This window comes from Melospiza georgiana, chromosome 11, assembly GCF_028018845.1.
Source record: "Melospiza georgiana isolate bMelGeo1 chromosome 11, bMelGeo1.pri, whole genome shotgun sequence".
Classification (NCBI taxonomy): Eukaryota; Metazoa; Chordata; class Aves; order Passeriformes; family Passerellidae; genus Melospiza; species Melospiza georgiana.
In genome coordinates this window covers 4,506,698-4,649,489 of record NC_080440.1, presented here as the reverse complement: position 1 = coordinate 4,649,489, position 142,792 = coordinate 4,506,698, and the positions used below count along the sequence as shown (strand labels likewise).

The window sequence follows — 142,792 nt, the reverse complement described above, 5'->3', positions numbered from 1 at the left end:
GCTTTATTGCTTTTGCTGATTCAAGACTGCAAAATCTTACATGAAATTCAGGTCTTAGCTCTTAGCTTATTCAAAATCATAAATCAATGGGCTGCTTTGAAAAAGGTGTCATTAAAAACATGTCTGAGTTCCAACACTAAGTTGTAAATGGTCCTGGACTCCAGAATCTTTTTTCCTTTTGATCAAAATTATACCATGCCTTTCTCCCAGCACTCTTCAGGGATATTTTCTCAAATCCTGATTTCATCATAGTCAAAATATCAATTTTGCTGTCTTCTTCAGCTTTTTCTCTTGCCTATCTCTTTCTTTTAAGCAAACTGAAGGTTAGGAGTCCTGTTTTATGTAAGGGTCAAAACGAATGTAATCAGTTGTGGGAAATAGTTATTTGGAATAAAATAAATAAATATTTATGTATTTATTTTATTCATTATATAAATAAATATTTATGAATTTTATTTATTAAAAATATTTATTTATTAATATTTAATGAAATCAATAAATAGTTATTTGTGATGAAATAAAGGGTCTTTTTATTTCATGTATTCATTATTCTTCTTTCTTACAGAACAGTGTGTTGTCCTGCTGTGATCTCCTTGTAGCTGTGTTGAGAAGCCACTGAGAGCAGCTTCACACAGGAATGGAGAAGAGCCAGTCCCAGCCTGCACTGAGGGGGTTTCAAGGCAGGTGCCTTGCTCCAGCATCCCTCCAGATGAAAATATGGGAGATGCACATGGAATTGCACTCAGTGCAGCATTTAACCTTGGTAAAACAAGCCTGGTCCGATTTTCTTGGTGAGCTGAGCAGCACTGACAGGAATTCCATGAGGCAGGAACGGGAAGGTTCCCTCCTTCCCACAGCAGCCCTGGCTGGGAGCTTGGCTCCTGCAATCACACATTCCTGGGGCTGAGAGCCTGTTCTGATAACTCCTGGAGTGCTGATAAACAGGCAAAGGAGGAGAGGAGAGGAGAGGAGAGGAGAGGAGAGGAGAGGAGAGGAGAGGAGAGGAGAGGAGAGGAGAGGAGAGGAGAGGAGAGGAGAGGAGAGGAGAGGAGAGGAGAGGAGAGGAGAGGAGAGGAGAGGAGAGGAGAGGAGAGGAGAGGAGAGGAGAGGAGAGGAGAGGAGAGGAGAGGAGAGGAGAGGAGAGGAGAGGAGAGGAGAGGAGAGGAGAGGAGAGGAGAGGAGAGGAGAGGAGAGGAGAGGAGAGGAGAGGAGAGGAGAGGAGAGGAGAGGAGAGGAGAGGAGAGGAGAGGAGAGGAGAGGAGAGGAGAGGAGAGGAGAGGAGAGGAGAGGAGAGGAGAGGAGAGGAGAGGAGAGGAGAGGAGAGGAGAGGAGAGGAGAGGAGAGGAGAGGAGAGGAGAGGAGAGGAGAGGAGAGGAGAGGAGAGGAGAGGAGAGGAGAGGAGAGGAGAGGAGAGGAGAGGAGAGGAGAGGAGAGGAGAGGAGAGGAGAGGAGAGGAGAGGAGAGGAGAGGAGAGGAGAGGAGAGGAGAGGAGAGGAGAGGAGAGGAGAGGAGAGGAGAGGAGAGGAGAGGAGAGGAGAGGAGAGGAGAGGAGAGGAGAGGAGAGGAGAGGAGAGGAGAGGAGAGGAGAGGAGAGGAGAGGAGAGGAGAGGAGAGGAGAGGAGAGGAGAGGAGAGGAGAGGAGAGGAGAGGAGAGGAGAGGAGAGGAGAGGAGAGGAGAGGAGAGGAGAGGAGAGGAGAGGAGAGGAGAGGAGAGGAGAGGAGAGGGCTGTGTGCCCTGTAGCACCTTCCAGCTCAGACCTGTGCCTCTCCCCAGCTCCGGCCCTTCCCTGGAATTGATGGAGCTGTCACTGCCTCAGTGAAACTGCCAGCTCTGCCCTGGCTTCAGAGAGAGATGGGCTGGGGCCAGCCTTCAGGTTACCATCAAATTACAATAATCCCATTCTTCTTTTGATCAGATTTCCTCCTGCATTTTCAAACACAAGTACCTGAATTCTTCTGAGGTCAGGTCACTTGCTTGAAGTAATTTTTTTCTGCACTCTGTGCATTTTTTCTTTTCATCCTCAAGGGAGAGCACTGACTTTTTTTTTTTCTTTTCCCCCAATATGTTACCTGTTTTTTTTACATATCAAACATCCTAAGAATAGCAATATACTTCATGTGTGAGGCACAGGTTGGCCTCCAGCTGTGACAGCATGTGTTAGATTCTATATTATAATTGTTTTCTGCTCTGATGTATTACATAGAGAAAGATGGGGCCTATCTCAGAAGCACTGATGTGGCTATAATGTGCTTAAATTGTTTTTTGAGGACAACAAGGCTGCTGGGGCAAGGGGGTTGGTGTATTTGGGGCTCTGCTTTTGACAGCACTGTAGGAAAAAGGTGTGTGTTAGCCTGTTGTGTTCAGCTCCTTCACCTCAAACAATCCTCTTGGGCTGCACCAGATGGTACAGAAAATAACCACACAGACATTTCTCCACAATATGTATTCAAAAAAAATTATCAAAGTATTTGATTGTAAAACACTGTGATAAGCCTGATGCAGCCTGAACACCACCTGGCTTCACTCTCCTGTGAACTGGGATTTTCATTAGGCTTCCTGCAGCTGGATTTTCAAATCGAATTGTTTTAGTTGAAACAATTTTCCCTTTTCATTTCAAAATACTATTTCCCACTCCCTCTGCTTCCTCCAAGGCAAGCCTGTGTGCTCCTTCCCCGTGCTTGCTCTTTCCTGACAGCAGGACACCCTTATCCAGATACCCAAACATTGCATCCCTCACCCTCCAGCCCCTAAGGATGGTTTTAGTGGGATATTTTATTCTCTGGCCTGCAAGGCCCGTCCTGGGGTCAGATCAGGAGCTGCATGAAGTGGCTGAGTGTGTTGGGTGCAGGATCAAAGCCATCCATGGCCTGGCTGTGCATCCCATGGCTTTCAGCAGGACTGGGGCTGTCAGCATCCTGCTTTTCTCCTGGGAGCAGAATAAATGGATCCACACTCACAGCAAACCCCCAGCACCCACTGAGAGCACAGGAAGAGGAATTGATGGCAAGGAAATGTATATTTTGGGACTACAAGATTGTTTTTAACCTTGTCAAAGGAAACCACCAAAACTGAGAGGAGCACAATGAAGAGCTGCACAGCTCCCGGCCCCACAGATTATGGATGGCCACTTTGGCCATGCATTATTTATCACATCTACATTATTCTGGTTTTCTGTGTTTTGCACAAGTCTGGCTTACAAAAGGCTGGCATAGAAGAGCACTTTTTGTTCCCTGGGCTTTGCTGTGGGGAGAGAAAATGGCAACATGTGGTGGGATCCTGCATAAAACACAGATGAAAAATGAGCAAGCTTGTCACTGGAGTCAGAGCGTTGCTTTTTAAATGGAAACCAATTGAGTAGTTAATTTTTAAGTAAATTGCCCTTGTTTCTCATAGTAAGCCATTTTGACAGTTGTGTTGACAGTTACCCAATTAAATGTGAATATTTTGGTGGCATTTGAGTGCAAACCAAGCCAGGTGTTTCAAGGGCTGCACAGATCTAATTTCTATGAAGGAGGGCAGTCCATTCCCCTCCAGGCACTGAGTGGCAGAATTCCATTATGTTTTGTAGAGGAAACCTGCACTGCAAGCAGCAGCTCATGATGTTGCCAGAGGTGGTGTGTGATGTGCACCAAGGAAAAAGGTTATCTGCTCCTGCTGTAATCTTTTTATTGCACAAAAGCAATAAAATTTGCTTTGAGCACTTTGTGAGGATTTTCAAGCCTCGTCCTTGGCCAGAGGGAGGGTGGGAGCACAGGGACATGGATCCTCTCTGCTCTAAGCAGCACCAGGGGGGAAAATCCAACCAGAGAATCCAAACAGGAGGAAAAATGCACTAAATGGGGAAGGTTTGAGGGTGGGAGGAGGTTTTTGCTTAAATATGTGAACTTTAAATGATAATTTCCCTCACTGGAAAGCCTCAGGAAGGTGTGGGCTGAGGGGAGTTGGCGTTCCTGGCTGCAGAAATGCTCCTCTGCTTTGTGCTCACACAGGTCTCCAGCACCATGGGCGCTCCAGCATAGCAGGACCTCTGTTATCTCTCACATAATGCTCAAAAAATCCTCATCTTGGGAAGCTGCCTGCCTTTGTCAGCCCCTTTTAGTGGAAACAACCTTTTTTTTTTAAATTTCAAAACATAAAAAACAACTGGAATATGAAGCCCGTTTGCTCAAGATGCCAGGAAATATCCGTCCAACTTTTTATTCCTGCTTAAGCCAAGAGGATTTCTTGCAAATGCAGCACAAATATGTACAAGCAATAATTTTGACTCATGTGGGGCCCTCTGGCTTATCCACTTTCCTGGACTTTGGCATCCCCTGTGGGAGTGAGAAAGGAAACAAAGCTGTTCCTCTTTGGGGGAAGGGAAACTGAGGCACCAAACCCATGATCTCTGCCTGAACCTCGTGCACCATCAGCCTCCCACCATCCCTGCTTGGGTTTATTTGGGTTTTGGGAATTATTCTCGCAGAGTAATGCAGAAAGTTGAAATAATGGGACAAGAGACTGTTTGTTCCTGTTGCTGTTGGCCAGTTGCTATAGGAGATTTCAGCTCTCCCCTGCTCTGCTGGGCGAGATCTTTTCACGTGCCCGAGGGATGCATAAAGGATTTGACTTTCCAGGCACAGTTTTGTGCTTAAAATCTCTCCTAGCACAGATTAAAGTACTTCTTTCTGATTTAGCAGAAAGGCTGGATGGAACACAACGTGGTTTTCATCCAGCTTCAGCTGCCAGGCTCAATTAGGGGAGAATTAGGAGTTTGCCTGATGGGAATTGTGCTGACTTAAAGGCTGATTTTCCCTCTTCCACTTGATGGCTGGTGGATGCTCAGCCCCCATCCCACTCAGATATACTTGAAATACAGGAGGAGAAAATAGCATCAAGCGCAGCTGGAGAGTTCCCCTTTTGTGGCTTTGCCATTTTGAGGGGAAGTGGCTCCATCCACTGGGGTTTCCTCCCTCCCTGGGTCACCTGGGAGGAGCAGAATTCACATGAAATCCTGGTGTGAGCCAGAGTGTCTCAGCCTGCCTGGAGCCAGGGGCTGGCCTGGGGCCACACTGCTGAGTCTGCAGCTTGGGGAGAGTAAATAGACATTAATGTGGCACATATCTATATAAAAATATCCAGAAGGATGAGTATTCTTTGCTTAAAATCTCTTTGAAAGTTACTTCTGTACTGCAGAGACATTCCCAGCTGGCCCAAAGGCCTTTACATCAATGCAGCCACACTTTGAACTACACCAGGAGCTCTTCTGCTTTCATAGTAGGGTATTGAAAACCATCCTCCAAAATGTAAGTGAAGGAGAAATAAATTATTTATTACTTAAAAAAAAAATTAGCTTCTTCTTGCTCGGTGAAACCTGTCTGCTAATGTATTTAAGGACTGTATCAACCCCTCAGATTGTATGAGACTTTCTCAGGCAAACCACAACCCCGTAATCTTGCAATACATTATGACTGAGCATTTTAATGAAAGAAATGTGGAAATTATAAGATTTTAGGGTGAATAAGTAACTTAGTTGTCCATCCTGAATTCCTAGATGCTTCAGGAATAAGGCTGCTCATTCCTCTGTTTCTCCTTTGTTGGGATCACCTTGTTCTGGCAAAAGCAAAAAGAAATGTTACTGAAGAAATGATTTTGTACCTTTGATGCCAAAGTGAAGGAAGCTCTGGCTGTGGTTAAAAGTGTTGCTGCAATGTAGAAGGTGCAGATCTTACCTTATCTTGTATCACTGCTAGATGGCATAAACCAGCCACTTTTGTCCACTGGGAAATTTTAAATGAATTAATTATTACTTGCAGAATAGGATAATGGAGAGACAGAAAAATAAGGTGATAATAAATTATAAAAACTATAGAAAATAAACTATAGAAAATAAGAACGGAGCACAGGAATGCATCTTGCAGGTCACAGGTAATTTACAGCTTTAAATGGCATTTTAATTTTATGGAATTCCTGCCTGATTTATTCCTCTGGGTGAAACAGCTTTTCCCAAGCAACTCCACGTTATCAGTAGCATGAGAGGTAATACAAATTCTTTTGGCAGGAGCATCCAGTGATGGAATAGCAAACATTGCATTACTAACCCCAATAATGCAGGGAAAACATCTTTCTATTGTGCAAGCAGACAGCAACAGAACACAGAATTTCCCCTCAGGAATAGATCGAGCTCTTACAACAAAAGCTTGTGAAAGCCTTTGTTCTGATCCCTAAGGATTTTATGATTGTCACACAATCTATGTAGATCAGCCATTCACTCTGAGAAGCAGACTTTGTATTTCTGTGATAGCTGGCTGCTGTTTGAATAGCAGGAAAAAATAAAATAAAATAAATAAAAAAAAGAATTTTAAAAATGAAATGAAATGAAATGAAATGAAATGAAATGAAATGAAATAAAATAAAATAAAATAAAATAAAATAAAATAAAATAAAATAAAATAAAATAAAATAAAGATGTGCTGTGACCATTTTGAGAAATATAAATTTTGTTTCTTTGGGGTTTTTTTGAAGGAAGAAGCAAGAACAAGTCTGAAATGCCCAGCTGGATAGTGTGTCCCTGACTGACTGCAGCTAGACCTCAAGAGTAGCCTCTAAATATCTATATACAGCTTTTGGTAGTGGGTTTTGTGCTCCAAATCCACCCTGTCCTTAGCTGCATCTTTACATGAAGCCCATGTCCTGATTAGGTTTTGCTGGGATATGTATCACTATCCCAAATATTCTGTGAGCTAATACTTGTCACACATTCAGTGGTCCCCATCTGATTGAGATGTTTTCTCTCTCCAAAAAGAGAACAGGGGGATGTTGCTGATGCTGCCTGTGGTTGTTTTAGAGCACTGATTGTGTGTATAATGTTCATTCCATGCAAGGAGCCTGCACATGACCATGGCCAGAATTACTGGAGCTACCATGGTGACACATTTTTCAAGTGATATTTGCCAAAGGTGTTTCTTTAAAACTCAAAACCCAGGATCCTGAGAGACACAGCGCTCAGCAAGTAGTGTCCTTAGATTATAATAATTCATAAGTGATGGGTTGCTGATCATTGGGAGAGTGATCTGAGGTCATATTTGTTCAACTAAACCTGATTTTCTTCAATCTTGTCACAAACAGGCTGCACCTTGCGATGGTTTAATTCATTAAATGAATACTTACATGTGTTTTACCCCAACCAGGAGCCCACACTTGGGCCAAAATAGTAGGACCCAAATGGGAAAACAAACCATCAGCATTTTATACTTGTCTACATCCAGATTACCCCTCCTTGCCAACTTTATGAAGTGCAGGGCTGGTGTTTGCCACTGCTGCTCCCTTCCCTCTCCCCTTGTCATTAGCATTCCCCTCCCTGCCAGCTCCAGAGGGGAGCTGTAATTAAAATTCAGTCTGACAGAGAATGTCAAATGCAAAGGGTCCCTTTTGCACAGAGCTCCTGCTCATTCTGTGGTTGCTCGGTTCAGTGTGCTTCTTTCTAAGAACAAATGGGCAGGAGGAGGTTGGGCTCTCACAATATCCCACAGCAATTTTGTTTAGGTCATTTTCTTGACCATTAAATGCCATGCCATTTATTGGTTCTTTCTTGCTTATAAAAGCGAAGCAATAATCCATGAATTATTTCTCTTCAGAGCCTGGATGTGCTCAGTGTAACAGAATATTGTCCCTGGAGCAAGGGCAGCTCTCTCAAGGCTGGCCCTTTTCAGCTGCCACTCCTTGGGGATGTGCAGGGAGGGATGAAAGAAACCAGTTCAGAGCAGAGCTTCCCAGTGTGGAACATCTCCCCCAGCTTCACCTGGATGATCTAGGAAGCAAGAAATAGATGGCAATGCTTCAGCAAGGAGGCCTTGAGGTGAGGTTGGTGTTTGAGAAGTGCGACAGTGCTCACAGGGGTTTTCAGGATGAGGGAAGAGACGTAGATCTGACTCCATATTTCAGAAGGCTTGATTTATTATTTTATTATATATATTACATTATAACTGTACTAAAGAATAAAAGGAAAAGTTTCATCTCAGAAGGCTAGCTAAGCTAAGAATAGAAAGGAAAGAATGATAACAAAGGTCTGTGGCTTGGACAGAGAGAGAGAGCCAGCTCTGCCGTGAGTGGTCACTAATTCCAAACATCCACATGAGACCAATCACAAATCCACCCGTTGCATTCCACAGCAGCAGATAATCAATGTTTACATTTTGTCTCTGAGGCGTCTCAGCTTCTCAGAAGGGAAAAAATCCTAAGAAGGGATTTTCATAAAAAGATGTCTGCAACAGAGAAGGGCTTGCCAAAGGTGTCTGGGGGTCTGATGGGTGTGGGGCTTGGATGAATGAGAGGAATTAGAGATTGGCAGTGGCCCTGCACCAGCTCAGCTCCCCCTGACCACTGAAAGTCAGGAGATCACCCAGAGAGGACACAGGACATCCCAGCAGGACAGGGAGGAGCTGTGGAGGATGAGGAGGATCGAGCAAGGACCAACAGGGCCTTTCCCTGGCAACAAGGACAGGACTCAAGGGTCTTGTTCCATCAGGGAATTCTTTACACCAAGTTTGCCAGTCAATTCCATTTGCTGATGAACCTCACTGAATCCCACTGGGCTTTGAACCTGTCACTGGTGAGACCCTTGGTTGCTCTGACCTCGGTGCAGGTGTCACAGTAAAACCAGGGGTGATCACTGTGGGCACATTGCCTTTAGGTAAAGGAAACTTTAAAGGCTCTTGAGTAAATGTCCATGAAAGAGCAGGGCAGCAATAAAACTCGTAAAACTATAACAAAACTCACACTAAGAGCAAAACTGCCAGTGAAGTGAGGACGATGTTGGGGTGCAGCAGATCCACACCATCATCACAGGGCTCTCCCTGGGCTTCTCAGAGCAGAATAATGCTGCTGGAGCAGGTGGGATAATCAAGGCCATGATATCCCTGGAAAGCTGGGACATATCAAATCTATTGGAGTGATTATAGAGCTAATGAGGAGAAGCTGTGTGTTCTCCCTGGCGGGGTATTTAGGCAGGCAGGAGGGGGCAGAGCTCTCCCTGGGCTGTCTGGCAGTGCTTGGGAGGGGTTCACTGCAGAGCTGCAGTTCTCTCTAGCACAAACACCCCTGGAAGTCTCAGCGTCCTGCATTGCCCCTCAGGAGGAGCAGATGAGTCAGGAAGAAGAGAGAAGCTCCAGCTGGGATCCCCTTTTTGATCTGTAAGTCAACCCCTGGGGCAGCTGTGTTCCCACATGAGGGGTGTTGGCTTAGGTGTAAAAGGAGATTAAAGATGAAATGGCTGTGTTGCCAGGCCTGTGGATGTTGAGCCGAGTCACCGTGGGAGCTTAGGAAGCTTCCCAGTGAGCAGAGGGTTTGTTATTATGTATTAATGATGGAAAATATAACATCACTTTCTTCTGAGGTGTGGGTACTCTGGTAGCTGGCATTGTTGAGCACAGAATTCATTCCTGGGAGGATTTCTTGACACTTGGAGCTCATTGAAATCTATGAGCATGAGTCCAATGACTTAAATGTGTTTTAATTTATCCCTGGGCTGCTGTAGGCTCTGAGCAGGAGCTCTGTTTCTGTGTTAGCTACAGTGCCCTGCCCTGCCTGGGCTGTGAGGGGGAAGGAACACCAGCACCTTCCCCAGCTTATCCATTAATCCATTCTGGGATTTTCTTCTCTGGGCTCTCCCCTTGCTCCTGCCCAGCATTCCTGTGGTACTTGCAAAGAGCAGCTGCATGCCTGCTGTGCCATGGCTGTTGGCACACCTTGATCTCAGCTTTGTGTCCCAAAATACCCCTGCTGTCTGTTTGTACTTTGACTTACCCCACCTCTCTTAGGACTAGAATATTCACCAAATGCCATCCAAAACCAGTGGTAGAGAGGTTAAAGTTTTAGAAATTTTAGCCAAGTTTTAATTTCAGCTGCTGTAATTAGCACTTGGGCTCTGAGAGCACACATGGAGCTGGTGGTGGAAGCTCCTTCTATCCTCAGTATAGAGGAAGGAGGCTTGCTCTCAGCTGTCAGCCTTGGTCAGCAATGACCTTTTCTTCTTTGACACTTAGCTTATGATTTTTTACCATGTTTGTGCATGTGAAGCACAGAAAAGGGCCCAAGAAGCAGGTGGGGTTGTAAATTGGGCGTGTGAATCCCTTGATGGGAAGAAGGCGCTTCCCCCTCTGGCTTTCTCCTCTTGTGATTTACCAGCAAGGCTGTAGAGCACAGGGGAGCTTCCAGCTTGTCCTGTTTGATTTCAGGTGGCTTGGTCCTGACTGAGGCCAGGGAGCACTGCAGGAGAGTGTTGGAGTGTGTAAGCCATGTGCACTGCCCTCCCCAAAGCTTCTTTGTTAAACAGAAGAAATGATGATAACTCTCTGCTTGATGCTTCTCTGAATATGATCCAGCATCATTCTGCAGGCAATAAAACCCGGTGTCAAAGCACCAAAGTAATTTATTTTACCCATTCCATCCACGCCCTCCTACTCAGGATGGAATAATGCACACCAGCTGTACTTTAGAGCCTAGCTGGCTTTGAACATTACAAAGATATAAGCTAAATTCAGGAAATTACCTTGCTAAGGGCTCATTGAAGATTTCCATATATGGTGCTTATTACTGTTATTACAAATGAATTCATGGGAAACTTAATTAAGTTCTCAAAAAGAAACAAATGGGTTTCTATCTATTAAGAACACTAGCCAAGCTTACTTTTGGCATATTTCCTTGTCCCATAAAGGTTTTCAGAACATTGCTTTTCTCTGAGTAATCTTGTTACTAATTTAAGCCTTGGGGTCAGCACCAGCCTGCTGTCTAACATGGGAAATGTTGATAACTGCAATGAGCTGCACCTGCAGCCAGGGATGCTTTAAATATTGAACTCACTGCTCTCAAATAACACTCTCAGAGGGCTCACAGTTACTTTTCCTGCCTGTGGCTCCTCTGTATTTCAGTGTGGATATGTGAAAACAGCATCTTCAGTTCTAGAAGGAAAGGATGCTGTGTTATGTTACCAGATGATGCCATATGTGATGGTGATTATACACATATATATATATACATATAATTACATTGCCCAAATTAACCTTGTGCCTGAGAGTTTGGTGGAGGGGACCAGCCTGGGGTGGGACTTGGTTGCTGGAGTACTGAAGCTAATTTAAAATAATGTATTTCATATATTTGCTGCAGATCTCTGAGGACATGAGACAGCCATCCTGAGTTTGGAGTTATACCACAGAAAAGTGGGATTTGCTGATTGGTTGTAAGGTAAGGCTTTTTATGAATTTAGCAGCAGACAGGAAATGATGTAATGCTTTGGTCTCTTTGGTCTTTCTAAACTAGCTGTACACTTCTGCCTCATTTATTATTTAGAGCTGATATGTTGCTTTATGTGGTAGGGAATTTGTGCTCTCAGATATTGATTTGGTGAAAAATCATAGAGCCACTTTGGTATTTCTATTTGAGTTTGGAAAAATAAGCTATTGTCAACCGTGTGGAGGCTGCAGCTGCCCCAGGGCATGGTCTGATCTTGGGGTGATGGAGCCAATAATATTAATAATATTTCTAATAATAATAGTAATGAAAAGGAGACAGAGGAGTAAAACTCAAACTACAATTGCTCATCGCTCACTGGCCAATACCCAGCCCATTGCTGAGCAGTGATCAGTGGCTCCAGGTTGTGTCCTGAGTGTGACATTCTCTGGTTTGGAGCATCCCTGTGGCCTCTTTGGGACAGCTGTCCCTGCTCTTTGTGTTCCTGCTCACTGGCAGAGCATGGGAAGCTGAAAGGTCCCTGACTCTCTGTCAGCCCTGCTCAGTGTGCACCAGTGTGTTACCAATGTTGTTCTCACTCTAAATCCAAAACACAGCACTGTACCAATTACTTTGAGGAGCATTAACTCTATCCCTGCCTAAACCAGGACATTATGGATACCCAGCCCATCCCCTCCCAAGGGACAGAGATTCAGCTCAGGTGGTGTCAGACAGAAAATGAGCTGCTCTTGTGGCATTCCTGAAAGACTTCAATCCCTGCTTTCACTGGGGAGAAAGGGGCTGCCTTAATGAATTTTGGGCAAAATCTCTGACTGGGAATTGGAGTTAGGCCAAAAATAATTCTTTTATTTAGGGTGAGATCCTAGGCGTACTTATATCTATGTAAGAGTTTTTTTTCACTCCCAAAATGGATTATACACACCAGCAAACGAAAGGTTGTGCGTATTTTCATTGACTTATCCTAGAACTTACCTGTGCCCAGCCTGCTTTCTAGTTGGAGTCTGGTAGGGGTGTAGCAAGTACTGGACAGGTTTTGGAGGGTGACAAGCACAGGGAAGGGTGGAAAGATGTGCTCTGGGCTCTTTCCCAGCAGGACTGGAGCTCCGGGCAGGGTGGAAGCGAGTCAGCAGCACCATCTGCTGCAGGCGGCCAGAACGGCAGCAGTGGGAATTAAATGTGGCTTTCGGGGCTCAGATGCGGACTGCAGACCGCGCTGTAAATCACACAAACATCAGGCTGAAGCTGCCCAGCGAACAGCAATGGGCTCAGCTGGTGCTCCAGGAGAAACACGAACCCCGATGTAAATCTGCCTTGCTAAAATAAGAAATGTCAAGTTTGTACAGAGCCTTTGAGGCATTTCAGATGGAAAGGAGTCAGGGGAAGTAAGCCTTCCCTAATTATAGAAGTTGGTCAAAACCTCTGATTTAATCCCAGAAAAGGAGGAAGTTCAGCTGTGACCTCTGTATCTGAGAGCTATAGGACACAGCAGTTTTGGGACAGTGGTGGCACTTGGTGAGGTCATTAAATGAGAGGACTGACACTGCTGTGAGAGCTGTTTGGAAATCTTGCTGCTGCCCTTTTCCACCCTATAATTGGTAAACTGTTTTCCTGCAAAGAATGGAAAATTGAGCAATGTGCTGAAGGCTTGATCCAAAGCATATTGGTTTCGAAGCCCATCCCAAAACTTGAGCTGCAGGGGAATTCAGAGTGTGCTCATCCCAGTAAATCTTCACTCAGAGCAGTAGAGAACAAATTTATTTTTCAACAAACATATAGGAGGTGCCAGACAGGTGCACCAATCACCTGAAAATGTGGGTACCACATTTTGAACTGATCTCAGCAACTGGAAATCCTGTGGAAATGGTGTTGAACATTTGTCTCAGGGACCTGTAAACATGACTAACCTAAAAACTGCTTGTAGGTCTATGTGGTGTCCTTGAAATCTTTTCCATGGGAGGAGTGGAGGTGCCCAATACCAGGTCCTTGTCAGGCTGATGAGCAGATTAGGGATTTTGAGGGAGCTCCCCTGGGCATGGCAGGATGTCTGACTGAGGCTGGGATGCTCTGGGGCCCTTGGCCCTGCTCCATCTTGCTCAATGCCCAAGAGCAAAGCACAGAGGAGTGTAAGGAGACACTCCAAACAGCTGGGCTGTTGCATCTGTTTCCCAACAAGGCTTGTTCTGCACCCAGCAAGGGCAGCCCAGGGCTGTTTGTCCTATCCAGGAATGTGTGTTTCCAGTAAGCTCCTCTCATGAGAGGAAGGCATGTTCAGGAAACCCAGAGCAATTTTATTTCCTCATTTCTAGACACATAAACAAAAAAAACCCCAGCAAAACCCAAAAAGGTTGTCAGAAACTCCCAGCAGGATTAAAAATTCTGGTGAGTGGAGGGCATTGATGAGGAGGGGCTTTGAATTGGTCCCGTGGGACATGGGCCAAGGAACCCCCAAAGCACCCCAGTACCAGCAGAGTGCTTGGATACCCACTACAATATCATGCCACTACCTGAGCCAGAGAGTACAGTCAGCCTTCTGTGGGGGCTTTGGAAAGCAGAGTCCAAAACTAGGATGAGAATTTCCAAAATTACTGTTAGCTTAAAGAGCTGCATCATAAAGGGGCAAAAGTAATTTTAAATGCAAAGTTCTGCCTTAGCCCTGTACTTTGCAAAGCCCTGTTGATAGCAGAGATTTTACTTCAATCTCAGTCCCACCCCTGATGTTTGTGCTGGGAGCAGGGCTCTACCTTATCCTCCAAGTGGAAGATAGACAGGCCTCTTAGAGAAAGCCCCAAGTTCACCCTCTATATTTATTTTGGGGACAGGCTAAGGAAGGATCTAAGATCCTGACCTACAGTTACATCAGCTTATTCAGCTTCAGCAGCCAGAGCACGTGGCTATTAGTAATCTAGTGAAAAATGTAACAGCACTTGCTTAAAAATAAACAGCCTACTCAAAAAAGGAAGTTACAATAAATAATCTGCATGAGAGGTAGCAATAAAAACTTCATGGCTGGGGTCATAATTGGCTGTAGAAACAAATGTCTGCAGAGCAGGAGGTATTGAATATTTCCCTCCATACATCTTGCCACTGAAATTTCCCCAAGTGGAAGAAGGCAAAAGCTCCCAAGCCTGAGTGCCTGGGAAGGAGACATCACTGTATTTAGAGTCACCTCAGTGCCTCTGCCCACACAACTTCCTTTCTTCAAGTCACGCTGGAGAGAGAAAATGTTTCCCCTCCACTTGCTCAACAGAGCATGGTGAGCTCATGAGCAGGAGACTTCAACTTTCAAAGGCTGGACTCGGCTGAGAGCTGGTTATTTATGTTTTCTTCAGCTGCTCCCCTGAACTGAGGCACTCTCTGCTAAACTCATATGCACCAGCTTTCACTCATCCTTGTCTGGAAAAGTTGTTGCCAGTGGCTGTGGTCGGCCTGTGAGTAATCCTCCAGAATTACTGCAATCCCAGATAATCGGGACTTGCCAGATGAGACAGGGACAGCCCAACAGGGGGGTGGGAGAGGTTGCTGCTTACATCTTCTTTCTGCTGGTTTTGAGTAATTTCAGCTCAAAAATGAGTTGCTTAAAAGGTGCTCTAAAATCGAGTGGTAAAAGCAGGCAGACTCCCACCTGGCTTTGTACCACCCCAGTCAAAGAGAGGACCCAAATCCCATTTCCAGGGAAGAGACAGATCCAGACCCCAATAAAGCCATGGCAATGCTGCCAATCTACTGCAGCTCTGACCTGACAGAGTTCAGAGAGTTGTTCTTAACTACAACATCCCACCCTGTGTTGCAGAGATGATATCCTCCCACACATGTTGATATTGTTCTCCAGAAGGCATGTGGTTTTTTATTGTGCTGGTAGAGTTAGATGAAACTAATGAGTCAATGGTCCCACATTTTTTAACAGATGGTTGAGATACAGCACTTTTGATTTTAGTCAGCTGATGTGCTCCAGTGCCTCTGTGTTTTGGACCGTTTGGGATTACACCTGTAGGGAAAAGAGGCTTGAAATGTCTGTGGATGCAGATTGTGGAGTGATGGTCCTTGCTGAAGGAAGCCTTCCATGGGTTTTAATACCCTTCAAGGAGAGCGGTGTCCTTGAAAAAGAATAAAATAGTGTCCTGAGAGTGACTGGAACATCCTAATTAGCCCCACACCAAGAACAAGCTGGTTGCTCTCAGTGATGTCAACCAGGTTTCATTGCACATCTTCACCCTCTCTCAAGCCATGGTGTTCTTATTCATGCTGGGCAGTACCACTCTGAGGAAGCAGTCAGTGGCTACAACAGGGCTACTCATGGCAGGCACCAATACCCAACATGAGTAAGCAGCTGTACGTGTGTGATGGGGTGTACACAGCTCTTGAGGGGCCTCTGGTTTGCAGCTCCAGGAATGCATGCACACTAATGCCAAATTCCAGATAAATGCCCTCAAGGTTGTGCTGGCATTTCTGCAGAGCCAGAAAAACAAAGGGGTTTCAGTGATTTTAATTGGTAAGCTTTCTTGTCTTCTATTCTGAACTGTTTTCCTTCCTGTCGTTTTCTGGGTTCTGCTGACTGAGCTTAGAAGCTAGGAGAAGCAATGTGTGTGAAAAATAGGGTTTATAGACCTCGTGGTACTTGAATTCCTGCTTTAGAGTGCCCATACTGGCGGCTCAGAGCATGGCAATCAGCTTGAAGATTGCAAAAGTTGTCAAGCACATTGCAATGCTCAGTCTTGCCATTTTATGGATGACTCTAAGGAGTGTATTTGTAGCTTCCTGTGTTGACTGTGTAGAAAAGCCATCACAAAAGAGCTGCTTGACATCTTGGACCCATTGTGTAGAATGATCCATGTACCTTCAGGGCAGAGATGTTGGGCTGCCAAGTATGATGGCAGGGATTCTCAACACCAGGGATTTTGGGCTCCTCTGGCACTCAGTCCACAGGTATTTCAACAAATCCCAACCTGAAGCGTTTCAGAGGAGCTGGGAATGGGCGAAAGGAAAAACTTTGTTTAGAGAATGGAAAAATCCCATTGCCTGTGCCCTCTCCATAGACTCCTGGAGGTGGGAGGGTGCTTTGAGTGGCATTCGTAGAGGCTGCCAGTCCCACGTAATTCACGTAGGAAGTTTCTCACTGTTACAGTCTTCAGGGACATTTCTTCCCCCTTAGTGACCTAATTTTGGTGAGTGAGCAAGTGTTTGGAAGGACTTTCCTGCCTTTCTGACTGCAGCTCAGAGCCAGAAAGGCAGGACCCAGGTTCAGAGGTTTCCTGGTGGCACCCCACAATTCTGCCCAGGAGCCCCTGGTGTCCACAAGGTGACATTCAATGGACAGAATGTGACAATATTTCTAGAACAAATAGAACCTTAAGATATTAAAGCAGCAAAAAGCAAGCTTCAGATCCCACTGAGAGTAACTGGATGTGGCTCACTGAACTTTCACAGGGCTTTGCCAAAAGAAAGTAACTTTTTTTTTACACAAGGCACATGATTTTCCTTTGAAAATATGTTTACAGAATAGAGCCCATTGCTTCATCAGTCAGTGAATCCTTGATATTTTCATTTATGTGGTTTCTTATTCAACACGTGCTTGAATCATAAGACTTCTGCCCCTTTATCTGAATTTATCTGCTGGGAGCATTTTTAAGAGTGAAATGTCAGTCAGGTGCATGCCAGACATGCAACAGTTTTTTCTCTGCTCCCCGACTCAGTTCTCTGGAATTCCCCTCTACTTCCTTCTCATTTTTCATGTCCTCTTTCTAGCAGAGAACAGACACAGGGTTTTCTCTGACCAAGGGAGCACGGTGAGGTCCTAGGACCAGCTCCTTGCTTAGCATCTTCAATCCATTGGCATCACACCAGGAGATCCTTTTGTCTCCCAGATGAGTCTTTGAAGACTCCTCATATTTCCTTTGCTGCTCTGTTCTGGTTTGGTGCTGGAAGGTCCCTGCAAGCTTTTGATGGGTCCAGAACCAGACAGCAGCTGTTGTGCTGCTGAAGTGTTTTGCAGGTGGGTTTTTCCTTGGCTTCATTGACACAGCAAAGGAAGGGACATGGGAAGCTGTGGGTGCACACCCAGACCTGTCAGCAGGTGAAGCACTCCTTGTCCTCTGGGTGTCTCTTGTTTCTGATCTCTTGTGCTGCAGCTGCATGGAGATCTGAGGATGTGGGCAAAGCTGGAGTGGGAACAGAATGTCATTACTTGTGGTGAATTATTTCTTCATACTGAGTGTAGGAGAAACCGTAAATATATGCAATGACATGGCATTAGCATACTTCTCTCTTCACAATAATAATGCAATTTTCTAGAAAATATCATAGAAATCCTGGCCAGAATTTGAATAAGTGAAATAGATATTTATTTTTCCCACATTTAGTTTTTCACTTAAAATAATACACCTAGGTGTCACCAACAGCATGATGCATGGGCAAGAATGACAAAGAATAAACATGGGGGTGGTGTGATGCTGAGCAGAGGCAGCTTGATGTTTGGTGGTTTAGGCAAGGCATGTTTAGGACAAAAACCCTGTACCTAAAATACATGATCTTGCATGTGTGCCCCTGTTAGCTGCCCCAGAACATTCTCCTGGCTGCTGTGTGCACTGATATCACAGGCAAATGTAGCTGCTGGCATTGATGCCTGTGTCACATGCACTGTATGAGAACAGGGCAACATCTGGCATTAAGTATTTCAGGCCCCCAATCAGAAAATTGAGTGTAAGAGGAAATGTGGTGGTTCTGTTGTCTCCTGGGTGCTTTAAAAAACAGGACAGACTCAAGAATAAAACTATTTCTTAATGAGGCCTACATGATCTTTCCAGTATTAAGACTGCAGTGAGCTCAGACAGCATCTCCCCAGAGTGCTGACGTGGGGTTTCAGATGTGTCTGCAGTCAGCAAAGGCATCACCCTGCTGCTGAGGTCCAGGGCAGAGCCCTCTCCATCACCCAGGGAGCTGAGGGACAGGGTGGCTTCAGCTCAGCCTCACAGCAAACCTGGGAAGGGGACACAGCACACCTGGAAGGTCAGCACATGGTGACATCTTGTTTCCTGACATTGGGATGTGCTGAATTTTACTGGTGATGCCCAAGCTGGGCAAGAATCCTGCTCACTCACCAGCAGTGGAAGAGGAGCTGCCGTGCTAACGGGGCCTGTGATTTCCCATTAATTACAAGGTGCTGTGATTGCACATTTACATTTGCTGCTGATGATGGTGTCTTTCAGAAAAAGGTATAGAGGATTTTACATGACTTTCAGCTGGAACACAGTGTCACCAACACTCCCCCTCCCAGGCTGGTGGAGCAGTTCTGATTGCCTGCAACACTTTATTAATAGACTTGCCAACATCAAGGAAAGGTTGATGAACATTTAGGATACAGGAAAGTGCCAGTGACTGCACCTTGTGCTGCTTCTGCTAATAATGTGTAGAAATGATAAATAATGTATTTATTTTCTGCCTGAGACAAGTTAGTGTCACCAATAGGTGGCCTTTCCTTGCCCTTTCACAACAGATTTCAGCAGCCCTGACCTCTCTGATGCTCACACCAGGGCAGGGACAGGGGACTGTGTGCTTCTTGCTCCATGGTTTGGCAAGAGTCATTTTCTGGTAGGAGAAAACTGAGGGCTTTCATGCCTCAAACAGAAAGAAGCATGACTTTCTTTACCCAAAGAAACCCTTATTCCAGAGGTTATATCTGACCTTGGGTGCATTGCTCTGGAGGGGGTCATGAGAGCTGGTTTCAACCACATATTTGATTCTATCTCAGCAAGGTCCATCAAGGCTGTCCTCAGCAAGGACATCACAGTGGTTTGAGTGGTGCTTTTTGCACTTACAGTGGATGGGTAATGCAGCTGGTTAAAAACCCTTCTTCATGAGGAGCAAGATGATTTTCCATGAAAGGCTAGACAGGTATTGAGGTGCCCTGGCATGAACAGGGCAAAATTTAGCTCTTTATAAGACGCAGAACTTGAGTTCCTGGGCTTGGACAGCACCTTCTCCAGGTGCTCTGATCCTGTGGTGCTTGTAGCTCCCAGTACACCCCATATCCAGTAAATCCAGCCACTGCTGGGGAAAATTCAATGAGATAGGCTTTATCAGCACCAGACAGAACAATCTGCTTCAGAAATACCTCTCCCCTGATAGGGATCAGGCCTAACTGATACAGGAACTCCCACTGGTGTGTATCTGAGCATCTGTGAGCCACAACTTGGAGCCTCCTCTTTGCCTTTATTGAAATGTAAAAGATTTCCGGGGGTTCTGACAACAATCAGACTAATTAGTGGGTGCAGACAGGGGTGTGAGATTCCTGGATACTCAAGGCTGCTCTGCACTGCTTGGATGCCACAGGCAGGCAGGTCAGTAGCAAGGGCAGCCCAGGTGAGCATGGGAAGGTGGATTTTGGGTAACTTTGGCTACTCTACACTCAACCCTTGGCTGGCTGCTGAGCAAGGCCTTTGTGCTGCAATAACTTCTCCTCAAGGCCTGCTGTGCAATGACTTTCCATGGATATCACTAGAGATATTTCCTCCATTCCTCCACAGCTGTACAGAGTGAACTTTTTACTTCATTTTACCCTAGTAATGGCACAAACTGCTGGGAAAGCAGACAAGATGAGCTCCAGGTGTGGCTTTGTGACTGACCAGCTCCTTGGAGAGGAGTCAGTAAACTTCAGTCATATCTATGGAAGCTGCTCTGCCAGATAATTGAGGCCACTGAAGCAGTTTGGGCATCCAGCTCTCAGCACTGCATCACTGGCAGGGTGTGGAAGGCTGAGCTCTGTGTCTGCTCATGGAGTCACTGAGCTCTGTGCAGTTTGATCCAGGCTGTGCTGTTCTATATCAGCTCTCCCCACTCAGAAAGGAGCACTGGTGCTTCCCAAAGCCTGGCAAAATGAAAAGAAGCAGTGGGTGGTTGTAGCTGCACTGCTGGGGCCATGCACTGCACATGGCTGGGATGTGTGTCTGGGGACACTGATGCTCCTCCCAGAGCATTTTCCCCATCCTCCTCACAGGCTGGCATTGATGGGAATGTGAGTGTTGGATGAGCACAGAATCAAGGGAAAAGTGGGGGAACAGCTGATGGAGGGATGCAAACAGAGGGGCAAAACCACAAAGGCATTTTACTGGGCCAGATAACTCTTTTTTTGCTTCTTGGGCACACATATTTAAAGTAAACATTTAAGCTCCTCTCTGGATTTGCACTAAGGGAAGGGCCATCCCTTCTTTGTGGCTGAGTGGCCTTTCTTCACAAACAGGACATGGATTCACATTCAGCTTGTTGGGTTGGGCTCACAGGCCTTTAACTGCCCTTTTCTTAATGAAGCCTTGTTAACGAAAAAGAATCCTCTGGCAAATGATCCTTTCCAGGTGGATGGAGGCAATGCCATGGCCTCTCAAAGCCTGTTCAGATCAAATGGCAGCCTGCTGAGACAATAAGGGGAAAAGAAAGTATTACATCCCTGTGGGGATCTGAAGTAGGCACACGTTCTGAGCAGAGCATTTTATGATCACTCAAGAAGAGTTTTGGGAAGCTTTTTTTTATATATGGGCAGTTTTGATCTCGGCTATACATAGTTTTGGCCCTTGATGCTGCCAATTACCTCTGTAGATTATGGATTTAAAATGCTTGCCACACTGTCTTGCTAGCTGAAGGCATTCTTTTTGTACATCCAAGAGTGTGAAAAGTAGCACGAAAAATTCAGCAAATTGGCCTTTATCCTTTAAATCCTCTGCTTCAAAAACCCCACAAGTCTCAGCAGGCTTTATGTACTAAAGACTTTTTTATTTTGCTTTGGATTTGTGATTCTCTCAATGCTTAATTTTTGTTTGAAGACAAACTCTTTAGGTGGTGACATAGAAATGTAGGAATATAGTAGATGAGGGAAAAAAGAGGGATTCTGACTTCAAGTGGAGAATATTTTAGTATTAATTAGAATAATATTTGATATTCTGATTTCAGGTGAGTAATTGAAGACATTTGAGGAGGGTTTAGTTTCATGATGTGTGTGTAAAGGCCTGTTGGAAAGCAGAAATATGAAGATCTTGGTATTTGAACTCATTGTGACTATTAATATTCATATTTCTAATGTTAAAAAGGTCTTGTTCTCTTCAGGTAGTGCTTGTAATGAAATATCTCAAAAGACACATGAAGCACAGGAATCACTCATGGGAGTGTATAGAAACAGCCTGATAAAGTTTTCACTGAAAAATCTTTACTTTTTCCATTCAAAACTATTATTAGACAGTGGGAAAGGAAACAAACACCTTCCCTCTGAATTGATGAGATTGTGTATTTTAAAAATGGGCTGTGATATAATCTCACCTTTTATAATAGGATTTTTGGGAAGCAAATTTAGACCTGAGTGTTGTTGAAGTGAGGATAGCTCAGTTTCTCAGGAAAGCTGAGGAGAATAAGGCACCAGAGACCAGGGCTGCTGGGCCAAGTCCCCTGTTCTCAGTGCTCTTTGCTCCTGGTTAAAAGCAGTTTCTCACATGTCTCTACAGGTTGTGCTGGTTTAAATACAACAGGGGAAGTTTGGCAGAGGTCTACAGTTTGCTTTTCACTTTAAAGCCGTCCAGTTAAACCAGTGCCAGTACTTAGGGCAAATGCATTTAAACCAGTTAACTCTCTAATCAGTTTAACTACCACTGATGCTGTACTGAATTACATTAAATCAGCATAAGTGAGAGTTTAACCTGGTTTATCTACGTCTGCTCTGGCCTTTGCACCAGTTTAATTAACTGGATTTGCAATGCCTGTTGGCCACATGAGGTTTGGCCTCACAAACTTTATTCTACAGAGGTTTGCTGAGTTTCCAGCCCTTGCTGCCAGCCTGTCCTTGGCTGTTCCAAGTGCCAGTCTGTGATACCTGCTGGGATCCTTCCCTGCCCACTAGAGCTCAGCAGGATGAGCCTTGAGAAGCAAGACCCAAATGATTTCACATTGGGGGAAAAATGCTCCGGTCCCCAAGAGTAGCTGATGACACACAGCCTGCTGCCAGCTCTTCTGACCCTGTTCTTGGCCTTGCATTTGTCATTCTCAAGGCAGTAGTTCTTAGAGCTGTTCTAGCCCAGGAGAACCTCAGCTTTCACTCAAAGAAAAGGCCAGCTCCCTGCTTTTCCCCTTGCAAATGCACAGTCACCACTTCAGAGCTGACTGGGTGTTGCTGGCTGGAAGCCCAGCTCAGAGCTGGTCAGATCCTGCTCTCCAGGTCAGGCACTGAAGGCAGGAGTCCCCAGACTCCATCCTGCAAGTCCTGTCCCTGAATACCTCCCCAAACCATGCAGGACTGACCCATTTGTCCCTGCAGAGGCAGCTGTGACCCCCCTCCACCCTCTGTTTGAACCCAGGAACATCTGCCTCGAGCACCAGGCGTGGAAATCATGAAGGCAATTCTTTTGATGAAGAACCAAAGGGAATGACTTAATCCCAGTCTAGGCTCTTTTATTTTTTTTTTTTTTTGCCCTAAAGCCAAGTCAGAATGACATTGCTCTTCCAGCTTCTGTTTGTGCCACCACTGCTGTTGCTAACCAGTGTCATGAGTTAGCATCTGGAAAGAGGAACATGTGAAAATCAAAACAAGGATATTGAACAAGAGAGATTGTCCAGTTCCCCCTTGAATTCTTCTGTTACCTATCCAAATATGGCAGAGATGAAGAAAGGGAGGACTAGGAATTAGTGAATGATTCATTAGAGTAACATAATTCATTCGGAGCCCCAGCTGCAGAATTAATCTCCTTCAGTTCTGCTGATAAAACCACCCTGGGACTGACAGGGTTTCAGACTTTGTTCCAAACTGATGACACATTCTTAGAAACTATATTTTAAAATATGAGCTCTCCTTATTTCTCCTGGTGTATTCATGTAACAAGGGGGCCCATTTTCAATCTGAGAACTCCAAACTTTTTTTCTAAGAGAAGCAAATGCAACTTTGCAGGGGAATTATTAGACCTGGCACCAGCATCTTGTGTGGGGTAGGCTGTGGAGAGCAGGGCTGTCCTGCTGAGACATGGGGTAGCTGACCTGTTGTTTTCCCTCATAAAATGATTTTTTGGATTCCTTCTCAAAACATCTGGTTGTTTCTGGCCGTCTAGCAAAGCCCTGCCTAAAAACTTAGAAAGATTGGAAAAATTACCTTGCTATATGTGGCTGCTGGTTTTCATGTATGTCAGAGATATGTCATGTCCTGCTCTTGTGACAATCAGGCTAAATGATAATTATTTGCAAAACTCTACCTGGTATATGGACAGCAAAGCAGCAGTTAAATGTCCATGAGTTTCATCCCTCTCAGGCATTTTCCACCCTGAATGGAAGCAGGATTTCCTGTCTGTTACACTTCTGAGGTCCCATCTGCAGGGAGCTGAGAGGAGATTTTTTGGTTTCTTTTCCTGAGTGGGGAAAAGAAAACCCTTGATTGGAAAGCATGAAAGGGTGAAAAACTGAACCTTATTGGAGAAAAAACAAACAGGACTCAGGGTAGGCAGAAACTGTGATTAAATAAAAGTGTGTGGGTATCACTGGGAGGTGGAGGGAGCTGAAGTCCAAACGAGGAAAAATGTGTCTTGCCTGGGCAAAGAGATGGGATGGCAGCTGGGGATGGAAAGAGATGGGTGACAGGCTGGGGGTCCCCAGTGTGGCTGGAGAAAAAGGAACTGGAAAAAGAAAAGAGATATTGGAGATGGGATATTTTAACTGGCATTATATGTGCTTGGTGGAGCAAAGAAATGGGACAGGGATGTTCCTGTGAGACTCACAGAACCCCTCCGTGGCTACTGGAAGCTCTCACTTAAATGCCCCCTTTCTTCCATACTCAATACTGAAAGCTTTTACTGAGTCTTCTTCCTTGTAGGGAGATAAAGAATGATAACTTTTTGTCTTTTAGTCTGCAGGGGTAAATTGCATTCTCTTCATGAATTTCACAGTGTACAATGCAGAGTATGAATGCAAAAGTCTGGGAACTTTCTTCACCATTAAATCACATGTCTGTTTATTTTTTATTTTGAATAGCAGCATTGACTGCTTCCTTTCCTCTTCACATGAATGCACAAATAGTTGGTGCGGGGGAATTCTTGCAAACTGGGAACTCTGCTGAGTTGTGTGTCAATTTTTTGCCTACTTATAGAGATATCAATCTATGTTGTTGCTCCCTGCTGTCAACTAGAGATCCCCAGACTGTGATTGGAGTAACATTGCTGATGGGAGAATCATTTTAAATGGTACTTGGAAGAAAAATACAAATGATGAGAATTATAAGTGAGGATGTTACAAATAAAGGAATTGCAAAGAGTAATGGAGAGGGGGAAAAGCAGCAGCTCTGCTCAATGTGCTTGCTGCACATTAAATTTTGTACCCCATGGTATCTGAAAAGCATTGCTGAAATCACAGGAAATGTTGGCTCAGAATGAGGGAGAGCTGTGTCTCCTGATAAATTTTTCTCAGGAGCTGCACAACCAAAGTCCTTCAGTCTCCTGAACCTTTGTGGTGCTTTCTCAGTCTTGATGGAAATTCACTCTGAAAAGGAGAATTTGCCCAATAAGTTGAACACACTTTAATGATTTTAGCAAAATCAGACCCATCATTTGAAGAATAACTGAACAATGCTGACCAGTGTCTACATGGCACTGGGGAGCCCAGACACAAGTGCTTGTGGCTTTTGAGGGACTTGTGTTAGTTTGGGTGAAAAATGAGACAGAAGTGTCACATAAACACTGTGACTGCCTTTATTGCTGGGTTCATTTCCAACTCTGGAAAGGACTTAGCAAGAACTTGCTTTTAACCAATAGAAAACTCCAGCTGAGCATTCCCTGTGAGCCCTAAATCTGAATACATCCCTTATGAAACCTGACTGTACCTCCTAGAGAGTGTTTGGGACTTGCTTCTATGCCATTGTCCTACAGAAATACCTCCTGGTAAGAGTCTCAGTAGGGTTATGCCCATGATGTGAACGCTAGATTGAAGTTCATGTTCTGCCACTGATTTGATGTTCTGACAAGTGACCCTTCTGTGTTTTGTTTTTCACTGCTAAACTGGACAATTGTTCTTGCTCACCTCCCTAAAGCAGTCTGACATTCATAACTGGAAAGCAATCAACAGAGCTGTACAGAATTCCAGCTATAGAGAGTAACTATAGAAATCTGAACCCTGCAGCAACACAATAGTCACTTAATCTTAAATTTTACCTGATATATAGTTTGGGGTTAATTTAATTTTCTTTACAGCAATTTAATTGTAATATTGACATAATAAGATTCATTTTTAAGCATTTTTGTTTTGGGGCGTGCTTATGGATTAGTATCCTGCTTAGGCACAGTGGAAATATTGTTCTTTCACCCTGAAAGATGAACTCTAAATGATGATATAAACATGGATGACTTCTATTATGAATAGAACGCTTTGTATGACTCAGCAAAGCAGTGTCAAGGTCCCAGCTAGCCCAGGTGCAATGAGAAATTGACTTGATCTGAACACCAGATAAAACTTTACATTGCACAGAGGTTGCAAGACAGAAACAAAAGATTCATGGTCTGATGAGAAGTAAACCAGATTCCTTTCTCCCTGGGAGCTGCACACACAGCTCCTGCTGAAGCTGTGGTAACTCAAGTGAGGCAGCATTGCCTGGGATATGTATTTGCATAAGAGATCTTTGCTCTTTAGAACTAGTGCTATAATTAAAGCAGAGCTGAAGACTCATAAGCTGTACATGTCGAACAGCAGAAGAGAATATCTCATTTTTACACCTGGAAAAATAGAAACAAAATCATTGCAAAGAGATGAGTCCTGCTGTTTACTGCCTTCATCAAATCATGGAGTGATTCCTCACTTGTGAAAACACAGCTCCTCAGCAACACCCCCTAACCCACAGAGGCTCAGGCTGTAAATGTAGCTAGCAGTGGGTTTATTCTAAGGTGTTTTTAATTGTTTGTTGGTTGCCTTTTTTTTTTTTTATCCCCAAAGCACTGTTAGCAAGCCTACTCTTCTGTCGAGCCATCCCAGCCATCTGCCAATGTGGGCTCAAAAGAACCTTCTTCAGGGCATTATCCAATTTGTTGTATCTGATTCATTAAAGTAATTACACTTGCTATTAAGTCATTGCTTGGAGTTTGGCAGCTGCATAATAATCTGAGACTTAAATTTCTGAAGCAAGTTCAAATTCTTGGGTTTATTTTATCGAATCCTCTACATTGCCTGAAATGAGCAGGAGTCCTGGCTGCCCAGGTGTGAGCAGTCCCCGGTGCAGCACTGAGCAGCTTTGGCAGTTGTGAGGGAGGAAAAGGATGTGTAGAAAAGACATTTTTCTGGCTTTTCTGGTGTGTTAGAGTCACTGGTGTTCCAGTGGTGTGATTTTAGCTGCGATATGATGGCACCACAGTTATTAGGCATCAGTTACCCACAGCATCCTCAAGTGTCCCAGGCCTCTGAGTTCTGCTATGACTTCATTAAGTGAGGCCAAAGCTCTGGGAAAATGCCATGCATGAAATTCTCTATGGAATTTCTGTACTGAGGGTGGTCCCTGCCATCCTAATGTCACCGCAGGTAAGGGGACAGGACAGAGCTGGGGAAGGTTTCTTGCCTTCCCTGTTGTAAGTGGAAATTAGAGATGTCCTGAGTCGGTCAGTGCTGGTAGAAGGTCCCTTGTGAGCACAGGGACAGAGCCCCATTCCTGAAATCCATCTTCCTGCAGCACCAAGATGAGATGGCATTGAAACATTTCTGCTGGAAATAACTGATTTGCCAGCATAACTGCTGATTTCCTTAGAAGCCCAGCTGGCTTCAAAGGTTCCATTTTACTGAACCTTTCTTTGCCATGTTGATGAGCTTTGGACTCTTTATGAAGGCAGATAAAGTTCAAAGGAAGACACTTAGAGCTGTCAATTCTTGTGCTGGGAACTTAACTGGAGAAGTGCAAAGTCCTGGCATGCAAATGCTCATTGCTTTTGTACCTGTCAAAGTAAGTTACAGTAAATGTCCCACGCTGTCACCACTTGATGATCTCTGCTGTGGGCATTCAAGCCCGTCACTGGGTTTGACCTCCTGGGTTTTAAGTAAACCCCTGGCAGGGCTGATTGCATTTCTGCAGCAATGCTGTTTGCAGCTGGTCCCTTCCAGTACCTGAAGGGAGCCCGCAAGAGAACAGAGAGGGACTTTTTACGAGCCTGTAGTGACAGGATGAGGGAGCATGGACTCAAACTGAGAGTGAGCAGGTTTAGATTGTGTATGAGGAGGACACTGTTCCCTCATGGGGAGGCGCTGGCACAGACAGGCTGTGGCTGCCGCATCCCTGGCAGTGCCCAAGGCCAGGTTGGCCTTGGAGGGCTCTGGGGCTTGGAGCAGCCTGGGGCAGTGGAAGGTGTCCCTGCCATGGCAGGAGATGTGCTTTGAGGTCCCCTCCAGCCCAAACAACCCCGCAGTTTTAGGGGCACCCGCAGCGCTTTGCGGAGGGCCCAGGCCCGGCCGCTGCGGGCAACGTGACGTCACGCGCGGCACCTGTGCCGTCAGAGCCGCGTGACGTCACGGCGCGGGCGGGGCGGCGCGGGGAGGGGGCGGCAGGTGGCGCGCACGGCCGGGCCGGGCTGGCAATGGCAGCGGGCTGGCGATGGGCTGGGAATGGGGCGGGAGGGACGGGCCGGGCGGGCGGCCCCGCGCTCCGGCTGACAGCGGCGGCCCGGCCCGGCCCTGCCCTCCCGGCGCGGCGCGGCGGGACTTGTAGTGCGCGGCGGGCGGAGGCGGCCGGGCCGGCCCCGGGGCGGACTACAAGTCCCAGGCGGGGCGGGCGGCGCTGTGTGTGAGCCGAGCCAGCGGAGCGGGGCGGGCGGCGCGGCGGGGCTCGCTCGGCGCCGCAGCCGTAACCTCCCGTCTCTCCCTCTCGCAGCGGCCGCGGCGACGATGCAGGCGGAGTCGGGGATCGTGCCGGACTTCGAGGTGGGCGAAGAGTTCCACGAGGAGCCCAAGACGTACTACGAGCTGAAGAGCCAGCCCCTCAAGAGCAGGTGGGGCGCGGGTCCCGGGCGGGCGCGGAGCATCCCCCGGCCGGCGCTGCGCAGCGGGGCGGCCGCCGAGCGCTCCGTGCCATAATAGCGGCGTTGTTGGCGGAGGGCGGGCCGGGCCCGCGTTATGTAAAGGGCATTGTTGGCCGTGCGGGCCCGGCTGACAGCCCGGCAGCCCCGCCGGGAGCGGGGGCGAGGCCGGGGCCGCGCCTGCCCCGCTGAGCGCCGCGGCCGAGAGCCCGTCCGAGCGCGGAGCTGCGCACGGTCTGGGAGCTGCAAGGTCTCGTAGCGTCTAAGGTTGTTCTGGATTGTTTGGCTTTTGGTTGTTTGTTTGGTTTATTTTTGCGTGTGTTTGTTTTTCTTTTTTGAGCCTCAGCGGGTTTGTTACTTGCTTGGGGACTGAAAAGTTTTGCTAGGTAGGTCACTTTCTTCCTAGAGTGGTTCTTCCCTGAAATAGACTCTGTTTGCTTATCTGGAGCGGCTGCATCGCGTAGATACGCTCTGTAAAGGGAAATAAGGCGGTCTGTGTGTGTTTCCCTCCCTTGAGGGCTGTTAGCGACCCGTTGTCCGTCCTACTGCTGGAAGAAGAAAGTCAGTGCTCTCCCGCGCCTTGAGCATCCTCCTTGTCAGCTGTGGCACGTTTCTCCCTCTGTGTTTTCATTCAAGGAACCCTCCATATCACCTCAACACTCTCCGTAGCAGCACTCTGCTGAGTATAAGGTCATTGCTGCGAGTGTATCGTGTTTGTCATCAGGTCTGTCGCAAGCCTGTCTCTATATTCACGTTTTAGTTTTGAATGCTGCTCTTCGTACGTCTGTGTGTAGTGGAAAAATAAATAAGAATGTAAGTGTTAAAAAAAGAAGTGCTAGAATGAGTTTGGATTATACAGCCTGTCAGACAAACTTCAAAGTAAATAAATGACTTTTTGATCATTTTCTGAATGTTTCAGAAACACTGAAGGTTTGTAGTAAAAGGTGTTAAAAATTCTGTTGCTGTCACAAGGGCTGACAGATGTGGGGCCACCTCTTGTGGCCTGTTTTCACAGCAGCCCTGTCTCACACTGTACCCCTGGTCTGGCTGAGAAATGGTGCAGGTCGTGCTGGTGATGTGCAGCCTGACAGGCCATCCAACCAAACTGAAGTTGCCAGAACTCCTTTGCTCCCTAAGGTTATGCAGGGAAATTGCCATTACCCAGGTAATTATCTGAGAGCCAGGCTAATGTGCAGAACAGATGGGGTTCAGCAGCGCTGATGGGTTCCAGCTGTGATGGAGGCAGCTGAGAGGCACACAGAGCTTTGGGTTCAGTGCTTGTGTTGCCAGTGGAGTGCAGCAGTGATGAGTGCTGTGCTGTGGCCCAGTAGCCCTGTTTGTACCAGCTGTGTGTCCTAACTGGTGTGCAGGAGTTGTCCCTTTGTGGCTGTCCTCTCTGCAGTCAGCAGTTTGTCTGTGCTTTCCTGGTGTGAGCATGGAGAGCAGGTCTGCACTGGAGCTTGGGTGGCAGGTCTGCATTTGACATTGCACAGATGCTGCAACTGCTTTTGGTTCCTGTGACTTGGTGCTTTGGGACCCAAATGCAGCCTTGCATTGTTCCCCTCTCTCCGGGGGGAGTGAATAAACTCTCTAATGAAACACTGGAGTATTTTACTGTCTTCTAAATGTTGTCACTTCAGACTTCCCTGGAGTGAATTTCCCCAGTTCATCCTTACCTGATACTCCTGCAGAGACAGCACTGCCCACCCTTTGGGCTTAAAGGGGTCTGTCATCCTGACACCCTGGTGGTGCCTCAGGCCAGCATCTGCCCTGATGCTGCCCTCCAGGACAGCTTTTGGAGCAGTGACCAGCTCGTCCCAGCCTGCCTTGTGCCCCTCCACATGTAGCCATGTGTGAGAGAAGAGGCAGCCCCGAGGGTGGAATAGCAATCCATGGTTTTTCTGGCAGATAGTGAGCTGTCATGTTAACCTTGGTGTGGAGCCTGCCCAGCTCACGTACCACTCGTACCTCGAGGGAGAGTCTCAGCTGTCTTCCTGGTATTGTGGGAGATGAAGATGCAAAGGAGTCAGGGGCCCTGCCAGGTCCATATAAACCTGTCCCTGGAGCCAGGCTGATAAAATTTAACGATAACAGGAGGCAGAAGTTGCTCCCAAACCTGTTTGTTTCATGATCCTATCTCAGAGGACTTCTGTAGCCCTTCAGCTTTGCTCAGGCCTGGAACCAGTCTGACTGATGATTATCAAGGGTATCAGCATCACCCTGCTGCTTTCTCCTGTGGATGTAAATCAGGGGTAATTGCATAGCAGTGCGTGGAGCAGCAGCAGGTCAGCGTGGTGTAGCTGTGGGACTGTGGCCATGGGAATTGCTTTCTTACCCTCTCCACAGCCTGGCTCTGGAAGGGTGCCTGGGGAGCAGGCAAACCAGAGCTGATGTGAGGAGCTGAGTCTAAACAGCAATCTGCTCTTTTCCCTGGTGAGAACTGCTGATTTCCTAGCAACATTCAGGGCTTTCTCTGATCTTTTTAACCATAAGAGTTGAGAAGCATCTTGGCTTACTCATAGCAGCTGAAATTGTGAGTACACAGAAAATTTCATCCTGCTCAGAAATAGGTAAGAATGTCAGTGCTCTGAACCAAGAAGAAGCAGTTTTGTTGACCATTTTAGCTCAGCCCTGCTGGTACTGCCATCCTTCTCTCAGTGAAACTCTCCTATTTGCTTCCTCCCAGATTGCTTGTTTTCCAATATGTGACATCCAGTTAAAGATTTCTCCTCTCCAGTGTGCTCTCACAGTTACTCCATCCCTGTTTCATAATTCAAGTCTGCAATCCAAAGCCGCAAGGGGTCCAATAATAAAAGCTTTTTGCAGTAAATACTGTACTAACTTAGGCCAAGCCACAATTGAGTGCTAGAGGCCAAGTTAAAATGTAAGCCCAGCAAAAGCTTTAATCACAGGGGGTGGAGAGGATACATGGGGCTGAGATAGATCAGTCAAACCCACACTTCCCAAACCCTCCTGACTCAAGGAGCTGGATCCTTGGGCAAAGTAATACCTACATTCATGGGACCTCTGGAATTTGCCATGGTCAAATGTCTTTGAAAGCTGAGATGATGTTTCATTTGCTTTGGTTTCTCCAGAGTCACTTTTCTCTGTGGGAGGAAAATGGGCTTTCAGGCTACCCCAGCAAGACAATGAGATCTATTTTTTCCCCCCTCATACTCATATTTTATTCCTCTCCTGCCATATTCACAAAGTATAATAGCTTTAATCTACAAGTACATACACTTAAATATGTATGTGTTTATATAATGAACAAGCAAATAAGATTTGTTTCCTGGTACAAGCAGTGTACAGTGAAATCGATGGAGTTTTATTACTGAAAGTAAACACAGGTCCTGACATGTCTGCATGCAGTCAGCAGGGCACTGGAGGATTGAGTTACATCTTCAGTGTGGACACTTTAAATCATTTGGCAATGTTTTGGATGTCAAGCTGGTGTCTGGAGGTAAAGGCTCTACAGCCTGCCATTGCACAGGGCACTCTAAAGCAACCCAGATGTGGCAAATGCAGCAAAATTTTCTATCTTAAGTTGATTTTCTCCATATTTTTTTGTTGTCTGCAATGTGTTTCCATTTGGATGGTCTGTGAGACATGGCAAATGCCAGCAAATTATTGTCAGCTGTTGTAATTTACTGCCATGCTCTTAATAAAACCTGCAGATAAATTACTGCTATTTATGCCCTTTTCTGTTGGCTGTGTTTTCAGACTGGTTAAAAAGCACCTGAATGATGCAGTTACTGAAGTATTTTTAGTGGAAGAAAATATTAGGAAATGCATTTAATTTGCATGATAGTTTCTTAGGAGGCTTATTTTTGTTTTATGAGCAATAACATTGGGATGTAGAGTTTGTCATTATTAAAGCAGTGATGTCTTTATAAAATTCTCTTCATTCTTGCTGTCCAAAAACCTTTTCCTTTGTGCAAACCTTCAATATTTTACTCATATCAGCTGGTGCCTCATCTCTCTCCAGTCAGGATCCTCTGTAAAGCATTCCTTTTTTGTTTTTTCCTATCTGTTCAATGCTGAAGTTTTCATTTAGTTAAAGCTTCCCTTTTAATGCACAATGATTGTTGAGGAAGTATTAATTTCACCATATAGACACACGTTTTTTAAATGCGTGCTTACTCTGGAGCCAAAGAGGACTCTTCTGAAGTGCCCTAGTGCCTTAGCCTGCAGATGATCAAATTTAATTTTGTAAATGAACTTTGCAGCGTGATTGAATTTGAACTTGATTACATTAGGCTTAACATTGAGTTTGTGCCTTATTGGAGGTAGTCTTTTCATATTACTGCTATTTATGGATCTTGTTCAAGTGTTTTATATTCTGGTTGGGTTCTGCAATGCAGTTTGTTCAAGCTACTGCTTATATCTGTTCCAGTTGTGCAAGAAGTGGAAAATATCCTTTATTTAGAACAGGTCACATGTTCTTGCATCCAGGAACCGTGTCTCAGTGTGATTAAAAAAAAAATCAAAATGTATCTTGGAGGAACAGATTTAAAAAGTTCCTGAAATATTTTTCCGTCTGTTACAGAGGAACATTACATATTTTAAAGTAAAAGGTAATAATAGCTGAGCTGGAAGTGCTACGTAGGCCAGCACTGCCTGAAATCAGTGGTAAAAGTCTGAAGCGACGTCAGTGGGAGTAGAGCTAAGCCAGAAGTATGTCTCTGAAATCTCTCCGGTAACATTTTCGCGACTGAGTCAATAATTCCATGTTTATTCTGCACCTCAAATTCGCTGCTCTGGGAAGGAAACCCTCACCACAGCTTTTTGTACTTCTTTTTATTTTTGAAAACAGTCTTAAAAGGAAAGGCTGCTGTTGGAGTGTCTGTGGTATAAACATGTGGAGACAATAAGTGGTATTTCCGTATATTTCCTTACACAGGGAGCCGGTGCTGCTCCCTGTCTGTAGCGCAGCATTTGCCATGGTGAGAGATCCTGGGTGACCTTTTCTCTCCTGCAAAACTCTCACTCTGTTATTTGCAGTAGGCCTTTGCTATTTAGCAAGGAAACAGAAATAGCCCATGAAATTCAGTTCAGCATTTGCTTTGATACGAACTATTGAGCGTCACCTTTTTGCTTCCCTGGCCTGCTTTCCTCGGGAGGGTTTTGTGTGGCTGCCAAGCTGATCAGAGAGGGCACAGATATTTTGAGGCTGAGCTGGCTGCACTGACTGTGCATCTTTTAGCAAGCACATGTGTTTGCTTTTTATTTATCAAACTGCTGGCTGCATTGGTTGTGTACAAGTACATATGCATTCTGCTTGAAATAAACCCATACTTTTCTGGTGAGCTGGAAACTTCCCTAGCTGGCTGCTGTTGGTTTGCAGATTCCAGGTGATAATTTGAATCAATATGTTATGTCTCTTAAAAGGCTGAAAATAAGCCTGCTCATTTCCCCACGTAGAGTGGAGGTCATTTCTGCTGGTATAGAATCTGTGAGGCTGCTGTGAATCTGTCCACTGTCATTAACAAGTAATTGCAGAGCCTCTTGTGCACTGTGTATGTTTTTATTTGGCACTTAGGGCAATGTATCAGCGTCCTTCCCAGCACGGTGGTAGGCAGCGTGACTAATTCCTGCTGTACAGCCTGGTCAGGATCTAGAAGAAAACTGGAAGTGAGAGCAGAAGAGATTTGCAGATGCACTGTTTTGCAAGCAAATTCAGCCTCTTAAACTTGTTCTCTGATTAAAAGTTGATTGGGAGAGAATCAGTACAGCTGCTTAAAAATGAGGGTACAGGAGAAACCTGTTCTGACTTAACGATGCTGTCCTGTTTCTGTGTTTGCTTTTAAAAGCAATGTGCTTTAAGACTTAGAAAATGAAACAGAAGGAGTAACTTTCTGTTTACTTTTCTGCTAAAAAAAATTGAAATTGTGTGTTGGCTGTTAATTGTGTTCTGTGAACGATCTGCTGTTTCAGTGTTGGGGACAAAATGAGAGTCCAACTTCCATTAAGCTGGTCAGGCTCTTGGCCATTATTGTCTGTCTCGTTCTATTTTGGATTCAAAAAGTTTTTGAAACACACAGGCTGTAACATTTTTTGCTTGGAAAAATTAACTGTCTTTTAATATTATTTTTTGCTGGAACAAAGACAACATGATTAAGCAGCCTGGCATGGCAGATTTTGCTGGGCAGTTAACTGTTGCATCACTATCATATTATACAAGAGCTGTGATGATTTATTTTTTATAATCTCTAGTTAAACAGTTAAAGCACAACTAATGGCTTGTGTGTAGTTTTACACTTCATTTCATACTGGTGGGAAAAAAAAAAACAACAAAGGAAAATGAATTTTATTGCATATTCACAAAATAATTATGCCACTGCTTTATTTACACAAGCATGATGCTGCTTTGAGTGTCAAGATTGAAATATTCAGGTTTACTGGAGCCAAAGTCTTGGAAGAGGTCATCCTGTTCTCCAGTCCATCTAAGGCAGGAGTTAAGTGCAGTTTTCAGTGTTAGGCACCCCAAGGCTCTGCTTGCTGTGGGTGGGCACAGACAGTTTTGGGTGCCTTTTGAAAGGCTCTGTCTCAGTGTCTTTGCCCAGAAATTTGGCTTGTGACTTGCATAGGTTTTAGTCACTGCTGCCTGTGGGCTTCACCTGAGAATAGGTGTTTCAGAGAGGCCACAGTAGTGTCCAGGTGAAACAGGATAGTGTGGGTATCACTGGTACAAGCACAAAAAAGGTGACAATTACTAAGGAGGGCTTGCACTGCCACTCTCAGCTAGTACCTCAACACTGACAGTGCCCTTGGATGGAGCTCACTTTTTCTGGTAACATCCCTGCTGCAAGGCCTGCTCTAGTGTTTGTGTTAGCAGCTTTCTGCCAAGCATGCAAGCCAGGGGCTGGTGGTTTTTAGCTTTTTTCCTTCAGTGGTAAGTGATTATGTAGAAATACTCTCTGTAGACTCCCCCCACCCTGCCCTGCTGCTCGCAGCTGCTGCATGGACTGGACTGGCAGGTTGAAGGGCAAAATTGTGTTGCTGTGATATATAATTACTTCTTGCAGCATGAGCCAACAGAGCAGCTTGCTGTGATGATTGTTACGTGTACTGCTATGTAAAACAGAATGCAAGTGTAATGTGGGGTTCGGGCTAGTATTTTAATGTTGTAATTAGCAGCCTCTAACTGTAAACAAGTTTTTTTTTAAATCAGTTCCCATGAAGATTATTCCTTTACAATGCAGGCAGACATACATTTGCAGATGTGGGGTTTATGTATTCTGTGTTCCGTGCAGAAATGAGCATCAAGAACAAACAAGTGCCTTTGTTTTAGACCCTTTTTCTCTTACTCTAGAGCACCTCAGGTGCAGTGTCAGGTGGCTGGAGCCCAGTCCTGCAGTTGGTATTTCGTAGGGATATTACAACTCAGGGAAACAGTTGCTTTGGGGACGATGCTGCAGCTGCCACCTCTGGGAAGACTTGGATTCATCCTCCTTAACTGTTCCCCGAAAAACACTGATCTAAATTCACAGGTACGTTGCACCTTCCTTTGTGCTGCTCTTCTGGCACAAAATGGGCATAAACCCACCTGAACCTGCTGTTTGGGCTGGTGTGGCCAGGGGGAGCATTTTGGGGGTCTGGTCTTGTCAGACCACCCTGTGAGGCTGCTTCTGAGGAGAGCACTGAAGTTTTGCAGAGTTGGAAGGATGTCTGTGTCTGTTTAAACCTACAAAAGCAATCTCTGTGTGCAAGGATTACGTGCCTGGTTTGGCCTACTGTTACATTAAAGAATTTATTTGGGGTGAATTCTGAGGAAATCCGGGTGAATATTGGTATTTTGAGTTCCTGGAAAGATGTTGATAATCTCTGAGATATTTAGGTGGTGGATTCTTGCCAGTTTTAATGTGTTTAAAGCAGAATGATGATAACACAGTATATTGTTAAAGCTTGCCTGTAACCCAAATGCTGAGATGCTGTCTCCTTTCTTTGCAAATATGTGACAGCACAAACTGCTGGAGGAATGGGAGAAACAAGTAGGGCAAGGGAATTGGGGTCCAGAGGTGAGAGAAAAGTAACAAGAAGTGGGAACAACCAGAATGTCCCAAGTGAGGGATGCTTTGTAGGATGGAGATTGGAGCAATCTTTGTTACTAATCTTACTGCCAGCTGTCCTGTTGTAACATATAAACACATAAAACAGGAACTGCTTCTCCCTGGAAGAGAAGCAGCCAGCTAGGAAACTTGGGCTGGAGGTACTGTTTCAGGGTGAGAAGGTGGGAGCAGACTTAGGAAGCTGTCAGATGGTGAGAAATTGGGAATATGGGCAAGGGGAACATGTGGTTCTGGGGCTTCAAACTGGGAGGTCGGAATAATGCCATGGAAGTGCAAAAGGATCTGAGTGGGAGAGCCTAGCTGAGCATGTTTTGTGCACATGTACTATTTCCTTTCAGGATTCTTTGGGTTTTTCTCTAAATAAAGGAGAAAGCTTGTATGAAGTATGACTTTGGAAATGCTTTTTCTGGATGTGTTGCTGCATGGTAATAGGCATCTGTAAAGCCAAATTAGGAATACAAACCCTTTCTGTAATGTTTGTGAATTTCGGTCTGGATGAAAGTTGCAACCTGAGAGAGTGAAATAGAATGAAATTGACATGTGTACACATGCAGGAGGGAATGATCTTAGAGAAAAGCAAAGGAAATCAAAATTAGGGGCTGTTCGTTGGAAGCTGGAAGGAGTTCAGGGGCCTGTGGGTTTCTTGCAGTGTGTCCCTTGGATGCCATTAACTACTGTGTTTGGGTTTCTGCTCAGTCTAGCAAGCTTTATTCTATTTGTAGCAAATATTTACAACTCTGCCCAAGCTCACCCAGCTAAATGCACATTCCAGCTGTCAGTCTGTCTAGTGAAGCCACAGGCACGGTTCACAAGAGTTGCTGGGATCATTTATTTATTTATTGCTGTTGTATCACGAAGGTTGCTATCAGATAAATAATTATTCCACCCTTGGAGAAGGTACGTTGTAAATCTGCTAAGCTGCTCCTTTGTTTGTTAGGCTTGTGCATAATGAGTTTGGAATTTAAGATGAGTAGTGTGCAGTGCAAAGTGCTCATTTTGTGACCTCATCTCGGCCGGGATGCTGGCCTGCCCCTGCACCTGTCACATCCTGTGGGACACTCGGGGCTGTGCTCATTACGGGAGCTCCGGCTTAGCCTTGCGTCATCTCATTTCTGTGCCTTCTGCTGCCTAGTGGAATTCACAAAAACCCCACAAGGTGGGTGTCTGGGTTCCCCAAAGAGCTCAGGGTGGCTTCAGAGTGAGCTGGTGAGCGCTGGCCTGGAGCTGGGCAATGCTGAGCTGGCCAGGGCAGGCTGTGAGAGGCTGTGTTGGGTCCAGGGGAGCTGTTGCTAAACCCTCCTCGCAGTGACGTGCCCAGGGCAGGTGTGCTCTGACAGAAATGAGGAAGAGCAGGTAGTGTGACATCCCCCGGCCCCAGCTTTGTCCACTCAGCACATAGAAGTTTTGAGTTCCAGTCCTGACCGTGACTCAAGACACGGGATTTTAAGTGCCCACTGTCCTTGGGAGTGCCCAAACATAAACCATGGGCTGAGGTGTCTTTATTTTGCAGAAGCTACTACATTTTGCATTGTATAATCTTGTTTGAGCCTGGTAGGGGCAGGAGGAACTTGGTGTAACACAGGGGAGAGAATATTTGCATTGGATGTTCTGACTTTGCTCCAGAAAATAGTTACTGGTGCAAAGTGGAACAGCTCTACCAGGAAGGAAAATGTGCTCAGAAATGGTTTTCAGCTCCATCTTAAAGGTAATTGTCCAAATTTCTGTACTTGAGGTCACAGCATGACATATGGGGACCTGCTCAAAGTAAGAGTGGTGATATTATGAGACAGAGAGAGTTGGATGAAGGGAAGGAGTCCCGAAGTGTTGCAGGAAGGTAAGGAAGTTGAGGGTGGTGTGGGCTCTGGTGCCCAAAAGGCCTCTCAGAGTGCTGTTGGTGAAGCAGCTTCAGGCAAAGGTGGATATTAAGAGTGACGACAAACATACGTTAGTTCTTAGGAGTGCTTAATTTTTTAGGAATGTGAAGTCATTTGTGGTACAGCAAAAGGAGCTTGAATCTGTGTAGAAACAAGTTAAAAAGGAGTAAGGTGAGTTAGGCAGGAGCTGAAGTAAGATTATGTCTGTATCACAAACTTGTTTTTTAATTTAGCTGGTTGCACAATTTACAATTTCAATCTAATTGCAAAACTACTGTGCAAGTGATAATTTGGTTCCCAGCTAATGCAACTTTTGATACTGTAAAAAGCTGTAGGGGCTGTCAGCCCTGAAGATGCTGTGGGCCATCCAGCAAAGGCTTTGTGTTTTTCAAGTGTGTCCAGTAATGTAGAAAAGTGTGAAATGGGTCTGCCTGTTATGAAGCTCTCAAAGGTGCTGCAGCTGCCCCTACAAGAAAACCAGGGTTGGCTGGAAGGGGCCTGGACATTTTCAGAGCTGGAGAGGAGGTCTTCCTTGCAGCTTTTTGGTATTTCACAAGGAATTGGCTGCCCTACCTTTACAGCAGCCTCCTGCTTTCTGGGAGAGATCCCTCCGAGCAGGCAGTAATTGCTGTCTTTCCAGAGCAGTCCTCCTTTGTGGAGGAGTCATAATTATCCCTCACTTAGCCTTTCTAATGAAGGTGCTTGTAAGAGTTGTGCTGGGGTGCAAAGATGTCCATAAGGCAAAGTTTCCCTGTCTGTGCCTGCAGTGGTCTTGCCCCAGTCTGGGGTGTGTTCTTGGTTCTCAGGTGGGATCTTCAGGTGCTTGCTCTTTGAAACTGGGGACCATTTGTCTTTTTGCCTTGCAGCACCATCTGAGACTATAAACAGCCTGCAGAGAAACAGGTCCAGTGATCTTGTGTTCCTGAATGCTGCTCTGCTGTGCTGAGAGGCACGCTGGGCACCAGCTCTGTGAAAGGAAGCTGCTGAGAGCAAGAAAAGGTGGCCCTTGCAGTGAGCTTCAACCAGGGGCACCTTATGGTGGCTTTATCAGCTGCTGATCCCACCATTTTCATGCTCAGAGCTTTTCCTGGCAGCCTGGAGAGCTGTTTCAGGAAGGCACAGAGGGCAGCTGGCAGGGTCCTGCTCTCCCCAAGGAGCGTGAGCATCGCTGCGCTGCAGGGCTGGGGGTGAGCCCAGCCAGCAGCACTGCATGAGAAAACATGCTAATGATCTGAAGAAAAAATACTTCAGGGATTTCTTCCTGTGTGAGAAACTCAGTTTAAGTACTGAGTGTGCTCACTGGCCTGTTTTCTCCTCTCAGTTTTGGGGTGTACTCAGCAGGATGGTGCTGCTTTGTGTGATAAGCAGTCCCATTCCCTACTGTGGGATAGATCCTGCCCCGTTGCTATGAAACATTTTAGTTAGATGCCATGTAAAAGGGATGAATATCCATCTCTGACTGCAGAGAGATTTTTTTTCATGGCTCATCTCTTGCTGATCAGTTTTTTGATTCTGCTGGTGATGGATTTGAATGATTTCAGGTGTTATGTAATTTTATAGATGCTTGTTTCCCTATCTGTAATTGAATTCCTTTGCATTGAGATTTATTAAATAGCACAGCACAGAAAATTGCAGTATCTCTCATCATCCCTTCACAGTGGGTTTATTTTCTGTGGCAAGGACTTTCACAGCTCTTGAAATTCTAAATCTGTAATCACTATTTAATCTAAGACAGTTTTCCCTGTATTTAAGAGCTGCAGAATCAGGCTGTGCTTTGGAGAAAATAGCAAATTTGCTAAATTTGGCTGCTTGCAGAGTCATTCAAAGTACATAGGTTGTTCAGCAGGTGCTCTTTGGCTTCTTGTGCTGTAGGAATGCTGGGTTTTGGAGGTTAAGTGGGTGGGAATGCAGTTCCTCATTTCTGCATGTAGCACGGGAAAAATGAAGTGGTTGAACTGCGTGCAGTTTATTTGGTGGTGCTTACAGCTGCAGAGCACCCCTGGCAGCAGAAAGCTAGGCCCTTTAGAACTGCAAGATTGTATTGATTGTGCTGCATTTCTGCTGGAACAAAAATATAATGGGCTCAGCATTTGCACTTTCCACTTGTGCATTGTTTTCTCTTCATTTTGTGTATTTAGAAAACGCTATGCTTTGCAGACTGCTGGTTTAGTATTTTCTGTGGAATGAAAACCATCTGGATAATTTAACTGAATTTTATCAAAATTTTTGGGAACAGGCTCTTTTCTGTTTCCTGGCATCTTGTTTAGAAAAAGATGAGAATTTGAGCTAAACTTCAGGGAGGTGTCTGACATGCTGGAATTTTAGCAACAATTTGGGCTTGTTTGAGGTTTTAGAAGCAATTGAAATATTGAAATGATGTATAGTGTCTCCCAAAAGCATTCTTCCTGAGCAAATGCCTGCATAGACTGTCCTCCCCCCTAAATTTACTTTAAATCCTTGGCGTAGTGCGAGCTGCAAGCTAAGAAAGCATCCAGTGTTCAGGATGAGGCTTCTTTGAAAGAGATCAGACTTAAATGCCAGCTGAAGTTAAGCATATGTTTAAAGATCTGCCTCAATCAGACCTTTGTTCAACACAACACTTCTGTGTAGTCTTTATTTCAGAATCCTAAATAATTCAGTCGGTTTTGTACTGGTAGGTTTCATCTTGTTGCAGCCCCAGGCCTGAAACAAACACAGGAGGGATCCACCAAGCCTGAAGCAAGCATGTGAGCTGTGCTGCTCAGAACTATTTGTGCTTCAGTTTCAGCTCATGGTTTGAGCTCAAATCCATGTTGTTGGATTGGGAGAAGAGTGTTCAGCATATGGCAAGATCCTAAATCTGATGTACTTTCCAGCCTGACACTGTGATTTTAATATGTTCCACTTTCACCGAAATACTACTTAGAAAAGTGAAAAATCCCGCTAGAAAAAAGGTAAATTCTTAATCTTTTCAACATGAGATGCAGAATTAACTGAATTTTGGTATATAGTCTTTTTAGCAGAGGATAAGTATCAGCTGGTTTTTATTTTCTTTTTTTTTTTCCCTAAAGACTTAACTGCCTATTTAGTTTCTGATGTCCTGATGATAATGTTTGAGATGAGTATTTAGATCTGCACATGCTTATATCATAGAACAGTTGCTCCAGCCCCCACATGTGTGCTTGCCTGCTGTGACAGGGAGGGTTTGTGTGGCTTCCTTGGAAAAGGAGCTCAAAATGACCACAATTTTCTGGACCCAAAACTGGGTTGTTCTCAAAGCCAGCCACAATGTTAAATCTGATGCTGGGTGTCACAGGGACAGGGTCTGAAAGTTGGGAATGCAGTTGTTTCCAGCAGTCTGAAGCTTTTCCCAGTGGCTGGGCAGACTCTCAGTCACTGAGGTGGCACCTCTGCAGATCATCTTGTCCAGCTCCACTGCTCAGAGCCATGTCACACTGGGTTTTGAGTATCTCCAAAGCCAGAGACTTCACAACTTCTCTGGATGACTTCTTCCAGTACTGGTGACCCTCACAGTGAAAAAAAGGTGTGGAGCTTTTTTTTGTGTGTTTTGGGTTATTTTCTGAGTTATACATAAACTGTTTCCTGAGTTCTTTGTCTCAGTGCGCACAAGATGGACTGTACAGGAGGCTGCACATCTCCCCAAGCTGCACGCTCTCAGCTTTGCTTTTTGAAGTAAAACAAGGCGCTGCATTTCTCATATAAACTATTGCATTTTGCCCTAAAAACAGTGGATTGTACAGGTCAAGCTTAAAACCTGGTGAGCAAAACTTCTGCACCCTTCAGTCGTGGCTCAAGGGCTGACGAGTTTTCTTCCTCATCTTGATTCAGCCCAGTATAGTTTTCAGCTCTGCCATTGCCCTTTGTGGATGGATGCAAAGCACCCTACAACATAACCTTGCATTTAATGAGCAGTTCAGCCTCAGAGCAGAGGTTGTGTCCAGTGCTGCAGAGCTGTGCCTTGGTGTTGTTTGTGCAGAGCCCTTGACAGATGCTCATCGCTCGCGATGTTATCTGGACTCTTTAACATGTATAGTAATTCCACCAGGCTGTTGACTAAAATATTCTTGTTCTTTGATGCACCAGCACTGACTTGTCTGCTATGAATTCATACAGTGAAGTTGAAATTACTTCCAAAATAGTAAACATGAACTTTGGCCATTTCTTGCTCTGAGATAATTCTAGAATTGGTTCCTTGGTGAGCTGTGCACAAAGTGGCTTTCTATAACCTGTACCTGTTTCTGTTCATCAGGACAGCATACAATGCACTTTGGCCAAGCTATATTAAATACATATCACATGGAATTGAGCATCTAATCTTTAGCTGGGACTGATCTTGTCTTGACTCTGTAGAACTATGCTTCAGTTTCATGCAGATGGTTTTTGGCAGCTTCAAGGGCCAATAAACTGGAGATTTTAAAGAATATGTTCCTTAGTATAAAGTAAATTTTATTGGAATTACTGGAAAAATTTATTTCAGAGATGTCTTCCAGGATAAAATCAAGTGTAGCAATTAAATAAAAATTTTCAATGATACTGTGAATAACAACCAGGAATACAGTGCTATGTCCTGCCATAGCAGTCTCACTTGATTTACTTGGTATCAGCCATCAGAGTGACCATGGTCAGTCTCCAGTCTGTGTTTTCTGAGGCTACCTTCATTTCTGTGTATTCTCCAGCTCTGACATGTTTGGATAATTGCAGTTGACTGGCAACAGCAAAACATCAGATATAGGAAATAAGCGATGTTTACTGTTCCAGGCTTCATTCATTTTGCATTTCCAATAACTGTTGAGAAATAAGCAGAAAGTTACAGGTGATTTCCCAAAGCAGTGTTTTTTGGGGAAGAGACAAGATTCCTTAATGCCATCTAGAAGCTCCAAAGGAACCCTGTAGTTTCAGTGGTCCTTCTTACTTCACAATTTTAGATGAGAATGATACTATCATTTATGCTTTTCTTGTGTAGGTTAGAGTGTCTGTGGATGGTTAACAGTGAGCAGCAATACCTGTGTAAGTCAGGATACTTATGGCATGGTTAGCTGTTCAGTGCTTTGGTGGCAGAATTAACACCATGTGAATGCTGAATGTTGGCAGATCTTGATAGCAGTTTTTGCATCTACCTGTAATTGATGAAGTGAGAGCTGTTTTTACCCGTTGCTTTTCATTGTCTCCCCATGTTTATCCCAAGGCTCAGTGGTGTGGATGAGGCAGGTGAGAAGCAGGTGGGGAGAGGTCTGGACATCTGCTCACAAAGCCATCACATGAAAGTGCTGCTTGAGTGGCTCACTGCAAATGCAAGATTTGGGGTCAGGAGTCCTGTCCCCTGTCATCTGTGTAAAATGTGGGATCCTGGGAGGTCTTAATGTGTGAGCTGCAGCTTGAATAAAGCGGTTGGGGCAGTTTAACTCTGCAATGCCTAACTTCAATTCAGTTGTCAAGTTTAGCATTGCTTTAGGCATTAATAGAGTTTTACTCTCACTTAAAAATCTGGTTTAGTAATTAACCTCCATTTTATTCTGGAGTTCAGAAGGTGCTCATTTAGTGCAGCAAATCTAATGTCATGTGAATTAAAACATGAAAGATATGCAGTAATGAGAAACCGAAACAGGGTAGTGCAGGAATTTGATTATATGCAGTTTACAGGGAGCTGAGTTCCTAATGAGAAGTGTGTTAAAGGCACAGTCTTGCCTCTGCACTTGCAAGGTTAAGGGATGTTCTGAATTAAATTGGGACTTAGTAGTGGAGCTGGTATTTGTCACATTGCACACTGAGTTTTTGTTGCACTGAGGTTTTATTGTGCAGCTTTTTCTGAAATCTGGATGTGGGATGGCTGTGACTGTACAACTGCCAAAAGGTGTGAGGCATTTGCAGGGGCTGGGAGAGGTGTGTAAAGATGTAGATCCCCTTTTCTGTTCTAATGGAAGTTTGAACCCCAACTCCAGAACATTCTGCGGAATTTATTGTTGTAGAGAGGCACAGAAGGTGGTACATGAAGGCGAATTACACCTGCAGGCAGCAGAGTTGCTCCACAGAAGTTGGCCTGGTCTTTGTGATGTAGTTGCTAGAGCTTTCCATGATGCTGTGTCTGTATTTTACATCCTACCACAGCCATTAGTGTTATAAAGAAAAGTCCCCAGCTCCTTTGACAAAGGGACTGTTTAACTACTCCCAGCACTGAGTACAGATGTGTTTAATTTTCTTCAGAAAGTGTCACTTTATTGCATGTGTAATGTGTGGACTATGTGCCAGCTGCTAAGTCCTGAACTTTTCTGGGCTGGACTGCTGGCATCACACTGATTCATAGAGGCTGACTTGCCTTTGGATAGAAGGTACAGGCTCTCAAACAGCCTGAAAAACTGCACCAGTTTCTGCTGCCCAAGAGTTTTGGGTGACTGCAAGGATAAAACGTAGGTTTCCCCTTTTATGCTGGACATTGCACGCACAAAATGCTGATTACACATCTCTTTCTGGTCTGAGAACCAGAGACTGTGTAACAGATCCAGTTCAGAACATGAACATCTGTGGAGCAATGCTGTCCATTGTGCTTTTGCCCTGTAATATGCATTCTCACATGAAAGTGCATTTTTACCAATTCTTTGTCCTTGTCTACTTCAGAAAATGTTGGCAGCAAAGATGGACAAGGCTCAGTGTTTTCCACCCATCTCCTCTCTAACTTGGTTATGTGAAATCAGAGGCTTTATCTTTGCTATCATTTGAGTTATTTAAGGTAAAAACCAGCTTCTTATCACTTCCTTAGCTACTTGATTTCAAGGCAGTAATGAGGGGTAAAAGTTCACCTCACGCGTGTCAGGAGGACTCTGCACTACATGGGTGTGGCTTTGTGCTACACCTGGTCTCTGCAAGGTATGGCTCTGCTCAGTCCTGGGCTGCTGAATGGCTGTAAGGAGAATTGGTTTATCTCACTGATTCGGTGGGAAGGGACCACACATGTTCAAAAATAAAAGGTTTTCTGTCTGCTGACAGAAATTACTTGTGTTATGGCCACACAGTTACAAGACCCAACCCAGGAAGAGACTGTGGGCCAGACCCCTCCTGCTGTGGCAGCTTGCAGTTATGCTGGGTTGGATGGAACTTAAAATCATTGCTGACCTTATAAAAACATGTTAGAAGTCATGTGTGAGTTGCATTGTTGCTGGCCTGTGTTGTATTAGGTTGAATTTTGCTGTCTTAAAACCAGCATTCCAGTAGAATGTGTGGCAAGTACCACACAGCCAGTGACACCTTTACCAATGAATCCAGTTTGAGGACTTTGTGTCTGATTCTTGGCATACTGAATTTCTGAAATGAACAAGAAGCATATGCCAGTGGTCTGTTAACCTGCCAGGGTTCTCTTCTTGAGCTTTATGCTTACTCCAGAGGAACCATGACCCAAAATACAGGCTCACTGGGCTAATCATCTTACAACTCAAGCATAGTTGAGTTAATTCTGTGTAATAATTTACTGCTGTCAGCTCTAGAGCAGGAGTTATCTGTGTGCAAAGTCCTGGTTCACAGCAAATACCACATAGTGCAGGTTAACACTCACCCCTCTGACTACAGACTAAGCTGAGCTGTCTTGGAACACGCTGGCTGTTGTCTAAGCACACACTTGGCTGCTCTGTCTGCTCTGCTGCTGGATGGTAACTGGTTTAGCCAAGGGATTTTGATGGACTGCTGCAGTCCTCCTGCCACCATGGAGGCCTGGGACCATTTGTGTTGGCTGAGACTGTGATGACCAAGTTGTCCTGTGTTAATCCATTTTCTATGGATGACAGAAAGTGTAGATAAAGGATGAAATGGGGTTAAATTCTTCCCGTGAGTAGCTGCTGCTGGTAACTGTGGACTAGTTTGACAGGGTTCACATCTGTGTTAACTTTCAGAAGACAACATGAAGCTATTATGCAGTTACTACCCACTCCAGGATCTGCACATCAATTAGGAGAGGCTGCTTACTCATGCTCCTCAAAAGTTGTGCCAAAATAGCTATTACATTATGTCAGAGCCCATATTTTCATCCTGAACAATTAATCAGAATATAAACCTTGTTTCTCCTCAGCAGCTTTGAATACAGACCTGCACCTTTGATACACGGTGCTTTCAGCTGCACTGTCTGAAGAGGGCTGCTCTGCTGCTGACACACATCAGGGAAACTGTGATGAAATGTGATATTATTTTGTCAGCAGTATATCTGGGAAGTATATCCAGCAACACCATGTTCTGTAAACAGCTTTAGTTCCATGTGTTATGACTTATTCTACTGTAACACTTCGGGTCCCTGCTCGGGACACAGCATCCCGTGCTGCTGGTAGGTGCTGTGTGAGCATGAGGGGAGATGGTGGGCTGCTTCACAGCAGCTCTGCCATCTCAGAATAAGGCACAAGAAGCAGATGGCTGCAGGGGGAAACAATGAGGCAGAGCTGTCAGCGTGATGGGATGGAGTCCTAGCACACCCACTGCCTTGCTGCTGGCAGAACCCTGCTCCGTGTCCTGCCCTGGAGAGAGCTCTTGGTGGACTTGGTCAGGGCAGGGACACTTGGAGGTATGTCTGAGGATCTTCCTTTGTGAGTGGGATAAAGCGCTGAGCAGGTGTTGTTGGAGAAATGTGGCGTTGTTGGTGACCAGCTTCCAGTTTTCCTTCTTGAGAATCAGGAACCTGGGGCTCTGGATCCCAGCCCTGTCCCCTGGGGTATTTGTGGTGGTTTATTACAGCCCAGAGATGATGGCAGCAGGGCCTTTGACAGGTGTAGGGTGTCAGGTAAGATGTGACATGCCAAGGAAGTAATGCCTGTGGTGAAGTGACAAAACCTGTTGTAACGAAAGCAGAATATTTGCTTTACTGATGCTTCTGGTTTTAGACATGGAGGAACATGGAGACACATTTGTCTCCTCATTTTCCAGACTGTCCTCCTGCCTGATAATGCTATTCAGGAGCTGCTCTTGTGAGAATATTTGTACTGTGCAGCACAAGGCCTGAATGATGATTCTATACAGAAAGTACCATCATGCTGATGGCCAGACTAAGCTTTGTGCTGTAATTCTTGATCCTAATTCACAATTTTCTGGGTTTTTTTGTCTTTTGCCAAATACCTTTAATGCAGAGAACATGATAACTCAGAAGAGATGGTGTATGATAAAAATAGAAGTACTTGCTCCAGTTCTTCCATATGTTAATGGCTGGATTTTCAGGCAAGAGATTCCAGTAAGGTGTGCCAGCAGTCTGCATACCTGCATGTGCTGTAGCCCTCTTTCCATGAAAAAGCTGTTTGGGTTGGAGACAAGGGTGAGGTCACTGGGAGTTTGGTGTCTCTAAATTGGATCCAATTTTGTGTGGTTTTATTAGAAGAAATGAAGTACTGTAATTCCTGAGGTACGTGCGAGGTTCTTGCTTTGGAAATTCTGTCTTGCTTTCATTTATTTCTTCTCCATTGTAAAATCGTGAGTGCATAACTTCAGCACACTGGAGGCCATCTGGAAATAGCTGGAGCAGGCTCAATTACACATTACATTTGATAAAAACTTTTCAAAGACCCTTTCTCAGGGGAAGGGGAAGGGTGGAAGCCTGGAAAAAACTTCAATAGGAAAAACAGAGATTAGGGTTCAATAAATAGGAAATTATGGTACTGTTTTCATTCAAAGAAAATGCACAGGCAGAGATATTAGATGATGATCGAATACAAATGTTGAACCATCAAAGTGGTCCCTTGCCAGTGGCTGTTCTCTTAGTTTATTCTTCTACCAGCTAATGTATATGACTTCAAGATGCAAACCACTTTTTCATCATTTCATGAGTTACCTACCAGGATTAAAATAAAAGTAAACTCATTAAATTAATAACACAGGCTTGTAGGGAAAGTAGTAATCTTCAGCAGGTAGTTAACAGGTGGATTTGGTTGTTTGGGAGGCTGTGGAGGTAGATTGTATGCTGGAAGACTCAAAAAGATTGGGCAGTTTCATGGACAAACCAGGCAGAGGGCAGCTGGGCTGGGGTTGCTCTGTCCCTCAGTTGATGGCTGAGGATGCTGGAGGGGAGCAGAGCAGAGGGTAGCTGGGTTTGTGCCCTTTCCCACTGGAGACGGGGTGCTGACCAGGACAGAGTGTGACTCTGCCATGCCCTTGGCCAGCACCTGGGTCTGGGCACCACTCAGCCAAGCTCTGGCAGGTTGGATGTCTCGTTCCTTCTTTCTCTTGTTGTTTCCAACCCAGGAACAACTCGTCAAAGTGTGGACTAATGAATCATTGCAAGTGCTTGATGTGTTGGCAGCTCCTTGCCACCCAGCTTCACACTCTGTTCTGCTGCCGTAATTTTAAGAAACTATTGGAACAGTGCCCTCCTCCCCCAAAAAGAGTCTATCCAGAGATCTGGGAAGTAATGTATGCAGCCCTCCCCCAGTTTATTTGTACCAAGCCATTTGGGTAGGCCTCGGTGTTAGTTTTAGCAGCAGAGCAGGTTCTAGTCAAGGAATCCAAATCTTGGATGTAGTTTACCCTGAGAAGGTAATTGAGTGAGTTATTCTAGTATTGGTGAAAACAAACTCATCTGAGTTGGGAGAATCCAGTCCAAGACACCAAAATCTCCCAAGTCCATAAGAAAGAGTTTTGCTTTACATGGGGTATTAGTCATTATCCTGTCAGTCGTGTTTGTTAGTTTGATTTAGAGTTTATGTAGCAGTCTCTCACGCCAAGCTGTGTTCTGTGTTCATCTTTGCATGTACAGGAGACTTGTTTGTTCTCCTAATGTCTTGGCTTAGTTGAAAAACTGAAATCTGTACTTTCATCAGCTATTTGTCATATTTTATTTGACTCACAAAGTCCATATCATGATGTACTTCAGTGTACATGCTAAAATAACTTAGTCCAGTGTTTCTAAAAGTCTCTGGGGAGCAGATGCCTTCCCTTTGCTTGGCTGTGGGGTCAGTGGGTTGCATTTGTGCTTTCAGCAGAGAAGAAATAGGGAGTTATGGAAGTCTGTGGTCCTCTCCTGACTGGTTACTCAATGAATCTTTGAGCTTTCACCCCACATCCCTGTAAAACCTTGGCCCTTTGCTTTCTGAAGCAAACAACAAGTCACGTTGCAGGTGAGCCTGGGCAGAGGAAGAGTTTCCATTTTAGAGAGGAATGAAATCAGGGACAGTGTTTCATCTGGAAGCTGGGAATTGAGCCTTTCCTTCAAATCCAGAGGAACGGTCCCCTTCTCCAAGAGCTTAAACCCTTTTCCAGTATTTGAAAAGTTGCCTGCTCGCCTCTGCTAGTGTTCCTGCCTTTTATTTTCTTCCATTTCTGCAGTGTCAGGAAGAAAAAAATAAATCTGTAATCCAAGTAACATCCTAAATATAGAAGTGCTAGTTTACAAATGAGAAGTCTTTCTGATGGCTTCAAAATGGTTTTGTAATAAAAGGAAATGTATTTGACACTGCCAGAATTTACAGTCCCACCAGAGACTTGTGAAAGAGCTGCTATACCAAACAGCCTGGGCTGGAATGGAGCTTGTTGACACGTAGGGGTTACTGAAGGGTATTTCTGGCTGTTGCCATGAGGATGGCTTAGCAAGAAAAAATACCTTCTCTGCAACTACTGTAGGGCCTGCCTGTACCATCAGCTTTAAGAAAACTATTTTAATGGATGGTGGTTAAAGGGGGAGGCTGCTTTTCAAAATTGGTGCCAAGATATGGCCCCTGAGAGCCAGGAGGAAGGGGTTCTGAGCAAACCTGGTGTGGGTGGTACAATCTAATACTGCTTTTGGCTGTTTAACCAAGTAAGAAACAGTTCTTCTGGAGTCCCTGAAACTTAAGGCTTTATTTTTTTTTTCTTCCTCTCTTTCTTTCTCCAAAATCTTAAGCTTTGAGTCTCTCATGTGTTCAGTTATAATTGCAGGAAGGTGTCACAGTGGTCTTCAGGTGCTCTCAAGCACAGAGACCATTCTCAGCCATTTGATGAGATTTCAGCTATGGGTTTAGAGGTGAATGGTCTTATTCCATTTGACAGCAGTTATTTGCAGCTGCATCCAGGGGTCCAGTTCTGTTTGGCACTTAGAGGCATAACCACAAAGGAATCAGCACAAAGGGGTAGTTTGCCATGGTTGCTGCTTGGTCTGCCTTTGGAGGCACTGTCAATGTGTTGGGGAGAGAGGAACCTTCTTCCCAGCTTCTGAGAGTGTCCAATCATAAAATGGGAGGACTTAAAAAGTGGCTGGTGATAGAAGAGAATAAATAGTCTGTAATGAACTTCTGTCCTATCAAAAGTAGTTTGCAGGATGAAACAAGATGGCTAAAGCAAGTATTGGAAGCTTGATCAATATAATTGTCTGTAAAACTGGGGATCTAATGCCTCATTGTCTTCAGATGAAGTTCCTGTCTTATTCACTGTCCCACACAAGGTTTGCACTATATTATTTTTATCTGCAGTCCTTAAGGGCTTTATGGCTTGCCTGGGAATCCTGTGTTGCTGCACAATCAAAAAATGGAATGCCATGGAATGCTGAACATTGAGGATTTGCTTAAATGTTTTGCTGAAGATCAGTTCCCCATGCTGAGTGACAGCAGTTTAAACAGCAAAACCCCAGCTTTAAAGCCTTAGTTTTCATCCACGTTTAGGCCTGTGATTGTATAACTTGTTTCTGTGGGTGCTGGGGCTTTGCTCTGCTTTCTGCTGTGATTTTAACTTGAAGGCTTCTTCTGTCCTCACAGCTCTGGCTCTTGTTTGAGTCCCCACTGTGCTGGGACCACCAGGCTCTGCTCCTCCTTGGTACGCAGTGAAAATACCTCCATGAGCTCTCAGAGATGTTTCAGGTTACATAAACCAGGATTTAAAATATTATCTTTTTCACAACATTTGGAACACGTGTTCGTGAATATAAATTTTCAGCGCAGTGCCAACAGAGTTAGTTTAACAGATGCAGAACTCTGTTACTAAGTATAGTTTCTGCAGTTATCTCCCCACACAAATTTCTCCCTGGGCATTTGCTATGTGCTTATCAACACTGCAGAAGATCATATGCGTGTTCTTCTTTTTTCAGAAAACAGTCTGCAAGCTTTCTGCTTTCAGAAGCTATTGAAAGCACGTTCTTCTGAAGCCACATTGAGTTTCAACTGATGAATCAGAATTCTGCATGGAAAGATTTGGGTACAAACACAATAAGAAATTTTAGCAATACTTTTTTTTTTTCCTTGTGTTTTTTTTTTTCCCCCATTCTTGCTTTCCCTTGGTAAACAGCAACACTTGCTGGCAAGAATGGGAATAACAGATCAATCTGCTTATTTTGAGTTGTCGGATTCGTGTGTGTCAGTCATCCAGCTCTTTTCCAGCTGGTACCCAATGAGAATTTACCTGCTGGAGAGGAAGATTTAATGTGTTGGCAAAAGATCAGATTCCTTCCAGTGACATTAAACACACAAGAGAATCTGAAGTCAGTTTCAGATTTTATTTGAAAAGAAGCCGAATTCTTTGAGTTTTCCCACCAAAATAAAATGCTCTCCTGAGTTAGGCAAACGGGATTTGGTCACCAGTGATCTCAGGAAACTATATTCAAACAAGAAAGGAGTTAATTGAAGGTTGCCTGTTCCTCTTTTGCCAAGCAGCAGGACTTTTGTAGGGTGTGAAAATGTGGTTATTAGCCAGGGCTAATGGGGATTGTCTCATTCATTACCATGCACTGTTAAGAGTAACTGTTGGTTCCTCTGTTCAAGCAGCGCCTCTGTTGCCTGTGCTGTCAGGAGATCTGCTTCATTTAAAAAAAACAAAGTCCTGGGCTTGGTATGTTAGTAGCCATTGAAGGGGAACATAAAAGGAATACAATAGGAACAACATACTGAAAAGAAACACGGCTTTTAAGGTTGTTGAGTGCTTAATTCTTTTGTAATCAAAGAGAATTCAAGTGCCCACACACAGTAAAAATAGGGCTGGGGAAAAGAAAGAATCAAAACTAGCAAAAAGGCTTTGGGTTTGCTGAAGTAAAAGGGGAGGAATAGGGGGAAGTATCAAAAAACCCTAAAACTAATGAATCAAAACAAAAAAGAAAACCTCTAACCAGACAGAAACCCCACTTTGATTTGGTGGAGGTTGAGGGACATAATTGATTTACTATGATGTACTTTCTATGTCCCATCACATCTGACAGGTGGCAGTGAGTGGAACGTGGAGGTTCTGCATCAGGTGTGAGCACTGCAGAATTACCTGTCTTCTGTCTGCTTTGATGTCCAGTAGCTTCACGATGGATATAATTTTATAGAAACGTTGGTGTTGAGGTTTTACATCTCTATTTTTGCGCACGTTTTAGGTTTTGTTGTTAAGATTGCATTATTTCTTGTATGTGGGACAGCACAGTCCTAAATCTTTGGCCGATTGAGGGAAAAAAAGAGTTTCTATGAAGGTGTGTGGAATGAAGTGTGTGGCTTTGCTTGGGAGAGGGAGCCCTGTGTCCTGTGAACATCCCTGCTCTTGGGTTGTTGCTGGGGGATTGGCAGAGTTGGATGTGTGTGGATAACTCTGAGGCAAGTGAGCATCCCCTAGAGTGGACACAGCTCTTTGCTTTGGGAGTAGCAGGGGAAAACTTCCGTAATAACTGTGTTTTGTTCTTTCTTTTAATGAACTTGATAACAGTTGTTGTGAAGGTTGCTTCACAAGGATTGGTGGTGTGGTGTGTAGTGTCAATTCTCATCTTGCTAATTGAGAGTTCAGTTTGTTGGCACCACTGGCTGTGGTAGGTCCAACCTCCCTAGCTGTCTCTTCCCCACCCTGGTGGTTTCAATGAAAAATTGATTTTTCAGCAATTTAAAGCTTTTTCCATAGGTGCTGCTTCTTTCTGCTCAGCCTTTTCAGGCTTCAGCATTTGTGGTGCAAAAAATCTGTGCTGGGGTATTTCCAGGATTCCCTAAACAAGGAACTACTGCTCCAGGTCTGCCTCTGAGTGTTACTGTCCCTTTCCTTGTGCAAAGACCACCTGTGTGGTTGGATTTTGCATGGATTCATCTCCTAAAAGTGACTTCAGGGGCTGCTCTTGGGAGAATAAAACATGGCTGGGCCAAGGAGTCTGGAGCCTGCTGTCATGTGCTTTGCTTGTCTGCACCTGGGGGCAAAACTGATTCCTGAAGTTGTGTGGGACTTCCCCCTTGAAACAGGGAGTAGCAATATGGGGAGGCAAAGGAAAGCTTGGGATTTTCCATATCCTTGTGCTTAATTTAAGGCAGTGATTCAGCCAGCCAAGGGAGACAGTTTATCTGTTCAGCTCTGGTACAGGCGTTGCCACTTCTTGTGCCAAATACCTTTGAGGATGGGAAGAGACAGCGTGGTCCTTCTGGAAACCTGGGAAGAATTTTGGTGGTTAAAAAGAAATAAAATAAACTTGAATCTGCTGGGTTTGTGCTGCCATAGAAGAGAGTACGGATTACAGCAGGGTTTAAGAAAAGAGCCTTGAATCTATGAGTATGTAATATTAAGGAAGCCTTTTTATTTCTGACTGATCTGTGTACCTTGGCATTTTCATGTCTCCTGGAGAAGGCTGCTGTGTGTGGTTTGTCCATCCAGCAGCTGTGGTAACCCATAACTCTACAGTGCTGTGCTGTAGGTCTGATATTAGTGTTGAAATCTGCACGTTTATTTCTGAAACACGATACAAATGTAACAACTTCTGCAGATCAGCTATAGATTAGCAAATACTTGGTGAGTCATACCTTCCCCTTGCTGCCTTTTAAATTTTTTTTCTTAAGCATGTCATAAACGTTTAGGAAAGCTCATTCATCCCAGATAGGTGTGAAATCAATCTTTGATGCGCAGGGCTGTGACTCAGGGAGTGGAAACAAAAAGGCTACTTGGTGTAATGTCTGCTGCTGTGCTCTTGCCAAATGCCATGAGCAGAGGGGGAAATCTCTCCTGCTCCAGTTTGTTTGGGAGATGCTTTGAAGATTATGGATCTCTTCCATATAGCAGACACCCAATTAACTGTGATTAGGAGCGTTGTAGGTAATAGCTCTGCTATGAGGATGCGGAGAAGATGAGAAAGATGAATAGCACAGGATGTGCAGGTATTGGCTGGATGTGTGAGGGGAGGTGATGGGGTAGTGGGAATCTTGTTCCCCGTGGAGCAGGAGAAGGGAACAAGACAGCAGGGGAGCGTGAGACATCCTGGCCTGAAGGGAGCTTTTTCAGGAGGGTTTCTGGGGCAGGTGTCAGCAGCCTGGCTGGGAGCTGATGTCAAGGTGAGTTTCTGCTTCATCTCCTCTCTCTGGCCTCACTCCTTCTCTTTGTTGTGTATGTGCCTTTGGCCCTTCTGATGGAATAAGTGGGACTGCATCCCCACAAGATCCTTAGGTCTTTTATGCAGCACAAAGAGGAGCTCAAAGCCTTTAGAATCTGTCTTTTGCCCATTCTTTCTCGCTTGAAATTAGGTATGTCAAATATATCTTTAGCTGTGAGAACTTTCCTTATCCTTCCATGTCCATCTTCTGTCCCCAGGATGCTCCCCATCCCTTTCTTCTTGTACCTGCTCTTTCAGCATGGAGGTGGTTTTGTCTGTTGTTAAAGGAAACTGGCTGCCATAATTTCCTACATGTTCTTCACCTTCTTCCTTCCCACTTTGGAAGTCACTATTCCAGATTTATCTTGTGTTACACCACATCTGCTTCCCTTTCCCAAAGCTTTTGCTGTGTCCAGCAGATCGTGTTCCATGATTGTTATTTTTGTAAGCCATTTAAATGATTTTATTAGGGACCTGTGCTGTAAGCTGAGAGATGGCAGAGAGTGGGTGTTGTGTTTTTACAGCTCTTGGTGGCACACAGGAGCCTCTGCACTGCTCCCAGTGGGTGCCATGTACTCTAGAGCTTGCTGTCCCGGGCACAGACTCTGTCCAGCCTCCTGATGGAGCAGATCTCAGGGCTCTCTGCCATGCTGAGTGTGTTTGAGCAGTGTTGCTGTTCCTGTAATTGCACTGGGTGGACAAACAGGCTGCTTATTGCTCCTGTGATTGCCCAGGAAATGTTCTGTCAACTCCACCCTTTTTTTCCTGATGTGTAGCACATCCCTCTGATCCAGTGTTGAGCTAAGCTGGAGAGGGGAGCAGAGCACGGGGTGAGTCATCTCACAAAGCTTTTGCAGCAGGTGTCTGGCTGATTCTGCTTACCTGCCTTTCTTTCCTCATGGTCTTTTTTTGCCCCATCTCTCCAGTTTCCTGGAGTTGTTGTTTAACAAGATTCTCTTAATAGAAAGAGATTTATTAGCTTATTTTTTGCCATCTGTCTTCCATTCTTTCCGTTGAGATCTTCAGCTTGCAGTGCAGGGGATACTGGCAGGTAAAGATGATGTTGAGGTACTTTCTGCTGCAACATTTCTATGGCAGCTTCATTCAAAGAAAGTGAAGAAGGGTCAGGAGAGCAGCACTGGGGGAGGAAGGAGAGGGAGGACTCCCAGCTACAATGCTGTTTCAAGTAAAACTTTGTGTTGGCTCTGTTGCATCAAAATGAGTTGACCATTTCACATGGAAAATATATTTTTCCTTTCTTCAAAGGGAAGAAGAGATCCACATTATGAAGTGGTTCAGGCTTTTTTGTCATTATTAAAAAAGACAAAGCCTTTGGCTAGCATCTATTGTAAGGACTGCTGCTGTCTCCTGGCACTCTTCTGCCTCCCCTCATGTTTCTTATGTTGTCTGTCTAATATAATTAAAGTTTTTCAGGACATGAGTGGTCATGTTTGCTATTTGTGTGGTGCTGTTTGTACAAGATGCAGATTGATGTTGACTGCTCCTGTGCTCTGTGGCAGTGCAAACAAGTAATTAAGTAGCAGATAGAGATTTGGTGTATGTATGAGTGGATGTGCATAACCCCCCTGATATGGTAATATGGAGGGGGAAATACAGAGCTTTAAGTTTTGTGACTTTGATAAATAATCTGTTTTCAGGTACCCAGTGTGCTCAAGGGAGTGTGGCAAAGTAGAAGCTTCTGAGTACAGGAAGCTGTCAGGAATTGCAGACACGACTCATTCAACAGCTGCTTTATTTAATACTTCTAAATGTTATTGTAACTTTTAATGCAGATGGACAAACCTTTACTCATTTAAATATGTAATTTTGTTCAAATATCTGTAATAGTGTATTAATGCTTTTGGCCCTCATCACTTTTTTACCAGTCAGAAAGAGAAAGCTGTAATAGGGTCCTCAGTAAATCCATTTTGATATAAGTCCACTCTTCAACTCCTCTGTCACTGTTTGAATGTTGTATGGTTTCTTTTCACAATATAAATATTTAAAGGGAACATAACTTGTTGGTGGAAACCATCTAATTAAAAGTATTAGGAGCTGTGTTTATTTATAACATGTATGAATAATTATTACTCAAAGTCTGGGTATTATTTTCTTGGGAAGTCCCTCATTAGAAACTCTGCATCATCAAGGGTGAACTGCACTGTTACTTAACCAGTTTCGGTTCGCATCTGGGCAGAGGCACCAGAAGGAAACTGCAGAGGCAAAAGGAACATGCTGTGAATATGCAAGCAAATTTTCCAGCATCCCAGCATTTTTTGTAATTATTTTTATATATGTGTCTGGAGCTCAAACGCTGTCAGTGCTGAGCTGCCTGAGCAGCGCAGTGTTGTGTGTGCAGAGTGTTGTTCTGGGTGGTGCAGGAGGAAGGGGAGAGCACTCAGGGAGAGGGGAGGTGTTTCCTCCCTTAATGCCAGTGCTGCTGAGCATCTCTGGGCTGCCATGCACCTTCTGCCAGACTGCACTCCCCTGGTGCAGCTCTGCTTGGATTATACGTCCAAGCATTTGGCCCCCCCCCATTTCCTTTAGAACAGGGACCATTGTTTGTGCTTGGACAACAGTGGCTGTGTTTTCTAATTCAAAAAAATGCCTTATAGAAGAGGCCTTTATCATCATCCCTGCTTTGCAAATGGGGAAATAAAGAGAGAAGGGAGCAGCTTTCCCTCAGGTGATGGAGATGAGCAGGATCCTTGTCATTGCCAAGTCCTGTAGTTATTTTATCTGATGTTAGTGCTATCAAGTAAAACCCTCCTGTGAGCTTGTAAAATAAGGGTTTATTGTAAAGTATTTCAGAACATGAACAACCTTTCCCTCCGTGCAGCCAGAGCTGGATTAGTTGCAATTACTGGTAATCATGGCCTTAAGCTACTGGCAGCTATATTCTTTGACAGGTAGGGATAGCTCAATAGACAGTGCTGGCTTTTGAGTTGGAGAGGCCTGGCAGACAATAACAGCAAGGCAGGCTGCTTCTCATCCTTCAGGTTCCTGGGAAGGGAAGTTCCTGTACTGTCTGCTCATGGCTGGGGCTGGGAATTGCTCTTCTCATGGTTCCATGCATGGAGAGTGAACTCTGACTAGCTCACTTTGTGAAGCTGCTCCTTAGATGTTGTTACACAACACTTGTCCTTTCCTTAAACAGAACAAAACCAAAAGCCTTGGGGTTTCTTGTCCTTATTTTCTCAATTCTTCAATGCTGGGGTTTTTTTCTACATTACTTCCCTTTTTTAAAGCTCTGATGGTTAAGTTCTTCCTGAGCCTGTAAATACTCATCTCCTGTCCCATCTATCTCTCCATACACCCTGACAGCTATTATTCCATCTTTACTACAGTGATACTCAGTTGTGCTCTCCACACTTTCCTGGCCCTTTTTTTGCCTCTTACCTCTCCTGCCCTATCCTACCTTTCTCATGCTGCTGGTGCTTCAGACTCCACCTGTGCCACATCCCTTGGGATTGTTCCTCACTCACTGACTCTGTCCTGACAGCTTCTTCTCTGCTTCTCTTTTTTCTTGCATTTTCCTGTGCCCTTTTCTCCTGAAGGAGAAGACTTCTTGTGCTACATTCTTCCTTTTGTGTTATGTTTTCTTCTCGTCACTTTATTCTCTGCCCTCTCTTTTTACTATTGAATAAATGAAATTTCTGTAATTCGTGCCTAATAGCCAGATCTTGTTTCTTTGTGTTTTACAGTATAAAGGAATCCCAGCAATACCTCTCTACTGTATAGTGTTTTTTACAGCACAAACCCAAGGGTGATTCCCACAACTCTTGTTTTGTGAATTTACTTAATTTGGGAAGCAAAGGGTTGAAAATAATACAGAAACAATGAATGGTAGTAGTAGTTACAAATTCAGCTTGCAGGACAAGGAGAGGCTGCTCTCTGTATTAAGAACTTTTTGTTTAAAAGTGGAATTTGTAAGGATTTTGCTAACTGTCCACTTTTGAGACCAGGCTAGGGTGGAGAGCAAGCACTTGTGGCAGGACATGAGTTTGTTTTGTATTCAGGGTAGGGTGACAAGTGATTCTGACCTCTCTGTCACTTTTTTTCTTTTATCCTCTGTTTGCTATCCATTAATCCCTATATCCATGACCCAAACTAACCATAATGTGTGCTTTGTAGCTGTCATCTCGCTGTGATTTATTTCTGCCTGTTTGCTCAGAGCTGTTTGCATCTGTGGCTGGAAGTGGGGTAACCAGGATCTAGCATGAGGGCTGTGCTGCATGATGCCAGTGATGTTAAAGCTTTGCTGTGCTTCTGTCATGGAAGAGGAGACATTCAGCCTTGAATTTGCATGTTCCCATCATACAGCAAAGGAAAACTGAATTGGAGGCTGAGGCTTGATTGTATTTTTCTATTCTGTTCATAAACTATTATTTCCTGTCCACCCACCCCCTCCCTCCCCAAGACTAATAGAATTTAAGCAGTCAGCTTTGCATCTAAGAACTGGGCTCCTGAAAAATGCAGTGGAAATGAATCAATTAATGCTTTAAGAACTTTACCATAGAAACATCTCAGTTCTTCCACAATAGCAGCATTTTTCTTGGTTTATGCAACCAGTAGCATGTGAAAAAACTCTGTGCTGCTAAAGATGATCTACATGTTGACATGCTATTGGAACAGTAATGCATTTCATGGTGTTTTAGATTTGGTCAGCCATCAAGTAAAGTGTTTTCTGATAGTTTGGTAGTTTTCCTTAATCATGTGACATTGTGGATGCTGGAACTGGCATATAACCATGCAGAGCTCACAGGAGAGACATGGCTTTGTCCTGTCCCCTCCTTCTGTCTTGTGTGAGAAATACCAAAACCAGAAAGGTGTGTTTTGGAGCCTGTGAGTGCTGTGAGCACGAGGAAGCCTAATGAAGAATTTGTCTGCTAAGAGCTTGTGCTTTCCCCTCCAAGTGCTGCTGTTGATCTAAAGAAGCAGTCTCCTTGCAAACTCTGGAATTGTTCATGCCCTGTGATCGTTGTGGCTGACAGCACATCCCTTTTTGTTATTATAAAAATGCAACTTTTGATGTCTCAGCCGAACCTGTTTGTTCATCAGCTGCTCTCAACAAGTACTTTGTGGATCTGCATCCTGCAGGCATCTGTCCTGGTTTTCTTTATATTTAGGCAAGGCAAAGGAGCTGTACTGAATACTGTCAAGATTGACCAAGGGTGGTCTGGGCCATCTCCTTTGAGCCTTGGAGTTGTGGCCCAGGATCTTCAAACAATGACTTTGCTGTGTGGGTGCCTTGGTCCAGCTCGTGCTATCTGCAGCCTGTCATCCTGAGTGTGGGGTGAGAGTAAGAAAGAGCAAGCTAGGAGGAGGAAAAGAGGATAGAGACAGGCAACTTTTTGTCTTGAAGCTCAAAGCCTGACTTACGGGGGAGATGTGAGAAGTGAGGGTTTCTGTAGGGTTTGCTGGTTTGTCTGTTTTCTACATAGACATTAATACAGTGACAATGCAGCTGGAATCAGAGGCAAGTTCTGGGTTATTGGGGTCTCCCCTCTCCCCACCAGTGCTCTGTGCTGTGCAGAAGCTGGAGAGATCATGAGTGTTTCCTTGAGGAGTTTTGGGAAGAGTTGCTGTGTCAAGATGTCTGTGCTGCAGTGTCTGGTGGCGTGAGTGACACTGCCAGATGGACTCTGTGCTTGAGTGGCTCTGACCACTGGCCACATCTTCACATGTCTGAAGCCTTAGTCACCTATTAGATGATGGTTTTGAAATATTTTTATTTTAGTTTATCGAACAAGGCTTGCTAAATTATTCCAAAGCCTATGGAATGTTGCTTGTTCTTAGTCCAGTAGAAAGAGTAATTTTAAAGTGTTTGGGGAAAGTGTTTCCCAAGATATGCTCTGGAATTTCTGTTGACTGAAATTGCTTATTAACTTGGTGATGCAGCAAGGCTGCTGTCTGGAATAGATCATCCACTACACCCTCTCTGCTCTGCTCAGTCAGTGTGTGTGTTTCCTTAAAAGTGCGACAAGAAGCTGGAGCACCTAGTCTGGAGTCAGGGACAAAAATAAACATGACATTATTATATTAGACTTGGCCACAGTTCTGACTGGTGGTGAGCTTTGATAACTTTGACATCTAAAGTTTTTAAGCAGACTTTAAGGTTCACAGCCTTTGCTAGTTTGGTGGATAAGCCTTTCTCAGTCAGTTTTTTCCTTTGATGTTCTTGTTTTGGTGTTTGTATCCTTCTCTTAAGGCTGCAATTACAGCAAGCCAAGGTTGTGCTTTTCCCTGCTCATACCAGAGTGGCACTTGGACACCATGCCCCAGCTGCAAATGCTTTTTTTTGGTACAGCAAGGTCAAAATTACACAGACCTGCAATCAGCTCGCTCTGCTGCCTTACTAAAGCCTTTTTTGTAGCTCTCTTACCTCCCTTCCTGCACTGAAACACCTAAATTTAGAAATGTTGAAGCCCAAGGGTTAGATTGTGCTGTGAATTTGCCACAACTCATTTGGTGTGCATTGTGCCCATTCAGACAGTTCAGTGGCAGTTCCCTTTCTCCTGCTTGTGTTTTGGGAAGCCACAGGCTGCTTGCCAGCAGAGTTTGGCCACTGGGCTGCTCTGGGTCTGTGTCACTGCTGTTACTCCCACTGCTATAGCAATAGCTGTATTTATGTTTGCAGTATCACCAGCTACAGCCCTTCTATTTTGAGAATCCCTGGCATGCTGTAGCCTTTCCAGAACATGATTTGCACTCTTAGGGAGAATGCAAGATGCATCCAACAGAAAGGAGCAAGCTTGCAGAAGTTTGGATGTACATCAAGTTTCCTTGGGGTGTACCTTAAGAGAAGTGATGGCTGGTAATGAATTATGACTGCTAGAAGATTTCTGCCACTTACAGAAAACTAACAAGGAGAGATTCTGACTGATTCTGATTAATTTTTTCCAATGCATATACACTGGTTGAGTACTTCTTGTTTTCAGTTCTGAATAACTATTAACTCAGTGTTGTGGATTTGTCACTGAAGCTGATGTTCAGTAAAAAAGGTGCTTCTCCAAGCCGTAATCTTTTCCTGAACTTACTTAAAGGTGACAAAAAGTGCTCTGGAACACTGGCACTGGTGTGGAGTATCAATATGCTCAACAACCTATGTGTGTACACATGTTGGGTTTGAGCAGGAACAATGCTGCAGGTTCACTGTTGTTTCAGGGGAAGAAGGGGAATTCAGCCACTCAGAGCACTCAGATTTGATCCATTGGTGTTTAAGAAGGCAGTCAGGAAATTTGCTGCCTCCACATGAAGTTCTGTGCTTGATGAGGAGAGGAGAGCATGTGTAAGAGGTTTCAGTGGTTTCTTGTTGGCTCAGCTAACTGAATTTTAGTAGTTGTCAACATTGTTAAAAGCTTACATGATATCTCTGGTTAATTCTATTAAAAGGGTTTGGCTGGGATGAGCATTCAATCTCCAAATCTCTTAAAATTACTGCAGGTCAACAGACAAACTTACAAGGATTAATGAAGAATTTAACAACAAGGGCCCAGAGAGTAAATGACTTGTGTAGAGCCTGTGTAGCAATACATGCACAGAGGAGTTACTGAAGAGTATCAAGAGGCTTGTTGCAACTATAAATGTTCTTATTAATCTTTCCAGTGGGTGATGCAGTGCCTGGGCCATTCTTCATCCTGTGGCTGAAACCTTTTCAATGTGGATGAACGAAATATTTTTAAGTATATGATAAGTAAATTAAGAGACAAGGATTGAATGTCACTGTTTCTGGACCAGAAATGGTTTGGGTTGGAATGGACCTCAAAGGTTTTCTGGACCAACCTCCTTTGTCCTTCTAACAGCCCCAGCTCTAAACCATCTTGGCAGTGAGCAGCCAGCCAAGGAACCAATGCATGCCCACTGATTTCTAATGCATTTCCTTTTTGTCAGAGGGCTCAGCAATGCCAGGGCTGTGGGCTGCTGCCTTTCCTTCCCCGTGCCAGTGCTGGGCACTTCCCAATGCACTTCACAGCCTGGATGTTCCAGGTTTCAGAACATTCTCAGCTGCACTGATAGGTACATCGTGGGTGGGAAGAGTTTGTTTCCTATTGAAGAAATTAATTGCTGGTAACTTCCCACATTCTTCTTTCTCGGTTTTGTCACTGAATATTTTCCAGGACCTGGGTTTTTTTTTCCAGTAGCAGTTTTGGCTGGAAAAGCTATAGGCTGTTTCTCAGTGCTGTTCACTAAAAGCAGCTAATATTAAGAGGAAAGCTCATTTGCATTTTCAGAACTTGTGGATGATTAATTTTTTGGTAGCAGAGGTTTTTTTTTTTTTCTTTATTTAAGTGCTAACAAAATATGTGCATGTACAAAAGCTGTGTTTGAGCGCACAGAGATTAAGGCAGCTAAAAATAGCGACTTCTGTGACCCTGCTGGAATTTTCTTTAAGCTTGGAAACACTGAAGTGTGTGTTTTGTCAGATTTGAATCATGAACCTTGAAGAAGAGCTAATGACTTCTTATTTCTCACCCCTAATCTTCAACTAGAGCATTCTTTATGTGAACAGCAGATCAGTCTGAGACTGTACCTCAGGCTTCGCTTACCTTATTTAACTTTGCTTACTTGCTTTGTTCATTGTAACATCTTTTTCTGCTCCAGTGAGTGTGTTTATGAAAATCATTATTTTCAGCCCTTATTGTCAGACCCATGCAAGCCGTGCAATTGTTGCTGGGGGTGACAGTTCCCCAAATCTGCCTTATTTTCTGTTGTACTTAAAACCAAGCTTTTCCTCTTGAACATCTTGTAACTCTTACCCTGATGAAATGTGTGGCTTTCTCAGTTACTCCCTCTTGTCTTCCTGGCAAATTAATGAAGATTTTTTAACTGGTTTTTTAGCTAAATTATCAACTTTTGGGACAAAACCTGTATTCTCTGCTACCTGTCCTGGTGGATCTGGTTGTAGGTAAGGGATTGGCAAAGCTCTTGTTTGCATTTGGGGCTGAGATTCAGTTCTGGCCTTCAAAAGTGTTCCCAGGATGTGCTGCACCCGAAGTGGCTGGGGTGCAATTAGCATTACCATTAATTATGTTTTACCAACAAAAGGACAAAAAGTGATTGAAACACCCCAGTTCAGTTGAAATTGAAATGTTCTGGTAGCAAGTAATCACAAAGCCTTGCACATCCCCTTTTGATGCAGATTTTCTTTCAGATATATTAGTATTTAAACTATAATAGCTGTTTTAGTAATTGGTTGAATCCTTGCTTCAAAAAGTCTTTTCTTTAAATTTGTCTCTGTTTCTGTGTAGAACAGAATTGCAAAAAATAAATTCCAGTGCTTGACTAGCTCTTGTTTGGCATGAAGTTGTAGAGCACTTAAAATTCCTCATACAACAGCTTTAATTGCTTGCTAATCTTGCCTAAAGATTGGCTGAGAATGTCGGCTCAGTTCTCCTGTTGCTTATTCTCAGCAGCACAGACTGCAAATGCTTGGGGAAAATGTACTGGGAGGGTTTACTGTAGTACATGGGTGAAGGAAGGGGTATGGAAACACTTGCCTAGAGGTCAAACTGTTGACTTTTCAGTAGTTGGTTATTGATCTCTATCAGCAGCCTGACAGTTGTATGGCTTTTGTAGAATGAGTTAATAATTTCTTGGTGTGATGCAAAATCAACACCCAATTGACCCGAGCCCCTGCGTGTGACCCTGTGGAAGGGGATGGTGTGAGATGCTGCTCCCAGCACGTCTGCTCAATGAGCAGCTCCTCTGGACAAAGCCTGCCCGAGAGCTGCGCCTTCCTCTTTCCTTCCCACGTTGTGCTGGGCTTTGATGAATGTGTTAGTGCTCATGTTGGTGGCTGTTCCCTTTTTTTAGAAACAAATCTTGCCCACAGTAACTCTATATCCACGGTGAGTAATGGAGAAATCATTGCTCGTTAATGATTCACTTGCAGGTTCCTGTATTGCTCTTGCTCAGTCACTGCTGTTGCTCTTGGCTCCAAAGTGTTGCTCAGCCCAGCACTTAGACCTGATTTTCATAGTTTCAGCGGGGTTGTTGTAATGGCAGGGTGGTGGGTGGCTGCCCTTGGTTACTGGTCCAAAATATGTCCCTCCAGAGCTGGTCCTGAAGATGCTCTTGGCAGGATTGAAGAACTTCTGTGCTGTTGAACCTTTAAACTGCTTGAAAACCACTTCTACCAGTTAGTTTTTGTTAGTTTGCAGAAACTGTTGTTTGGTGTTTGCTTAAAGACTACCTCATGATTTACCTCTCCTGCTGTGTGAATCCCCTCTGTGCTCAAAAGGTTAAATACTAAACTTGGAATTTCCATTTTGAACCTTATTTTCAGGTAGAGTTCTCGCCCCAGCCTCTCCAAAGTGTTTGTTTTCTGTGTGCACACTTGGTGATTGACTTTCTTGGGAAATGCCAGTGCTTTGCTGCTGCACTTATAGGAATGGTGCCTCTAATCAAGGAGCAGAAAGCAAACTTCAGCTTTTAATAACTCAGAAAGAGAATTCTGAAGGATGCCTGGGGTCACAGAGTCCAGTCCTTTGTCTTGGTCGTGCCTGTCATATCCTCCCTAGGCTGATAGAGTTACGCAGACAGAGCTTGCCTAATAATTCAGCTTCCTATTTTGTAACAGTCATTATTGTAGGCTGTTTCATGGTGCTATTGTTCAAATAAACTAAGGAGAAAAAAATAATAGAAAAGGGCTCACACAAGAACAAGAGGATGCTTTCGCTGCTTTTGGCTTGGTTACTTCCTGTGAAAAAAAACATTCACCGTGCAATGCTTGGGATCATTCAGCAGCAGTCAGCCCAATAACAGAAATTAATAAGCTAAAATCCCTAGAAGCTTTAGATGGAAAAATGCTGTGGCTTGACTTTTGAATATTCAGCATATTTTTTTTTTTCTTCTTGATGTCTACTCACCTTCCAGCATGGGCAGCCAAAGCAGAGTCATTTTCCAGCAGCATTTATAGCATAACAGAGGCCTTGGGCTTGATTGTGCTACATTTCAATCCATGATTGATGTAAAACCTGCACCCCAAAAAAAGGAAGGGGAGAGACATGGCCTTTGCTTGGCCAGGGGCATGAGCATGGGAGGAGCAGGAGGCTACAGCAGACCCCAGGCCAAAGGGGGTGTGTGGAGGGAGGCTTCATCAAATAAAGCATGGCAGACTTGGGGTGATTTGGGACCCTGTTATTTTTATTGCTTTCAGAAGTTCCTGTAATTGATTTGGTTGCAGAGAGGAAAAGCAGAATTATTTACCGACAGTAATTCTTGTGGCTTTTCTTGTTTCTTTTTCTCACACAAGGGAAGGCTTTCCAGCGGTCATTCTCCCACTGTCACTGAAGCAATGGCTTCATTCCCTGTCTGGTTCTTCCTCTCTTGTTGCCCTTCTCCACTTTCTCTTCCCCACATGCTGCCCTTTCCCTGTGTGCCACCTGTTTGCTCCTGGCACACTTGGGGCTGGGCAGGAGCTCCTCTGCCTCCCTGAATCCATCAGCTCTGCTGCCAGGGAGCTCAGACCTGCCTCTGCCTTCCAGCTTGTGCAAGAATGTCTCATTCAGATTTATTTTTTAACTGATCTCCCAATGTCTCAAATGAAGGAGCGCAAAATGTGATTTAAAATTTTTTTTTCCTGAGATCACTCCACATCGTGTTGATCACAGAAATTGTTCCAGAGTCCTGGGCCTAAGCTCATTTGGGGAAACAGCCCTGGATCAATGAAAGAAAACATTCAGCAATGTGCATTTTATACAAGCATTTAAACTTTTTTTTTTTTTTTGGGTTTTGTTTAGTAATAAAAGGAACAAAGCTATTATTAGTGACCATGGGCTTGGGAGTTTGCTAAAGCAGCAATAGTTACTCATCTGTTTTCATTTGCAGAAGTGTTCTAACAAAGGCAGCCACAAATGCAGCAGCGGGGTTAGGAGGTGGATGGTAGGAGTGGAAGTGCAGTTTCTGGAAGCCAGTGCTTGCCGAGACCTTTCTGTTTAGTCTTGGCTCTGTGGCCACCTGGAGCTCAGGTCCCAGGCAGCTCTTGCCTTGCCTTGGATTGAAGGGTGAAAGGATGGATCCCCTGGGTAAGTCCTTGGTCCTTTTTCTTCTCTGAGCTGCAGCGGAGCTCCACAGAGCAGTTGTGGAGCCAGCTCCTGGTGCCAGCCTGGGGTTGTGCCTGCACGTCAGCTCCTGCAGCTGGCTGGCAGAGATGGAGAAGAAGCAGTGATATATAACAATTTTGTTTTAGTTTTCCCTCTCTCCTCCTGGCCCAGGTAGGAATAAAATAGAGAAATTACCTGACTTGGAACCACAAGAAACTCCAATATTTTCTCGCTCATTTCTTTTTCAAACCAGCTGAACAAGCGTGCACAAGACCTTTTGCATGTGCTTTCATGTGCAGCCAGCTGGGTCAGGGTTTGCTCCGTGGCAGATGCTGTGGACTGCAGAGCTGACTCTGTACGTGGGGGGATCCACGCTGCCTGCAAGGGCAGTTTCCTCAGGTGCTGAAAAGCAGGCAGGATTTTGGCTCAAAATGCTGTGCTGTGCCCAAAGATTCTATGGGAAATCAGAATGAGATTCTCCTATTGATTTCCTTGGGTTTGGGACCGTGTTCTACCTAAGTTTGGCTGTGATGTGCTGAGTACGTGCCTGAATTTAATGCTGGAATTAAATGCTTCATGAGCATTGCTGTCTAATAATATCAATCAGCCTCTTTTTCTCCCCAATCCTGCAGCAGTCGAAAGTCTGATTTGCAATTTGAGTTTACATCCTGAGGTTGGTGTGACAAATACCACGAGAAATATCTTGAATACGTAACAAATTTCAGGAATTGCTGTTTGCCCACATATCCGTGTGCTGAAGGTACAAACTTAAAACCATGGAATTGCAGAAGACCTAACTGGAAAGGAGAGATGCAGAAGGAAAACTCTTGTTAGTGCACAGGGATGTGTTGGGGCAGCTGAGCCACAACCTAGAAAGTTGCAATTATTTTTCTAGTGTCAGAAATGATGCCGGGATAACAGATAAGCAGGGGAGGAGTCATTGAGCTACTTTATCATGCTGCTTACAGAAATGTGAAATTTAGCATGATAATTGAATAAAAGGTCTTATCTGTAGCTACGGTTGTTAATGGCCAGAAACTGACATCTAAGAGGACAGATTATGTAATTTGCACCAACGTTGTAAATACATCTTTTTTTTCCTGGATTTCATGCAAACCTTTTTTTAAAAAAACAAACCTCTCTACTGTGTGAATAATATTTTGGTTTCAAAGATGCAAAACTTTTGGAAGTAGACCGATAGAATAAGAAAGATGTCAAACTTGGTAGCATTTTTACACATGTCGTCTTGGAAGGCTTTTTTGGTTTTTAAGAGTGGGTTATTAACATTTTTCATCTTCTAGTATTCTTTCTTTTTATTGTTTTGAAGGTTTTGCAAGCATAATAAAGTATGTAGGCACAAAAGTTTGAAGTGACCTGGCACTAGAGGGAACAAAGAAACCTTCACCCTCTTGAAACAGGATTCTGCACACAGAACTCCAGTTTGCTCGGTTTTCCTCCGTGGCAAACAAATTTTTGAAGTTTACTTTGGCAGGAATTCCCACCACCATTATGTTAAACAGAAATGGAAGGGTGTTTCCAAGCAGCGTGTTTCTTTGTTGCCATGCGGAAATACAGTTTTAAATCTGTTTTCTGTAGGCGCTTTGTTTTGCTTTTCATTTCCTTGTCTTCTTCCCATGCATCTATAGCTTCCCAACACCACTGGGAATCCTGGAATAATGGATTGGTTTGGGTTGGAAGGGACCTTAAAGATCATCCAGTTCCAACCCCCCTGCCATGAGAAGGGACAGCTTCCACTAGACCCAACTATTTTAAGATAAATAGTTATATTCATGTTTTTAATTGAAATGAGCAAAGAACTTCGTTCTGGCTTGGACTCCACTGTTTACATTATTTGCATGTGAAATGTTAACTGAAAAAAACGCCTGCAGGTCGGGATCCACCTTAGATTTGCGATTTGTTTTTTTAGTCCTAAGGAACTTTATTACGTTTAAATGAAAAAATTATAGAGGAACTTTGCTGTAGAAAACCTATCAGTTTTCTGCCAACATTTTTTTTTGGTGCCCTAGTGATTATGGAAAACCTTCCAGAAAACCCCTCATGTATTGCTTCTTGGAGGGTGGTATTGAGGGGTTGATAAAATGATGCTGCTTTTGCATAATGCAATGAGAAAACGATAAATCCAGGAGTTTTTGTGCTTAAAACCTGTTTTTTCACCAGGCTCAGGCTATTCAGCCCATCCCTGCCATCTCTGTTACTTGCATGTGGACATGGAAAGGGCTTAAACATTCACTGAAATCACCGTAGCCTTTTATTACCTTTTTATTTTTAATGGCAGTATATTGAAGTTTTTCTTAACTAAGGAGTGGTACAGTTTACCTGAAGAAGTAACTGTCAGGCTGGTTTTGGTGTCAGCACCTCCCTTCTGGCACTTGCTAATGCTTCATCTGCATTTTTTGTCCTGGGCCACCACAGTACCAAGGTCTTGGACCTGCTTGAAAGCCCTTTGGCCTGGGAACTGCTTTATTCTGGCTGAGTCTGCAATCCCCAGTTTACCTGATGCTGGCTCTGCAGAGGCATGTGGTGGGATGGGTGGAGAAAATTGATTATTATGGTTTTTCGCCTAGGGCTTTTTTCCTCTTGTTTCAGGGAATTTCTCAATCCCAGGCTGTAAAGATTTAATGTGCTGGTTTTTTAGTAGTACTTAACACTTGTAAGATTTTTAAAAACATACATAATCACTCAAATATTAAAGACTTCAGTTTGAAACAACTTGAATATGGACTTAATTTAATCACAAGAATATATTAATGCATTTGGTCTGCTTTGGGTTTTTTTTCAGTGTAACTTTTTCACCTTAGCACTGCTGTGTGTTTTTGAGATCATCTTTGCTTTTCCTGGGTTACTTTTAATAAACTATTTTAGCAGCAGGAGCTAGTGCAAGTATCCTTAGAAAGCACTTGCTCTGCCAGACAGGAAGGTGTTTTTCAGGTTCCATACTTTGGTTTTGTGTACTTAATTATTACTTTTTTCAGAATAAATTAGCCTGTATTAAAAGCGCACCGGAGGCTGGAGTTCTTTGTTCCCAGGCTGGAAATAACATGGTCAGTGAAGGTGTTTTCATTATGCTCCACTCTTGAACTTCAGAGGAAATTTTGGATGGCATGTTCAGGATGTTGAGCAGTTACAAAGGCTGTCAAAGGTTTGGGTTTTCATGCTGCTGTGACAAACTGAAAGGTTCTTCTCTGCTGAGTCTGTGAGCAGGTGTTGTGAGAGCCTGGCAGCTTCAGTGCTGTGTTGCTGAGTAGGATAACAGGACATGGCTGTTGGCTACAGAGGATGGAGCATTCTGGGATTTAGAGACGTGGTTTCCCCTTCTGTCTGTACTGCCCAGGCTGTGTGTCCCCAAGGGGCTCTGCTCTAAAGCCTTGTGTTTGAAGTCATTATGGGTCATGGTGGCTGTTGGACTTTCCAGGTGCTGTCTTTCCTATAAAAGGTATCCCTCTTAATCTGCTCTGGATGAAACCTCCTGCTCTGCATGCCTTGTGTATACTTTAGGATGTCTCTTTTTGCAGTAGCTATTTCTTAAGTTCGTTTGTTTTGGGGGAACCTCTCATTTTTTGTTTTGAAAGGAGTAGTTGAATTTTGAGGTATTATTAACTGCTTTAATCCAGCATGGTGTATGTGAAGGCAAGAGCTCCTGTTGTGTGCAATATTCCAGCACTACTTCAGATTCATCTGCTCTGCCAAAGAGTTTGCTTTGCTCTGTATCTGTCCTTTTGGAGCCTCTGGGTGCAGGGCATCTTCTGTGTTCAGGAAATGGCTGGATATGGCTCTCAGTGCTCTGCTCTGGTTCACAAGGTGGTGGTTGGTCGAAGGTTGGACTTGATGATCTTCTCCAACCTTATTGATTCTGTGACTCTGTTTCCTGCAATTCATTGCTGGCTGCTTTATTCCACAGTGACCTACTTTGATTAGGCAACCAGTCTTTATTTGCAAAGGAGCATGTTGTTCCTTCTCCAGTCCTCCAGCTGGAAATGGTTTCAGGTCTGAACTTCTCAGAATGAGTCTGTTGATACCAATTTAATCTTGTTCATGGCTGGTTTATATCGCTTGGTGACGTGCCAGGGTTGTTCTCTCCTGGGTGTTTGTTTCTCTGCTGTATTTATAGACAGCAACACTCACTCCTGCCAACCTCCAAACTTTTCTTTAGCTTCCCACTATAGCGTGGGCTTGTTTCCCTTGTCCCCTCAATTTTAGCTCCGTGTTCTTGAGCACATTGCCCAAGCAGGAGCCCGTGCCCACAAGGCACACACAGGTTTTGCTCTTGGAACACGGTGCTTCTCCATCCTCTCTGGCATTGCCTTGTCTGATACTGCCCGAGGCTGCTGCTTTTTGTGCTTTGCAGTGCTTGGCCACTTGTGACATCGGCAGTGACTCATTCCCCTGGGCTCCTCTCAGTCCCATTGAGTTTAAATTCATCAGGGAAATACAGATGATGTACCATATCCTGTTGTGCTTTCAAAGATCCTAATGGAGTTGTGGCAGCTCACCAGAAGGATGAGCTGTTTCTCTTGACCTGTGATCTGAAACAATACAGACCAAATCCAGCAGATACAAATCAAGGGGAATTTTATCCATGAGTTGCTTCCCCGAAGTGTCAGTGGATTCAAGGCTGGAGCCTGAGCAGAGGCATTTGGAACAGATGTTTCAGGTTAATAGAGAATAGCTGGGAATATGAAGAGGGATACAGAAAACCCAGTGAGCAATTCAGGTGTGTGATCTAGTAATAAGCTTGAATGCTGTCCCTTTATAAGGGGAGGAGAAGAAGTGTAATTTGACTGTGGTGCTGGCTCAGGCAGTGCCTTGCAGCCATGGTAAAGGCTGGTAGGAGCTCAGCATGGATTGGGACTTGGAATTGTTGAAATCTTCCATTCCTCAAAAATGGCAGAACAGGGCTGTGTTAAAATCAGAGGGCCAGGAGGGCAGGGTGAGAGCCCAGGTCCTCGCTGGTCTCTTGCTGTTCTGAAGCCACTGCTGTTTATTTGGGGTGACGCTGCCGTTTCACCCTTTGCCTCTTTACCCTTTTTATCCCAGCTCAGGGCTCTGCCAGACGCTGGGGAAGAGGGGACAAAGCTCCATCTAGTGTGGAAAGGGAGATGTCTGGGAGCTGGCCAAATGAGAAGTCCTACAGAAGCTGCCTTCCCCTACTCCAGGCATAGGGGTTGCTTTTTTGGCTGTTTTTGTTTTGGGGTTTGTTTTGGCCGCCTGTGTATAGGACTGCAAAGTTCTTTGGCTGTGCAAGAGTTAACTGAATAACTGTGTCACTGACAGCAAATGTTCATTTTTGGTACTCTAAAAGTGTGTGCAGGGTAATACTGGTTTTAATGCAACTTTAAGTAGTCTGTAGTGTCAATTCAAGGGAAATATATATATAAATCCTTCTATTAAGATTAGGAATTCTGTAGCCAGGTTGTAGCTGTGTGAAGGGAAGTGGCACAGAAGTATAACACTTAAGGAAGAATATCTTAGTCTAAGATGAAGTTCAAGATTTGTACAAAAATAAACTATAGTAAGATAGATGATAAAAGCTGTTATCCATTTATACTTGCATTATGTGCTTTTAAAAACAAGAAAGAATAGAAAAGAATCTTGTTTGTTCTGGAGTTTGTAAAAAAATATTTTTTCCCTCTGCTGAATACCTGTAAAGCCGGTTGCAGTTCCTGAATGTGGAAGGGAAAAATATTTTCAGTGTATTAGATATATACTGGCAACTAAGCATCAGGCAGCCACTAAATTTCTGAATTCAATAATGGTTGTATGAAAAACAAAACAAAAACAACAACAACAAAAAAACTACTGCAGATTAATCCAGATTTCTTATGTGGGTTATGAAGGAAACATTTTTTTATTTTCCTTAATCCACCTGTGATGTCCCATTCTTACCCAAGCACATGCTGCTTGTCCTCCTGCCTGCAGTACCTCAGTGCCAAAGACCCCTGGGCAGAATTGGTCCCTGCCCAAGGTGGTCGATCACTGTAATCTGTGGGAACTTGGGATCAGGCATCTCTGTGGGTTTTCATTGTTGTTTTGGGGTTTTCATGGTTTCCAGCTTGTTGGGAATAGTGTGGATTGTTCCTGCTGGAGGAGGATCATGAGGAATGGAAGGTGGTGAGTGCAGAGAAGGTGAAGTTTTCTTCCACAGCAGTAGGCTGATGTGCAGGCAGGGTTTGTAGCACTGACTTTTCTGAGCCAAGAGGATGAAGTGGCAGGGTCACGTTTGTCCCCAAGGTGCAGCTGCAGGTGCTGACTGAGAGCTGCTGCAATCCTGCTGTTTGGGGACAGCAGCACAGCTGGCTGCTGGGCTCCAGCAAGTCTGGAGCTGCACATCATTTCCAGGTGACTTTGCTGCATGTTTATGAACCTGGCTCACTAATGTAGCACTGTACAGTTGCTGCTGGAGCCTAAAATAACAGAAGGTGTGAAATGCTGCTCCACACCAGTGGTGGGTGCTCCAGCAGGTACTTTGCCAAGGTCACAAATGCTAAGTAAACCAGATTAAACAAAACCCTGTTGCAGGAATGCATGATTAACTGTAGTCTTTGCAGGATTTATTGGTTATAAGCTAAGCCCTGCCTTTATTTTTTTGTCCTGGTAACTAAGGCAGATGTGAACTTCAAGTCCAGTGAAACATTTTTTTGGCTCTTGCCTCTGTTTACATGATTCAGGAGTTTGCAGTAGTTCCACAACAAATATAGCTTTGAACAGAAATAGCCATTCAAGTGCTGTGCTTCTGGCAGGGCAGAACAGATTAGGAGGGTCTGACAGAAAGGCTTGTAAATAGTTTTGAGTTGGCTGCTCTTTTTTCAAAAGTAAACCAAGGGCTGTAATGTATTTTGAAAAGTAAGAAGTGGTGTTCCTGCTGCAAGTGGCATGGACAACATGGCTTAGTTGTCACTGAACTGTGCAAAACATGGGCTGTGCTGGACAGTTTTCTTTGAGAAAATCCCAATTTCTAGAAACTCAGCAGCTGTGTAAATCTTTGAGATTGTATTTGGTTGTATAAAGTTATTTCTGAAGATTTTCCTGATGTCTGCTATTTGAGGTGTGCTTGGGCATTTTAGATGCAGCAGAGGACATGCAAAGCAGAAGGGTGATTGCAAAATTAAATTAAGGCTGTATATTAGCAGGGCCATATTTGAGGTGTTAAAAGACCTATAAATAGGTTGGGGTGGATCTTTTTGTATGTATTTTTGACTTTGTGAAATCAAGACATATAAATGTTGCTTGCATGTTTTTATTTTGAATGAGACTTCATTCTGTACCATGGTTTTCATTTGGTATTTCTTTTATTTGCATGTCACCCCATGTTTAAGTAATTATTTTCCTCATTGCCTCTCTGATGTTCACGAGCAGTTTCTGGCTTGAAACAAGATGCAGAATTATTTTGATGAGGGAAGAGGAGGAATTACCATAATAGTCCTTGGAGATGCAATTTCCCAGTGCTGAAGGCTTTAAATCAATGCCAGATATTTCTGTGAATTACTTCAGTTCCTGCAAATGTGACAAATTTAAAACAGAATTTACAGTTGTCAGATGGCAGGTGAAAAGTTCCCTCCAAATAATGTTTGCACTGTCCTGAGTGTGCAACAGTGCACACTCTGAGGTTGTAAGCACACAGAAACTGTACCCAACTCTGGGAATCCCCAAACTTGGGATTTGGGAGAGGTACCTGGTGACAGAGGGCTCTTTACTGGGTGTGCCTATACTGAGGATGCTCCTGACAGCATAGCAATGATTCCTGATGAACTGGGGAGGTTTACTCCCTCCAGGAGCCTTGGTTTGGGATTCTCCCACGTCGGGGATGTTGTGGGGGCATTGAGTGGCCTAAGCAGGGAATTGAAGGCTGCCTATCTTCAGTTGTTTGCAGTTGGATTCCTCCATTTTGCCTTGCCTCAATTAGCAAGTTTGTAAACATCACTAATGCTTCCTTACATGGACAGCTGGAGCTTATCCCACCTTCCTGTCTGTGCTGTGAAAACCCAAGGCAGCACGTCTGGCACATCTGTCCTGCAATTGCAAATCCTAATTGCGATGTAAATATCCAAGCGGTTGGTCAAGTAACTTGTTGCTGAATAAGGGCTTTTTTACCCCCCACCCCAAGTAGTTCAGCTTGCACAATCCTCTTTGCCCCAATAACGTTTCCACAAGTAGATAAAAAGGTAGAAGAAATATGAGCAATGCTGAAGGGACTCTAAAATTGGAGTTTGTTCCAAGCGTGGGGATGCTGAGGAATTGGTTTATGCAGCCTGGGGAGTTGGTTTGCTAGAAGGAAGAGTTGCTGAAGACATTTGCTGATCTGATCAGGTCCAGTAATGAACAGCTAGTGCTGTGGCTAGAGACTGAAGTGAGAGTTTGCATAATATCTGTCCAAGACTGGTTTAATGTTAAAATCATTGCAGTGGTGGGTTGTTTGTTCCCTTGCATGTTGTTTTTAGTGTTGTGAGCAAGTCCTACGTGCTGATAATGCCAACATACCGAGCACAGAATTCACTGTGTGGTTCTCATCATGACTGTTTGGGATTCTTAATCATTTGAAGCAAATCTTCCATAAACACTTTCCCTTTTGCTCCTCAAGATCCTGTTTGCTCAGCATGCCAGAGCGAGGATGTCATCTGCAGGAGATGAGGCTTCCAGCTGCCTCATCCTCTTTGGAAGGCTTTGAATAGTGCTGTGACAGTGGAGTCAATAAGCAGAAAGCCTTGGATGAATGGAAGGGTTTAGGCTGGGAATTGCTGGTCCTGGAAAGCCTTGAGGGACACCATGGCTTTTTAGCTGGGAAGGAGTCTGGGCATGTAAATTATGGATACAGGCTGTGGGCACTATATGGTAGAGCCTTATCTTCTGCTGAAAGCTGCCTCTGTGAATTAACTTGCTGTCCAGCTGTGGAAGTGATAATTTCTAAACCAAGATAAGATGGAAAGGTGCTGTGAAGCCAGAGCTGGGCGCTGTGTAGTTGTAAAGTATCAAAAAGTGTGGTGGTCATACGTCATCTTCTGTCAGCGACAGTGTTATCATCGCTGTTTGCCCAGATAAAAAAAGGTAAATTCTGCATTACAAAATCAAAAACTACAGAGATTGCTCGTGGAGCCTTATCTCCTTGCCTTTTCTTTTATCACCTTTTGGTTGTTTTAGCAATCTGGCCTTTTGTTTTGCAAATTTGTGTAGAGCCCTTTAGAGAGGGAAGTGCCCATAGATGTGGTGTCTGAAAAATCGTTTAAAAAGCCTTTAACAAGGTCAGACTTTTAAGTGAAAGGCAAATCTGCGTCATCCCTTTTTTTCCTCCTTTATTTTTTGGCAATATTTTTTCTGAGTTTGTGATGGAAACTTCAAAAGTTTGAGGAAAAAGATGAAACCAATATCAGGTAATGCAGTCAGCTACGTTTTAAATTCCTTTAGCCCTTCATGGGACAGTTTTGGGAGCTTGAGGTATTTTTGTATCTGTGTGTTCTTTTCCAGCCTGTTTGAGCAGAGGTGGAGCTGGGGAAATGGTGTGTGCACTGTCACATCCACTCTGTGCCATTACACATGTAGTTCAGGCTCTTGAGAGATGCATGTCCAGTGGTTCCGAGGTGGAGGTTCGCCTAGGTGAACCTTGAATGCCAAGTTACATCCCAGAAAACAAATTTGTCTTGCACCCACCCTTTCCCTTCATCTTTTTGGCGATAAAGATCGTGAGAAAAAGGTGCTGTTACAGACAGCCCTTATCCACCGATGGTGTTAATGGCCTGATCACACCCCTTTTAATTAATGAATGGGAGAATGCCAGCCCGTGTGTTCAGTTTCTCCCATTCCTTGCGGGGCGGTGAGGGTGGTGCAGCCCCTGGGATCCTCTCAGCCCACGGAGGTGCCGGGAATTTGCCCCAAACCCTGCGGATCCAGGTGCCCATCAGGAGGCTGCGCGGCGCTCCCATGCAGGTGAGACAGGATGCAGCAAGATGCTGCCTCCAGACTCCTGCGCTGTTTTGGAGCCTTTTCGTGGTTCCCCCTGGCCGTGCTGCCTCAAGCCCGTGGTTTTCTCCTCGGTAGGTGCTGGATTGCACAGGTCTGCAGTGCCGGAGCTGCTGCTCCCTGGGGATTGGAGTTGCCAGGTCCTTATCTGGAGCCTCCCCTGGAGACACAGCCGGCCCGGACGCTGCTTGGCTTTCACCCGGGGGTGCTCAGCACAAGCCCTTGGACACAGATTTGGGGGGGAAGATGGAAGCTGTTCAGATGTTCATGCCCTGCTCCTTTGACAGCCTCTGTCTGTGAGTGATGCTTTGCCGGGCGCCGTGAGCGGATGATTTGGGGTTGGTTTGTGGTGGAGGTTGTGCTCTGGGAGTTGAGGATTGCTGTGCTCTGGACTGGCCACTGTCCTCTGCAGAGCCACAGCAACTGGGCTGATGGTGACTTTCAGGAGGGGAAGACTCTATGTTTAAATATATATAAATATGTATGTCTCTTATTCTAAAACTTGATGGCAAAACTGCAGATTTGGGCTAACAGAGGTTCAGTTTCTGTGTAAAAAGACTTGGTGTATTATCACTGTTATAATATGGAAGTCTTTGAGGGTACTTTAGGTTTGCAATTTAGGTACTTTAGGTTTGCAATTTTTCATCTCCCCTTTATCAGCAGTAGTAGTGTAAAATGTGACCTTTGCAGCTTCTGGATTGAACCTTTTAATTTTACCTTGTTCCTTAACCTGGACAAGATCAAGCTTTCCAGGCTATACTGCAAGCTGTGTCCCCAAGTAAATGGGCATTCAAGCAGATCAACTTACGGCATTTTATTAAGTCAACACTCATGCAAAAGCCACCTCCAGAGCTTAATAATTATTTACTGAGTGCTCCTGGGTCATGAGAGAGGTTTTCATTAAGTTAGAAAGCATTATGTTCAGCCACTTGTGAAGGTGTGTTTTAAAGACAGGAAGAAAAATGGAAAACTACTACATGGTGTACAACAACTTAAAAAAATTTCTGAGGCTTGAATATTTTTGTTTGTGGCGTTGGGTTTTGTTGGAGGCGTTTTGTGTGTGTGTGGGTTTAAAAAAATTTTTTCCAAGCAGGTTGGTCCTCTGAATTAATTTAATTTGAAATTCAGCCCTTATCTCCTTGGTGTAGTAGGTGTGTGTAGTGGATGGACGTTGCAGGGTTTTGCCTTCCCTCCCCAACCAGGTGCACTCAGTGCCTTTTGGGCTGTGTTCTGTTCTGTGGGTGCAGCCCATGGTGCAGGTCAGGATACAAAAGCATTGTAGGAGGCACAGAGAACATTTACCTCGATGATGGAGCAGGGGCAGGCAGCCTATTTCTTTAAATGTGTAACCTTCAAGTGCGGAAACCTTTCATGTAGGAGCCTGAAACACAGTCCTGGCTTTATTATAAAGGCTGATAAAGGTCTCCACACCGTTTTTGTAACTGCTTTGTCCTTGGCAAGCCAGGACGTAGGAGGGTGCCAAATCTTGAGCTTGTTTTTTTTTGCATTGATACTTCAAGCAGCGCCAGGCAGTTGGCGGTGAGCGGAGCGACGCTGTAACCCACAATCAATTATTAAATGTTAGGAATGAGGTACAAAGTGCTCCAGGGAAAATGCTGTAGTAGTTGGAGTCCCTTACCTTGGCTGAAGGGGAAAAGGGATTGTGTAGGGTTTTTTTATTGTTTGTGGACTTTTTATGTTTTGTTTTAGACTTTTTTTTTGAGTGGTGGTGGTGTGTGCAATCTGGCTCCTCCTTGCATTTATTTTGTTTTCTTTTGCTATTCTTCACTTTTCTGTTACTTCTTTCTGAGGCAAACAGCATTGCTAGCTAGCAGGTCAGAAGCTAATACAGACATTGTTCTTCAGCCACATGTACAGTACAGAGAACAAAAAATTTCTTGAGGTTTTACTGCTTGGTAGAGAGATTGAAAACAGAATTTGTAGAGATCAACTTTAATCTTCAAGAAACTCTAGTAATTTTCTACAAGTGATGTTGGGAGCTGAGTGGTGGTCTCCTCTGAAAATGTCTTCTGGAGGTCAAGTATTTAAGTAACCACCATTATAGCATAGAACAATCTTAATCTTTAAAGCAAGGAGATGAGAGGTTGCCAACATGGCAACTCAAATGTGGATGCCTTTATTTTCTCTGTGAATAATTATGAATGGGATAAGGGTAAGACATAAACAAAAGCGTTTAAATTCGGTGTTATTTCTTACCTCTGATAGCTGGTGCAGCTCAGTGGATTTCTTGAGGTGCTAAATCTGCTTTTCTTGGCTGATTTCTCTGTGGACTAACCCATTAACAAACATTTGGCATGAATGGAGGGAAGAGAGCAGCAGCCTCCCTCTTATGTGCCATTTTTCAGTTAAAAGCAGGGAAGTCCATCCTGCCCAGAACAAGTGGCTTTGAAGGCTCTTTGTCTAATTTGTATAAGAAAAATTACATTGGAGACTTTTTTTCTTAAAAATATTCAAAAGTAGTTAAAGTTTCCAAAGTAGTTAAAAAGCAAAGTTGAGTTAATTATATTTCTTTCCAGTTCAAAGTCTAGTCTCCAGAGAAGTTTCTTAATCAATGCATAGATAGTGCAAAATAATGCATGTACATCAGATAACTCATAACTAATGCATGTGAACCAGAGCATTTGTTTGATCAATTTATAGAATCTGAAAACAAAACTGTCCAACGAAAGATGAGTTTGTGTTTTTGCCTAAAGGGACAGATAAAATAATCAGTAAACATCTGGGAAGGTTATGGTCTCTGTAGGTCAATGGCAACAAAATCAAACTTGATTTTAATGTGATCAGTTACCTTTTATTATGTAATGGCTAGCTGCATAATAACTCATGTATGCAGGAGCTAACATTTCCCAGGCATCTGTGCAAAGGATATGTGATTTAAACTATTTAATAAAGCTTTATCACTTCATGATTAATTGGATTGGCTCATGACACATAACTAATAACTCCCAGTCTCTATTGCACTGTGCTTATTAGAGTGCTAATGGATAACTGGTTTAATCATGTGTCAATTAAAAGGATGAGTCGGTTTCATTTATTGCAATTAGATGGTTTCCATAAGCTGTTTGCAGGAAGTATCTGAATTGCATCGTGTATTAGCTGTGTGTGGGCTCTGCTGCTGGCTCCACGCAATCTGGGGGTGAATCAGTTCGTGTAGGGGAGTTTTGGATCCACGTGTCCACCCTGGATTGTTCTGTGGTACATGGCACCGAGCGTGGTCACGGGACATCTGCCTCTGCACCAGCATGGAAGGGTCAAGAAGCTTTAAAAATGACCATTTTCAAAACTCTCTGCATGAAACTTTAGAAAATAACACGTTTTTAATGGCTTCTTTGGTTGGAAAAGTGAGTTTCTGACAACATGGTCATGGAACCCAAACCGTCTTCTGTTCCTTCTATTCTATGCTTGAGATGAGCAGACATGGTGCATAAGGGAAGCTGGATGGGAGAGTGACCTGTGTGATGCTTGGGACAGACTTAGAGGAAGAGGTACCAAATTTTCAAAGTGTTTTCCATGTTTGATCAGTGCCACTCATGGCAGGTAGAAGAATGCTGGTGTGGGAGACTGTCATGCACACAGGAGGAGCTTTGCAGACACCTGGGAATAAATAACAGGAAATCTGTCCATGTTCCTTCCCAGTGCTTGTGACAGAAGCATCTGGTTAGGCAGGCAGGTGTTGTGCAGCAGCTTTTATTCCAGAATAAGCATTATTTGAACTCACCTGCACTGATGATGTGATGGTTGGGTGCCCATCTCCCTTTCTCAGTTAGTAATGGGTAGGATAAGAGGAGATGGCCCCAAGTTGTGCCAGAGGAAGTTTAGATTGAACATGACAAAGAATTTCTTCACTGAAAGAGTTGCCAAGCACTGGAACAGCCTGTCAGGGAGATGGTTGAGTCACCATTGCTGGAGGTATTTAAAAGACACGTAGATGTGGCACTTGGGGACATGGTTTAGTGGTGGGCTTTGCGTTGCTGGGATAATGGTTGGACCTGATGATCCTGGAGATCTCTTCCAACCTAAACAATTCCATGATGCTGTGGCAGTAGCTGCAGTCTGGCAGCACGTGGCTGTCCACAGTGTTCAGGGCTTGTCTGCCTCTTTGCCATGTGAAATACTGAGCAGAATTGCAGAGGAAATAAAGCCTGGGAGCATCTTCACCCTTTGGGGAAGAAGTTGGCAGAACAGCATTTTCTGGGACTGCCATCTCATTAAAAGTCACAATACTTGAAGCTTTTGTTTACAGTTTTTGATCAACAGTAGAGCCTTGAATCACCTGCAGGAAGATGGAAGTACACTTGGTGCAAGGAGGTAAAATAGTTGTGTGAGCAAGATGAGGTTCCTGGCAGGAGCTGTTTGAAATGCTGTGCAAGTAATTTCTCCTTCCTGCTCCCTCTCTTTCCCCAACATTTTTGTATATGGAAAGGTTCTTCTGAGATGGTTTCCTGCACACTTGGCTTTGGTAGGTGGAGAAACAGTTCAAAATGAAAGAAGGTGGGAGGAACTTCTGGGTTACCAATTTTGCAACATTAGGTATCTGTAAAAATTGCCAGTAGCACACAAATGAGAATGCTGACAAGTGTGGTACAAAACTGGCCTTTTTCCAACATGAGGAGAATGAATCCTTCCCTGAATGCAGCATTTGGGTGGATATTTTCTTTTTTTTTCTCTCATGTATTACAGTGGTCTCTGAGGTGGGATGCACAGTGTTGTTAGTGGGCAGAAAGAAAATGTGAGCACTTCAGCAATACATGTATATAGTTCATAAATAAGTAAACATTTTGAGAATGCATGTTCAGACATTCCTGGTAGGAATGTATAATCAAAACAATTGGGAGACCACTCATCTATAACTATCTTGGTCGTGGAAATAAAGCATCTCTTGGGTTTAGAAATGTGAAAGTGGTTCAGATGTGCAGCCAGAAAACAAGCTGCTGGATTTAGATGTGAGAATGCTTCACCCTTAATTGAAAAGGGAGTGTTTTTTACAAGTATCACAGTCAATGACTTGTCTTGAGCAGCTAATTAGTACGATTATTCCACAGCTGCATTAGTTTCACCACAAAGGTTTTCTCTTGTTTTATCAAAAGGATCAGTGTCTCTGTGAATGTTTCAACATGACAGGTCTTAAATAGCAAGATGGTCCCCTGCCTCCCTGCCCCCAAAATGTGTGCTCTGGAAGAGCAGAGTTTGATCTCTTGGGGCAGTAGGCAAGGGTTCTCTTTTTTGTTTCTGCCCTGAACTGTGTTCAACATCAGTCCTAAACAAAGCCAGAAAACTTCCAGCAGTGCTGGCTCTGGCTGTCACAGCACAAGTGGCAAGACCTGGGAGGGATGCTGGCTCCCAGACTTGCGTGTCCTGCCAGCATCCCACAGGTATCAGCACTGGAGCCAGAGGTGGGGATTTCAAGAGCAGCTTCCTCCTCGTGCCAGGAGGGTTAGTGCTGGCTTGCCAAGGCATGGCCCATGGATTTTGGTTGTGCAGGCTAAAAAAATGATGAGTTGCTCTAGAAAGTGTCCATGGTGAAGTCCTATGGTCTGTTTGCCAATGGTGTAGAAATGTCTCTTAGGTGGTAAAGCTGAGCTGTCTGCTGGCTTGGGCCAGCCTGTTGCTCTTTGTAAAGTGTGACTGGAATAAAGCTGTTACTGTTTATTTTGCCTGGCTTTTGTATCTGGAAGTGCTCAGAAGATGGTGGTAGGCCTGGGGTGATAGTTGAGTTTTTGGTAGAGATCTTTTTTTCTGACGCTGAAAAGTCACTGCCAGCAAGCCCAACCCTAAAGTAGCATTATGCAGGAAATAACTGAACTATGTTTTGTCATGTTTTCATGGGAGAGGTAGATTTACTTTAATTTGAGTTAGGACTGGAGTATTATCCATACCAATCATTAGACTTGCTTCAGCTGTTTATTACTAAGGAAAAAGGAATAAATGTGCCTACTACTGTCTATAAACGCATTTGTTTTTCTCGTGGGCGGTTGCTGTAAAATTTGAAGGAGCAAATGGCTCTTTACAGCTGGATGTTGGTGTTTGGGGAATGGTTTGGCTGCAGTCAGGTTAAGGCAGCCTAAGGTGGCTGCTGAGTACCTGCAGTAGGTCAACTCCAAATTCCCTTTGCGCGGAGCCGCGGATCCTCACCCATCGCGCCCCACGTTCCCCCGTAACTGCACCAGCTCTGGCCCCCCAGAGCTGCCATCCCGCTTGGTGGAAGCTGAGCTGTCTTTCTCTGGTCTTCCCACAGCAATTCCGAGCATCCTGGCGCTTCCAAGCCTCCCTTAAGCTCCTCCAGCATGACCTCACGAATCCTGCTCCGACAGCAGCTCATGCGTGAGCAGATGCAGGAGCAGGAGCGTCGGGAGCAGCAGCAGAAGCAGCAGGCAGCCCAATTCATGCAGCAGCGAGTGCCCGTGAGCCAGACACCTGCCATCAACGTCAGCGTGCCCACCAGCCTGCCCCCTGCCACCCAGGTGCCCATGGAGGTCCTCAAGGTACGCACCTTTCCGCTCAGGAGCTCCTCAAAATCCGCTTTGTTTAACAAGGACGTGGTTCTAAGCGTTTTCGGCAACCACCTTTTGCATATAAGCTGCTCTCTGGCTTAGTTTGCAGCTTGTTTTGTTGGCCTGGTAGCAAAAAGTGGAAAAACTTTAAAAAAAAGTTTGTATAACTTTTGTTTTCTTTCAACTTTGAGATCGCCGGAGGGAGGTTTTGTAACAAAACTGAGTTTTCCGTCATTTTCCGTTTGGAAAACGCTTCTCCATCTTTCTAATGCTTAATTACTTTCAATACGAAGAAATTATTAGTAGATAACAAATCCATGTTTTGGTTTATAAAGGAAAACGATGAAATAGTTTTGTAAGATGGCAGTCAAAACTCTTTACAAAAGAGTTCCTCAGAAAGCCTTAATCTGAAATATGGGTGAGTTTCCAGCTACTTGCAACGAGTCTTTGTAATCCTTTTTTTGTTTAAATGACTTGTTTGCTATTAGTAGCTTTGGATTCCTTGTCCCACTGGAAACTGTAGGAGCTTGTTAGTGTCCCTCTGTCAAAGGGCATGTAGCTTGCTAATTACTCAGGGAAAAACGTGCACAGCTATAAGAAAAGAGATAATTTCACGCACTGCTTCAATTCAAGTAGGCTGAAGCACCGTGAAATGTGTGAGTAAAACAATGTCAAATGTTCTGGAGAAGTTTGCTGACATATTTCATGAAAATACAATTTTCAGCAGTTTTGTAGAGTTTGCTCTGCATTATTGCTGGATCTTTTTATTACAGTTTGTTGTTTAGTCAGTGAGCATATTCTTACCACATAAGTTAGCTGAGCTTGGTGACAAACCGCTCATGTTGTGCTTTTTGCTGTTGTATACCGATGATATGCAGTCAGAAATTCAGTTTTAAAACAGACTTGCTGGCTCAGGATTTTGAGGGGGTCTGTGTGACAGGTTTATAGGGAAAATATCAGATATTTTTATTTATTGAATCTGCATTATGATGTTGTGTTGCCAGCACTAAAACTAACACTTGATTTGGGATCGTAGAGTCATAATCCAGTATGTGATCAAGGAGCAAAAAGGCAGCAGTTGAATTTTGAATTTTATTTCTCCATAAACACACATTTCCATTAAAAATTAAATATAATATTCTTTGAACATGTGAGCATATGTCTATAGTAAGGAGTCTGAAATTGTCTGGGAAGAATTGTTTTGTCTAATGTTTGTGTATTACTCACGATGTTTGTATATAATAATTTCTTCAGCTTGTTTCCAGGTTATGGCTGTAGTTATAATTTGGGTCCAGCAGATGTGTAGGTGCTATGAAATAGGGGTTTTTTTGTGATGCAACTAGCTAAATAAACATATATTACTTATATATGTTTATTACATATATACTTACATTACGTTTTTTACATCCTTTCATCCTAATCTGTTAAAATATGAGTTTTAGGGTATTTTTCAAGTACTGTGAAAACTTGTCGGAAAGTGTTTACTTTTTTGATGATACTTTACTGATAAGGAAGGAATATAACATCTTGAAGAAGCATTTGCAGTTGTCATTGTTGTTCATTTTACAAATGCCTCTTTCTATGGGAGAGGAGGGAAGGCAGCCCTTGATTTCTGAGGGACAAACTTCAGAAATCTCTGCAGCCAAAAGGTGATGCAAATGGGGTTCCTGGGACCTGGCTTGTCACAGGATCTGTGTGCAAAGCTGTAACCTGCTGAAGCATTGCTGGGAAGCTTCACCCACAGGACTTGAACCTGAACCCTTGTCCCTTAGGATTCCAAAATTTGTTCCCCATTTCCCTCTGATGGAGAAGGTTCTCCTGGAAAGAGTTAGGACACTTCTCTTTAGCCCAAATAAGAGTGCATGACCACGTATAATAAAACATTAGGAGAATATGTCCTTAAGCAATTTGTAAAATAAAACTAGTTACTGGCAACAGCTACCTTTTGGCAATGGAATTCCATTTTGAAGGTTATAGTCGTGGAAATATCAGCAACCTGCTGGACCAAAAATGTCTGTCTTCTCATCACCTACATTTCCATAAGTAACAGTCAAAATCAGCAAAAAGAAGTCCTCTGGGACTCTGCCTGTGAGAGGAGATAAAAACTGCAAAACTGAGGAAAGCAGCAAAGCTGCTTTGCATGGCTTTGCTGCTTGTGTTTTTGGTGGAGAAAAGCATTGAAAGACGCACCCATTTACACTCATAATAGTGGGCCAGTTCTGTACAAAAAGAAATTAGTACAAAATGCCAGGTTTGAAGTCATGATCTTCCTGAAAATTACCACTGAGGCTTCAGTGAGAGTGAGATTTGGCAACAGATCCATATAGTTTTCTTTGTGGTTTTTGGGGGGGATTGTTTTGGGGTTTATTTTTTTTGATTTGTTTTTCCAAATAGGATATTTGGCTCAAAAGCTGAGATTAACAATAACTCAGGATCTTCCTGGTGCCAGTGTGCTGACAGCCAGCTCTGGCTGCAGTGACATCATTTCCCTGCAGCTGCTTTTTACACTTCAGTTGTTTTTTAGCTGTAGACAAATTTTCCATATGAGCTGTACAGAAGTTTTAATAGATAAATAGGGAGCTAAGTTGCTAACTTTACTATCCATATGGTCTGAATTTAGTGACCTTAAACAACGAGATAGAAAAAAAAGGGATTTTTTACAATTTCAGGAATTTTAACCTGCAAGGCAACTTTGTTTAAAAGTGATCTTTTTCAATGTTACTTCACAAACAACACCAAATCTAGCAGCTGGTTTTGTTGTGTTTGCTTGCTTGTTTGTTTTGGTACTTTGCATCAAAAAATTCCACTCTAAGCCTGTTGAATTTGTCAGTGTTTAGTGGTTTTAATTATGTTGTGTGACTTGCCCTTTCACCCATATCTCACAGTGTGAGAAGGAGAATAATACTTGCATATCTGAGGATAGTAATTCAGAATGACTGATTTAAAAAGAAGCCAGAGGTGTTAATGAGCTTGGATTTTATATTTGTTTTCAAGATGTCCATTTAGAAACAATACAGAAAGAGAAATATGTACTAATCTATGTCACGTTGCATAGGCATCTCCAAATTGCATAACATTTTATGCTCAAGGCCATGTGAATAAATTGGATTTCATTTTCTTGAGTAATGACTTCTCATTGCATCACTCTTCTGCCAAGTAATGTAGCTTGGCAAGGTAGGAGATGACCTGCTGGAATTCGAATTTTGCATTGCTTTGTGCTGCCTAATTAAGAGATGGTCTGAGAGTGGATTTGATGCTTTTGGAACAGTATCCCTTCAACTTTGATAGCAAAAGGAAGATTTGTTACAGCTTGTGGTTATCCTTCTGCAGAGCTGGGGTTGGCTTCCTGGGCTGGTTTGTCTTTGAGCACCTTCTCATCCATCTCCAGCACTACAGAGACATGTCACCAGGAATTCTTTGCTTCTGCTGTAACTCACCTTCTTTCTCTGCCTTGGAAATAGGAATATAACATAAAAAAATATTTATTGGAGTAGTTTCAAGCCCTAGTAAATCCCATTAAGGATGGGTTCCCATAAGGACGCATGGGTCCCATAAGGACCCATTCCTTATGTTTTTATTTATTTATATTTAAAAGGATTAGCATCTTTGCAAAAAGTTCATTTTAAAACAGAATTGTTGCTGTGCTATGTGACTTGTATAGCTTTGCCTGATTTTTGGATCAAGCTTACTGTGTAGAAGTATGACACAATCCCCTAAATCCTTTGAACCTACCTGTCCAAAAGCCAGTGTGGCACTGCAGAATCTGTGGCTGGTGTGTGTGTGCTCCATTGGAGAGGGGCACAGGAGCATCCTCAGGAGGCAGCACAGGCTGGTGTGTGTGCTCCATGGGGGCAGGAGCATCCTCAGGAGGCAGCACAGGTTGGTGTGTGTGTCCCCTCCATGGAGCATCCTCAGGAGGCAGCACAGGCTGGTGTGTGTCCCCTCCATGGAGCAGGAGCATCCTCAGGAGGCAGCACAGGTTGGTGTGTGTCCCCTCCATGGAGCAGGAGCATCCTCAGGAGGCAGCACAGGCGGCTCATGGCCAGCACCGGCCCACAGAAATTGCAAATCAGTTCCACTGAAAATATTACCAGTTCTTGCAGGATTGAAAACATTTCTGGTGGGCAGCTGACACCCAGCCCTCTGCATGTCTCACTAAGCAGATGGAAGGTGGAAAGTGAAGGGTGAACATTTCTTCCCTCTGGCCCTCCATGGTGCTTGTTGGCGTTCCTCGGTGCGTGGATGTGACACTTGCTGTCATGGTTCTGATGTGATGCACCAGGTCACAGGCTGATGGAACCTAAACTGGGGATGTGCTCTGGGTCCCTGTCCCTGCTGCTGGATGCAAATACTCCCAGGGATGAGGTTGCTGCACATCCCCTTCCTCCTGAGTGTTGTCACACCAAGTACATAGCATGACAGAAATCTGCTGGACTTCTTACACCTCTCTCTCCTTCTTTATCTGCCTTTGGGGTTTGTAGAATATAACTTCTTTGGCACAGATGGGAGATGGTTGATACTACTGCCAAGATCAGCCTCCAGGGCTGCAGTGGGAACCTGCAGTTATCTTTGGAGAGCTGCATAAATGCTTTGCAGGTGATAAGGTAAAAGCAGGTCTCCTCACCAGCAGGTCCATTTCATCCCCTTTTAGCTTGTTTTTGGAGAATAAGAAAACAGTTCCCTTGCTCCAGGGTCCTGCTTTGGGGATCTACATGTTGAGGTCTCTGCTTTCTGGGCAAAAATCTCTACTTGTGCATATACTGCCAGCCCTTGCTAATAGGGCAGTTCACCCCAAAATATACACATGTATATTATGTATATATATGTATCTAAAACATATGTATGGAAGCATAAGCCACAAACTCAGTTTTAATGTTTCTCCTTAAGGCATTTTAATAGTCTATCTCCATACAACAATGCTTATAATATGTGAAATATTCAAAAAATTTGTCTGCCACTGAAGCCCTCACTTTGGATTCCCCCTGCTAAACTGCCTGGGTTTATGTCCTCACAGTAGATATTAATCGCTCTTTTGGTGCCAGAATTTCATCATGGCCTTTCTTTCTTGTCCTGAGCAAAGCCTAGAGCCCAATCCTGTGTACTGGATTCCCTCTCTTGCTTTGTTATTCCAAGATCTTTGCCCACCTCATGGCAGTGCTGTGGGCTGATTGCTGCTGATACCAGAGTGGGTGTGGTTGTCTTCTGCTCAGGGCCATCCCATTGCTGCAGTTTGTGCTCATCTTTTTGTGTTCCCACTTTTTCTGAGTGGACAGGAGTGCAGGCAGCCAGCCTTGCCTCTCTCCTTCACCCTCATGTCATCACTCACTCAGACTTTAAATGTGCCACCACGATAATCCCTGCATCAGAAACACTGTATTTCTTCATTTTTGGAATGCCAAGCATTTCTTCCATTTGATGTTAATGACTGTTGGGCATATATTAAAAAAAGTACTTTCTCCTATTTTTTTTAAGGTGCTTATTCCATAGATTGACCTGTGGAAGCTCTGCCTGGCAGGGAAGGCTCAGCAGCTGGCACTTGTGTTCTTGGTGTAATAATTACCATAAGACTTCATTGTGTGCAGGACTTATCTCACAGTTCTGAAGAACAGAACAATGGGATGGCAAGATAGATACGTGGCAGTGCCTGCCCCACCAAATGTGTTTGTGGACATGCTTATCTGATTCAAAGTTAATTTAATCTCACCTGACAATGGTAGATAGTAGTGTGTACTGGTGTGTTAGGTAAGCCTGGTGTGTATTTCTAATCAAGAACTTAGACAAGTGATTTGCCAGACTAAGTCTTGGTGAGCTGCAGATAAAGCATTTAAACTAAGGTTACTTACACTTGGTGACATACTGTAAGTCATCAGCAAAGAAGAACTTGCATTTAGCTACAGAACCACTAAAGTCTGCCTTGCCTCTTCAGCTTTCATGTAAGTAAAAGTATCTCTCTGGCCTAAAATCTTTTGCTTACTCAGTGGGTTGAAAGCTGTTTTAAAACAAGCACTAGTGCTCAAGGTCTGCATCAGTAATAGAGGTAAAATGTAAACTCTTGCTTAACACCCAGGGTATTAGACATTAAAAATGCATGGAATTCAAGGGGGCAACATACTTCTGTGTACAAGTATCTGATGGTTGACTGCTAGTGCAAAACACTGCTCTCACCCTTCGTCCCAAATGCCCTTTTCCTATGCATGCAACATGTGTGCACTTGGCTCTTGAGGGAAATGGTTGTTGCTGATAAGGGTGTCTGATTTTCCATCTTGTTTCTTCAGTTGTGGCACAAAAATGCAGCTCCCAAAGTTGGGGGACAAACTGTGCTGCTGCTGGGGTTGAGAAGATTTCTTGGGAAAATGATGTGAGCAGAGTGGGGAAAGTAGGTGAGAAACTGCTCCTCATCACAGAGCTCTTGCCTTGCAAGTTCACAGTAGTTGCCTGGAAGTTTGAAATAACTTATTTGCCACGGAGGAAATCAGGATATACTCAGACAAAATGATGCGGACAGTTGGAGGTCCAAGCTCTGATTGCTCCTTGGAAATTCTTGCTGGTTTATATCCTAGTTGGTGGTCTTGAGGATTTGCTGTCTTCCCACTGGCAGGGGAACATCCACAAAATTAAGGAGAGCTTGCTAAGTTCGGTCTGTTACAGCTTCAAAGCACTCTTTTTTTTTTTTTTTTATGGTCTAGACATATTATCTGCTGGCTGAGTTACCAGACCTTGGGAAAATGATGGTTCACCACGTGTCACTGGCTGTTTTGGACCTGCAGAAGATGAGTTAATCTTGTGCAGATTAAGATTTGTAGGTGCCCATAGTTGTGGGTATTAAGAGCATTGATGAGGCTCCACAGCCCCCAGGTTTTAGCAGCTGGTACCAAGTCCTTTGTCAGGCAACATGAATTTAATAACCACCTTACTCCTGGAGCCAAGGCTGTCAGAGGAGGGTGAGTGCTGGTCACTGCAGTTGTGTTTGCTGAAGCCATGGCTTAATTTAGCAGAAAATAATGCCCAGAGCCACACACAGTGCTGGCAAATGTGGGAGCTGGGGGGAGATCCAGGGGGGGCCTCTGCTGACACCTTTGATAGGCCTTGAATTTTAAATGTGAAAACTCAGATCTGCTTAAAGTAATCGTTGGGTATTAGGTATACTCACAAATATTTCAGTTCTTCAGCTGGTTTGGCAGCATTATTCTCTGAGATGCTGAACCTGTGTAGTGAATGAATTCAAAGTGACAAGCTGGAGGCATTCCTGCCATTCAAGAGAGGCTTAAGGAATTTCTTATTGGCTAAATTACAAATATGTAGCATTTTGCCCAGCACTGCATGGCAATTTCAACCTGCCTGACCGTGACAAGATTAGTACTTTTCCTCCCTCTCCCCAGCAGTAATTTTTTTTTTAAATTAGATTAAGAAGTACCAGGCAGAGATGCAAAAGCTTGAAAGAGTGAAAACCAGCCTTACCTTGAATGATTCTGTCTGTCATTGGATTGGTTCCTTAATTAGCCCCATGTCCTTTAACCTCTTGAGAAATAAGTAAGGGATAAATTTGGGGATAAAGACAAAGACGCCTGGAGATTTACCACACACCGATAGGTAATTCATCAAGGAATGTTGGTAATTAGCCCTGCCTCTTTCCTTTCTGGCTCATTTAATAAAACTGGTTGATTTAAAATAATGCCTGCTGGTTCATTATCAACTACTTTAAGAGCCAAGTTATGAACTTGAAACAAAACCCAGTATTGTGTTGTCTGCAAAGGACCTGGCAAGCGTGTTTTGTTTTGTTTTTTATAAAAAAGAAATTGCTCTGTCTGGTCATCAGTCTCCCCAGCTTGATAATTAAATATTACTTTGTTTGGATTACGATTTGGCTTTTTGGTTGTATTTATTCCTGGTGTCTGCTGCTGAGAGACAGAGAAGAGGGGAACAAATCCAAGATCTTGAAAAGGTACATGTCAGATGGTGTTAAGAAAGCATGGCCTGATGGAATTCAGCTGAATAAGGACTTTACAATAGTAGTAGTTGTCCAGTTGAGGAAATGGGCAACTGTTTTAACCCTTTATCTCTCAGAAGTGAGTGCCAGCTAAGTGTCTTGTTCTTTGAGCAAAATGATCCATTTTATTAACCCATCTCTTTATTGCTTGTAATGGCAATTTTCCCTGAGCAGAGGACAGAACTCATCTAGTTTGTATTTGCTTGGGAAACCTTGTACCAGTCTCTCTTTTTCTTTATAGATGGGAATAGCATTCCTTGGAAGTTAAATGAGAGGCTCAGGCCAGCGCTGGATCAGCACTGCTGCCTTTGCAGTGTCTGGGAGAGTTTCTCAGTGTCCACTTGGAGTTTGTTACAGCAACACTTGCTGGCCAGGAGACCTGGGTGGGTCAGTCTGCCTGAATGAAAGAATGAGCTTACTGTAAATCTTCCTTTAATAATTCATGTCAGACTTAGGTTGCAACACCTCTGAAACTGTTGTTTCAGGAAAAGCTGTTGTAGAGGAAAAGCTGGCAGTGCCAGCCTGCTGATGGAATCCTCTGTAAGAATTTCTGAGCATGGAACCTCTCAGTATCACTTGGAGCAGAATTGGATGTAGTGTTTCAGTGCAAATAAGAAAGAGCATCCTCCTGCTCATCTTCCATCCATCTCTTTTCCATCCCCTGGGGTAGTGCTTATTCTTGGAATCTTGTGTTCCATCGATGCTTTTGTGACCCAGCAAAACTACGTGTCTGCTTTTATATACTTGGCAGATTAATAAATAAAAAAAGATGTTAAATGTGATGGCCTCTGTGGAAATACAACTCTGCCAGTGATTCTTTTGTCACCAATGATAAAAATAACTTGCTGCTGCAAACAGTTGCAGGGAGGCCTCTGGGGTGTTGGGATAACAGCTCAACCCTGCAGGTTGTCACTGGATGTTCTGCCACTGGATGCCAGTTACCTGCTTATTTATTATTTTGAGACCTGTTAATAAACTCTAATAGTTAAATTGATTTTAAACTAGGTTTGTTTTTTCCAGCGTGTAATGATGTAGAACAGAAAATCAAGTATCTTTTAACCAAAATGACCCCAACAAACAAAATTCTAATACGAGTTTTTGTAAAGTTAGAGTGTGCATGCCAAATTAATAGTTTGGGTTTTACACATCATCCTATTAGAACATACTGGAACAATATTTATTATGGACCTCTGTGACTTTGAGTCCTAGACTTACTGAATATCAGTAGTTGAAGTTCCAGTCAGTTGTTTGAAAATTCTTGTGTAAGTTATATAATGCAAACAGATTATTTTTGACGTGGTCCCCAGCAGCAGGCACTTCCACATCAGCATTACAGTAATTAAACAGTAATTCATAGTGCTGCACTTCCATAATTTCTCAGCAGATGGCATTACGGTTTCCAGGACTGTGTATTCCTTGGGAAAGCTCTCAGCTGTCAGGGAATTCATCATTCTGAACTATTCTCTTCACCAGTCAGGGCTAATACTCAGCTGTAAGCCTGTTTTGACACATTATATTAATCGTGTTGTTTGGTTGTGTTGTTGTATTTTATTTTCCCAGAGGTGCCTTTAATCCATTAACCAGGTAAAAAGCTGTATGTGATAGTTATTGCATTAAAAAACTAAGGCAAGCTGCCTGTTTTTAAATAAAACTGCTCCTGGTGTCCAGCAGAAGAAATAAACTTTTTCAGCAGATAAGACTAGAACATTAGAAAAGGTTAAAAAACAATGTTTTCTATTGAACATTCCCAATCCTCAAAGCTATGTAAGACACAACTGTTCTGTGTTAAATTCTACCCCCTTCCTGCTTTGTGACATAAATTCTGGATTTTGTAGAAAATGTCAGCTAGTGAAAGAAAAATCATTTGGAGCAGAATTTGATGCCATTGTGGAAACAGTAACAAATATTAGTGTGTTCCTGAATAAACGTGGCTTGCAGAGCACAGAAGGCATCAGCTGTTTTTGGGCACCCCTCCTGTGTGCATCCCTGGCTTCTGGGGATGTTTTTGTCACTGACCTGGCTGGAATCTGTGTCCTGTCCCCCATGGACACTCTGACATCAGCAGGAGCGTGTCTTGCGTGTCTGAAGAAACCAGAGTTTCAAAGAGCTGGTTTTTCTGTCTGGGAACAATGTGCTCCTTGTGTCTGTCTGTGTGTCCATCCTCCCTCTCCTCCTGGGTGCAGAGAGGGGCAGATCTGCTCACCAGGGAGCATCACAGGCCGTGCCTGTGCCATGGATCCAGAATGAGCTTGGGGCACCTGGAGTTATCCTGACCTACAGTCCAAACCACTCCTTTCATCTCAGAGGAAGCTTGCAAGTTAAGCAAGGCAAATCAAAGCTTGTATTTCAGGACGCCTTCCTAAAACTCACCCAGAAGTTCCTGATTGAAACCAAAACTAAATTTTGTTAGTAGACATAATGGCTGGCTGTGAATTAAATCTTTCTGTTCTGTCAGAGGAAAATAGCAGTTTTCTTCTTGGAAATTAGTCCCTTCCTTGAAGACATTTGAAGGCTGAGGTGTAGCAAACAGCCTGTCTGCCTCTCTCAGGTCTTCATGAAGCTCATGCCAAGACCTGCAGGCAACACACTAAATTTTAAGACTACTTCTGACTTCCTCAGGCTGGACTTGCCTGCTTGTGTTTTTCCTATAGGTGTGTGGACTTCTTTTTCTTCTTCTTTTTTCTTTTCTTTTTTTTTTTTTTTTTTTTTTTTTTTTTTTTTTTGTCAATTTGGGCAGCTTTTTCCAGTTGGTAAACTTTTTCCAGTTTACCAATATCAGTGACCCAGAGTGCCTTTGCCCTTAACCAGCATCTCTGTCCTGATAGCATCTAAGTGATAAACCTGCTTTTGGGGAGACAGCTTGTTTTTACTGGGGGGGGAAGACCTGCTGTTAGTTCTGCTACAGCCTCATGTGAATCTGGGCTATTCTGTTGAGCAATGTTAACATTTCAGAAGCTGCTTTAAAATTAATTATAACAGTGCTTTAAAGTTCATTTTTGTCTTGTTAAACCGAAAATTCTGAGGAGTGAAACTTCTGTTTAAAAAATCATGGCAATCATCTATATTATCAAAAGTTACTGATTGAAAACTTGTCCATTGAGCTGTCTGAAAGCGTTTGTTATACACAGTTTTGCTTCCTGACTGCCACCAAAACCATACTTTGCTGAAGTACTTGTGAAACAGTTTAGGGAGGGAATAAAATGACCTTGAATGAGTCAGCACTTGTGCGTAGCAATCGTAAGCCTTCCGTGCTCTTTGCTTTCCAAAAGGAAATGAATTCTGGACCACAGGCACCATTCATTGCAGGGCACTTAATGGGCTCCATTCACATCAAAGTTCATATATTCCTTAAGGCTTCAGCCCTGTATGGTTTGCTGTGTGAAAGGAAAAATACTATTTAATCATGCTACTTTGGCTTTTCAAAAGAGTTTATCCTTTTTGTACACTGGCTTTTTGTGGGAAGGAGTGATTCCTTCTGCTCTGGAGTGCTGCTTATGCCATTAGTGGTGGCTCTGTGCAAAGTGCCACTTCCTCCATGGGTCACTGTTCCAAATTGCCTTCTGCCTTTCCCTGCACTGTTTGATCTAAGACATGAGGAGAAAGCTTCCAGCCAGGGCTTCTGCAGGATTATTCTTCTCTCTGAACTTGCACCTTCCCCAAGGAAATGTGTTAATTCCATTTGTCTGCCTTGGTTAAAGGCTGCAAGGGCTGAGTTGGGTCTCAGTGGCTCTGCATGATCTCAGCACAGTTTGGATGCTCCTCCTTGGATGCAGAGTGAGGAATGTGCTGATTGCTACTGGAGCCAGGGAACAATGGCAGATAACTGTTAGAGGAACCCAGTTCAACTTTGTGTTTTCCTCTCTGGTAGCTGCAATTCCAGAAAACATGTCCAGGTAGCTATTCCTGCCAGCTGTACATAGTCAACTCAGAAAAAAATCAAAAGCAGCTTTGACTGTTACTCAGGCGTGGAATCCTGCAATGATTTGGGTTGGAAGGAACCTTAAACATCATCTAGGCCGATCCTCCTGCCATAGAAAGGTGACTTTTTAAAAATCAGTTTAGTGGTTTTGTTTACCTGGGTTGTTGGTGTGGTCCTGCAGACATCTGCACCTGTGTCACAGGGAGCTGCTGTGGCAGGGTGAGAACAAACAGTTGGACATCAGCCCTGGCACCTTCTGGGGCTGACTCTGCTTTCAGTGTGGAGCAGAAACACGGTTCTGAAGTCAATTCCCAGTTGCCCCCAAGTATTACATGCTAGCTTATTTTTGCCAGTGCTGTTGATGAGTATTAATTAGATTCTTGTCAGAGGAAATTAAATCAGGAGACCTCATGTTATGCAGCCACTCCTGGGAGTTCAGTCTGTGAGAGCAGGCTGGAGCTGGTCTGACACCAGTGGCTTGAAACACATCATAGTGTTCTGAACCATTCACCTGTGGGTCCTACATCTCAGACCACATTGTTGGCTATGGTGGATATAGTGGCATCTTCTTGGCTCCAGCAGATGTTAAAATATCCTGAATTTTCATTTTTCATCTGTTGAAACTTCATTTAAAATAAACTCTTCAGTGGGAGCTTAATTGTATTTTTAAAGCAAATTAAAAACCATCAAAACAATTGTTCCATCCTGTAGCGTTATGGTAAAATGGGTTTATTCTTGAGGTTTAAAAAAGGACAAGGGAGGTGGGGAAGTCTGAGTTAAGATCTAGTTAATCTCCATCTAGTCTCTAATTGCATCCCTAGCATCTGGTTGCCTTGAATTGTGTTATGTCCCATACAGTTCTTTGGGCAGCTACAACCTCGTGTGTGTTGTCAGTCAATGATCTGAGGGGTGTTGTGAAGTACATGTCATGTTTGTATTTTTTAGTGTTAAGAGGAGATGCACAGTTTTTTGCATAAATACAACTTTAGTGAAAAATGCTTTGCCAGTTTCCCCTTGTGAACATCAAGCTGTTCTTGCAATAGCACTTCAAGGGTTACGTTTGTGCGGGTCAAGTGCGGTTTAAAATAGGATTCTTCTGAGACCAAGCCCTGCAGGCCCTGAATTTCTCTCTCAAAAGACATTTTGATCTTCTGACAAACTATTGCTTCTGAATTTCTTGGTGCTTCATATTTGCAGCTAACCTTTGGAGAACTGGAATGATAACACACACTCCTCTTTGTGTTTTGTGAATGTGCCTCCCCTGGTGAGTCGATGGCTTGTGCTTTTTGAAGTTCAGATGAAATCATTAAAAAGAGTTTTCTGTAAGATGTTTGGCAAGATGGAATTTTTCTGGTGTCATGTAATAAAATGTGCTTTCAGTCCTGTAGAAAGAGCCCTAACACTTACCTTGACAGGATTTCACACAGGAGAGAAACAAGAGCTTGCAGTCCCTTGCAAGCAGGAGGTTTTATATTTGCTCACATGCTGCAAATGCTGCTCTGACAGGTTTGTGCATATGTTGGAAAAACACCATGGCAGAATTTCAGACTATCTCTTTATATAACCTGTTTTTCAGTCCTCATATTTTTGTGATAAGCAACACACTTGTGCAACATCTGTGGAAGTAATGAACCTGAGTGCAGTTCTTTATCACAACTGCAATATAAACAGGGCTCCTGACAGCTGACTGGGGTTTTGTCCAAGATTTCACTCCTTCAGTGAAATCCTGCCCGTGCTCCATCCTTTGGCCTCATTGAGGGTCATTTGTATGGACAGCAGCTTCTCATTTCACAGGGTAAATAATTATTTGCCTGCCATATGTGAAATACCATGAGGAGGAGGATTTTCAACAGCTCATCTCGGGGAAGATGTGGAGGGGCAGGTGTGGGGAAGGCTAAAAAATCAGCCAGGGGATGTATCTTGTTTTTGTAGGTATAAAATAGATTATGATGTCATGGCTCCATGCATGTAAAGCTTGATCTTAAAGGGCTGAATTGTTGGCATCCTTGTTTAATAAATGAGCCCATGTTACTCTTGGTTTTTGATAGCTGACAGCTACTGTCTGACTGTTGTGGGAATAAGATTATGGGGTGCAGAGGTGAGGTCATGCAGCCTAATGCCTATTTGTCCTAAATATGTCCTTCTGTTACAGAATCATTATGGTGACATGCCTTTAGCTAAGAGATAACTAAACCACTAAATTCCATTGTGGTTTCTGGGTTTAAAATGAAGAGTGAAATAAGCTTACTTAATTTCTTACTCTTGTTACTTTTAAATCTTGTGGCTGCTCTGGTGTCTGCTCTGGCATCTACTTTGTGAGTGACATGTCAGGAAAGAAAAGATGTGATGTTGCTTAATGGAAGTGTTGGACTTAAGCACTCCAATCCCAAGGAAGAGCCACCATCATTGAAAAGTAACCCTGACAGTGTGGCTTTCAGTTTGAATGCTCTATGTGGCATCAATTTGGCCCCCTGGGTTAATTCTTCTCCAGAGAGGAGTCATGCTACTCCACACAAGGGGTGACCCACCTTTGTGCCTTGCCAAAGTCCTCAAAAAAATCTCTGTTCTGGTATTTAGCAGAATACTTCAGATCAGAGCCAGTTGAGTTTGCATGAAGGTGACTTGGATTATCTTACCTTAGCAAACATGATGATCAAGCACTCTGAGGGACTGAAACTCTTTTATTATAACTCAGTAGGTTTTAATACAGTAATAAATAACAGCACAGCTCGTTGAGCAGAAGGATAAAAATCAAGGAGTTCAGTGGTAAGCCAGCTTGCATTTCCTTCATGTAAGTGAAGTCAGCGATTTATTATTATTTTAGGCTGTGTCTAATGGTCATATTAGTGGTGTGAATAAAATGGATGTATCTGGAGTGCTTTATTCTTCTGATTGTTCAAGCCTTCCACATTGGGGCTGACATGAGACATCCTCAGCTGTAGGCAAAGTGGTATAGAGCCCAGCTAAGTCTTTCTATTTCTTTATTAGCTGTAATGTGTGGAAGCTCAGGGCGTGTTACCAGTGTAGAACTGGTTTGGATTAACACCATCTTCATTCTCTTGCTTCTTCTGGCGGCTTCTGGTGTGTTTGCTGTGAAGCAGATCCCCTCCCAACAGGTATGCTCCAGGACCAGTGGCCTTTGTGCTTGTAGCCAGTGTGTTGCCAATTGCTTTGTTAAAATAAATGGTCCTTTCAGAATTGTTTTCACTCATATTTTGGGATGCTTCTTTGAAAGTTTTGGTAGGAAGACTTTCCAGTTGACGTTGAAAGCTGTTCCAGCAAGCACTGTTTGGGTTTTGGTGTGTTTGTGTTTTCACATTGGGGTCATGATTGGTGGCATGCTCTTGGTGTGTGCTGTGTAAGCGACCTTGAGAGCAACCCAACGTGTCCTGGGAATTATGTGAGCAGTGAATGGAGCAGTCTTTCACTTGATCTTTTCCAGACAAGTAGGTCAGAAGTGTAGATGTCTTTGGACAAGTAAGCAACAAGATGTGGAGGTTGGGCTTGATGACCTTTAAAGGTCCCTTCAGCCCCAGCTGTTCTGTGACGTCCTGCTGATATACAGTGTGCCCACAAAAAGAGATTCTTTTCTGTGATAACCCAAGAGTTGCATTTGAGTTTACAAATGGCTTTTATTTAAAAAAGAGAAAGATACAACTGTTTCTCTGTGTGGCATTTGGGTGTTTGATAGATTTTGATCTGGTGCCATCTTTACGTCTCTTGTGTTTCAGTGCTGAATGTTGAAGTTTTGTAAATAAATACTTCAGTAGCCCACAGGCAATATTCTGAACACCAATTCATTCTCACAGTCTAATGCTGTGAATGTGAAAGACTTGTAAATCAATCTTTCTTCTTGCTTTGCCCCAAAATGCCAACAATTACTCTCCTTAATACTGGAAGTTATCTTGGCACAGGTGTGTGTCCATGTGCTATAGATTTGAGCAACCCTTCACAAACCTTATAGTGACAAATGAGACCAGGTTTAAGGGTATCAGGTTCTAAGATTTCTGAAAGCAACAGGTTGGGTGATTTTCCCAACTCTTACACTTTTTATTCATGGTTTGGGCAAAATAGCCAATTTTAAGTTAATTTTCACCTGTGAAAATCAGCATTGCATGGCACATTAAGAGAAGATCTTACAGGGGCAAAGTAGATTTACTGCATTAAAATTTTGAAGCTACTTGAATTTTATTTCTTAAGTCTGGACAAGCAAATAACCTGTGCCATTCTGCACATGGATAACTCTACATCTCTAGGAAGTTGATAATAAGGAGTTTCATTTAAAAGTCATCATGTGCTGTCTCTCCTGCTGTTTTAAGCTTAGCTCTGGTTACTTTTTACCCAACATCTTTTATAAAACTTCTTTCAATTTTCACCATTATTCATTTTGTACGAAAGATGCCTTTATCTTTACCCAGTCCCATTTGTGTTCTTCACATTTGACAAATGAGTGATGGATGAACAACCTGAGCAAAACCAGGTGTGGAGAAAGATGTCAGTTCTCTCTTGTGAAAGCTGCATACTCAGGGCTTCTCAGGAGCTGAGGGGAAACTCATGTTCCTCCTTTTTCATAGCAGAGTGCATGCTTTCTCAGGTTTGGGGCTCCAGAAATACAACCAGAATCTCCAAACCCTGTGCACATGTGAAGGCTGATGTGATTTAAGCAGCACTCTGTTCTGGGTAGAGGATGAGCGTTCTGCACCTCTTCCCTGCCCTGGGAAATGCAGTGAAGTCATTAAAACACCCATTTTTGCAGCTGTCTTACAGGCACTGGAGACCTGTGTTGCAGAAAGAGTTATTTGTTGGGGATGAGCCATTTGTCAGGTGCAGGGAAAACTCGGGGCTCAAAATGAGTTATCAGCAAGTTCTGTTTATTGAAGAGAGCATCAGACACTTATACAACAAGTAATAAGCTCATGAATATTCTGTAATTTACACCGTCTATTAGACACACCACAACACCAGCTCTTCTTCATTCTTCAGAAGTTACACCTCTCTTTTCTCATGCTTCTTTCACTATTTATTATCATACTACAGTTAAACTTAAAAACACGCTATCTTGCAAATGCAAGACTTAATATTAACTTCGACCTTATACTTTTCCAATCTCTAGTCAGCTAAAATCTCAACAGACCTGGGAGCTCCCATGCTCTGTCCCTCAGGTCTGTCAGGGGTTACTGAGGGCTGGAGAAGTGCCAGGGTCAGTCGCCCCTGGGAAATGTCACTGACCTGCCCAGGCTGCCAGGACGTGACTGCTGCTCCGAGCTGGCCTGGCCAGCGCCGTGCTTGGCAGCCCCTCAAGGAGGATAAGGTTGGACAAATTGTTTCACCCCTCTGATGTGACTCTTTTAAGCCAGTAGTGATCTGTGCTAGAGGGCTCTGGTAATTCTTGTGCTGGTGCTGCTTGGGCTGTAGCAGGGCTGGGGGATTGTGCTCGGGCTGTGGAAGGCTTTGCAAGGGGAAGCTGGCAGAATAGGTGGCTCCAGACCATCTGCCTGAAGTGGTTTTGGGCTTCCAGGCAGCTGAAATGTCTGTAGTCCTGTGACTATGCTCTCTCTTGAATTCACATCTCCATGCCAAGTCTTGCAAGAGATTTTGGAAGCGACTTTATGTCTATCTTTGACAATTCCTGTGAGGAGGAGTCATCGGTGTCCTACTGTGAGTAATCTCAAACCCCTCTAGTGCTGATGCAAGTGCTCTCAGCTTCCTTCTGGGAGGGAAGGGTGGCAGAAGTGGACCTAAATATGTGGTGCTTGAATTAAGCTTTTCACCGTGGTGGCACCAATACTCCAACTTGTGTGTCAGGTGTCGTTGTGTGGCTGCTGTTGTTGCCTGTGAAGTCAAAATATTTACCCTCTGAAGCACCTGGGGTAGGTAAAATCATGGCAAAATATTTGTGCCTGACATTTTATGGAGTCAGTTGCTTGTCTGTCCTAAAATGTTGCAGTGTTTTTTGGTATCTTCTCAGAAACTGTATAAAATAAAAATTTATGGTATGTGTGTTGGGAAGTAAACAGCTGAAATGTTGGTTTCCTAACAGAAAAGTAGCAAGACTTCAAAGGACCTAATTCTGATTAAAAGCCACACTTGTAGAATGGCAGCCAGCAGGCCACTAACTTGCAAATTGCATCAGTTCCTATCTCCATGAGTACATCTATTTTCCTTAGATACCATTGTCATGTGCTTCTATAGCTAAAGCACAGTTTTTAAATACTAATCTACAAAAACTTTATTCTTGTTTGCTTCATGGCTTTCCCTTGGATGAAAAGTCACATTACGCAGAGGAATTTTTGGTGGTGGACTAAACAATCCCTGGTTGTGTAAATTATGATAATTCTGTACAATGTGCCTTTTCTTTTTCATAACTCTGTGCTTGAAGATGAGTGTTGGATTCGCTTACTTAGACTGCAATCATGATGGCAGATCTTAAATAACTTTCTCCTATCTGCTTTGGTTTTCAAGTTCAGAGGGATTTGGGGTGAATTAGGTAACCAGAGAGTTTTGTTTGCTGACTGATGGAGTTTCCTTGTGTTTGCTGTGTCCTAAGGTGAAATGATGGAGTCAGCTCACCATGGTTGTCATTCCCCAGTCAGTACAAGTTACTTTTCATCCTTTTCTTGCTCTTGGGCTTTCTGGTCAGTGTTGTTCTGGCCATTTTTCCTGGGTAATAGGCTAAGAGAAAGGGGAGCAAATGTACTGGAGAAAATTTGGCAGTAAGGTGAGAATGGCAGCTGGGGAAGTAACTGAAAAGATTCATCTATTACTAAACTCACAGTTGGCCTTATGGGGAATCACAACCCAATGAACTTAATTTTGATGACCTTGTGAATGAGGTGGCTGTTCCATCTTGGAGGACTGGGAAGGTCTCAGAAAGCAAGAGGACTGAACTTCTCATGTGAAGCTTCTTCAGGCCGCTGACGTCTGTAGGGGGGGAAATGTGATGTTGTTTTTTAATGTTTGAATGCAGCATGTGAGGAGATATCTTTGAGGATGAGTTAAACCATTGTCTGGTTGTTTGGATTTCTCCAAGTTTCATGGTAGGAGGGTACTTCCTGGCATTGCAGTGAAACCCATGATCAATAATTAATGAACTTAATTGATGGGGTTTTATGGTCTTTAAGATTCTCAGACTTAGTGACCAACCTATGGTGAATATGGTTTTACAGATCAACAGAACCTTGAACCTCTACTGGAAAACTTAAGGAGAATAAATCACTCTTACTCTAAGTGGCACTAATTGATTATCTTTCTCAGATATCATTCTCCTAATTTTTTCCCCTAGCAACAAAGAACAGACACTTATTGATACAGCTCCCTATTTTTTTCAAAGTCCTAGAAAATAGCTTGTTCCTGCTGTTGTTGGGTCTTTATACTTGGAAATGATGAGTTGAATCAGCTTTGAAGCCCAGGACTAGCATGGTTAACAGGCATGGTTGTGCAGTGGACACAGCTGAAGCCTGGAGCCCTTGCAGAACACATCAGTGGATGTGGTTTTGTATAATTTTTCTTTGGGTACCGTAAATTGTTAAATGACAGAGAATTTTAACCTTTCTTAAAAATCCCATGACATTTAGCTGTCTAGGCAACAAAAAGTTCTATTGAACTGAGAAAACTGACCCAAAAGTATTTTACTTGTAATTGTAAACTGTAAGTCCTAAGGCAATTTGCTTGAAACAAATGGTCTTTTTAATTAAAAAAAAAGAAAAAAAAAAGGTGGGGGGAGTGGGGTGGGGAGAAGAGTCTTCCTTTCCTCCCCCTTGGTTCACTATCCTCTGGACATCTCTGGTATGTCCCTGCTTAAATAAAGCATTGAGTGCTTCAGCTCTGCTGTCACAGGAAGCTTCAGAGATGTTTTTGGTGAGAAAAATCTTCTGTGTCGTTTTGGAACAGGAATATGCTCCTTCCCAGCTCGTGGGGGCCAGAACAGTGGGGCAGCCTGGAGCTGCTGGCATTGTCGTGGCCTTTGCTCACTTGTGTTGCCCCAACAGAGGATTTGGGGCATCTTCAGCTTTGCTTTGAAAGCAGCAGTGCTTGGAGATGAGTCGAGTAAGATGATGTGATTTGAAGCAGTAACTGCAATGGGAAAAGCAATTCTTGGTGTTCCACCTTCAAGAAGTACTCTCAGCACAAGACCTGCTGGGTTTGTGCTTGCTTCCAGAATTTACCCATTGCAGAGAAATCAAACCTGTGCAAGGACAAATGCAGGAGTGTGTAAGTAACCCAGACCAACTCCCTGAGCCTGGTTACCTTCATCCAGATGTACCAGACACTCAAAGCTTGAGCCTACAGCAATTAATTGACTCCCAGCTATGGCTGAACTTGATGGTCTTAGAGGTGTTTTCCATCCTAAATATTTCTATGATTCTGTGACCTTGAAGCTTTCCTAGAGGACAAGTGGTAGTAATGCCACAGTTCATTAAATATTTTTATCCTGGTGTAAGTCCCGTTAGTTTTTATTGTTAGCCATTTAATTTCTGGATGACACTGTGCAAAACACATTTGCCAAGCCATTAGGCTGCCCTGGCCTGTGCCTGCCCAGGAGTGAGCTCTCCTGGGTGCATCTCCAGAAGGAATTTGGTTACTGCAGCGCTGTTCCAAGTTCTTGCCATCATTAGCAAGTCATTAGTAAATTTAAGTCTGAGTGATTCCCAGCAAGACTCGACAGAAGGAGCAAGTATCAGCAGTATTGTTTCAGTTGTTTGTGTTGGCTTCATGCAGAGGAACTACTTGAGCCATGTGCTTTGTGCTTAAGCACACAGCTATGCTTTGTGTTTAAATTCCTGAGTCCTTGATCACTTAACAGGAAATATTTTTACTTTTGGAAACTGAAGGAAGTGTGTGGGTCTGCTCAGAGGTTCTGTCATTTATGTGTAATGTAATGTGGATTCTGAAGAATGTCATCTGACATACACCTAAAATTCCCACTGATATGGTTTGTGTGCTTAAAGCTAGTGAAAATCGTTGATTAAATGTTTGCTTGATTGATACCAGACCCAAGGGCTGGGAAACCTGCTCTGTTTATATGGGTTATTACTGTTCTTTCCATGATGTGGAAGAAAATAGGCAGCTACTCAGATACTTGAACTGGATGTATGCACTGGAATTAGCAGTCAGATTTCAAGATGAGTGAAGGTATTTGAAAGCCTTTCCCCTGCTCCAGATAATGTTGTTCTCCAGGGCATTCCAAAGTGTGAGGGATGAGCGCTGAGTAATCAGGGTGGCTCAATCCAACCCTTTTCTAGCCTTGTAGGCCTGAGCTGGGTTACACCTGGGTGCAGTCAGGTTGGTTTCTTTCTAGTGCCTTTCTCTGTGCTTCGTCTGAAGAGCAGAGATCCTCCTCGGTGCCAGCATGGCAGAGCAGATGGAGCTTGAGTGGCTGACAGACTCAGTGCAGCAGTGCCTGATGCTGGGGCCAGCCCATGGAGAGGGGGAGATGCTGCTGAGCTGGCATTGAGGGCTCTTCTGCAACTGAACCAGATTTGGGGCTCTGCTTCTGAGGCAGTGTTTTACTCTTGTAGCCAAATTCTTGTGTTACTATGCTGTGATAAATTTATCTTTTTTGCCGTCTTGTCTTAACTAATTTCTGAAGTTCTGCAGATGATAATAATAATTCTTACATTACTTTTTGTTTGTCAATACCAAAATGCCCAAAACCCAATGTTCTGCTCAATTGAATAACATTACAGCAACACTTTGGTTGAGATTGCTGGAGATAGAGGGTTGGAGATCCAGAGGATTTGGTTTCAAGTGGGTTTATTTTCCCTTTAATGTCCTTATTCAATCACATTTCTTAGGAAGTGTATCCAAACCAATAATTTGTCATCTTGCACTTTGTGTCTCATGAATTTGGACGAACAACAGGAACTATTCTTCACCCAAAATGCTAGAAGGGGCTGAGGACCAAAATTAGATCTTAATTCAAAGCTTTTATTCACGGTTTCAAGTTCAGGGTTGTGGAATTTCATTGTAGGGTTTCTGGGGTTTTTTTGCAGCTCTTTGCTCATGGGATATTTTGTCAAAAAGGAAGAATGCTTTATGGCTTATCTAAAGAGTGACTCTGGGGCATTTGGGGAGTTTGCCCAAGAAGGCACATTTAGGTTGTCTTTGATGTAGAATCTGCAGAATAGGATGCTCTAGGCCAAAGACAAATTCTCAACAAACAGCATGGAGTCCATTAGGGTAGTCCCCACCAGATTTCCATGATGGAACTCCTAAGGAAACTCAAGAGAGCAGCCAGTGACAAAACAGAGAATCAAAAGTCTTCTTCGTGTCATTTTGGAGCAACTTAATGGCAGAAAATGCAGTTCTCTGTGTTCTTTGGTTCGTTACTAGACTTGTGTGAGCTTGTGACATGTGATCTCAGAGTTTACCTTCCCTGGCATGCCGAGAGCAGCGCAGATGATTAAAACATTAATTATTAATTGAGAAACAAAATAAAATATTTTAATGTAGAATAGCACAACAAAATCACAGGGAGAGTATGTTCTTGTGAAATAAGTTTGTGTTTCACCAACAACAATCCTGCCAGTTAGGCAGTGTGTGTCTCAAAACTTGATATGTAGTGGATTCAGTTAAATGTGTTGGTATGTATTATAAATAATGTAGTATTTGATGATACAGGATTGAGATGTAGATTTTTGGGTCTCTCCTGGGAGTGTGAAGGATGGACAAGTGATGGGTGCAGAGAGGAGAGACGGTTCCATCCTTGGATGGAGAACAGCAGAGATACCTGATGCCTGCAGAGGAAAAGGAATGTGCAGATTCTGTCAGGCAGTTTGGTTTTAAAATAACATATTCAAAGATAAGTGTTACAAAAAACACTTGTTTGCTGGCAACTTCATCTACTTGGAAGAGGAAAATTTAGTGAAAAATAGACTTACCTGGATAGTGTAACTCTTAGCATTGATGATAGGAAAATTGGTAATGCAGTTTGGGACTGACAGAGAAAGTGCTGCACTTACCACAGAACAGTGTTGTCTGTTGATACAAGTGCAACAAAGCAAATTAAACGTTGTAGAAATGCTATCTTAATGTGCTTCCCTGTGAGCTCAGACTTCAGAAAATAATGCCGTTAGGGCAGTTTTTATGTGTTTGAGTACAGACTTCTTGAGGAGCTGGATAGAAAGAAAAAGTAGGTTCTGGAAGGTGTAGGGACTGTGCCCAAGTGCAGATAAGTGCAGTTGGAACATGCATTAGCCCTTTGTTAGCCATTCCTGAATGGGAAAACTTCTTGCAACTCTAGATTGAGACAGAATTAATGACTTTGAAGCACCAGGGAAGCTGAGGATGGGGTAGAGCTTTTTCAGGTGCTTCACGTTCTGCTGTGCGTCCTGGGTTGTGCTGGGAAACTGAGGACAGGACTGCAGAGCCCTGTGGTTTATCCAGGGCACCCACTGCCAGGGAATATGTGTTAGACTCATAGGGCATTTATTCAGTTATTTCTTGCTCTATACTTAAAAACTTTTAACCTTACTGCTAAAGAAAACTACCATTGTGTGTTAGTAGGACTGGAACGAAAGCTGAATAGCGAATTAGCCTTGAGCGAACTGTCAATCTGACTTTGATAGCCCATCACTTTAAAAGGTCCTTTTATGTTTATGAAAAAGCATGACATCAAAGCCAGGGGAAAAAAAATACCAATACTTAGAGCTTAACTTAAACTTGCATAACTTCCAAGAGGAGGCCTTGTGTGAACTGTTTGTTTGTCCACTTGCATGGCTAATTAGCATAGGTTACTAAAAGTCTGAGCAGTGGCCATCAAGTTTCTTCTGCTCTTCCTGGGTTTGTTGTGCTTCCATATGTGGATCCCTCAAACTGGAGTAGCATAGACAGAGGATATTGCAGTCGCTTCTCTTGCAACCTCTAGGTAGCATGCTGGAAATGCTTGAGTATAACCATTATCAGGTGAGTTGTTATTGGAGACTTATTTTAAAACCTGTTGCTAAGAAGGTGTACAGTGTATAGGAGACCCTTTTCCTCTGGTGTCTTGGGTGCTTTATTTAATTCCTTTCATTCCTATAAGTGGGGGTCACTTGTAACAGCAAAAGTCACTTTAATAGAATTATTTTAAAGCAAGATAAGTTCTCAGTGTTTTGCCATATTTTGGATTGATTTCTAGCTTCCGATAATAACTTAAATGATCAATGAAAGGCGACAAAGAGTTTCCAGGATATGGTGGAAAATTTTAATAAGAAAACAAAATGGCCTTTCTTCTCTTGCTTATTTAGTGTGCAACAGTTGTTCAGTATGAGGATTTTCATATTTTGTATGTAAAAAATTCCTAAGTGCTGAGAAGCTTATCTTAAATACAGAAATAGCTGTTGCTGACGACAGTGATTGATCTGAAATGAAACACTTCTTTTCTTGCATCTTATTTGCATGATGTGTTTATAAACAGGCTGTCTTATTTGTATATGATTTAGGCTGTATCTCTGAGGTATAAATAATCTGTAGGCAGAAAAAGGTGTCTTTGTCTCTTCTTTTATTTTAACCAAGGTATTGATTTTAAAAAACCCCAAACATTCAAAACCTAAACAACCAATAACAGACCTTTTATATATCTGTTATTTGATACTGGATTAAGGATAGCAATCCATACTTCTTGATTTTAATTGTTAGCTACTAACAAGTAAAATGAGTCCTGCAGTACAAGTCATTTCTCCATATTTTAGTGAAAACTAAATGTCACATAGCTGAAGGTCTGAACTCAGAACTGACTGTTCTGGAGTGTCTGTATCAACTGAAAACCCGAGTGTTGGTCTTAAGTGAGAAATCTCATGTTGTAGAAAAATAGCTGGAACTTTTTGGTGTACTGATAGCAAGTCAGCTGTTGAAAGGCCAAATCATAAAGTGATTTCTTGCCACCAAATGTGAGTTCATGAAGCACTGTGGACTTCCTTGGAGATGTAGAGGTTTGTCCTCATGTCACAAATCTATAGCTGAGATCCATAGCACCTGCAGTGATGTTGTAAAACAATAAAACCCTCTTATCCTTTTCAAATTGTGTCGTACAGGTGCAGACTCACCTTGAGAATCCAACCAAGTACCACATTCAGCAGGCCCAGCGGCAGCAGGTAAAGCAGTACCTCTCTACCACTCTAGCAAATAAACATGCCAACCAAGCCCTGAGCTTGCCATGTCCAAACCAGCCTGGGGATCATGTCATGCCACCTGGGACGGGGAGCAGCGCACCCAACAGCCCCATGGCTATGCTCACCCTCAACTCCAACTGTGAGAAGGAGGTAAGAGCTCTCCTGTTTGTGTTTATGTTAACACAGAGCTGTCATCTGCTTTAATCAAGTAGTTTTAAAACCGTACTTGCTCGCTGTTACGATATTCTGTTTATCTTTGTCTGTTCGTCGTGAAAATGTAAATGTTCGTCATGAAATTGTGACTGCTACCTCTGTGGCTGCCTGAGTAATAGATATTTTGGCAAAAAGCCGGTATCCCTCCAGCTTCCTCTCATTTGAACCATTTTAGCTAGTTTATACTTATTAAAACTACTTTTCTTGTTCCCCACCCCATTGCTTGATGCGCACAGAGAATAATTGACCTTTGGAGAATACAAAGCAGCTTTGTAAGCTGTAGCTTTCTGGAATAATGTTATTTATGGCTTGTTCGTCTAGAAAGTGCAAAGAGCATAGCAAAAATAACTGAAAAAACACAAAGCTATTTTGAGATATTTTAGGTATTTTTATGGTAAAATTTGAGCAAGTATCCTGCATAGCTGGAAGGCCAGATTATCCCAGCTAATATGCCCTAAAATGTCACTGATTGCTGTTCCAGTGCTGCAAATATAAGACTTCAGCCTGTGTCTAGAAGTCCTTTGCAACCATTGGCAACTATTGGCAAAAACTGAGTTAGATGTTACCTGTGTGCTCAGGCTCCAAAGGAAAATAGTTGGGAAGATATTAACAGATATAAGAATCATGTCAGAATTTTTGTAACATGAAAAATAGGAGGCAATTGTAGAATTCCTCTTGTCCCCTCATTCCCTCTTCAAGCTTTGTGCCAGATTTTTAGTACAGATGCATTCCATGAGCAAAATGTTACACAGCTTGGAGAAACAGTTATTACAGAACATACTTTGCACATGCAAGGGTAATACTTGTGCTCCATAGTTTTGAAAGAAATGAAAATGAGATATTTCCATCCTATTGTCCCAGCTGTACCCAGACACTTTTTTCTTGAGGATATTTACAGCTTCACTTTGCTGTGTCATCGGGGACATGTGTGCATGACACTATTTCATTCGTGCTCTTTTTGGGACTGAGACTGTGCCATGAACTCAGATCCATGCTTTGCTTTTTCTTCTTTTTTTTTTTTTTTTCTTTTTTTTCTTTTTTTTTTTTTCTTTTTATATCTGCAGGGATTTTATAAATTTGAAGAGCAAAGCAGGGTTGAGAGTGAGTGCCCGGCTCTGAATACACACTCACGAGCATCATGCATGCAGGTACTGGATGACACAGGAGGTGGAGCACAGGTCCCCTTTCTAATGAGCATGTTTCTTTCATGTTATGTTGAAAAATAAACTTGCCCCACAGTGTCTTTAAGAAGTTGAATATAAGATATATTTATGGTACAATACAGCAATGTTGTTTATTAGCGTTGGTGTCAAAAGCAGATGAAGATACCTGAAAAAGGCTCATGCTGTTCTAGCACAGTAATGCCATAACAGAAGAACACGTTAACCATTTAAGGTCTTGCATCAGGAAATCTTTTCTAACTGGGTTTTCCAAGACTGCGTGGATGTGGTTTTGCCCTGATAGTCTCTAAGTCCACATTTCTATGCAGATCACACTTGTGCTTTAAAAAATGATATGAGAAGGCTTTAATCCATCTGTGGTAATTCATCCTCAGTAATCACCCTTTTATATTTTCATTCTTTTTCTTAAAACTAAGGGATTTTTATTTCTTACCAGAATCAGTAACAAGACTTTGGGTATGGGCTGTAACTGTTAGTTCCTTTCTTGCCCTCACTTCCAGTCAGTGTAATTTGTTGTGATCACACTTTCTGGAGCTGATAAAAAAATCCCATGTACTGCTACTTTTACCATCACCATTAAGCATTGATTTTGTAGATCTCTGTCATTTCAGCTCCGTTTTTATAGTGAGCAAAAAGGAAATAGTCCAGTTCTGCAATAGTCAATCCTGCAGGACAGTTTGGAGCACATGTGTGGGTGCTGTGAAGGGCTGTTTCCTTCTGCCTGTGCAGGAGCTTATGGAGGCACCTTCCAGCACAGCCACTGGAAAAAGGTGTTTTGTACCACCTAAAATCAGCTCCGAGCTGGGAGGGTGTGTGAGGGACATGAATCTAATGGATTCTGCTGTTGGGGGCCAGCAGCAAATCTCTGCTCCCTCTCCTTCCCTGCAGATGTCCAGGGCTTGGTTTTCTGCCTGTGCCCAGATTTTGTCCCATTTTATGGAGGAGAAGCAGCAGTGGGGAGAGGGAGTGGTGTCCTTAGAGTCATTTATTCCACAGTTTCCTCCTCCACTGCCCAGGAGGAACAGTGTGTCCGTGGGCAGGAGGTGCAGGGGAGCTGCTGGTGGGAGGAGGCGGCTGGACCATGAATCCTCAGCCCTGCCACGAGCTGGGTGTCCTGCCTGGACAGGACAGCAGGAGTCACAGCTGAGGGATGGCCCAGCTGCACAGGCACCTCTGAAGTGCTTGGTCAGCCTCCTGTGTCCCTGTGATTCTGATAACTGTCCTGTTTCTCTTTGTGCTACAGATGGATGATGTGATTGATGACATCATTAGCTTGGAGTCCAGTTACAATGAAGAAATCCTCGGCTTGGTGGACCCAGCCCTGCAAATGGCAAACACGGTACAATGGGCCTTTCCTTCTGGTTTCCCTGTTAAGCCTAACTGGTTTTCCTTGAGAGGAGGCAAAACTGCAGCAGGACTTTTCTTCCCTGCAATTAAGTAGTTATTGTGTTGTTCTACAGAGAGTAATTAGATTTGCTTTGAAGAGTTTAAGGTAATACAGTTGCAATGAAAAACGTGAATTTAAAAATACAAGCTGGAGTCATGTCGAGAGAATACAAAGGACAATTTTGCTTTTCTTATTTCTAAGTCAGTGGTAAAAGGATTGCAGCAGAGGGGTAAACTGTGCTACCAGGAGTAGCTCGTTCCCACTGATATTGAAAATTGTGATGGACTTTATACTTTGCTTCAGAAAAGAAGGAACTTCTGGCATCCCAGGCTTCTGAATGTTGTCATATTCAAGTAAGAAATTGTCTGCTGTGTGTTAGCATCCCTGTCCAGAGACACTTTGTTATCTCTAACATCACAGCTTTATGTCTGCCTGATTTCAGCTGGGGAGAAGTCCCCAGCTAGATGTCAGCAAAGATGTTACAGAATTTAGCAGGAGGACAAAAAAAATTTAAAAAGCAATCTTCCAAACAAACAAAAGGGAAAGAAGAAAGAGGGTTGAAAACTGAACAAGGCAGGGGATGTGAGAAACCTGTGATAAAAGCCAAGAACACAGAGGTGCAGAAAGCGCTGAGGGGAAAGCACAGGTGTCCTCCATGTGGCTCTTTTGGTTTGGTTCACATTGCTTTGAGAATTAATATAATCATACTTCTGGCATAATCTGATTTTGATCTTCTGTGGAGGGTAGCTCCAGTGAATTTTTTGCCTTAGGCTTAAGTGCTGTTAGATCTGGCTGAGTAGATGTCTGCCAGTGCTGGCGTCTGCTTCTGTTTCATCTGCTGCCAGAATTTACAGCTTACCGCAGAGCATTGATTTTGTGGCATGGGTTTGCATTTGCTGACAGTAGCTGTCGGATGTCATGTTAACCTGGTGCTGTGCTCCCACAGATCCCCAGAGCGCTCTCAGAGCAGGGTGGATGACGCAGGCAGCGTCCCACCAGCCTCCCCTTCTGAATGGTGCCCTTTGAGCGCACAGGGAGAGAGCCGCACGGTCCTGCTGCGGAGAATAAATCTGCCTTTAATCTAAGGTGGCTTGCAAAGTGCAGCTGTCCTGGAATCTGAGAGAAAAACCTCAAGAAGCTGACAAAAGATAGCTTTCAAAAAGTTAATCTGTTTTTCAATTTATCTTTTTTTTTTTTTTTTTTTTCCCCATGGAGGGATGAAGTTCTTCTTGAGTCCTTTATCTGAAGTTCCATTGGATTGTGACACATTAATTCAGAAGGGGCTTGGATATCTTTATGCTTTTCTCATTTCACAGGGACCTCAGAGTGGTTCTTTGCTTCCAGGCAGGGATTGAAGGATACTCTGCCCTCTTTTTGGTGCAAGCAGCCCCTGTAGTCAATCTTTTGGGTAGTCTGCATCCCTCCTGTGCTTTGCTGTGCTTGCTGCATGGCAAGAAGCCTTGTAAAGACTGCCTGATCACAATTACAGTGGAATTTCAGAATTTTCCCACTCTGTGTGGTGAAGTCTGAAAAATAAGGATATGAAACAGTGAAATTAAGACTTCATTAGTGATAAGTTGAAATAACTGGAGGGAAGAAACATATTTCAGTCTCTGAATCATCCTAGTGTAAATCTTGAAAAGATGGAAATTGAACCATGTTTCTCAGCAATTGGTTTCAGGAAAAAAACCAAGCCAGACACTTTTCTTTTGGAACAGGACTTAGCTCTTAAAACATGCAGTATTTTATTAATAAGGAATTAATGCCTACTGACTGAGCTAGGTCGAGGTAGGAGAAATGAAGAGAGGAAATGGGGAAATGGTGTCTAAAGAGACACAGGCTATAAATAGCTGTGCTGAGTCTGTGACAAAGGCAGTTGTTGTTCCATAACCAACAAAGAACAAAAGGACCAGTTTGTTACAGTTGGTAACAGTACTTAATTGATAAGCAAAATCAGAGATTTCTGTGCAGGGCAAGCTAAGGGAGTTCCCAAGTACCTTGAATTGAAAACGGCCCATTGCAGTCAGCTGTGAGAGTGGAATAATATCTGTGGTGGAAAGTATCACAAAATGGTAACTAGCTTATAGAGAAGGTTTTCTGCCTAGGTATCACTTGCTAATTGAATTACTGAGTACTGTGTGAAGTGCTTTTGTGGAGATAACAATTAATTCATCCAGCTAATCAACTCCCGCCAGAGCCTGGTGTGGAAAGCTCTGTGAATAGCTACAGCTCCACTTCTAAATGTGACTTTCTTCTGGAATTTAAACTCCACAGCAGAGGAGTTGTTTTACAGGGGCTGATGCTTGTAGGTCAGGGAACATCACAATCCATTGTGGGCTGCACGAGCTGGGGTGCAGAGCCCATCCAGGGTGTGCTGGTACCTTAGAAACTGCCTTGTTGATCACACAGCTGATGTCTCAGTGATTTTAGACAGAATGTGGGTGCTTGTTTTGTTGGAGTAGTGGAGGAGAAATGAAAGCCTCAGACTCCCATGAATGTACACTATGATGAATCTGCAGTCATAATTACCATATTTCAAATTTCTGTTATATAAAAGCCATTATTAGGGCAAAAAAAGAAGCAGATGCAAAGTGATAGGAAGATTTTAATTTATTTTACTTGGTGTTTGTGCAATTTGTGATGCTGGGACCTTGAAATACAAAATCTCCCAAGTGAAAGCATTTTCAACCATGCTGTTTCAATGAAGATAACATGCTAAACCTGGCATAAGCCACCCTTCCTTCATTTACTTTTTGCAAGAGTAAAGGTGGATGATCTGGCTGGTGCTGCATTTAAATTCCTTCTTAGCCAGAAATAGCTAAGAAAGCTGTAAGGAAAACCATATTTAGGTTGGAAACATGCTAGAATTTGAAGAAGACGGGGAGGGAGCCTCCTTAGCTCCAGAAAATTCCATGCCTTTCTCAAGTTTGAGACTCCAGCATCCCTATGAAATGGCTGTGGAACTTTTGACATTTTCCCATCTTGTACTTGAGGATGGTGGTGAAAGGCTCCACTGTCTTAGAGCCAAAATGTTTGCTAACAATTTGTATTTTTTCCCAGTTTCTTCAAATAAGAAACAATTGAAATAAATGCCCAGGTGTCACTGTAGTGGGCACATAATAAGTTCCTTTTGGGCTTTTTTTGCCCCATTTAAGTCCAGTGGCTGCTTTTGTGTGCTCACCACACTGCTGTCTTGTGCATCTCAAACCAATGCCCTCAGCACAGGGGTCCTCTGCCCTTTTCCAGTTCCCTAAACCCTGCACTAATGATTATTTGGTTTACCTTAGTCAACTGATTTTATTCCTCTGGGAGCTGTTGTAAAATTGTGAACTGAGGATGTGCCTCAATTTTAACTTAGCTTTAGCTGCAGGTATTTTATGTGACATGGCCCAGAGTGTTGCATGCACTTTATGTTTTTGGAAAGGAATTATTGTAAGTTAGTCCCAGAGATGTGACCTGCAGCCATCCTGGAGAAAAGGCCTCTCAGGACTCATACTGAGCATGGACCATGTGTAGGAAAATGTTACAAGTGAAGCTTTGACCTGTGGGGTTTGGATGATGGAGAAAGTGGTCAAAGAAAGGAGCTGATCAGTCTCTTTGCTCATGGATCACTGATTTAAGTGGAGATTGTTGGCATCTCCAATGTGAATTTCTCTGATAAGCATTCCTGTGCACGGCTTTAGCAGCCATGCACATGTGCACGTTCAGCAGTTGCTGCCTGTCTTCTCTGTCCCCCTTTGTGATCATTGCTCACACTGGTCCTGTTTATTGACATGGAAATCTGGCTCAGTGTTTGACTCCTTTGGGGAAAAAAATCAATCACAAACTGTTGTAACAATCAGAGTCCATGTCGCAGTAAGGAAAGCAGCTCAGTGTTCTCCACGTTTCATTACAACCCGGCTGCTTTACTCAGGCTTTGAGATGCCGGTTTTGAGATTTCTAACAAAAAATCTTTTTTATTTCTAAATTCCCTGAAGTTCCTAATTAGATTTCACATGTCTGGTTATGAACTTCAAGTCCCTGGGCTATAAACAAGGTCTTTGTGCTCTGCCCATGCTTAGGAGCATGAATGGTTCAAGCACATCCAAGTCAGAAGGGTGTGTGACGCTCTGGCTGTGTTGGTGTCAGGGATGTGTTTGGGGGACCCAAAGACACAAGGGTCAGCCTTGCAGAGCAGTGAGACTGAGTGGCATTAATGTGGGCAGGTCACAGCCAGCACAGCTGTGACCTGAGCAGCACTGTTAGATCTTCCTTTTTTTCCTTTTTCAATAAGGCTGACTCATAGTGAGAATTCAGTTACATTTATTCCTCTGTCTCTTAAAGTCTGAGCCAGGGGACTTTGGTTTTGTAGTTGGCCATTATCTGTTCTCAATAACCATCAGCATGGCTTCTAGATGGTGGTACTTTACATATCCACTCCTGTTTAATCTGCTTCCATATGGCAGAGAAATTTTCTTGGGTCCCAGTCTGGCAAGGCCCATCAGTAGGAGTTTAATAGTCCTGGCTGTGACTCACTGCATTGTATTCACCAGCATTATTTACATGGGTGTAAAGTTAATACCTACTCTAATCTCTGCAGGATCAGTGTCTTGGAGGGATTGGTTGTCTTTGCAGCAGTGATGATTAGTGTTGCCACTCAGATAAGATACCTGAGTGTTTTATACCTGTCTTTTCAAAAGCAAATAAGAGATGGGTAAAATAATCCACTCAGGATAATTGCAAGCTTCTTTAAATATGTTTCAATATAAAGGGATAGCTTTGATAGATCTTGTTGAAATACTGTCCTATTTCTGAATAAATCTACTTGTTTAAATACCTAAACAAACACAGCAGAGTGAACAAGCAATTGAGGAAATTTACTGTAAAAATAATCTTCCTCCTACTGGTGTGCGTTCTTGTTATGTAAGGCAAAAAACAAAGTAAACTGAAATGTTTTCTGTGTAGGTAGCTTTCAAATCACATGAAAAATGTGATTAATTAATACAGTGTTCTTCTTCCAGCATGTGACAACTTGCAAAGTGCTTCCACTCACATATCCATGGAAAAAGTGGGGGGTTTCTCTGGGAGAGTTCTGTAGGCTCTTTGAGATGTGAGAGAAGTTTAAGGGATATAGATGTAATAGTTTTAGTGAAAAATAAGGAGCAGCAGTGCAGCAATATCATCAGCATTTTACCTCTTCTATTACCTCTTAATATTTTATGTCTGCATACTTCTGAGGAGAGAGAACAGAATTTTCCCAGTGTAGATGTTTTATCCCTCGTGCCCCTGAATATCTGTAGATTTTGCTGACCTTCTTGCAGGCTCTGTTTGCACATGGAAAAGAGCACCGATTACCTAGCATATCCTGACTCTATTCTTCTGTACAAAGGCATTCATAAAGGCAAACCAAATGATCCTTTTCCTTGTTTATCTTTTCCAGTTGCCTGTGTCTGGCAATTTGATTGACCTTTATGGCAACCAAAGCATGCCTCCTCCAGGACTAAACATCAGCAACTCATGTCCAGCTAATCTTCCTAATATAAAAAGGGAGCTCACAGGTAAATACATCTAAAATACCACCTTGCTGTAATAGTATCATTTTAATTCAGGTGATACTGGACATAATGTCTGTGATTATGGGAAAGAATATATGGGCGAACAGTTACTTTCAACCTGTGTTCTTGTGTGGGTGCATCTGTGTTCACTGTCATAAGTTCATATAAATCCTTAATTGTTACAGTCACACCTGCACTGTCTTGTGTTCCAGGAAGTTTCCATGCACCTTTTCCAGAGCTGTTTTCTAGCTTGGGCTTAGCGTTTGCTCTGTCAACACCAAACTTTAACAACTTCACATCTGGAGTCTCTGTGGGATTCATGTCAAGGAATGGTACACATTGGGGCTTTACTTCAGTAGGGGAGGGCAGTAATGAACAAATAACCTGCTATGATGTGAAGTCTGGACATGCAGATCCTTTAAAATGTAAAATTAGGCTCTTGGGGGATTGGAATTTGATGATCTTTAAGGTCCCTTCCTACCCAAGCCATTCTGTGATCCATGAATATGCATCACTAAATTAAAATGAAATGTTCCTTCAAATTTTATGCCAGTTCCTGCAGCAATGCTCTGAACAAGCTGTGGGAGGCAGGGGCAGGAGAGTGGGACACTAAAAACCTTTTTCTCAAGCACATGTGTACAGGAGCAAGATAGTTTGAAGCAAATAATAAGTTTCATATTCACAGGCATGTTTTATTTCTGCTCACTTGGAAGAATATAACCACATATAGGGTGCATATACAAAGAATGGTTGTCTGTAGGCTGAACAAATGAAGATCTACTCTAGAAATGATGGCAAAATCATATTAATGCCCAGAAATGCCTGTTCTTAAGCCCAACAGAGTCACTGACCATGCAGTAGGGTAGGGGCCTGGTTTCTTTTTTGTCTATCATCTTTCTGGGTTTCTGTTGTGAAAACTCACAGGCTGACTCAGTTGCAAAGCAGGTTCTGGGCAGAAATTAGTTTAAGAAGAGCATTGTTAATATGCCAGGAGGAAATGCCACTTCTCTGAGCCAGCAGATATTTGCATTTATAGGACAGCACAGAATTTGAACTCAGCACCAAAAGAAGACACACAGAGCACACAATGATTTGTGGCTGTTACAAAAAAGCAAAGCTTGTACAGAGATGGAACTGTGCAAGAGGAGGGTGGGAGGGAAGGAGAGCTGCTCAAAATCCTGCATTACAAGCAGTTTTGTTGCCCCAAGTATAGAAAGTTCCAGGGGCTGTGGGCTGCAAACTCAGCCCAACCTTGATGTGCAGACTGGTGGATTTTCTGTAGGTGCTTGTGTCAGGTTTCAGGCCAAGAAGGCAGAAAGAGAGGGGAGATTGTGAGTGAAGTGGTCTTACAGAAGTCATCAATACATCAAACACATCTAAACAGAACTAAGCTTAATGTTTATGTGCTACGCTTACCTGAATTTATTTAGATGAGTCTTTTTATGATCAAAACAAAGTAATACAGGAAAGAATTTATTGGCTACAGTGAGGGATTGTTTTCACAATGGAATGTGTGATAAAAGGTGATGCACTCATCGCTCCTCACTGACTTACTGTGGAACTGCAAAATGCTTGCTGGTTTGGGGATTTGAATGCAATGGGGCAAGGATTAATGACCTCACCTTTTAAAAAACTGAAAAGGGGTAGAGTAGAGATAAAGTACTTGAAATTGCCTGAGAAACTTAGGACCAAATGTGTACTGAAAAGATGAAATTTAGTTGTGCTGTTGCCTGAACTATTGCATTCTGAAGTTAATAATTATATTATTATTATTATAGAATATAATAATAATAGAATAATAAAATATAGATAATAAGTGTGTGGACCAAGGTGAAGGGCAGTTCTGAGTTGAGGGGACAAGTTCTGTGCAGCATGACTGCCATTACGTTGCTTTTTGCTTTTCCCAAAGCAAGAACCATTGTTTTCCAACTTTGTTGCTAAGAAAGGTGTTGAATTTTTTCACCTTTTTTAAAAAATATATAATAGAAACAGTTAGCATAGCTGGAAAATACACTGTTCTTAACAGGTCACTTAAGTGATCCCTTGGGTGCTGTGGTGGTGTGTGTGCACGTGCCACAGAAGGATGTAGCGTTAATTTGGGCGAGCAGAGCCTGTGAGTCCTGCGTGTGTCACATCCTGGGCAGGCAGCAGTGCCCTGGGCATGCTGTGCCCGTGGCTCAGCTCCTGGGACAGGTGTGCACACGGGGAAGGTATGCTGGATTTCAGCACCTGGCTGTCCTCAGATCCCTTGCTGAGTCAGGGCCTCCGTGGGAAACATTCCCATCCTGGGAGTCACGCTGGAGGTGTGGGAGGAGATGCTCCTCAGGTGCAGGGGTGAAGCGCAGTCCCAGCCTTGTGTTGTGGCATCCACAAGCCCTTCTTGCTGCTTGGAATGAGAGTAATGATTGGTGTGACAAATGCCCATCAGGCTTCCTGTGCAGGCATTTCACAGGCTGAAGGGCTGTGATTGAATTGTTTTAATTCTCATTACCTCATTCACATGCACAGCATGTGTTTTTCCTACAGAGTCCGAAGCGAGAGCGTTGGCTAAGGAGAGGCAAAAGAAGGACAATCACAACTTGAGTAAGTTTTGGTTCCTCACATTTTGCACCAATTCTCAGAATGATTTTCAGTATTAAATGCTCAAATACTGATTTTAAATCTGGAGGAGGTACTGCACATAGTACAAAGCACTAGATCATTGTGTTATGCCCAGAGATCAAACATCTCAAATTCTTGTGAAATGTGTCCTTAAATCTACTACTGAATTGTAACTCTATTTTTATTTGTTTTCAATAAACCAAGTGAATGAGTGGTTGTTGTAGATGGAATTGCTGCGTTCAACATATGACCCAGTTGCTTCTAACAAATCCACCTTGCACAATTTTACTTTTTTAATTTTAATTTTTTAAATTTAAATATTAGATATCTGATCAATTTGTGACTTTAAACAACAAATGGGTCTTCAATATGGAAATTTTATAAATTTCATTTTTGAAAGGAGCTCGTATTTCCAAATTGGAATAAAAGTGTTTTAAAATAATGAGCATCTTATGACTTAATAAAGGATCCATATCTTTTCTTTTTATACTTTATAGTAGTAGAAAAAAGGAACTGTTTCATGCCTTGAGCCACTCAGAAGCCTTTTCCATAGCATGAAAAGGTAATACAGGAAAATTGGTATTTAAATTTCACTTTTGGATCCTTAAAGAGTTGCACATGGAAGACTACTTCAAAAAAGAGACTGTGCCTTTTGTCCCTTTTTCTGTCTTGGGATTTCCTTGAGCATCTAAATATTTCTCTCTGAATTTGTCTGTGATCCTTATCCCTAGAATCAGTCCTTCTGATTTTTAGTCTCAGCTAAACTCTGCAGTCCCAAAATTTACAGTATAGACAGAACCTCTGTCTTAGTGTGTCCATGTGTAGGAGAGCAAAATAAATTATCACTGGATTTTAAGTTTCAGGCATACATTTCAATGGTACTTAAAGAAATCTTTGATAAAACACTTGATAAGTTGTGATTAAGTGTGAATATTACTTGTAACATTCATGCTGTTTTTCCTAAAGTTGAAAGAAGAAGAAGATTTAATATTAATGATCGTATAAAAGAACTGGGCACCTTGATACCCAAGTCAAATGACCCGTAAGTACAACATGCCCAGGGAGATTGTGGGAGGGAGGAGGTAAAAAAACTCAAATTCCTATATTTCCTACTTGCTCTCAGCATTCTGTGGCAGCAGAAATGCTTGAAAGGTTCCATTATATTTTTTGGAGATTTTTTTTGAGGGGTTAATTTCCCCCCCTTTGGAACCTGCTTGTGTTTGTATTAATTAGATGATTTTTGTCTCAAATCTGGGCTTGGTGCTGGGCGTGACTGCCTGCCTTTCCAGAGTTGTGAGGATGGGAAATCTTACGCTGGTCTGGCTGCTTAGATGGCTGCATGTTTTGCTAAATAATTCTTTTAATTAATTAATTACAGCTTGACAAGACAGGACTGGTCCCTGTTTCAGTGAAAATAGAGGGTAGTTTATTTGGGAAGCCATTCATTCCCCTTCCCTCCAAAGGAAAAAAAGAAGGAAAATAAAGAGCATAACTCTGTGCTTGTTCGCTGATAATTTGTCAGTGTTTGCTGTGATTTCCTAGATGTTCTTTGTGACAATTCTGCCATGATTTTGCTGCTTTTAGCTTGTATTTACACTTTCTCAATGCTGATTCAGCAGCAAGGAACCTTCCTTGCTCTGAAGTTTGAAGGTTCCACTTAAATCTGAATCAATCCCCCGTGATGATTTTGGGGAGATTTTCCAGTATTTTGAGGCACTTGCTCTTGAAGCAACTTCGCAGTTACTCTGCAGAGAGGCTCTGCAGCCTCTTCCAAGGCCAGCACGACAATATGCCTTAGTACCAGCCTCCAAGACAGGTGAATCTTTGCTCTGACAGGCTGCAGAAAGATGTTTTTTGCCCATTTAGAGAGAGTGAGATGATGTGAGGAGATGGTGATGCAGCAGCCTCTCTCTCTCTCTCTCTGAAGCAAACGTGCTTCCCAAGGGCTGTGCTCCAGCCCCCTCTAGTGCACTGCAAACGCCTTCAGCATCCACAAACCCGCACTAAACAGCAGCTGGGTGCTATGTGTGGGTAAGGAGCAGTCGCAGGTACAGGTGTGGAGGCAACAGCTGTGAGACAGAGCCTTACCTTGTCCTTTTGTGTCCTTCCAAAGCGACATGCGCTGGAACAAGGGAACGATCCTGAAGGCGTCGGTGGATTACATCCGCAAGCTGCAGAGGGAACAGCAGCGCACCAAGGAGCTGGAGAACAGGCAGAAGAAGCTGGAGCATGCCAACAGGCACCTGCTACTCAGAATACAGGTTTGCTGAGAAATGAGCTGCAAACGCTCCTGGTGTCGTGTGATTGTGAATAGTGGTGGCTTGTGGGGTGCGAGTTAGAAGGAACCAGCGTTTAAATTAATGGCAGGCAGTGCTGAGATACCTGCAGAGATTTTTCTAGAAAAAGCCAAAGATATCTTAGTTTAAAAAAAAGAATCCTAACACTCTAGTAGAAGCACTTATGAGTGGTCTGTTTTTGTTCTACCATGGCCAACACTAGTTCCAAACCATACCATCAGAAAGATTTATATGGTATTGCATTCTTCTGTTTGCCAGGCCTAAGGCATTGGGACTTCTTGTATCATGTAGTTGTTGATAGTCACGAAATTAAGTTCAGCTCTTTGGGAGTGTTCCGTGCTGCTTGCAGTCTGTAGGACTGTACAACAGTTCTCCTCAGCACTGAAAAGCAGTAGGTGGCATGAATATGTTTTCTCTGTGGGTTGTTGCCATGTTAGATTCAGCCAGGTTCCCAGTGTTCTGAGCTACACAGAAATTTAAGGGTGAAAACTCTGTTTCTCTAATTCCTTTGTCTTCACTTCAAGCTGGATAGGAAACTTTAATCTTGATGCCAACACGGGTTTTTTTTCTGGACAGCCACCCCTCTCAATAGAAGGGTAATTAAAGTACCAGAACTGGGTGTAAGAACACCTACCGTGGAGACAGTGCTATCCCAGATATCCTCGTGTTGCTGCTCCCCTGCAGCACGAACAGCTGAGCTCTGCATGCAGCTGCAGCCTGCCAGGAGACCCCTCAACACCCCAGATAATCCACCAGGGAGATAATGAAGCTGCAAATACCTGAGAGTCAAGTGTGGAAGTAAACAGCTTTAAAATAGAACAGGTCAAGTTGAGCCTCAGCACAGTTTTGTACTTGGTTGAGCAATCTGCTGCTAGAATGAGATGATAAAAACACACAAGCTTTCTGCAGAGCAGCATCAAGCAGTGGTATTTTGAAGCTAAGTGAGATCACTTCTTAAACATCTTTCATCTTGCTTTGTATTGCCCATCTGCTCTGGCTCCTTCAATCAAAATACCATAAAACCCAGACCCTTGAATAACAATACATCTGGCAGCAAATAACCTCAAGTGTGTATTTTCCTTTTTGTGTTGATTTTGATTAATCATGAAATAAGAAACTTGTGGTTCTGGCACATTAGCTGATGGAAGAAGAAGTGCTTGCTCATTCCACCTTCTCCTCTGATCTTGCAGTGTGCCATTACAAGCCTGTTTTAGCCTGGAATGATGGAAAAGGGTAATAATCAGCTTCAGTGACAGGAATATCCAGAAACAGCACAATCACAGCAGAGAATGCAGAAGTAGAAGCAAAACGTCTCTTTTGCTGATATATTTGTGAGAGAGCATTTCTGTATGATTAAATGTGAAGGTGGGATTTAAACTTTTCATGGAAATTTGAAGAATCCTGGCTCTGTGTGAAGTCTGAAACCTTCCTGGGACTTCCTTGTGATTTTTCTGCACAGGAATAGTGTTGTTGCTCAGTTTTGATTGACCTCTTCCAGTTCTGCCAGACTTGTAGAGTGAGAAGTGTCCCTTCCAGAATCTTAACCGGATTGATAAGGATCACATAGACATGCTGTGCCTTCACATATGACTTTTTAAAAATTACTAAAAACACATGCTTTTGCTAGTTCTTTTTTTTTTTCCCCTATTTTTAAATGTTTTCCTCACCCTACCTGATGCCAAACCTGCCTATCCTGGCACTGGTTTGAGAAGAAGCCTGAGGGGAACATGTCTGTGCTGCAGGGCTCTGGGTTTTGGCTCTGGTCTAGGTGCTGAGGAGGAGTGTGAAGGGCCTGTGTGGGATGGTGTTCACCCACCTCTTCAAGACTCTGCTGTTCAGGTGAAAATCTGCAGGGCTGGAGTGTGCAAGGTACAAGCCCTTGTCACTATGGGAAAGGCAGGAAATGTGTACAGGAGAAGGAAACTGGAAGCTGTGAGACGAGCATAAGACGACAGATTTTATTTCCAGATTTTCTTTAAATTTGCCCCTTATTCTCCTTCACAGGAGCTTGAGATGCAGGCCCGGGCACATGGACTGTCCCTTGTCCCATCCACAGGCCTTTGCTCCCCTGACATGGTCAACAGGGTCATCAAACAGGAGCCCGTGCTGGACAACTGCACCCAGGAGATGATGCCACACCACACAGACCTGTCCTGCACCACCACGCTGGACCTCACTGACGGCACCATCACCTTCAGCGACAACCTGGGCAACGTGACTGAACCAGCCGGCACCTACGGAGTTCCTGCCAAAATGGGATCCAAGCTGGAGGACATCCTGATGGACGATACGCTGTCCCCCGTGGGAGTGACTGACCCCCTGCTCTCCTCCGTGTCTCCTGGCGCGTCCAAGACGAGTAGCAGGCGGAGCAGCGTGAGCATGGAGGACACTGACCATGCCTGTTAGCACCTGTTGGCACAGCTTTCAGAAACTGCTTTGGTTCTTTGATCAGTAGATGAAATAATTTACCCTTTTGTAGAATTTTTTTGATTTTTTTTTTTCCCCCTCGTGCTTCATCAGTGTGTGTGCGTGTGTGTATATATTATATATATAGAATTTTTTTTAGAATTTTTTGTGAAGAAACTTGTATATTCTATTTTAAAACTACCAATGCCTCCAAAATATTGTACAGCATATGTACAGAATCTGTGAACTGGATTCGCCAAGAACTTTGAACTGGTCAAATCTACTCAAAGCAATAGAATTACAGATGAAGAGTCTGTTTCTACTGGGGGGGAGGGGGCAATTGTAGGATTGTAAATGCAACCTATTTACTTGGAAACAAAATGTAAAGTTTAAGAATGTAAAGAAACAACAACAACAACAAAAGTCCAATTTGTAATTGTATTAATTGAATAGTGCTGCCTTAAAGATACAGTGTCCCTCAAATGTTGGTCTTACATGACAAGTGTTTAGGGAAAATACCCACCTGACTTCACTCAGAAAAGAAACTAAATCCAAGTGTTAAGACATCCTAATTGTGTTGATTGTGATATAAAATGCTGTTGCTGAAACTGCAGGGAGATGTGAGTGTCTCAGAGTGTTGTTTAATTTTACTCTGAGCTGATTTGGGTTTTCCTTTTGATCATGGTTCAAGTTTTTCCTCTTAAATTTTTATTTTGTTTTGTGACACAAATGGGTGGCTTTGCCAATGGCAAAGCAAGCAGGAGCACTGTAAGTTGGGATACACTCTTTGGACAAAAAAAATTATGCATATTATAGCTGGGCACATTATGTTGTACATATCTAATTGGCTTTATTTTTTTTTTATTGCATTGTACAGTTTCTTTTGATTTGCATGGATTCCTTAGTTATCCTCAACTTTTTGTTTTAAATTTATTTGTATTTCATTTGTAAGATTTTTGCCTCTTAATATTGCAGCGATTTTTTGACATTTTTAAAACTCATTGGAAGTTTTCTGCGTTCTTTGTAAACACTTGAAAGGAAGCTTTTATGCAGGGTTCTGTGTTTTAAGAGAGATTTTGAGAATATTTTGTATATTACAGTCTCACTTTGAAAATGTTTTTAAACGCATTTAAGGTAGAGTAAAAATTTAGATTAGGTAATAAAACAACTCTGTAGAGAAACTGAACTTACATATTTATTTTTAGTGATACAGAAACAAAGTAGTAATATGCTTGGAAACATAACTATGTAGTTAATATACCCGTTAGAGCAATTCGTGTTCTATTTCAGCACTGGGGCTGACATAAGAGAAAAAAAAAACAACAAAAAAAAAAGAGTAAATTACTGTATCTGCAAATAACTGTTACTTGATAACAATGTTATTAATTTTTAACATGCAACCATGTTGTAAAAGTAGTTTGGTGCATTATCTACTCAAGTGTAGTCCTATGCAATAACGGTAGTTTTCCTTGTATTATATCCAGCCTAGGTGTTCCATGGAGGTGACAGACAGGTGGTGTTCGAGGGAATGGAGTTCTCCACGGCAGCCTACAGCCGACTGGCAGGCGTGGCTCGTTCAGAATGAAGTGCCTTAAACTCTAGTTGTAGTCTTCCTTGACTAGCACTGACTGAAGTGTGGCGTAGACAGAGCTTTGGGGTGGTGGTGTGTAGGGCCTTGAGGTGTAGCATGGTGCCTATGGATAGAAAACCAGAGCTTCCCTTTCTCCTTTGTGCTACACTGGAAATTACATAGGATGGGTGCAACGGTGAGTAACCTGAGTGCCAGTTGGCCAGCTTTCCCAGGAAACCTTGGGCTCAGCAGGTGGTGTTCAGAAACCAAATGTGAACTGGGTTAGGATGGGGTGGCTGGGGGTAGTGATGGGAGTTCCCACAGCGCTGAGCCCTCTCACAGACATTTCCCCAGGAGGATTCCCTGCAATGGAGTGGGGGCAAGGGCTCCTGCTGTCCCCTGCCTGGTGTCCCCAGGGGCCTGGGCTCTGCAGGGCTGTGGAACTCGGGCTCTGTGTTCCTGTCACTCTTCCCGTGGCTGTGTCCAGCCCTCCCTTCCCGCTTGAGCCGCCAGCGATGTGTTAGCGTTGATGCAACCACGGGGTTGTGGCTTTTTTTCTTTTCTTTTGTAGTTCTTGAAGGAGGAGCTGGAGTTGGGTTGTAATGATGCCTCTCCCCCTCAGCCCTCACAGCTTTTGGGAATGTGTCTTTCCTAGGGTAGAGAAGCTCTGGCCCAGGCAGGACCCAGGAGGCTGCAGGATGTGCTGTGGTCACCATGGTCCTGGGGCAGGAAATGCCCCCAGTCCCTGCAAGGCAGCTGTACCATAGCTCTGAGTCAAGTGTGAGGGTACAGGCTTCTGGTGCTGCTGTTTGGCTGGGGTGACTGGTAGGAAAATGTGTAAAAAATGGTTTTAGCTGTAACACAGGGCTGTTTTGCCCTTCCCCAAAGAATGGGGCAGCTCTGCAGTGTTGGTACAACAAATCAGGGTGTGCATGCTGGAGTGTAGTAACTGAGAACCACTGAATGTATTGAATGAGGCTTTTGGTTTGGTGCCTGCCCTGGGCATTCAGAAATTCAAGTCTAGACTGTGGTATATGAATATTTTTCAAGCTTATGTGAAACCACTGGTACTCGCTGACTTCTCATTTTTGGCTGTGTGGAGGTGAGTTAGGATTCAAGGCCAGCCATTCCATCAGGAATGGAGCTGGATTCCCTGGCAGAAGTCTCTGTGGCTGCAGCAGCTGTGTTGTGTGCTCCCATACCTTGTGTTTTCTGGGGTAACACATGACTTGGCCATGCCCTGCTCACTCTTCCCCCTGTGTTTCCATGGGTTACAGCCTTCCTCTGAGCCTGCCCACCCTTGGAATGGTGACACTGCAGTGGGGACACCTCTAGGAGACACAGACCCTCAGTGGGTGCTATTGGGAGGTGCCTTTGCCTGTTTGAGCGTGGTGGAGGGTGTGGCTGTGACATTTTGGAGGGGTTGGTGGCAGGGGACAGGGGCAGCAGTCACAGGAATGGTTTGGCATGGGCTGGGTGGAGTGAGATGGACAGAAGTTGCTGCCCAGTCTGGTGACAGTGACGTGTGTGACGCTGGGCAGCGATGGCTCCCTGAGCAGGTGGGTGGGGAAACGACCAATTCTCACTTTGCCAAAGCCATGCAACAGGCAGGGATGTGCAGAGTACCATGGAAAGTTCTTCCTTACTGCTTTTGGCCTATAAAGCAATATTTAACTCTTACAACCTGTAAAAGCAGAAAGAAGGTACATAAGGAAAGCACAAAGCACAAAATAATGCACTTACATTTATGTTGTTTGACATAAAATGCACTGGGGGGGAAGCTGATGTTGATAATAGTATAAATACCTATATTTCTTGAAAAAAGTGACATTAATTACTGCCTCTTGCTATGATGCTTGGTACTGTAATGTTGATATTCATCTGCTGTTGACTGCAGCAATAATTTGTGTATGGTCCATAGCACTGTAAATTATGGATCAATATTAATGTATCCAATGAAATAATTTGAACTGTTGTTCTTGATAGATGGATTAAAGCATTTGGTTTTTCACATACATCTGTGTAAGTCCCTCGTTTTCCATGTGAGTGGATCTTGTTTTTCCTGTGCATCTGAAGTCCCTGCAGTGCTTCTGTGTCTGTGACTTGGCCATGGATGTGTCCATGTCCCTGACCTGGTGTTGGTTGGCATCCTTGGTTCCACCAGAGCTGTCCAGTTGTGTTTGTGGCAGTCACACACGGGAATGAAGCTGCAGACCAGACCCCACCTGGGCCTTGCAAGTACCTGCCAAAGTGGAAAGAACCAGAGCCTGTGGTCCAGAGTAAGGAATAAAACAGGTGGGTTTTGTTTAACACCTCCTGCCATGGGCTCATGTAATTTGCCTCCCTCCCTGCCCCTTGGAGCTCATCAGGTGTGAGGTCATGGGCTCTGTGAGGCCTTGGGGTACCTGCCCCCCTTTGCCTTGCTGTCACTCCTGCAAAGTCACCTGTGCCCAGCAGTCCTGCACAGGAGAACCTCGCCCCTTCTCCAGCTGTGCATTGTAGGATCCCCATCCCCTCTCTGCTCGCTCCTCCCAAACCTCTCAGCCAACATGCAAACAGCTGCTCCTGGTTCTGATGGTGAGGAAACAGCTGCAGTCTTGTGTCTTCCCATCTTCATTATTTCTCCTGTCTCTGTTGCTCTCATCCCTTCTGGTCCTGTTCTTCAACAGCCTTTTGCTTCCTGTGCTCAAGCATTGAGTTCCTGCTCTCTGTGGACCTTGCTGCAGCAGCCTTGGAGGTTACTGAGTGTTGTCTCGGGGGCTTGAGCCCTGAGTGTAAACAGGGGTACTGAATTTGAGCAGTGTCCTGAACGTCTGATACCTATTAGAGTAGAAAATACCTGATTCAGTGGGATTAAAAATTACTCGCTCAATTTAAAAACCAACCCAGCAAAAAAAGCCTGACTCTACTAGAACTACAGCTGAACAGTCCCACTCCTTCATAGAAGATATCGAGTAAAAGCTTGTGAGTGTTTCCAGCAGGTTTTGTAACGTAGTTTCTTTAGAAATTAAGCATAGTATTAGATTGTAGTAGTGCTGCATTAGAAAATCTATTTATTAGCAGCCTAGGATGTAATTGCTATTTTAAGTGTGAGTTCTTGTATGTATTTAGACTTTGCTTTTGGTGGTCAGTTGGGTTTTTTTTGTCATGAGCTTGGAGTGAATTTCTTGCTGTGGGTGGCAGCACCTCAAGGTTTTGGCTGGGTTGGAGAACCCAGGAGGAGGAGGGAAGAACACCCATCATGGGGATATTGGCACTTGATCTATGTCAGTAAAGAGTTGGTTGCAGCTCTGCTTAGAAGCCTTTTCAGTTGTGTTGGACAAGCCTGAAAAATTCAGCACAGGGTAAGAAAGTGGATTTTAAGAGTAAGTCCAGCTGTGCCTGGTGTGGTCTCTTTCACTGAGAATCTCCATGTCCAGGCTGGAGGATGCTGAAGGGCTCAGCTGTGTGGTGGGGTGGCACAGCAGGACACTGCCACCGTGTCACCTCATTGTGCTTTCCTTTCCAGGACACCTGGGAGCCCAGCAGCTCCTGATGCCAGGAGGGAGGTGGTGATGGCTCTGCCTCAGTGGGTTCAGCAGTGCTCCCTCTGCTCTAACATCTGGGGGTGGTCCCAGCACTGAAAGTTGTCCTACACTTGCTCCAGCTCTTTTGAAATGCATTTAAAATTTCAGGGGAACGTTGTTTAAAAATTGCAGGGGAATGGCTTGGAAAAGTGTTCCTGAGTTATTAAAACCAATGAGGCTTGACAGGATGCTGGCTCACAAGGCAAATGTGTGTGCACTGAGCAACACCATTGTCTTTGCCTGTGACCTGAGCTTCACCCTTCCTTGAAACTGCTCCTTTTCCAGCTCACTTTCTGGGAGTGATGCTCTTACAGGGGCTGTGCTCTGGAATCAGAGGGAAGTGATGGTTCCTGTGACAGACCCCTTTGTATTAGTGCTGTCCAAGAGCTGTGCAAGGAAAGGAGAAGGCTGCTATGGTCAGCAGGAAGGGCCATGGCATAAAAATATTTATATGCAATATTTATGTGCAATGTATGTAAATATTGATTGTTCTTTTATATATCTACATATATAGAGAGATAGTTATATATAGATATAAATGTCACCATGGGATTGATGTCCATATTTAGGATGCTGCCTTGGAGCAGGGTTTGGTGGATGGGCGCACAGCTCTGTGGGCTCTGCTCCTGCTCACTTTGCCTGCTCCCTTGCTGTTGAGCAGCGCCTCTCCAGAGCTCCCTGCTCCCTCTGGCTTTCCTCCCGTGTGCCGGTGGCTGCAGCAGGAGTTAGGCTTGGATTAAAAGAGGGGGAACAGCACACTCTTGTGGGGCTGTGTCCTTCCCAGCACAGACCCACCGGGTGGATTCCTGCGCTCCATCCCGGCGGCTCCATCCTGGCAAATCCCCTGCTCCAAGGCGAGCTGTGATTCCCTGATGCCGTTTGCAGATTGTTCTCTGCGAGTGCAGCGTGTAATTCACACCAGGGCTATCGGCTCCAGGCGGGCAGGCACAGCGGGGGAGCAGGGGTTGTATGAGGAACGGGGCACTGCTCTTGTGTTCAGCACTGTTCCTTTAGCCACTTCAAATACATTTAGTCAAAATCTTTTAATGTCTTCGAGACCTTTTGTCTGATCCTCATTTTACAGTGAGTACACTGAATGCTGCTGTTCAGTGGGCATGAGTGATTGCTGCTTAGATACTCCTTTGTGCATTCCAGAACCACAGAATCATAGACTGGTTTGGGTTGGGACTTTATTAATATTCCTCTTCTTTTTTCCCTGCTGAAAAGCAGTTTATAGAGTGGGTTGTTGCAAAAGGAATTATTTCAGCACTTGTAAATAATAAAATAACTTTTTATTCTCTGACCACTAAGGTAATTTTGTTCAAACAGATCCATGAAGAACTTGCACTGCAAGGACCCAGCTGGGACTTTGTTTTTCTCTTTGGAGTAATGCATCATAAGAGAATAAGCAGAGATCTTGAGTCTAATATAATAGTTCTGTTTGAAGAAGCAGGAACTAAATCAATGCTGAATAAATGGAAAAGAATTAAATTCATGCTAGACATTTAAAAAAATGCCCCTCAAACCATGAGGGGTATTTTAAAAAGTCACTGTTTTATTAATAGTACTTTCCACCCCTTTCCCTTGATCTTTTCATGACAAGCCTGGCAAAGGCACTTTTTATCAGACACTGAAGCAATTTTGCTGCTGTCATGTGCCTTTCTTGATACACACATATTAGTCACGCAGCCGTTTTATGTTCTTTAGCATATTTTAATATATAATTAAAAATGTGCCTGTCTGCTACCAAGCAACCAAGCACGTCAGGGGCTGATTGTGTTCTGTCACCCACAGCAGAAGGGAGGGTAAAAAAAAAATAATAATCATGTGTTCACTTTTCAGTCCTAATTGTGCTTCAGCTCCTTGGATGTGTTGTCACAGACACAACCACCACTGGCTTCTGAAGGCAGAGGCAAAGCCAACGTGGGGGAATGGCTGGCAGGTGACCCACAGCCAAGGTCACTGTCACCAGTAACACATTGGTCCTGGATGCTGGGCTTTTAATGGGCTTTTTTTGGTGACTCTTTTTAGTTCAGTTCACCTCAACCCTGCTAAGCTGCACCTTAGCTTTCCCTGGAAGTGGAGTTCCAAATGCCTCTGGGCTCCTGAGAGTCTCTCCCTGGACATTTAAAATAACTCAAGTTAATGTTTGTATTGTACCTCCTCCACGCAGGTAGATGGGAGCAGGACACTGTGCTGCAGGACACTGACTTGGGCAGGGGATAATCCTGTGCTTCATTCATTTCTAGGTTATCTGGTGTGAAAAATGGCCCACACAGCTGCTGGAGAGCAGGAGGAGGAGACCAGGTGATCATTGTAAGCACAGCATTAAATGGCTCTCAGCACCTTTGCCCCTCAGAGTGCTGTTCCTGAGGCTCTCTCATGCTCCCAAAAAGTTGGTGTCACAGAATATTTCAGATTGGAAGAGATCGCAGTAGGTCATCTCGTCCAACCTCCCTGCTTGATCAGGGTCATCCCAGAGCACAGGATTGTGCCCAGACATTTCTGTAATACCCCCAGTGAGGGGGACACCACACCCTCTTTGGACAGTCTGTTCCAGTGCACAGTCACTGCACAACAAAGTTCTTCCTCAAGTTCAGGTGGAACTTTCTCTGCGTCAGTTTCTACCTGTGTCCTCTTGTCCTGTTGCTGGGCACCACTGAGCAGAGCCTGCTCCATCCTCTGGCTCCCTCCTTCAGACACTCACAGGCCCTCATCTGCTCTCCTGTCTGTTCTAGCAGAGCTGGTGGTGCTGGTAGATCCCTGAGAGAAGCAGGGATGCTCTCCCCACACAGTGGTTGCTGTCAGAAACCCACTGAATGAGCCTGTGTTTGATGGTCTAGAAAAGGGAGACAAGTTCACTGATATCCTTAGCCCCAACTTATTTAACTCTGGGAATTATGGGTTTATTTTTGAGAAGATGTGGCTTTGAGGATGTGTTCTAAAGCTCCTTGGTAAGCTAGTACCATCTGTGTGAAAGCCTGTCCTGAAACTGGAGAGATGCACTGCTCTGGAGAAGGCTGAGCAGGGCTTTCTGTGTAGTTTTAAGCACCTCTTCTCCAGGTTCAAGAGGAAAAGGGATTTATTGTGTCAGCTCTATACCACACTTCTCCAGTCTGTGTCTCTCAGGCTCGAGGAAAAGTACTCAGGCACACACTGTGGGCAGCAATGCAATCATTAGTTCAAAAGTTTTTCAATTTTAGTAGCTTTTATTACTTCAGCAAAACAGAAGCCAGCACATCAGCACAAACTGGTGTGGGACAAAAACACCAGAGGAAAAAACAAATAATGTTGTAAATAATTCAAAGTCTGTTTGTTGATTGCAATTCCTTTGATTGGACCTCCAGGGAGAAGGATGACATTACTTTTACATTTTTCACCATCAGCATCCATTATATAATCTGCTCAGAGTCTGCCAGGATCCTGAGACATGACAGTGAAGCTGCTTGAAGATGATGAACTTGCTTGGAGTCCTCTAATTTCTCTTGATTTTCCCCAGCTGGCCCTATCTAACCAGAAAAGGCTGAGATGGGAAAGGAGCCAGGGTCTGGCAGGCAGGAGGAGCCCTGTGGCAGGTGTGGGGACACCAGGGGGTTCTGCAGTATTGCCAGGAGCTCAGCTTTGTTTTTAGGCAGCGGTGCTGCAAACTGTGCCCTGTTTGTCACCCCCCTGGCTTGCAGGGGTTACAAAGTGAAACCACCACAAACATTTGGGCAGCAAGAGGAGATTTGCCAGCATGTCCTCAGTAGCTGAGAGTCCCAAGACAGTAGACTGACACTGCCAGGAGACAGTCCCCCTGTGCTCCGCAGCAGCAATATTTACTGATCTGTGACTTGTGATGGTGCCTCTAATCAGAGTGTATTATTCCCTTAGACTGGGTGCAAAGGCTGGCAGATGAGCTTATCTGTTTTGATCTTTTGAGTGAGAGAAAACAAGAAGAACACCAAGAAGAAAAGAATGACCAGTGAAGGTGGTAACCTACTTGAAATATTTTATATAGCATAGGAATTTTGCATGGTGCCATACGATGGTCTATGAACCAGCTACACCTGCTTGTGTAAGGGGACCAAGCACAAGCAATGGTAGGGCACCAGTGGCAAGGGCCATGGCAGTTACCAGCTTGGATTAACTAAATGAATAATCCTGGTCACTGAAGGAAGATCATTTTCTATGAACTACACTACTGGCGATCTGTGGTTTCACTTGTGAACAATCACTTCTTCAGCAATAATAGAGTCCCTTTCAAACAAAGCAATTGAAAAAGGCAAATCACAACAGATGCCAATATTATGCTGTTCCACACCGCTCTGGAGTGTATGCAGTGTCACAGGTGCTTCTGGATTTATCTTGTTCAAAATTCAGTTCTGCCCACTGCCTTACAATGGCACACAGCTCAGGCTTGGGGCAGGACTGTCACCTTGGGCTTGCAGCTCTTCCTCCAGCCCCATCTTGCAGTCCTTGACCCACAGCTTGTATGCTCTTTCCAGGGTCTCTTCACTGGTGTCATTGAATATGTCTGGAAAATAAGAGTTGTGGTTAATAGGACATCCAGAGGAGTTTTTCCTGCCTGCACACACTGACTATGACTGTCACTCCAGTTTGTGGGAGCCTTTTGTCTTGTGTGTGGAGACTGAGCTTCATGAAAATGGTGTGAAAAGGAAAGAGATAGCAGAGATCACAACCTGGTACCATGCATTGCTTCCATGTTAGGGGTTGGTTAGCTTTTATTTTTAAATCTTAAGAGTATTTCATCCCTGATATTGAACAGATATTATTTAGTTTGCAAATATTATTTCTAGGCACAGTAGAAAATTAAATTCCTTTTGCCGAGTATATTTAACAAATATTTTCAAGTATAACAGAAGAATTGTTTTTCTCTTTTCCCCTTGCTGATTTTTCTGTCAGAGCACTGCATTGCCCTTTGCAAAATGAATTGGTTTATCATAATGCAATTAATTAGACCTCAGTCCTTAATGGAGAATTTCTGGGGTCAGTCCCCTCTGAGGGGACCCTCTGAGTAGGCAGAGCAGTGCATTTCCCTTTGCAAAATGAATTGGTTGTGTCCCCTCAGGGGTCTCCCCAGGGTCCCTCAGGCCGTACCTGCCATGCTGAGGCCTGTGGGCAGAGCACGGTATTTCCCTTTGCAAAATGAATTGGTTAATCATAATGCAATTAATTAATTAGACTTCAGTCCTTAACAGAGTTCTGGGGCTTGTACATAGGAGGGATCCTGTCTCTCGATGGGTTTACCAAGATACAAAAGAGTGCAAGAAATGCACAACTGCAAACCACAGAGCTCATTTCCCAGGCTGTCACTGCCCGCCAAGTGCCCCCTCATGGGGGCTCCCTGAGGTCCCTCAGGCCGTACCTGCCATGCTGAGGCTGGTGGGCAGAGCACTGCATTTCCCTTTGCAAAATGAATTGGTTAAGTGGCCCCTTAGGGGAGCTCCCTGGGGTCCCTCAGACCGTGAGACCGGTGGGCAGAGCACTGTATTTTCCTTTGCAAAATAAATTGGTTAAGTGTCCCTTTGGGGTGCCAAGTCCCCTCAGGGGCTTCCTGGGGTCCCTCAGAGACTGGTGAGCAGAGCACTGCATTTCCCTTTGCAAAATGAATTGGTTGTGTCCCCTCTGGGGCTTCCCGGTGTCCCTCAGGCCGTACCTGCCACGCCAAGGCCTGTGGGCAGGGGCATCCGGAGCTGTCCCCCACTGTGCTTGAGGCGTTCCCGCAGGGCTCTCTGGATGAGGGCCCAGCTGCAGCCGCTGTGCCAGACCGGCAGCTCCAGGCCCCGCATGCACTGCAGGATCTGCTCCTTGTCCTCAGCGGCCAGCAGCCCGCGCGCGTGGGCCACGTACGTCATGAAGGCCATGTCGACATTCACAGCTTCCCCGTGCATCAGTGACGGCAGAACCCTCTGCAGAACAGCAAAGGTGGGTGGCACAATGGGTTTGGGGTGGAAAATGGGAAACAAGTGGGGTGTATTGCTAAAAGTGTCCCTAAAAATCGACATTTGACTCACTGCGGTTGCTGGATGTTGGCGTCTTGTGATTTACGGGTTGCTAGGATGATCCATTTTGCGCATGATTAATCACAGCAAAAATCTCCCATAGGGATCTAGGATCTCGTTCTCCTCCCATCTAAGTCACTGATAGTGCCATGAGATGGAGGGATGGGCTCTGGATATTGGATAAGATGTAGGTGTCCCCCCTCATTCCTCAATGGCAATTTCTCCCCAGCAATACGGGCTATGGCCTCCATGGCTTTGTGCTGTTACAGCTCATGTTGGTGATTTCCAGTGGCTTCACTGCAATCTGGTTTTCTTTGAGCTTCAGTAAGTGCCCAGTAAGAAGAAACAACTGAATCAAGGTCTGAATTGGAAATGGGTGGAGTTGTGGGGGAAATTGGGCAGGAGAAGGAGTCCCTTGGATATGGTGTGTTGGGTGACCTAGCATGTGCAAATCTGGAGTTTATCTCAACTCCTTTTCACAAGGTTTTTCATGCAGCCTATTAATTTTTTTCTTTCATCTTTGAAGTGGATATTGCAATATAAAGTCTGTCACTCACCATTTCCAGCTCTGGGCTAATAAGGTGGCCAAAATCAACCAGTCTGTCCAGGTCATCCTCCCAGAGGTTGGGAGCCAGCTCTTCCAGCATGGTTTCAATGGCAATCCTGGTAGTCTGCAGTGCAGCATCCCCATGGTGAGCAAAGCTGTTGCAGGACTGGAACTTGGTGTCCAGTAGGTATTTTCCATGGTTCTTGAGCAGGTAAAACAGCCCTTTGTGTTTCATGAGGGCCATCTGGGACAAAGAAGAGATAATTAACGATAATTGTCTGATATTTGTATGTGCTGTTGGAAACTTGAGCGATTCAGTAGATTGGACTGCAATAACATGTTATACACTAGTTCCCCTGCTGCTGGGCAGCTCTGCCCATGCTGGGGTCTTGCTACGTGCTCCCATAGCCCAGCAGCTGGTGTGTAATGAGCTTTGGTTATTTCTGTGCCTGGAAGGAAACTTGGGACTAGAAGGTGGCCATCGCCAGGACAGGAACTGGGTGGTGGGGACCACCACCTTGGAGTTGCTCTTAGGGCAATGGAAAGAGGGAAAACGCTGCAGTATCGAGAATATGAGGGTTTAGAAGTGATGTCCTTGTTAGAAGTACATATTTTTCCCTTTCTGACTCATGCATTAGCCCCACCCCTGCAGTGGGGAATGGTGACCTGAGGGTTTCACAGTGCCTGCCAGAAACCTCCAGATATCCTGGGGATTTCTCATTGTGCAAGCACTGAAAATTGCTGTTGATGAACTCATCTCTAATACACTTTAATAGCTTGAACTCTGCTTTATCAAAAGTTTCCAAAGCTCTCCAGACATAAAGCAATTTACTGAGCACTTTCCAGGTAATTTTAGAAGTAGAATTTGCCTCGCAGGAGATTGATTGACCACACTCGACATACCCACTGAGGTAGGTGCAAATGATCTTGCAGATTATTAATCTCCAGCATAATGAGCCTCAGATTCTCTGCCAGGAGTTCATTACAGAGTGCTATGGATCAGCCTCAATGGAAAGATGAGGCTTTTCTTCCCTGGTTTTGCTGTGTCTCCTGTGAGTGTTTGCTGTTTCTGGCTGTGAGTTTTGGAGTTTGCTCCACAGGGTTACCACTGGACACTGAGTGTAAGGGATGTTCTAACAAATTTAGCAGCTGTAAAAAAACTATATATAGACTCAATGAGAATTAAAAGTCCTCATGCACCCTTGATGGCCCACCTTTATTCCTCTAAGTTGTTTATACGATGCCATGGATGCTGCTGACATTTTACTTTCCAATACTTAAGAGGGGCAAGAAAGATGAGGCCTGTTATGCTAGAACAAGGATAGTGGTTTAAACTGGAAGATAGATTCAGGCTAGTTGTGAGGAAGAAATTTTTTACAATGGGGATAGTGAAACCCTGGAATGAGTTTTCCAGAGACTGGTAGATGCCCCATTCCTGGAAACATTCAAGAACATGTTGCATGAGGCTTTGAGCAACCTGACTGAGTGAAAGGTATCCCCGCTTATCACAGGGGAGTCAGACCTCCAAAGGTCCCTTCCAACCCAAACCATTGTATGACTTTTCAATTTTGAATACTGCAGCTGCAAAAGTTCATACCTTTAAAATTTCCCCAAGGCCGTTGGAGATGTGTCGCCGAGGGATGCTCTGGAGGAAGGACCTGTCCAGGAAACTCGCCACGGGCGGGGTGTAGCCCCCGAGCTTGTTCTTACACTGCAGAAAGTTCACCCCGTTCTTGGCCCCCACGCTGGCATCCACGTAGGAGAGGAGGGTGGTGGGGACCCGAATGTAGGGGGTGCGTCTCCTGTAGAGCGACGCGGCGAGCCCCACGATGTCCAGGCACACGCCCCCGCCGATGGCGATGATGGGCTCCGTGCGCCGGTCCAGGCTGAAGCTCTGCACCTCGTGCAAGATGTTCAACACCAAGTCCATGGATTTTGTTTCCTCGGTAGTGGGCAGGGCGAGGATTTTGTGCTGGACGTTGTTCTGTTCGAAGTATTCTCTGACTTTGGAGCCGTAAAGTTTGTCGACGACTTCGTCTATGACGATGAAGCGTCTCAGTTTCCTCTTGCTGGCTGTGGCAGGCTCTGTTTGCTGGGGATCAGTGATGTGGCCCCAGAGCAGAGTGGTGTTAGAGGGCTCCAGGATGTTGTATGTTTCTACCACTTTGTAGCAAAAATAGATGGGAGCTTCAACGATCCAGGAAATCCCACCTTCGGAGATGCACTCACCTCTGGCAAGGATCAGAAAACATGGTTTGAAATCACTATATATTCCTAGCTTGATCCTTGCATGTCTGAGCTAATTTAAGGATATTCCTGGGAGATAAAGAATGTGGTCTCCTGCCCATGCACTGCAGAAACACGGGGTTGTGAGGGTGGGACACCTCCATGGGTGTCAGGGCTCATCAATGTTGTTCATGGAGAAGCTCTCTGAGGTCTAAGTGAAGAGTTAAATGTTTGAATTCGTACATAACATTAAAAAGATACGGTCCAGAAGGGCTGGGGCATGTTTTTCATGCTAGAAGTTGAAAACCCATAAAGAATGAGCCAGCCCAATCATTTCAGCTTTCAGAAAGGGAGTGGGGAAGAGAAGAGGTTGCCAGAATTTTCCACATTCATTGAAGAAGCATCCTCTGATGGTGCATCTAGATGGTAGCAGTTAATTTATTCCTGTCTATCTATACACAGCCACACATCACATCTCCATTCAGACCAGTGTTTCTACAATGCCTTAGTTGAACTAGCAGATCTCTACCTCAAAATAGGCGTGATAGAAATAGGAAGTGCTCCTGGAGAAGGAAAGAAAATGATCTGGGGGTTGGGAAACAATTCCACATTGGAGTTTTCAAGGGTAAATAAAAGCCAAAATTAGTTATCTCTCTAAACTAACGAAAAACACAGTCTGACAACCCCTTCCTTCTGTGGGATGGGCAAACTAGGGAAAAAACAAGTTGGGAATCAGAAAAGAAAAAAAAAAGGCAGATGTATTTTATGTAAGGCTATTTTTTGAGCTGCATTTTGGTAAAAAATGAGTTTCTGTGATATTCGTTGGATAATCAGATTTCCCTACATGCCCAATTTCTTTTCACATGCCTGAACATTCACTTAGAGGTCAAAATAGATGCTTCTCTTCTTTCTTTACCAAATTGTCTCTAAGTTTTAAACTCTTAAAGTCTCTAAGCCCTTAAACTCCGAAGCTGTTAAAGAAAACCAGTGAGCATTTACACCTTCCAGAAAATTTCAAATATGGTAACAGAAAAAGCATTGTTGTGTATATTTCAATGCACTATCTTATAGCTGTACTTAACTCCATGTGCATTCATCTCTGATGTGCGAACCTTCTAAGAGACAGGATGGTTTGGAATATTATTTGGTGGAATCATCTTTGGATGCTGGATGGTACAACCAGTACCCATTGCAACCCCTCTGCTCTACGAAAATCAGGGAATTTGGGGCTGAACATGCCCTTGTGGGAGCATATGTCAGCTGAGGAGTTTTCTGCGTGTTCTTGGGCCCTAGGTTCATCCTTCTATTGACTGAGGTCTATCAGGCTGGTTTTGGGTCTGCCAAAGTTCTGCTCTAGCTGCTGCAGCTCTGCCTGGGTGATGCTCATGTGCGGTCACTGCTGGTGCTGGTGAAGGTCCCTCTGGACCTGGCTGAGAAAAGGATTAGACTTGTGCCATTAGAATCTGAGAATGACAAGGGCTGGAAAATTTTTGACATGCAGAAGAGAACTGTATTAAAAAAGATCTGCATCGTGAATGAAGCTCCATGTGCTTGTGAGAAGGAGTATGCTGTAATTAAAAGATAATTAACTGGGGAGACATACTATCAGCAGAGAGCTGTGTGTATCCTTGGGGGAAAGTTTTGTCTTTGCTCTATCTGAAGCAGCATTAGGTGACTTCTGCAGTTTGAGGGATGTGTTAAGGGTTTTGCTCCTGTCAGTGACAGTTTATTTTTCCCACCTACCCATTTCATTTGTCTGCAACAACCTCTATAAACCCATCTGTCTCCCATGCCTCGGCGTGAGATTTTGCGCACACACAGATTGAATTTTCACAGAAATGGAGAAAATGAGCCCAAGTGCAGCACACAGATGTCCCTGCGTAAGCTATTCAGAAGTTTAAAGAAAATTCCTGTCTACAAAAATGGAGGATGTTGATAAAATTCCCTCTGTAACTCCGAGCTATGTCAAGGAGCACTGCATCCGCCCGTGCTGCCATACTGCCCATGTTCCCAAGACATTTTCCCAGGTTTGTACGCATAGGTCAGGTTGGATGCGGCTTGGAGCACCCTGGTTTAGTGGAAGGTGTCCCTGCCCATCTCAGGGGTTTGGATTAGATGACCTTCAAAGATCCCTTCCAGCCTGAACTATTCTGTAATTCTGTCATTGCGGGTTGAAGCCACCATGGCACCCAAGACGGTTTTTCCATCCCACCAAGAAGACTGCCCAGTCTGGCTGGCCAGAACAACACAGGCTCCTTCCTATACTCACATTGTTGCCTCAGAGAGGGTGACCTCGTCTTCATTGTTGTTGGAGAGGGTTTCTCCTTTCTTGATGCGGCTCCATGTGCTCTTGACTCTTACCAGCTGGAAATCTGTCTGCTGGGGCTTCTGGGGCATGGTGGCTCCTGGGACTGCTGCAGCACACGCCTCCTCTGTCACCAGCATGCTTCCAGAAGGTGAAATCTCCCTACCCAGAGATCTCCCATCACTGGGTGCCTTTGAGGTGCTTTTTAAAGGCTCCAGGTTGACCAGGCATCAGGAGGGGAGGTCTCGTCTCCATGTGAGAGACTAATTACAAAACTGAGATTACCTAATCTGGGATGCATGTGAGGGGTGGCAGGGATGTTTGAAGACACGTGTGACTACCAGGATGGGGTTGTGTAATCAGCTGGTTTTATAATGCTTAAGATGTACAATAGAAGTGCATATATTAACTTCCAACATGATGCCCTACAGCAAATTTAAAGTTATGAAAGGCAGTTTGTGTGATTCTTCACACCATTCAGGAACCTCCTTTGCTGAGCAGAGCCTCTGGTCTGGCTGCAGCTCTGTACTGCTCTTATGGGGTGAGACAGGAGCAGAAGCGTGGGGATCAATACCAGCTGGTTAAACCTCTTTTGAGTTCACATTACTGGGATTTTCTTGAATTGAGGAACAAAACTATATATATAATAGATATTTTTGCTTTTATGGTGGGTTTAAAAAATTATCAGAGAGCATTTATCTCCTGAAGGGCTGTTTGGGGCATGAGCTGGGTTTTGATCCCCACGTGACTGGGGGATGCACAATTCACTTTTCCGTGTGATCTTCCAGCTGGGGCTTTTGGAGGGCCCCAGGCTCAGGTTGCCACACAAAGTATTCCCTTGGCATACAGCTCTGTGTGCTGAGCACAGGAAGATCTTCCTTTGATTTCACCAGCAGTGCCTGAAGGCACAAACCTGTCTTTGCCACCTTCTCAGCCGTGTTTCTAAAAGCTGTCCTTGTTCAGAAACAAAGATCAAGAAAACCAAAATCAGATGTAAAAGCAGAGGCAGGAAAAAATGAGTCTTAAAGAACCCATTGGACAACACTGTGTCATTGCTTTGAAGGCTTAATTGCAGCCAAACTCACTTTGGAACCTTCATCTATGTCAAAATTAATATTGGGAAAAAGTTGCAAGAAAAACCTCCAAAGCCATGTAGCCCTGCTCCAAGAAGTGCCTAACTCCTGACTCCAGTCCTCACTGCTGGCTTCATCTCCAGATAGAAAAGTGCTTTTTAAAGAGGACAGGCTGTTTAACCCCATTTTGTAGAAGAAGAAAATAGAGTCTCAGAAGTGAAATAACTTTCCCAAAGTCACCTTAAAGCTAGTGCCCTTCAGATGGCACACTAAAGCTTGTAGCCTGTTTACCAAATGCTTGTCCGAAATTTTAACTCCCAATCTAAATACAATTTTTATTGCTTTCAGCAGGAACTGCAATTCTAATGCAGTTTGTTGTTTACTAAATCATAAAATAGAACAATCTTAGGTATGCCAGGAGGTCTGTCTTTTTCATCTTGTTTATTTGTTTTAACTAATAACAATACAGTCAGCATTGAGTCTTCTTTTATTTGCTTTCCTTTTACTCTTTCATCATGTGCATTTACTTATTTTCTATTTACACTTCCCTATTCTATTCTGGGGACACTGAAATATCTTCTGTTACATTTGAGAAGTTGACAAATTTACATTGGTTACTCCAATGTGTCCCTGTACAGGGCAGTGGTGACCTTGTGGCTAAGGACCCCTTGTAGATAATCTGAGGTTCAGTCTTGGGATGTTTTTGGCCCCATACCTGGTGGTTTAGCTGGGGCATGTCTGTGATATGTAACTAGAAGGTTATGAAACTGCCAATTACTTTCTTGAGAGCCAGCAGCTTCCCAAGGTCAAGATGTGAACTTGCTCTTACGTAAAGCAAAGGCACTCACAGTCGGCTCTTTTGTTGTGCCTTTCTCATGTCAGAGGCTGTTGGATCTCACCTGCTGCCTGTGCTCTGGGTGGGACAGGAAGGTGCAGCCCCAGCCTGGAGCCATCCTCCCCACACAGCTCTCCCCAGGGCTGGGGCTCTGCCCAGGTGATTGAGGGAGGAGACTTTGTCCCCTCACCGGGCACCCAAGCACCAACCTCCTGCTCTGCAGAGGCAGCAAACCCACCACAGCATCCTCTCAGGCCAGGGGACAAGAAGGAACATGCACAGCCCTTCAGGTAAACTCCCTGTGTGGGGTGGGGAGCTCCAGGAGAGCGGTGTGACAGGAGGGGACACTGTGTGATGCCCTAGTCCTGGGTCCCCACCTTCCCCATGGAGAGGGTCCCTGCAGGCTCTGTGGCTTGGCAGCAAGGAGCAGAGGGTGGGTTTGTCAGGGAGAGGAGAGAGGCTCAGAACAGGAGATGGGCTTGCAGAAACCTGGAGTGGAGGGAGAGGGACAATCCCAGAAGAAAGGAATAGTGGGGTGGTGGATGCTTGCGATGTCAAGAGAGCTTTGGCTGGGACTAGTTTCTGATGGATTGTCATGCTTTCTTCAGAAATAATTTCTCTCCCTCATGGAGCACTGGGGAGATTCAGCTTTTCAACTTATTTTCCAGCAGTAGAACCTGTAAAAAATGCATCAGCTAGTGTGTATTTTCCTTGCTTTCCCCTGAAGTTCAGTCAGGGTTTAGATCCCTGGTTCATGCCATGAGCAGCAGCATCCTGTCTCTGGCTGCTTCCTCATGCACCCACTCCATCCCTAAGCTCCTACCTGTCCCCAGGCCGTCACTGCTGACTTGCTGCAGGCTCTGACACTGTGGATGCTGAGGCTAAGGCTGAGCAGGTTGAGCTCTGCTGGGACATGCCCTCTGCAATGTCTGATGGCCACTCTGGTTTTGGCCACACTGCCCACCCACCCTTGTCCCCACACGGGCCATGGCATGCCCTGTGCTGGGACACGTGTTTACACACTAAGGCAAAGAGGTGAGGACTGGAATTAGCTGTTGTCAATGCCTGAGGCGCCCTGGTGAATGTGATGGCTGGAGCTGTTCAGGATGGTTTTAGCAGACTGGATTTCCAG

The 142,792-nt window shown here is 43.9% G+C and overlaps 2 protein-coding genes across 2 annotated transcripts; one reads left to right on the top strand and one right to left on the bottom strand.

Moving 5' to 3' along the window:
- The first annotated feature begins 28,001 nt into the window (after positions 1-28,001).
- On the top strand, positions 28,002-124,893 carry MITF (melanocyte inducing transcription factor). Its single transcript, XM_058031757.1, has 10 exons — positions 28,002-28,191; positions 82,662-82,908; positions 107,837-108,064; positions 109,192-109,275; positions 110,552-110,647; positions 116,115-116,232; positions 118,756-118,812; positions 119,797-119,872; positions 120,944-121,091; positions 123,132-124,893. The coding sequence occupies exons 1-10, from the start codon at positions 28,088-28,090 to the stop codon at positions 123,531-123,533; spliced, it is 1,560 nt and encodes a 519-aa protein (XP_057887740.1). The 5' UTR covers positions 28,002-28,087; the 3' UTR covers positions 123,534-124,893.
- An 8,152-nt stretch (positions 124,894-133,045) lies between these two features.
- On the bottom strand, positions 133,046-139,892 carry LOC131088334 (2-epi-5-epi-valiolone synthase-like). The gene is made up of 5 exons (XM_058032309.1): positions 139,717-139,892; positions 136,819-137,452; positions 135,232-135,465; positions 134,329-134,581; positions 133,046-133,185 (listed from the first exon to the last, which is right to left on the bottom strand). Exons 1-5 carry the CDS (start codon positions 139,890-139,892, stop codon positions 133,046-133,048), a joined length of 1,437 nt encoding a protein of 478 aa, XP_057888292.1.
- Between the last annotated feature and the right edge of the window lie 2,900 nt (positions 139,893-142,792).

What these genes read in the sequence shown, in the direction of transcription:
- MITF (XM_058031757.1), top strand. Translation starts at nt 28,088, where the DNA reads ATGCAGGCGGAGTCGGGGATCGTGCCGGACTTCGAGGTGGGCGAAGAG. An exon ending in ACTCCAACTGTGAGAAGGAG is followed by an intron (nt 108,065 to 109,191) that starts GTAAGAGCTCTC and finishes TTATATCTGCAG; the next exon opens with GGATTTTATAAATTTGAAGA. An exon ending in CACGAGCATCATGCATGCAG is followed by an intron (nt 109,276 to 110,551) that starts GTACTGGATGAC and finishes TTTGTGCTACAG; the next exon opens with ATGGATGATGTGATTGATGA.
- LOC131088334 (XM_058032309.1), bottom strand. Translation starts at nt 139,892, where the DNA reads ATGCTGGTGACAGAGGAGGCGTGTGCTGCAGCAGTCCCAGGAGCCACC. An exon ending in ACCCTCTCTGAGGCAACAAT is followed by an intron (nt 137,453 to 139,716) that starts GTGAGTATAGGA and finishes GATCCTTGCCAG; the next exon opens with AGGTGAGTGCATCTCCGAAG. An exon ending in GCCTTGGGGAAATTTTAAAG is followed by an intron (nt 135,466 to 136,818) that starts GTATGAACTTTT and finishes TCTTTGTCCCAG; the next exon opens with ATGGCCCTCATGAAACACAA.